General features: G+C 40.5%; 3 protein-coding genes across 3 annotated transcripts; 1 reads left to right on the forward strand and 2 right to left on the reverse strand.

Annotated features, from left to right (window-relative positions):
- Positions 1–307: 307 nt before the first annotated feature.
- LOC307138065 (GTPase IMAP family member 8-like) lies at positions 308–43,486 on the reverse strand. Its single transcript, XM_079836183.1, has 7 exons — positions 43,144–43,486; positions 42,632–42,697; positions 39,696–39,761; positions 4,650–5,324; positions 3,627–3,692; positions 2,440–3,108; positions 308–2,244 (listed from the first exon to the last, which is right to left on the reverse strand). The coding sequence occupies exons 1-7, from the start codon at positions 43,160–43,162 to the stop codon at positions 443–445; spliced, it is 3,363 nt and encodes a 1,120-aa protein (XP_079692309.1). The 5' UTR covers positions 43,163–43,486; the 3' UTR covers positions 308–442.
- A 7,099-nt stretch (positions 43,487–50,585) lies between these two features.
- On the reverse strand, positions 50,586–60,058 carry LOC307138603 (uncharacterized protein; the record flags this gene model as incomplete). Its single annotated transcript, XM_079837033.1, has 4 exons — positions 59,981–60,058; positions 59,611–59,676; positions 54,456–54,521; positions 50,586–52,102 (listed from the first exon to the last, which is right to left on the reverse strand). Exon 4 carries the CDS (start codon positions 51,714–51,716, stop codon positions 50,586–50,588), a length of 1,131 nt encoding a protein of 376 aa, XP_079693159.1. The 5' UTR covers positions 51,717–52,102; positions 54,456–54,521; positions 59,611–59,676; positions 59,981–60,058.
- A 30,188-nt stretch (positions 60,059–90,246) lies between these two features.
- psmb10 (proteasome 20S subunit beta 10) lies at positions 90,247–105,095 on the forward strand. Its single transcript, XM_079836169.1, has 8 exons — positions 90,247–90,518; positions 90,790–90,883; positions 92,826–92,923; positions 93,044–93,184; positions 95,657–95,772; positions 95,862–95,920; positions 98,894–99,045; positions 104,471–105,095. The coding sequence occupies exons 1-8, from the start codon at positions 90,460–90,462 to the stop codon at positions 104,580–104,582; spliced, it is 831 nt and encodes a 276-aa protein (XP_079692295.1). The 5' UTR covers positions 90,247–90,459; the 3' UTR covers positions 104,583–105,095.
- The last annotated feature ends 39,084 nt before the right edge of the window (positions 105,096–144,179 follow it).

A 144,179-nucleotide genomic window follows, 5' to 3' on the forward strand; every position in this document is an offset into this window, starting at 1 on the left:
AATCTGGCCACACAACCATGCAGGAAAAATCATGAAAATTATATTCTTTATATAAATATTTTCAATAAAGCTGTATGGGTTTTGACTTGGTGTGTGCCAAATTTGGTGTTATTACCAGGGATTTTAAGGTATGGTTGCTAGGTGATTTTGTTTTGAAACCTTCAGAAAACTTTCATACATTTTTTGTTCGATTCCAACAAATCATATATCATTTTGAAGGTTTTCAGAGAATGTGAAAATAAAATGTGCTCATTCTGACTCAGTCTGCCAGTAGAAAAAAAAAAAAGAAAGCTTTAACGTATTACTAAATTATTGTTGTTTAGTAGGCCTACTTCTATGAGAGAAGAGGAAGCTGTTGTGGGAACCACGACTTTCATAGTTTCTTTTTTCTAACCTTAATCAGGTCAGGTCATAAATCTAGTAAAAATAAAAGGTGATTATCCTACAGTAATATACACTGTTTCTCATACTTCTTCTTCAGCTCATCAACCTCTTTTTGATGTTTCTCTTCTATTGCTCTCATTTTTTCCTTCAGATTTATCTCTTTTTGCTTTGAGAGTTCACTCAGTACACCGTACCCCGTTTCATGCTCATGGCACTCTTTTTTGTGGTGTAGCTTCAGCTCCTGCATCTCTAAATCATGCTTCAACATGAGAGCATGAAAGTCTTTGGTATATTTCTCTCTGAATTCATTCAGTTCCTCTGCTTGTTTTCGGGCCTCGTCTTCATACTTTTTCTTCATTTCTTTCAATCTGTTTTTATACTCGTCCTCCATCTCTTTTCGTTCTCTCTCCTCCTGTTCTCGTCTGGCTTGATCTTCTCTCTTTCTCTTCTCCTCCTCCTCTTTGCGCTCTCGTTCAAACACTTCTTGAAGCTTATTCAGTTTCTCTCTTTCCTCTTCCCTTCTCTTCTTCTCCTCTTCCACTCTTTTATCCCACTCCTCTTTCCACACTTTTTCCCATTCCTGTTTTTGTTTTCTCATCTCTATTTTGCTGTTCTCATACTCTTTCTCTATTCTCTCTCTTTCTTTACACTCCTTCTCAGTCCTCTCTTTCTCTTTTTCTTCTCTTTCTCTTTTGTCATGCTCAAATTCTTCGATCATTTTCTTTTCTTTCAGCTCCCATCCACTCCTCTCCTCTGTAAGTCTTTTCTGGTATTCTTCCTCATGTTCTCTCTTCAGTCTCTCTTTGTGAAGTTCCTCCTTTTCTTTCCTCTCTCTCATATACTTCTCTCTAAATTCCTGGTCTCTCTTTTGTCTTTCTTCCTCTAATTTCATTCGTTTGTCTTCTATTTTTTGCCATTCCTTTTCCCAGTGCTCCTTTTTACTCTCCTCTTCAATTCGTCTTTGCTCTTCAGCTTTTTGTCTTTCTTTCTTCTCCTCCTCTTCTTGCTCAACTCTTTTCTTAAGTTCATCTTGCAAGAACTCTTCCTTGATTTTGAGTTGCTCCTCTCTAACTTTCCTCTCTCTCTCCATTAGCTCTCTTTGTTCTGCAATTCCTCTCTCCATCTCTGCTAACTCCTTCTTGTGCTTGTCTTTTATACGTTTTTTCTCTCTCTCCATTTCCTCCTCCTTTTCTTTTAATATTTTGTACATTTCCTGTTTTATGGCAGCCTCTGCTTCTTTGAACATCTCATTGGTGTAACATCCTCCTCCATTTTTCTCCACCATGCTGTTGATTTTCTCCAGTAAGACAACGACTTGTTTAGATTTGTCTTCTTTTTTTTTATTGACAATGACATGGTATCTTTCCCCACAATCTCTGATCAGCTTCTTCATTTGTGAATCAGCACCTTCCAGGTACCTCTCAATTGTCTGATCTTCCAGCTGATCACCATGGGTGAATATTATGATGCTAAACATCCCAGCATTTTTCCCAAAAGTCTCTTTGATTAGATTTAGAGTTTCCATTTCTTCCGGTGTGAGTCTTCCGATTCTAAGCACCAGCAGGAACACATGAGGTCCGGGAGAGAGGAGAGTGATGCACTTCAGAATCTCTTCCTTCACTTCATCATTTGATAGGTTTGTGTCAAATAGGCCTGGAGTATCAACAACAGCCACTGGAGTTCCATTAACAAACCCCTCTTCTTTCTGACACGAGGATGTCACTGATTTTAAACTGCACTCTGAATGAAATGCTTCTTTGTTGAGTATGGTGTTTCCTGTAGCACTTTTTCCACTTCCAGTTTTGCCAACAAGCACAATTCTCAGGCAGTTTGTGCTCGATCTCTCCCTCGCATTCTCAGCTGGGGTGGGGAGAGGAGAAAAGTGACTACACAGAGGCACAAACGGCACAAACTTACTCTTTTCTAATTTCATAATACAACATTAATTTAAATATATATATAAAATTCTTACGTGACGTTAGATCAGAAGAAATTAAGTTAAATAGAAAAATGTAATCAATAATCTTAGATGTTTAGAGAATAAAGTTGTCTTACCTGTTTGTCCGATCTTCTTTAACTCTCTTATTTCACTCTCTATTTCCTTATTTCTGGCATTCAGTTGAATTCTCTTCTCCAGCTGTGCCTCCACAAATGTGGCATAAGTATACATGTTCATAATAGAATCAATCTTCTGCAGCAGTTCTGAGAGCTGCTCACTTTCAGGTTCTTGATTAATACGAAGTGTGTGGTATTTGTTCCCACATTTCTGAACAATGTCCTGAATATCTTTGTTTCCTTGAATGAAATCAGTGACTTTGTCCCGCCTGTTTCCTTCCCATATGTACAAGATCATTACATGATCCCAGAACTTCCCATCAGCTGTGTCAAATATGTCACTGATTACACCAAGTTCTCCTTTATCATTATCAGTGAGAGGATCGACAGGAAGGACCAGGAGAAATGTGTGTATGTTGAATGAACACATAGACAGAGCACAGTATGCCTCCTCCAGCACATCCTTATGAGAGAGAGTCGTATTGTATAGTTCTGGCATTTCCACCAGAGTGACTCGACGTCCACATACTACTCCCTCTCTCTTCACACATTTATGAACAGCTTTAGGTTCAGTTGCTGCCTGGCCCAGTATTGAGTTTGATGCAGAAATCTTTCCACTGCTACTCCTTCCAAACAGCACCAGATTGATATTCTGAGTACTAAACATGTCTGCAGATAATGAAACAAGTAAAGGTTGTGTTACTATGTATAGATGGTATGTTGTATAACTCGATATAGGTTTTGGTCTCAAGACCTTTTTTTGAAAGGTTTTTACTCTGTCTCGTTTTTATTTCAATACCGGTCAAGACACAACTGCGGGGATATCATTAAATTGCTGGAGCGTTGTTTGATTTATTTGTTAACATCATTATCTGATTGGATGTAAAACATTTCCTGCTTCAAATGCAATCAATAACTTTTTTTTTTAAATTTGATTTATTTTGTTACTGCTGTGCCAGGTCAGCAATCAATGAGGAATAGTGTAAAAAATGAATACAAATGGCCACAAAATTCAAGTCATGCTTGTGAGATTTTGATTTTTATATTATGACATGATATAATTAAGGAACATCACAAGAGCAAGAAAGCTGTTTCCACCTCAAGCATATACTGAATGTGTCAGAAGTTTTAAATGAATGTTGCGTTGAGTAAAGAACTGATCTCATGATAATAAGTAGCTTACTTACTCTCTACATCCGTGCTCTGATGTGAAGGTTTCAGCCATGACAAAAACTGTTGTTTCGTCTTAGGGGCTGGAGGGGAAAATTCAGCGTCATCAAAAGCATGTTTATAGTATCAAAAAATCACATTGAACAAATATGAAAACTGAATTTGAGCAAATGGGAATCCTGTGTTGTACTTGCTTTTACATTCATCCTAGACAGATGAGCACAGGGAAATAGTAGGGGAGAGCGCTTTTAGACTTTCTTAGTTTATGCAAATCCACTTGGGGTTCAGAGTATTTATTTTTTCCCACATTAATTTCCCACATGTCTAGTACAATTATGTGGTTTTGTTTAATTAATACTGTGTATACTTTTTTCTTGATTTACCACGAAAGAATGGAAGTGAAATGTGACAACATGCCCCATAGGTGGGGGTACATTGTAACATGACCAAATGACAGCTTAAAATTTTATCTGATATAATCAAAAAACTATCCAAGACAAACTCAAATATTTTTTCAATAAAATACAATTATTAACTTTTTAAAATAAAATAATGCCCTTTTTTTAATCATTTAAAATATACTAATGTTTGACAACAAACACATCGCTAAATACAGCTAAACAGCAGTTAAAAACATAGCTAATTACGAGCTATAGGCAAAACAAGTGAAAAATCTATTTTTATTGAATTTGAGGTTTTCACAAAAAATGAATTCATTAAGCTCTCGTCTAGTGATCCCAATGCTCCAAATAGTAATTAAGCATCTAAAATGACAGAATTACCACGCAAACATTATCTGTTGTCCTAATTGAACGTTTGGTTAACTGTTGGGGAAAAACATCTGATGTGTAACATTATATTAGATCCATGCATTTCAGTAGGTCTTTATATATATATATATATATATATATATATATATATATATATATATATATATATATATATATATATATATATATATATATAGAGAGAGAGAGAGAGAGAGAGAGAGAGAGAGAGAGAGAGAGAATTATAGATAGATTGATTTAAAAAAAACTTACAGAATTTCTCAAATTCTCCTCTCTGTTTCACCATTTCGACCATTTTGTTCTCATTATGAGGCTGAGGCTCAGATGATGTTGAAGGAATGTCAGGTGGAAAGTCAAAGTAAATCTCCAGGTTAAGATGCCTTCCCTGGTTCTTTCCCTCCAAGGTCTTGATTTTCTCAAATAGCTCTGAATGCACGCTACCCAGTAAAAATGTATTCTTTCCTTCAGATTTGTAGTACTTCCATCCTTCTCTGAGTAATATATTAACAGCTTCACTCTCCATCGGGCTGCTGAAAGAATCAGTAGATTTTATCGGCCTCATTAACACTACAATGGTATGGTTTAGTGCGTGGTCTGACCAAGATTTCATGGTCTCCATCATATCTCTGTTTTTCTCAATGAGGACTGGATGCACAATCAGCAGAAGCACATGTGGACCTGGAGTGGATAAGTTCTCACAAACTTGCAGTGCCTGATACATTTCTGTTTGAGGAACCTGTCTGTCAAACAGATTTGGTGTGATGATCACAGATATGCGTTGAGTCTCAATGGATCCTCTGGCTCTCTCGGGACACTGCTGAAGGGTGGGAGCATTTTTTTCAAATGCATTTCGTCCCAATAGAAAATTTCCCACTGCGCATTTTTCATGCCAGTTATCCCCCAGAATCCAAATTCTTACTTCAGACACTAGAATTAAAGATAAATAGTAATACCAAATTAATACGTCAATTGTTTGTGTTAATCTTATCATGGACAGCAGAACCTATACCAAATGGGGGAACTGCCCCCTCAGACCAGAGCCAATGATTTTGTATGAGCTATAAATATAATTTTTTAAAATAATATAATTCATACTTTCGCATTTTATTTGTCTTATCCCAGCAGGCATAGTACGTCAATGTGACGTCAGGAAGATGCTGGATTAGTTGGAGTCAGTCAGACGTCATATTTTGGTTGAAAATTAAAGTCGAGTCTAAACCCAACGTTTGTTTGACATCACGCTTCAACGTCAGACAGACATTGAATTTTGGTTGGAATAAAAAATATAATAAAATCGTAAAAAAGGGTGAAATGTATGAGCAGAGGAGGATTAAACAACTCCATAAACAGCATTACCAGCTTCACGCATTACTAACCAGATTCACTTTATTTATGTCAGACGACTACACACGGTCTTATTGAGAATTAACAGAGGTTTTGTTGATGATGTTTTATTGGAAATAATAGTTTCGTTTGAAGTCACGTTATGGTGATCAGTGTTTGCTTTAGTTGGGCAGTTTGACTCTTGACCTTTTAACATAAGTTTTTTCTCTGGCTGATGTAACTGTGTTTGTTATGGCAAGAAAAGCAAGAGAAAATGTGATCAGATGATATTGTCTATGAAAAAGATATGATCATCGTATAGTGGTATATTTCACTGATGTCATCCTATCTAATATTTTGATACATGATCATTTTATATTATTAATTATAGCAAGCCTGTAATTCTACTTTGTCCACTAAACATTTTGATCTCCAGCATCTATTAGACTCACTCAGACATCAATAATCAGCATATCAATCTCAACAAGGGTGACTTGCTTAATGCCACAATGCAGTTTTGTATGATGCACCCATAATGCATTCATACACTATTTTTTTAATGTCTGTGTGTATCTTCAAACTTTTTGGAGCACGATTTCCCAGATTAGAACACTGCTGGACAATCACTGGACTATTACAATCAATTATGAGAAATTAATAACATGATATCTAAACAAATAATAGACTCTGAATATGATCAGTGAATCAAACACTACATGATGATCATATCTTTATCATCACCAAATAGCTGAAATCATCTGAACACAATTTCACTTGCAGTTCTTGCCATAAAAAACACAGTTACAACAGCAAGAGAAAAACGTCCGGTTACGTATGTAACCCTCGTTCCCTGAGGAGGGAACGGAGACGTACGTTAGTGACTAACGAATGGGGGTTTCGCTTAGAAGCCAATCATCTTCATCGTATTCAACAGCGCCCAATGGCAGTGCCAATGCCATGGGCATGCGGAATTTGCATGCGTAACTCCGCCCCACCTCGTGGGTATATAAGGAAGTACGCTGCGAACATCGCATTATGTTACTGCTGCAGGAGCCAAGACTGAACTCCTCGCGTTCCAGGCAGCACAGCTGACGTGGCTAAGGAAACGTACGTCTCCGTTCCCTCCTCAGGGAACGAGGGTTACATACGTAACCGGACGTTCCCTTTCGTTCAGTCACTACGACGTACGTTAGTGACTAACGAATGGGGGAACCTGTAAAATAGCGCCACTCAGCTGTCATCCAGTGCCCTGCGTAAGTGTGAGATCCCGCCACTTAAGGCCCTAGGACTCCCACTTATCACAGGATTACCAAGGTACACTGGGAAGCATATCCCAGTGAGGGAATGCCAAGGTGCCTACCGTAGGGAGGACTTAGAGAATACACATATGACCCGCTGAGGGTTGCATATGGAAGATCTCTAGGGTACCAGCCGAAGGTGGATTTTTAACCCTAGGGGTGGCAGGGACTTGCCAAGGGAAAGACACCTGCTCACTGAGGAGGCTTACGGTGGGAATACTCGTGTGGGGGTCGCCAGAGGGGAACCATGCACACGGAGCACCTGGCCGGACATGAGGGTCTGGGCTCGAAAGGGCAGACTGAACTGATGTCGGCGTCGACAGTGCTGGAGGAGCTCAGGGCTCTCGGGGAGCTCACCTGAGGAAAATATCGCACGTATCCAGTCATGGGAGTGGAATGGCGAGCAAGCGAAGACACCTGAGCGTGGTCCATTACCGGCCCCTCGGGGGGGCGAGTACAAAGTCGGACACTGGCTCCACTCGGAGATTGTAGAATCTGGCGAATGTGTTGGGTGTCGCCCAGCCTGCAGCTCTGCAGATGTCTGTTAGCGAGGCGCCATGCGCTAGAGCCCAAGAGGAGGCCACACTCCGGGTGGAGTGTGCCCTCACACCAAGGGGACATGGTCGACCTTGCTGCTGGTAAGCCAAAACAATGGTGTCCACCACCCAGTGAGACAACCTCTGCTTTGAGAGAGCACTTCCCTTCCGCTCTCCACCATAACAGACAAAGAGCTGGTCTGAGGTCCTGAAACACTGCGTCATGTCTACGTAGGCGCGGAGAGCGCGTACTGGACAGAGCAATGCCAAGGCTGGGTCTGCCTCCTCCAAAGGCAGCGCTTGCAGGTTCACCACCTGATCTCGGAACGGAGTGGTAGGAACCTTGGGCACATATCCGGGCTGGGGTCTCAGGATCACGTGAGAGTTAGCCGGCCCGAACTCAAGGCACGCTTCGTCAACCGAAAATGCTTGCAGGTCCCCGACCCTCTTAAGCGAGGCCAATGCGGTCAGCAGAGCCGTCTTCATAGACAAGAACTTAATCTCGGCCGACCGCAAAGGCTCAAAGGGAGGCCTCTGCAGAGCACTTAAGACTACTGAGAGGTCCCAAGAGGGAACGAGAGGAGAGCGAGGAGGATTCAGTCTCCTCGCTCCCCTCAGGAACCTGATGACCAGGTCGTGCTGACTTACCTTTTTGTCTCCCAGGAGATCGTGGTAGGCAGATATTGCGGCCACGTACACTTTCAGGGTGGAGGGAGACAGCCTTCGCTCCACCCCCTCCTGGAGAAACGATAGCACGGACCCGATCGGGCATTTCCAGGGGTCTTCTTGGCGGGAAGAGCACCATGTGACGAAGAGGTTCCACTTCAACGCGTAGAGACGTCGTGTAGACTCAGCTCTAGCGGAAGTGATGGTAGCGACCACCGCAGGTGGAAGGCTACTCAAACCTGCCGTGTCCCGTCCAGAAGCCACACGTGGAGCTTCCAGAACGCTGGACGCGGGTGCCAAAAGGTGCCCCGTCTCTGAGTCAGAAGGTCTGGTCTCAGAGGGATAGGCCAGGGAGGGGCTGTCGCAAGGAGTAAGAGTTCTGGGAACCAGGTCTGGCCGTGCCAAAGCGGGGCGACCAAGACGACCTGCTCCTTGTCCTCCCTGATCTTGCACAGTACCCGTGCAAGAAGGCTCACTGGGGGAAACGCATACTTGCGTAGCCCGGACGGCCAGCTGTGCGCCAGTGCATCCGTGCCGAGGGTGCCCTCGGTCAGGGAATAATACAGGGAGCAATGGGAAGAGTCCTGGGAGGCAAACAGATCTACCTGTGCGTCGCCGAACCGTTCCCATATCAGCTGGATCGTCTGGGGGTGGAGTCTCCACTCTCCGGGGAGAGGCTGAAACCGTGACAGCTCGTCGGCTGCACAGTTCAGGTCTCCAGGGATGTGGACAGCACGAAGGGACCTCAGGCGCTTCTGACTCCACAAAACGAGATGGCGGGCGAGTTGAGACATACGGTGGGAGCGTAGACCGCCCTGGTGGTTGATGTACGCTACTACGGCCGTGTTGTCTGTCCTGACTAGCACATGTTGACCCTTCAGCAACGCTCGGAAGCGGTGCAGGGCGAACCGTACAGCCAGTAACTCGAGGCAATTGACATGCAGAAGGCGCTGGGGTCCTGTCCAGGAGCCCGCGGCTGCTTGTCCATTGCACATGGCACCCCAGCCCGTGGATGATGCATCTGTTGTCACAACAACATGCCTGGAAGCTCGTTCTAAGGACACTCCGGTCCGTAGAAACTTGAGGTTCGACCACGGGGTGAGTGTCTGTAAGCAGGCCCGAGTCACTAGTACCCGGAGCGTGCCAGACCGCCATGCCCATCTCGGGACTCGATCGCGTAGCCAGTGCTGAAGCGGTCTCATATGAAGCAATCCGAGCGGCGTTACCGCGGCTGCAGATGCCATATGCCCCAGGAGCCTCTGAAAATGTTTCAGTGGAACCGCACTCTGGCCCTCGACTTGTCGAAGGGCAGTCAGCAGAGACTGCGCGCGCTCGCTCGAAAGCTGCGCGCACATGGCGACCGAGTCGATATCCATACCGAGAAAAGAGATCCTCTGCGCGGGGCAAAGTTTGCTCTTCTCCCAGTTGACCCGAAGGCCCAGACGGGCTAGGTGATGGAGCACCAGATCTCTGTGTCCGCAAACCTGCTCTCGAGAGGGACCCAGTATGAGCCAGTCGTCGAGGTAGTTCAGGATGCGGACCCCGTGCTGCCGAAGGGGCGCAAGGGCTGCCTCGGCAATCTTCGTAAAGACGCGAGGGGACAGAGATAGCCCGAATGGTAGAACTGCGTACTGATATGCCCGCCCCTCGAAAGCAAACCATAGGAACGGTCTGTGTCGAGGCAAAATGGAGACATGGAAGTAGGCGTCCTTCAGGTCGATCGCTGCAAACCAATCGTGTGGACGAACGCATTCGAAAAGGCGTTTCGCTGTCAACATCTTGAACGGAAACCGGTGAAGGTAACGGTTCAGGATGCGCAGGTCCAGGATTGGCCGTAGCCCACCGGTCTTTTTGGGTACAATGAAGTACGGGCTGTAAAACCCGCAATTCATCTCGGCTGGAGGGACAGGTTCGATCGCACCCTTCGCCAGTAGGGTGGCAATCTCCGCTCGCATGACGGGGGCGTTGGCCCCGATCATGGTGGAACGGACTCCCTGGAAGCAGGGAGGAACCCGTGCGAACTGAATCGCATAGCCGCGCCTGACGGTCCGCTCGACCCAGCGGGACAGCCCTGGAAGCTGAAGCCAGACATCCAGAAACTGCACCAGCGGGGTCATACGGTGTACAGACGTACCCGGTGTGGGCTTGCAGCGATGCAGCGTCACCGGCCCGGACATGGGAGGCTGTGGGGCGTCCCGGTGCGGGGGCACGGTTGACAGCTGCGTCCTGACAGAGGAGACCAGGGAAGGACCAGCGTTCCACTGGGGTCTGCTCTGCCAGGAGGCTGGCGACAGAGTGGGATGCGAGTGGCGGGACCCGTGGGTGGCGCGCACCGTCATCACCGGACTCTGTGGGCTCAGGGATGGGAGTGTTAATTCTTTCTTTGACCAACATAGGGTGCTGCTGACCCGGGGGCCAGCAGCTGAACAAAGGATTCTCCCCCGGCCCTCCACCGGGGGAAGGAGTGGTCCTGCTACCATCTCCTTGAAAGAATTTCCCATCCCTGAGCCGTCCGTCTCAGGAGCGCCGCTTGGCCTGGCGTTTAGCGGGGCGCGGGGCGGCCTGAGGGGACTTGGACGCCTTCCTACGGCTTCCTCCGCGACCCGGCCCGGGTGAAGGCTGCTGCTTGGACCGGGTGGGAGGGGCGGGAGCCTTAGGAGGGCGTCCTCGGCGTGGAGCAGACTGAGTTGACTGCGCCGGCGGCGGGGTGGAGGCAGCAGCTGGCCGCCGGGGCAGTACGTGCTTAATAGCCTCAGTCTGCTTCTGGGCGATTGAGAACTGTTGGGCGAAGTCCTCAACCGCCCCGCCGAAGAGGCCGGCCTGGGATATGGGGGCATCGAGGAACCGGGTTCGCTCGGTGTCCCGCATATCGGCCAGGTTCAGCCACAGGTGACGCTCCTGGACCACATTTGTGGACATCACTTGACCCAGGGAGCGTGCGGTCACCTTCGTCGCCCGGAGAGCGAGGTCGGTGGCGGCACGCAGCTCATTTAAGAGCCCCGGATCAACTCCACCCTCGTGCATGTCCTTGAGGATCCTGGCCTGGTAGACCTGGAGGATCGCCATGGCATGCAGCGAAGCGGCAGCCTGCCCCGCGGCTCTGTGCGATTTCGACACCAAGGTTGATGTGAATCGACAGGCTTTGGAGGGGTGCTTAGGATCACCACGCCAGGTTGAAGCGCTCTGAGGACACAGTTGCATCGCAACAGAACGTTCAACTGGAGGGACCCCAGTGTACCCTTTAGCTGCCGCCCCATCGAGGACGGAGAAGGCGGAGGAAGTCAGTGAACGGTCACGGGAAGACAACGGGGACTTCCAGGACCGCGTGAGTTCCTCATGCAGCTCGGGAAAGAAAGGTATTGAGGGCAAGGACTGACGGGTGTCAGCGCGAGCCCCCAAAAACCAATCATCGAGCCTTGAGCGTTCGGGACAGGGTGGAGGGTTCCACTCGATCCCTAAACTCGCGGCTGCCCGAGACAACATGGCTGTCAGCTCTGGATCTGACTCGGGCAATGCTGGCACGCCCGAGGGCGGCAGCACAGCCGAGTCATCATCTCCAGAGGACTCGAGCCCACCTTGTGATGCGGTGATCGACATCGCATCCTCCTCTGGAGCGCCAAATGAGATGCGCGGGGGGGCCGGAGCCGGCCCCGCGATCTGCATCTGAACACTCGCGGGTTGCAATGTGCAAGACGGGGGTGTGGCCCGAGGCATGAGCGTCGGGGCTTTGTTCCACACCGTAACCGTCAAGTCACCCTGACCACCAGCCGAAGTACTGGGCCTCTGGGACTCAGTAGATCGGGGTGTGGTAGAGGGGACTCTCACTTCAGTACGAAGGTCATGGAGTCTTGACCGCAACATTGCGATGGTCATGTTCCCGCAGTGAGAACATGACTCATCCGCGAACGCTGTCTGAGCATGCTGAAAGCCCAAACATATCAGACAGTGTTCGTGCCCATCAGAAGAGGAAAGCAACCGACCACACCCAGAAGTACACGGGCGAGACATCCTGAAAAGGACGCGTCACGTGTAAGCTCTTTTATGAGAGGAAGCCTCGCAGAGAACGCCGAAGCGCCCAGGGACCACACACCAGCTGTCTAGCGGACCACTGCGCAGATCAGCAGGCAGGCAGTATGATGATCACTGGAACGCGCCGTAACACCAACGCCTCTGGAAAGCTGCTCGTCTCGAAAGCTGTCGATGACTCAGATCAGGCTTGTAGGAGTGAAGAGATCCTCTTGGCTCCAAAGCAGAAACATAATGCGATGTTCGCAGCGTACTTCCTTATATACCCACGAGGTGGGGCGGAGTTACGCATGCAAATTCCGCATGCCCATGGCATTGGCACTGCCATTGGGCGCTGTTGAATACGATGAAGATGATTGGCTTCTAAGCGAAACCCCCATTCGTTAGTCACTAACGTACGTCGTAGTGACTGAACGAAAGGGAACTAACGTTAAGAGGTCAAGAGTCAAACTGCCCAACTAAAGCAAACACTGATCACCATAATATGACTTCAAACTAAACATTTTCAACAAAACATTAACATCTAAAATTCTGTTAATTCTCAATAAGAATTTCTGTAGACGTCTGACAGAAATAAAGTCAATCTGGTTAGCAATAAGTGAAGCTGGTAATAAGTGTACTTTTTCAACCAAAATTTTACGTCTGCCCAACGTTGGAGCTTGAAGTCAAACAAACGTTGGATTTAGACGTCAAGCCAATTTTCATTTTAAACCAAAATCCAAGGTCTGACTGAGGTTGGAGTCTACATCCTGTGCCTGCTGGGACTCTTATCTCTTATCATTTTAGTGTAGAATGAGTAAAGCTGATTTGTTTTTAGGATGACAAAAAATGTAAAAGCTAAATTTTTAGGCTGATTCATTTTTTTAGGCTGTTCTACCTCAGTAGTCTTAACAGTGCTCGTCAATGTCAAAATGATCGAGATGGCCAATCAAATCAAAGAAGGCGGGTACTGTCACAACGCAATGAGAGTTTGTGGAAAGATGTAAGTAGATGTAAGTATTAGACAACTGCTTTATGATAGAAATGCCCAGCTACCGACAGTAATAGACTATCTAATGTTGCAAACTACTCAACTTTTTATGAAATTTCACTGTTTTGAATTGAAAAAAATTCAATCATGATTCATGTAATTAAAAAAAGTTGCATTTTCTAAAAAATCCCTTTTAATCCTTTAATTATTAAAATCCTTTATTATTATTATTATTATTATTATTATTATTATTATTATTATTTATAACAATATAAATTATAGGCTACCCCAAGGTGCCCCCCCAAGCCCAAAAGTGAAACTCCGTCTATGCGTACACTCTGCTTATTACAAATATAGGGACGTGCATCAGCACACACACATTTTTAAATATGAAAAGTTAAAGGATTAAAATGTAAAAGATTCTTATTGTGTACATAAATATAAAACTGCCCACGTTATATTCTTAGGAAGCTTTGGCGGAATCCGGCTTGCCCTGTAGATGATCCGTTTCCTTGCTAAAGAAGCGTTCAGTTGTTCTGCTTGCAAATTCCGCCATGTAAATAGCGAAATCTGAGCAACTGGCTTTTAAAGGGATTGGGAGATGAGACTCTGATTGGTTTATTGCACCGTGATAGGTTACCACCTGTGCAATAAGTCCATTCGTGAAATTTCCTCACTACTAAATATTCCACGGTCAACTGTTAGTGGTATTATAACAAAGTGGAAGCAATTGACCTATCGGTAAGCCCCTCCCCTCGAACGCAGATGAGCCAATGGCAGTTGAGTAGGTGACATCTTAGGGTGTCAGCGCCATAGAGAAACATTGGAAGATCCAAATCTCTCATCGGTTTGATGGTGTTTATGCTACAAAAATGGTAAAGCGATGTGCCTGGGGTACTGTAACCCTGATTCCAGGTCTCCTGAGAGGATATTCTGGTTGTCATGCTCACATTAAGTTACGATTAAAGTCACTGTTGACATACAAACCAAAATAACTAACAGTTCTCACGTCATGTAACAGTGTAGGTCAAAAACACATAAACGAAGGTCTACATTTTCAGTGACTCTCCATATTAAACTGGTTATATGTAAATTAATTTAATTTTACCCTGCGGTACATGAACAGTGTTGATCCTGGATGTTGTCATCTGCGATCGTGACGACCGTAACATGAGGCTTCTCCTGTTGGCATTGTGATCTGTAAACCCTCGCTTCCAAATAATCTCCCACCATATTTATTTTAAAATCTTTTATATATTTATAAAAGTCCCACTTGAATGCTCCTCGACGAGAGGCGGTCCTTCTGTGTCTCAGACTTTATTGTGATTTATTGTCTAATTTGTTTTTGTATACATTTTTGATATTTCTGTGAGTTTAGATATGTTTAAGGTCTACATCTGTTTGCCTGTTTGCCTCCTGCCTGTTTGTAGCTCTGTACAGCCTTGCTTGCGTTTGAATCTCTATTTTGATATATCTTCTTTGTTCTACTGCTAAATATAACTTACTCATCACCATACATTGTTTAAATATTGCCTATCACATTCAATTTGACATCGCTAGCTTTTAATCTAAATCACCATCACACGTTAGCATTTCGCTAGCCTGTTAGCTTGTTATCTCTGCACCCGGGTCTCCTGTTTTCTGAGTTCATTAGTTGGATTAGTAAATAGTGTCCAACAAACAATTGTGGTAAATTGGATTAATCTATAAACACGGTAAGTCATGTCATCTCCTGTCATTGTCACTTGCACCGCATGCTGCATGGTCAGTATAGGCTTCTCCGCTGGCGAACAGGGCTTCACATGTGATAAATGTAAGGAGATAGTTAGGCTGACGGAGAATACTTCAGAATTAGAAACACGCATCCATACTTTATCTGAGAGTAGTGAGGATGTAACCGCTTTAGACACCGATTTGGATGCAAATAGCTTAGTGAACTCTGTAGTACATTGTTCGGTTCCGGCTGCAGGGCCCCCACAGCAGGGAAACTGGGTAACGGTGAGATGGCATAGTCGCGGATCAAAAAATCACTTTTCCGTTCCGGTTAGAACTAGGGATGGGCATTTTTGTCAATTTCTCATTTCGATCATCGATAGGTCTCAAAAACGAGTACTCGCGGGGCATGTGCAGGGGGCGGGGCATGTGCGTCATTGAGATAATGAAAACTGTTATGAAAATGGTTGTTGACAAATACAAACGTGACATGAAAACAGGTATATGAAAACATGAACATATAAAACAAAAAAATAACTGCTAGATTATGATGCATAAATGTCTTTGAAAAAGAAACATCTTTATAAAATGACTGTCTCAAATAACCAAGTCAGTAATATTGAGCATTGCCTTTGAGCTGAAACTGTGAAATAACACCACCCTGCAGAGCTTGCTAGCTGGTTAATAAACTCAACCAAACGCACCATATATCAATATTAATATGAAGATTATTATGAACCTATTACGACATAAATCAACACAAAAGGACGTGAATGCGCACGTGAACTTCAGCGTGCTAGATTTTACAGGTGAAGGGTTTGAAACGGAACATTTTGAATGCGCTCTTCCCTTAACAACGCTGATACACGGACAACGAAAGCACACAGAAACAACATTTTATTAAAATCGTGTTCTCATTATAATGCTTTGACAGATTGACTCTGCACATCATGAACTTAATTGTATTATTCATGATCAAAGTGTTTACAGACATCACTGCGCGTTTTGGAACTCATAACGAAAAACAACTTTAAATAAACTATAGGTCTACTGTTAAAAAAATACGATAACAGTATAGCACTGCTGCATTAGTAATATCAATGATTCTGAGAAAGAAATAGCCTATCTAAAAAGAATTTGACTGTCTCTAAACCATCATGTCGAGCATGAAATATGCGTTTGAGCTGAAACTGAAGAGAATGAACAACAGCCGGTATAAAGGCAGCGCTTTGCTAGTTTATTAAGCTCAACCAAACGCTTCTTATATTAGATTAACCAGATAGACAACATAAAAGTAATCTTACAACGTGCATCTGCAGACAAGGACGCAAATGCGCACATGAACTTCACGCGCTAGTCTGAGTGTTCTCGCTAGTTTCTCTGTGGATCAGCTGATACACGGGGAACTAAACACAGATCATTTACAGCATTCTAATTTCCATCGTGTTCTCATTATAATGCTATGTAGGCTATGACAGATTGGCGCTGCACATCTTGCACTAACCATTCAATGATCACAGTGATTCCAGACATCACTGCAGTGCACGCCTCAGTTTCACTTTATTTCGCCGCGGTCTGTAGGCGTGCTGTATAACGCTAACCAATCAGACCTCCGGTACCGCGCAAAACGACGCAATAAAAAAGAGGCACTTTTTTTTTTTCAGGGCGATCATCGTTCTCATGATCGATGATCGCTGTCACGTTCGAGTACTCGATTACTCGACTACTGTTGCCCATCCCTAGTTAGAACATCAAACAGGTTCTCCCCTCTCAGTAATGCACCCGCTGAGTATCCTGTTGAAAGTGCCCTAGTCAGTGGTGATTCTACTACACGGAACGTGAAGATAGAGACACCAGCCACCATAGTCACATGTTTACCGGGAGCCAGAGCGCCTGACATCAAAACAAATTTAAAAGTGCTGGCTAAAGCTAATCGTAATTTCTCTAAGATTATTATTCACGTCGGCACTAATGATGTTCGACTTCGCCAATCGGAGATCACCAAAATTAACATTAAAGAGGTGTGTGAACTCGCTAGTACGATGTCAGAGGCTGTTTATTGTTCTGGACCGCTCCCTGTAAAAAGGAGTGATGAGATAGTTAGCAGACTATCATCACTCAATGACTGGTTGTCTAAGTGGTGTCCGCAAAATAACTGGGGGAAGTGGGGGAGTATGGAGTATGGAGTACCGCAGGGCTCAGTGCTAGGACCGTTGCTCTTCACCCTGTACATGCTACCACTGGGAGATATCATTAGGAAGCATGGCGTTAGTTTTCATTGTTATGCTGACGATACTCAGCTCTATATTTCTACATGCCCTGACGAAACTTACCATTTCACAAGTGGGGGAACCTGGGGTGGTTCCACTCTTCTCTCTAGTAATTTGGCACATAGTCTTAGAGCTAAACCTTGACTCACTAGGGCCCAGGTCAGGAAGCAGATAAACTGGCTAAACTGACCGTCTGCTAGCTGTCTCACGTCACCGGAGTCAGATAAATCCAAGCACATCGAGACTCTTTCACCCAGATATTATCATATAGAGACTGTGTCTGTTCCCCGAATTAGTAAATACAAAAAAACATCAAAACCATTCAACAGTAAAAATTGTATTGATGTCCAACAAATAAACAACAGATATAATACAGATGAACAATTGATAAAGCTTGGGTTACTGAATATTCGATCCCTTTCCCCAAAAGCGCTTATTGTTAATGATATCATTACAGATAATAATCTAGATATGCTGTGTTTGACAGAAACCTGGGTAAAACCTGATGACTAAATTACTTTAAATGAGTCCACCCCCCAAGATTATTGTTATAAACATGAGCCGCGTCTGAAAGGTAAAGGGGGAGGGGTTGCTGTAATTTATAATAATATCTTCAGTATTACTCAGAAGTCTAGTTTCAAATATAATTCCTTCGAAGTTTTGGTGCTTTATGTAACGTTATGTAGTGTACATGATAAACCCCATTTAACATTTGTGTTAGCTACTGTATACAGGCCACCAGGGCATAATACAGACTTTATCAAAGAATTTGCTGATTTTCTTTCAGAGTTAGTACTGGCCGTTAATAAAGTACTAATTGTTGGTGATTTTAATATCCATGTAGACAAAGGAAAAGACGTATTGGGATTAGCATTTAAAGACATTCTAAACTCTATTAGAGTTAGGCAACACGTGTCAAGACCCACTCATCGCCATAATCATACTTTAGACCTAATATTGTCACATGGAATAAATGTTGAAATTCTGCAGCAGAGCGATGACATCTCAGATCATTACCTAGTATCATGTACACTTAATTTAGCTAAGGCTGCAAAGCCGTCCCCTCGATTCACTGCTGGCACTAAAGATTGCTTTTTAAATAATCTTCCTCATCAGTATTATCTCCTCAGCATCCCAGCACACACACTTAAAAATCTATGAAACGTCAAATGTGTACAATGTATAACTATGCATGTTTAGTATCATTTGAAACGTGTTAGTGCCATACCTGTCAAGTATCCCGTTTTGGCCGGGAAAGTCCCGTATTTTACCCTTCTTTCCCGCCGTCCTCCCGTATTAGTATTTTCCTGTAAATCTCCCGTATTTTAACCTGCGTTATTAAAAAACAATAATACCGGAGTAAAAAAACAAAAACATTTCCAATCTGAGCTCTGTAACTAGCCTCGCGATAACTCCCATCTGCAGTAGCCTACAGTATAGGTGTCAGTTGTCGCGAGTTTAGTGTGTGAGGTCAGATGACGAGTGACAACGCGGGAAAAAAAAACAAAACAGACACGGATGATGGACGTAACGATAGAGACGGATTAAGGCACTCCTGCCAACAACAACAACAACAAAAAACCCTATTGTCAATACCGTGATCAATGGGACAGCGGATTTAATTATAAAATGTAAGTGACTTAATGTTAATTAATTGTTTATGGAACTGGCATATGAAATCAGTGTAATTTCCAGTAGTGATGGTATTCAGGAAAACAACACTCTTGTTAGTGTGATGTTGCTTAACTGTATCATATGTTATAAATATAATAACTTCACCATTTTAACCGTGTATGTTAACTGAGTTTCTTTGTATGAGTGGCGCTCATTTGTTTTCGATTTTCTCATCGAGAGGCTGCGCGAGCCTCAACAGCACAACCTTGTCAGTTCGTTTTATATTATCCACTACCGATCGCCACTTACACTAACTGAATGCAGAATCATTATTGCACTTTGGTGATTCCCTAGTTATTTTTTGTTTTGACATTTTACTCAGGATACTTGTCCGTTGGGCAAGTAAAATTATTTTTCACTCAACAAGCATTCATGTCGAGCCCTGCCCATAGCAATGCAAGTTCAGAAAGGGTATTTATGGTACGAAAGATTGTTACAGAGAATAGGATGACATTAGACAACAGAACAGTTTGTGCTCTACTCTCATGTAAAATGAACCACTGTGGCCCAGCCCACAAATACACTCCTTCCAAAACAGTCTTAAAGAATGCAAAGTCTGCAACAAATTTTTACAATAACTCACTAAAAGAGTAAAGAAAAGTTATGTGAAATGAAAAGAAAAACTGTAAAAGAAAAGCAATATGAAATGAAAAGAATGTGTAGAATCAAAATAAAATGTAACAAGCAATGTTTAATGAACAGAAAAAATGCAAATAAGCCTTTAAATAAATGCTCATCATATATAACCTTTTGTGTTTTCATTTGGGCTATAACACCTGTCTTAAAATGTAAGGGATACTGGAGCTTGGTTGGGGTGGTGGGACTGCTTGCGGTGGGCGCCGAAAAATGTCCCTTATTTTCAAATCCAAAACTTTACAGGTATGGTTAGTGCATCTGGTAAAATGGTCTCATTCATCATAGTTAATAAGAGTTTTTTAGAGCTTAGAGATATTTTACTCATGACAGTGGGTGTGGCTTTTGGAGCCATTTAGTATCTTCTTCCAATCCAGGCAAATGGGAACTTGATCCAATTTAAATTCCCTTTGTTATCATGTATTTCCATTTGAAAGAGGTTTAGGTCTGGTCTGAGTTACTTAAAGAAATACAGCAATGAGTTCGGGGTGCAATACTATTAACAAGGTTGGCCCGTAACACAGAAAACGCTCTGTGTTACGTAATATTCAAAAAGTCAGGAAATCTTTAACTCTTTAAGCTATTTCAGAGTATTTGATGTTATGTACGAATTATCTTTGAATTGATTATATAATTGGCATTATACATTTACCTGACTGTTAATAAAATTGTTACATTTTTGATCCTTTCTGAATTACTCTTTAATTATGAACTATCTCCAGTACAGAACGGTATAATTGCAACAAAGGGTTAAAACGGAATGATTAAATGCAAGATTAATTATCAAATATAAATGACTAAACAACCAATTGGCATTCTCTTCTAAATTCAACAATATGATAAATGGAGTCAGATTGAAGATATATTAGTTTTAAATCCATTCTACCCAGCTGGAGACACGAACACGCAGCGGCCTTCGAGTCGCTATCGTTACCGTTCATTGGAGCGATTTCAGCGGCCTTACACACTGTATTCAGCACAAACTGGGCTACCATAATATGTGAACATGTATGTACATGCTTGTATTTTTGAGAGAAAAATGTTTATGCATGGTTTTTGAGGAAAAAAAAAAGTGTTTTAAAATTAAGGCCTCAAAACACACAATAGATATGTGTCCACAAGACTCTTGACTAATGGGTGTATTTGCCTTGTATTTTTGCTTCAAACTGATGTGAGAATCATTGAGCCTACTCATATAAAAAAATTCCACTGTTTTAAAATGTGTAAGACAGTTTTTCTTCACAAAGCCTGTATGCAAGGATGCGGGATATCTAATGAATAATGATGGAGATAAGATGGAGAAAGAACATAGCCCGCATAATGAGCTGCATAATGAGCTGCATAATGAATGAGCTTCAGGTAGGCCTATTTGACAGAGAGCAACAGAACAAAGGACATATATTATATATTGGACTTATCTAGTAAATGCATCTTGATTTAAGAATATTTAAATATTTAGACTAGAAATAAGAGCTTTCCTCCTTTCCTGTAGCTCAAACAGTAGAGTGTGGCGCTAGCAACGGCAAGGTCATGGGTTCGATTCCCAGGGAAAGCAAAAACTGAAAAAATGTAAAATGTGTACCTTGAATGCGATGTAAGTCGCTTTGGATAAAAGCGTCTGCCAAATGCATAAATGTAATTGTAAGACAAAAATTACTAAGAGCATTTTTTTCTAAATTTTTTGTACTATTTTTTGTTTTCGAAAGTTTGTGAAAGTCTCATGCTAAAAAATTAAATAATAAATAATTAAAATTAAGATACAATTTATACAAAACAAAATTCACTGTAAAGAAAGCAATTCACTTTCTACAAAAAAAACTTTCTACCAAAACAAAACAAAACTCCAGAATCATTTATTTAGAATGTAGTCAACAAAGGCCTATTATATTTTAAATTATCATTTGATTTGACTACACTGCAAAAATGCTCTTCTTATTTAGTTGAAAATTGTACTTATCTAGTAAATGCATCTTGACTTAAGAATGTTTAAATATTTAGACTAGAAACAAGACAAAAATGACTAAGAAACGCATTTTTTATAATTTGTTTGTACTATTTTTTATGTTTTTGAAAGTAGTCTAATGCAAAAAAATAAAAACAATTTATTAAGACACTAGGCTCTTTTACAATAAACACGTTATAATCTGTCCAAAAGAGCCCAAATAAATGTTGTCTAAACAGTCTTGCATGTACAACATTTTATATTGCAGCAAGATTCATATTTAAACAGTCTTTTTGCGTTTAATATTCACAGATGCTAACAGAATAAACTTAACAGAATAAAGCCCACCTTACAATCGGCCCTGAATCCGTTGCTTTACGAAATGAACAGCTTTTTATGAGGTTTATTATTCCAGGATTATTGCTCAATAATCTGGAATTATTGCTCAATTGGAATAATCCAATTGCTCGTGTCTCAAAACGATGTAGCTGAAGTAACGTTACAGCGCTTCACTAGATGTGTTTGTATGAGTTAATGTGTGGGCATTGACGCGTGGATCGTCAGTATTTGAATCTGAAAGAGCGCACCCTCCGTGGGCGTGGTCGCATTAGCGGATAAGGAAGTGGCTCGCAGGTGACTGACATCACTCTCTTTTGAGTTTTCGATTTGGTTTACATTGTTTAAAACCTGACATTTCAACGTTTCTTTAGACATATGTCTCATGTTTGTGAGACAAGTATTCACTAAGCTAGAGTTCCTTTTCTGAAGACTATCTGAATGAACGTCTTTGAGTGAGAGGCTGCAGATCGCGCATCGTGTTTGTTTTCTTTATTTTGCAAAAACCAAAACATTTTGTTTTTAATAGAAAATAGAGACTTAGATAGAACAGATTATAATGATGTATAACACTTGCCTGAATGATAAAAAACGACGAGTTATTTGAATCTCTTTGGCACTGATAAGAAATAATGCAAGCTGATCACGCCAGCGCGACGGCCGACTCGAGAGGGTTAAAACAGCAGCCAGAAAAATGGAGCACAGCTGGAAGAAAACAAAACTAAAGGTCTTTCGTAATTTGTGGAAAGAGAGCATGATCGCATACATAAAGGCCGTAAAACTGCTAGATATGCTTATTTCTCGACTCTCTTAGATGAAAAATCAACACAACCCTAGGTATTTATTCGATACAGTAGCTAAATAAGCCAAAAAATAAAGCTTCATCTTCTGATGTTTGTAAACAGCACAGCAGTATTGACTTTATTAACTTCATTACATGTAAGATTGATAATATTAGGAAGCAAATTTTAATCATGCAGCCATCTACTACAGTGTCACTGAGGAAAAATTACACTCATTCACTGCTTTAGGAGAAGAAGAATTGGCTAAACTCGTTAAATCATCAAAACAACAACATGTATGCTCGACCCTTTACCGACTAGGCTATTAAAAGAGATGCTACCAGAGGTCATAGATCCTCTTCTTAATATCATTAATTCATCCTTGTCATTAGGATTTGTACCGAAAACTTTTAAGTTGGCTATTATTAAACCACTTATTAAAAAAACGCAACTTGATCCTACAGAATTAGTCAATTATAGACCAATCTCAAATCTACCCTTTCTGTCAAAAAATACTTGAAAAGGCAGTGTCCTCACAATTATGTTCCTTTTTAGAAAGAAATGGTATCTGTAAGGATTTCCAGTCAGGATTTAGACCGTATCATAGCACTGAGACTGCTCTCATCAGAGTTACAAATTATTTACTCTTATCATCCAATCATGGTTGTATCTCTCTATTAGTGTTACTCAATCTTAGCGCTGCATTTGATACTATCGACCACAACATTCTTTTGAATAGACTCGAAAATGATGTAGGCATTAGTGGAATTGCATTGGCATGGTTTAAATCATACCAATGCGACCGTTATCAGTTTGTAGCAGTAAATGAAGAGATGTCACACCGATCACAAGTTCAGTATGGAGTACCGCAGGGCTCAGTGCTAGGACCGTTGCTCTTCACCCTGTACATGCTACCACTGGGAGATATCATTAGGAAGCATGGCGTTAGTTTTCATTGTTATGCTGACGATACTCAGCTCTATATTTCTACATGCCCTGACGAAACTTACCATTTCACAAGATTAACGGAATGCATAGCTGATAAAAAAAATTGGATGACCAGTAATTTCCTGCAACTCAATTCAGAAAAAATAAATTTTTAATTATTGGACAAAAAAGCTCCACAAGTAGTAACCTAGAATACTGTCTAACACTTGATGGCTGCTCTGTCAAGTGCTCGTCGTCAGTGAGGAACCTGTGTGTGCTCTTTGATACCAATCTTTCTTTTGAAAGCCACGTTTCTAGCATCTGTAAAACTGCATTCTACCATCTTAAAAATATATCTAAATTACGGCACATGCTCTCAATGCAAAATGCTGAACAGTTAGTTCATGCGTTCATGACCTCTAGGCTAGATTCTTTTAATGCTCTACTGGGTGGTTGCCCTGCTCGCCTAATAAACAAACTCCAGCTGGTCCAAAACGCAGCAGCTCAAGTTCTTACTAGAACCAGGAAGTGTGATCATATTAGTCCAGTTCTGTCAACACTGCACTGGCTTCCTATTAAACATTGCATACATTTTAAAATCTTGCTTATTACTTACAAAGCACTAAATGGTTTAGCTCCCCAGTACTTGAGCGAGCTTTTAACACATTATACTCCATCACGTCTACTGCGGTCTCAAAATTCTGGCCAGTTGATAATACCAAGAATATCGAAATCAACTGCAGGCGGTCGATCTTTTTCCTATTTAGCACCTAAACTCTGGAATAGTCTTCCTAGCATTGTTCGGGAAGTAGACATACTCTGTCAGTTTAAATCTAGACAAAAAACACATCTCTTTACTATGGCATACATATAAAACACTTTTTCAATGATTAAATGACTGTTAGGCTGCATTAACTAGGTCAGCCGGAACCGGGAACACTTCCCATAACACCTGTTGTACTCGTTACATCATCAGAAGAATGGCATCTACGCTAATGTTAGTCTCTCTGTTTTATACCGAGGTTTACTGCAGTCAGCCGGATCCGGGCCGTATCCAGATCAGATGGTGGACCTGCGCCCAGAGAAGACCAACGCATGACCCTGAAGTGTCTGCAGATACCGTGTCAATTGACCTATCGGTAAGCCCCTCCCCTCGAACGCAGATGAGCCAATAGCAGTTGAGTATCAGTTGCGCTGGGACCGGAACTCGGACATCTTTAGGTGTCAGAGCCATAGAGAAACACTGGAAAATCCAAAGCTCTCATTGGTTTGATGGTGTTTATGCTACAAAAATGGCCAAATGGCCCGATGTGCCTGGGGTACTGTAACACTGACTCCAGGGATCCTGAGAGGATTTTCTGTTTGTCATACTCTCATTAAGTTACGATTAAAGTCCCTGCTAACATACAAACCGAAATAACTAACTGTTCTCACGTCGTGTAACACTGTAGGTCAAAAACACGAAGGCCTACATTTCAGTGCCTCTCCATATTAAACTGGTTATATGTAAATTAATTACATTTTAGATATGTTTAAGGTCTACATTATCTGTCCTACTAAGGAGGACTCCTATTTTGATGGGTATTATAGTCTACGGGTAACGTAGTGAAAGGAAGAACTCGCATGCAGTTTATCGGAGTTGTTTTGCAGATACAAAGTTTACCAGTTATTAACTGCACCCTCGAAAAGGCATAAGCTCTGTGTATATGTTTGTTTACTGTTAGTTTAATAATTTTTTAATCAATACGGCATCCCCAATAAACCCGTCTCTGGCGTGATGACTCAGATTCTTTTGAATATTGCACTTTAATAATTGTTTAATCGACACGTCATCCTCAATAAACCCGTCTCCGGGGTGTTGCCTCCGATCTTTCGAATATTCTGATCTAATATTCCGAACTTGCTCAGTTGCGGACACTACATTTTTCAACTAAATATCCAAATAAAACTAATTAGTAAACTAAATGAACCATATAAACTAAATTACTGATCTAATTACTAATCTATTGCCCACATTGTCACTGTATGATAATTGAAATGAGCTAGATGACATCATTTTCTCCGGAGTGGCTGTACGGCCGAATAAAATTATGTTGCATTATTTTCCTGTTTCACACAGTAAAGCTGCTTTGAAGCAATCAGCATTGTAAAAAGCACTATATAAATAAAGTTGACTTGACAGGATTAGTTTTACAATTTATATATATATAATGCATGTAAAATTAATAGTTACTTCAGAAGTTATCTGTAATGTTTAGGGTATTTTCGGAGAGGATGAGTCATATATTGAAATCGTTTATGTGAGTGTGTCTACTGCACACTGCCGACACGGGTACTTAACTGAACTAACACAAAATATTTCTTTATGTATGTAATTATGGGGAAAGAAATATGAAACATAAACAGATATCTGTGTTTAGCTGCAGAAATTGATTCGAATAGCTTATACAATAAATATTAACACAAGCCTATATTGCACTCTATTGTATAACAATTCAACGTTTGCCATGCATCATCTCGGAAATAAATCAGTCAGCGTTATTTGTCTGAATAAGTTATTTTATTTTTTTTATAAAAAAAAATATATATATATATATATTTTATAAGATGCATGTATTTTATTTCCTGATAGAGCAACATCTATTTCAGATTCTTAAAGACTTTTATGGCGTTTACAGTTCCATATGAGTAAAGTTTTACATATGCTATGTTGTTGAATTAATTATTAATTTAACCATCGTTTCAATAATTAACTGCTTCGAAATGCATAACGAAATCATTGTTGAAACATTTGCAGTTGCCTACTGTATGAGTAAAAACAATACTACAACACAACATAAATACATAAACACAACAGTACACTGCAATTTCAGGTTACAAGGCATAAATCTTTATTTGGATTTCAAAATGCGTGCTTTGACATTTGTAATAGCCTACATACGATGAAATGTCTCGTCCGTCCGCCCGCCGAGTTGATGTTCACTAATGAATATGAACGTAACCTGCTCAGGACGTTTGTGCTGTAAGAATGTACAGTACAGGGAGACTTCAAATATAAAAACGGTGTCTCCTTAGGCAATGTTTTCTCAGTAAAATCATATAATTTCTAATATGGCGGCTTCACTTTTTATGACGTCATGAGCAATCCAGTTCTCTACATATAGATCAGTGATTCAGTTACTCACCCTAAACACAAATTTGCTTTCTTTCGTCATATTCTGGGCTTGTCTGGTATTCTGTTATCATGGTGTTATCAGGGCCGGCCCTGACCAATTTGCTGCCCTAGGCAAGATTTTACTTGGTGCCCCTTGTAAGGTTTAGCACTACATGTTATCAGTCTAAATTGTGGAATTACTACTGTTTTATTTTTGTAATGCATTGATGTTTTTATTTTTATTAGGGGTTCAAGCATGAAATGCTGAAACCCTATTGTAATTGTAAGGATTCGTAAAACGCATCGTGCAGGCCAAACCGTAAGGCCTAGAGACTTGAAACCTGGCCAGATGGTAGGCCTCAACTTGGGGACAACCTATCAGAGTATGACCCCGAATGGCCCATAGGTGGCGCTACAGCAACCAAAAGTTCAAAATTGCTCATAACTCTTAGACCGATTGTCCCAGGATCAAGTGTCTTATATCGTTGGAATCCTTGGCTCAAAATGGCTATCTCCGATTTGCTCGCCCTTCAGGCGCCAATTTCGAGTAAATTGCATTTTTTTTAAAAACATATTTTTGCTGACTTCTCCTAGGTTTTTGGCCCGATTGGAACCAAACCACTGCAAGACTATTCTCTGGAGTCGGACAATCAATAATCATCCAAAAAATTCAAAATTTCAATTAACGGTCGATAAGGGGAACCAAAATCTTTGATGGCACCAGGGCCATTTCTACTAAAATGGTTATAAATTGTGAACGGAAAGAGATTTTTTTGCTAAACTTGGGATACATCTTCGTGATCTTATAGTGAGATAACTTGAAAAAAATCGCAACAATTGGCTACTAGGTGGCACTATAAAACGGTTATAACTTGTGAACGGAAAGGGATATTTTCGCAAAACTTGGGACACATGTTCATGAGCTCATTCTGAGGTCACGTGAAAAAAAATCATGACAATTGGCCACTTGGTGCGCTATAAAATGGTTATAACTTGTCAAGAGAAAGAGATATTTTCGCTAAACTTGGGACACATGTTCATAAGCTCAATCTGAGTTGACATGAAAAGAATCGTGACAATTGGCCACTTGGTGGCGCTATAACAGTGAAAGAAATCATGAAAATAGCTATAAGCGCACCCAACCGTTAGTCTACTGAAAATTGGCATGCAGTGTCTTTGTCCAGGGTGCCATGATAGTCTATGAGAACATTGGTGTATCTCAAAAAACCCAGTATACGTCATTGGCACAATGCCTTGAAGGAGCCTTAGAAGTTTCAAGCCCGTGTTTTTTTCATAGGAGTGACCTCCTAAGAATCCTTGCCGAGTCCAACAATACCAAACATGCCAGGTTTTGCCTTATGGTTTTTGTAAGTGTCATTTAGAGCTTTAAAAAATTGTGGTTATCTTCAAAGCTGTTAGTCTGATCGAGACAACAACAAAAAAACAAAGGAAATTTGTAAACATAGGTAAATAGCTAAACAATAACGCCAAAATGTTAAAATTATGATAGGAACTGACAAAAAAAAAATTAAATCCAATCAATTTCACCCATGAATCATTTTGATGCTCTCACATGTTTGAAACGAACAATGATGGATTGTGATGACATTTGTTCTGAATTGGGACTGGCGAATCCCCGTCCATACTGTCAATGACCGTTCGCAAAGACCCGCCCACTTTAGTTACTGTTGCTATGTCTGACAAGCGACGCCACTCTCACACCACACCAAGTTCTCACGCAGTGAAAAATACATTGCAGATCAGAGAAAAGACTGAGTGCTGACAGACAAGTACTTTTGATATGAAATAAAGTCTCACCTTTCAAATGTAGTCAATTTTTAGAGACATTTAAACAATAAATTCCATTTTGTGACTCTTTAATGTGTCTGATAGATTGCTGTAGACTCGAGGCTCAGGTAAAGCTGCTTGTGAACCGATCATCTCTTCCTTCTAGTTAATTTATATCATTAAAATAAACATGAATGAACATAAAAGGAATGTTGTTTTAAAGTGCTAAGACGTCAGTACACTTTGTTTTTCATATGTAATTCCTCCTATGTTAATCTACTAACTTTCCTGACTGCTTTGTTGGACAAAATGGCGGATTATGATTAGTTAGATCGCCTGTCAATCAAACTCCCTCCACATATATACAGTATGGGCACACTTTGAGTACTACTAATAAAAGTGGTGGAGATCAGGCAAGACTATAAGAAGACTCAGGCAAAAGGTGCTATAACTGTAAAAACGCTTTAAAACCATATATTTCCTATGGTAAACTGCCTGTATAGGCTGTAAAGTGACTTTTTCATCTATGATGGCAGTTGTTAAATGCTTGCTAAATAAAACTTAATGTCTTTTGATGCTTGTGTGCTTAAAGGCCTTAACTGCCTTGAACCCCGATAAATGCTACTTGCAGCTTTAATTTTCATTGTTGTTGTTTTATATGATGTCCAGTCCATTCTACCCCGTCATCATGTTCATAATATAATTTAATATTATTTTTTAAAAGGCTGATGATAGTTAAACTATACAAAAATAGCACCTATGCCACATTACAGCCTAAACCCTAGCAAGAGTAATAGCATCCAGCATTCATGCACAAACTATTCATTGAGAACTAGCAAAAGTGTTTGTTTTCCAGTAGATGGCAGCAATCTTCCACTAAACTATGCACATTCATGTTTTCACCATGAATTAAACTGAGAAATGTAGATATTTAATGTGAATTTTAAATAAAATGTTGCTATTTTAAATAAACCTGTATATAAATATCATTACTAATTTTGGCAAATACATTTTAAAATATCCATATGTCCCCTTAAAACTGCACAACTGTAGAGTAAAAACATGAGGCTATTATAAAAGTGATATTGCATGCGTTTTTATTTACAAAATCACACTGGCTGTGGCCTCTCGAGAACCCAGAACAGCTGTTTGCATAAAGTTTAAGGTAAAACTGGAATGAATTAGCGAGCATTAGTATTTTACTACTATGCAATTAAATAAACTGTACATTCATTAGCCTACATCACTTTACCTCTGTCTTTACACTGCTAAAAATGCTCTTCTTATTTAGTATTTTTTTTCTTGTTTCCGGTCCAAATATCTAAAAATTCTTAAATCAAGATGTATTTACTAGTAAAATGACATTAGATATTTTTTCTTGTTTTCTGGGGGGGGGGGAAAACACTCAAATGAAGTGAGTTTTTGCTTAAAACAAGCAAAATGATCTGCCAAATGGGGTGAGAAAAATTATCTTATTTCTGTTTGGGACAGAAACAAGAAACAAGATTTCAATCAGAAACTAGATTATTTTTCTTACCCCATTGGCAGATAATATAGCTTGTTTTAAGCATAAACTCACTTAATTTTGATTTGATTTTCAAGAAAACAAGAATGTCTTATGTCATTTTACTTATCTAGCAAATGCATCTTAATTTAAGAAGTTTTAGATATTTAGACTAGAAACAAGATAAAAATACTAAGTAAGAAGAGCATTTTTTCAGTGTATCCCTTATCTTCCCTGCATCAGAGGGCTTCTGTCTTTTTTGACACTACAATTCGGCCATCCATCATAAATTATCAGGCAACTTTCACCGTGTCTACACCTGGCGCAAGCGGCCAAGCACCCTAAAAATGAAAGCAATCCTGTCTACGTTGGATGCGGCGAAAGGTGACGCGACACAACAAATTCCCAACGTTAAACTGATTGCGCGTTATATTTCGGACGCACTTCAAGTAGCTCGGCGGGGGGAGATTGATGAGGCGGACCAGGAAGAGGCGGGGGACTTAGTTAAGTTAATATTGCGAATATTAATAAAATAGTATCAGTAATAAATTTTGGCGCTCCTATGGATGAGTGGCGCCCCTAGCATTTGCCTATTCCGCCTATGCCACGGGCCGGCCCTGGGTGTTATGGTGTTTACTGAGTTTGGTCTTCCATAGTACTAGTCGGGGAGCCAAAGTCTCAAAAATGGGTTGAACCTGACATGGTCTGCCATACTTTTTATTTGTGTTTTTTCTGTTAACGTTGACCCTAAGAACCACTAATTGGAGGGTCTGCTCTGCCGGAAATATCGCAAAAAAATTGTGGCCATTTTAGTGTATGCACCCTTTATTTTTTATCAGACATTTTATCAGGATTTTTTTCCTCAAATCCTCAGTGGGTTGGGTAGGCTGTTAATAAATGTATTCCAGATACACAGAACACGTGCTGACAACATCCACTGAAAAAATAACTCTTAAAACACATTTCTAGTTTATTTTGCATCAATTTAATGCAAAAATAGGCGTTTTCTCACTTTTTTTCCCAGTATTTTCATATTTACTTCATTGGCAATCAACTATTCCCACAAGTTATGACATCTGTCAATATGCCATTCTTTTCACCAAATAGTATACTCATTCCACAGAAAAAATTATAAAAATCCAATCAAAATCAATGGATCTGTGATGTTCCCTTTCGTTCAGTCACTACGACGTACGTTAGTGACTAACGAATGGGGGTTTCGCCTAGAAGCCAATTACCTTCGAGGTGTTTAACAGCGCCCAATGGCGTGCCAATGCCATGGGCATGCGGAATTTGCATGCGTAACTCCGCCCCACCGCGTGGGTATATAAGGAAGTACGCTGGCAACATCGCATTATGTTTCTGCTTTGGAGCCAAGAGAACCTCTTCACTCCTTCAAGCCTACAACTGAGTCTTTGTCAAGCCTTCGAGACGAGCAGCTTTCCAGAGGCGTTGGATCTACGGCGCGTTCCAGTGATCGCATACTGCCTGCCTGCTGATCTGCGCTGTGGTCCGTCTGACAGCTGGTGTGTGGTCCCAGGGCGCTTCGGCGTCTCTGCGAAGCTTCCTCTCATAAAAGAGCTTACACGTGGCACGTCCTTTTCAGGATGTCTCGCCCGTGTACTTCTGGGTGTGGCCGGTCGCTGAATTCTTTTGATGGGCACGATCTCTGCTTGGTATGCTTGGGCGTTCAGCATGCTCAAGCAGCGTTCGTGGATGAGTCATGTTCCCACTGCGGGAACATGACCATCGCGGTCCTGCGGTCAAGACTCAAGGATCTTCGTAATGAAGTGAGAGTCCCCTCAACCACACCCCGATCTACCGTGCCCCCCGTGGCCGGTACTTCGGCTGGTGGTCAGGGTGACCTGAGGGTTACGGTGTGGAACAAAGCCCCGACGCTCATGCCTCGGGCCACAACTCCCTCTAGCGTTCCGCAACCCGCGAGTGTCCAGGCTGAAATCGCGGGGCCAGCTCCGGCTCCCCCGCGCATTTCGTTTGGCGCTCCGAAAGATGAAGCGATGTCGGTCACCGCATCACAGGGTGGGCTCGAGTCCTCTGAGGATGATGACTCGGCTGTGCTGCCGCCTTCGGGCGCGCCAGCATTGCCCGAGTCAGACCCAGAGCTGACAGCCATGCTGTCTCTGGCAGCCGCGAGTCTAGGGATAGAGTGGAACCCTCCGCCCTGTCCCGAACGCTCGCGGCTCGATGATTGGTATCTGGGGGCCCGCGCTGACTCACGTCAGTCCCCGCCGAGCGAGCGAACGCTTCCTCGATGCCCCCATATCCCAGGCTGGCCTCTTCGGCGGAGCGGTTGAAAACTTCGCCCAACAGTTTTCAACCGCCCAGAAGCAGACTGAGGCTCTCAAACATGTACTGCCCCGGCGGCCAGCTGCTGCTTCCACCCAGCCGCCGGCACAGTCGCCTCAGCCTGCTCGCCGCCGAGGACGCTCTCCTAAGGCTCCCGCCCCTCCCACCCGGTACAAGCAGCAGCCTTCACCCGGGCCGGGTCGCGGAGGAAGCCGTAGGAAGGCGTCCAAGTCCCCTCAGGCCGCCCCGCGCCCCGCTAAACGCCAGGCCAAGCGGCGCTCCTGAGACGGACGGCTCAGGGATGGGAAATTCTTTCGAGGAGATGGTAGCAGGACCACTCCTTCCCCCGGTGGAGGGCCGGGGGAGAATCCTTTGTTCAGCTGCTGGCCCCCGGGTCAGCAGCACCCTAATTTGGTCAAAGAAAGAATTAACACTCCCATCCCTGAGCCCCCAGAGATCGGTGATGTCAGTGCGCGCCACCCACGGGTCCCGCCTCCTGGCAGAGCAGACCCCAGTGGAACGTGCGTCCTTCCCTGGTCTCCTCTGTCAGGACGCAGCAGTTAACCGCACCCCCACACCGGAACGCCCAACAGCCTCCCTTGTCCGGGTCGGTAACGCTGTATCGCTGCCCCACACCGGGTACACCTGTAGTCCGAATGACCCCGCTGGTGCAGTTCCTGGTAGCCTGGCTTCAGATTCCAGGGCTGTCCCGCTGGGTCGCGAAGACAGTCAGGTGCGGCTACGCGATTCAGTTCGCGCAGGTTCCTCCCTGTTTCCGGGGAGTCCGCTTTACTATGGTCGGGGCCAATGCCCCTGTCATGCGAGCGGAGGTTGCCACCCTACTGGCGAAGGGTGCGATCGAACCTGTCCCTCCAGCCGAGATGAAGTCCGGGTTTTACTGCCTCTACTTCATTGTACCCAAAAAGACCGGTGGGTTGAGACCAATCCTGGACCTGCGCATCTTGAACCGTTACCTTCACAAGTTTCCGTTCAAGATGTTGACAGCGAAACGCCTTTTCGAATGCGTTCGTCCCGACGATTGGTTTGCAGTGATCGACCTGAAGGACGCCTACTTTCATGTCTCCATCCTACCTCGACACAGACCGTTCCTACGGTTTGCTTTCGAGGGGCGGGCATACCAGTACGCGGTCCTCCCATTCGGGCTATCTCTGTCCCCTCGCGTCTTTACGAAGATTGCCGAGGCAGCCCTTGCGCCCCTACGGCAGCACGGGGTTCGCATCCTGAACTACCTCGACGACTGGCTCATACTGAGTCACTCTCGAGAGCAGGTTTGCGAACACAGAGATCTCGTTCTCCACCACTTAGCCTGTCTGGGCCTTCGGGTCAACTGGGAGAAGAGCAAACTTTGCCCCCGTGCAGAGGATCTCTTTTCTCGGTATGGAGATCGACTCGGTCGCCATGTGCGCGCAGCTTACGAGCGAGCGCGCGCAGTCTCTGCTGACTTGCCTCCGTCAAATCGAGAGCAAGAGTGAGGTTCCACTGAAACATTTTCAGAGGATCCTGGGGCATATGGCATCTGCAGCCGCGCTAACGCCGCTCGGATTGCTACATATGAGACCGCTTCAGCACTGGCTTCGCGATCGAGTCCCGAGATGGGCATGGCGGTCTGGCACGCTCCGGGTCCAAATAACCCGGGCCTGCTTACAGACACTCACTCCGTGGTCGAACCTCAGTTTTCTACGGGCCGGCGTGTCCTTAGAACGAGTTTCCAGGCATGTTGTTGTATCAACGGATGCCTCCTCCACGGGCTGGGGTGCCATGTGCAATGGACAAGCAGCCGTGGGCTCCTGGACAGGACCCCAGCGCCTTCTGCATGTCAATTGCCTCGAGTTGCTGGCAGTACGGTTCGCCCTGCACCGCTTCCGAGCGTTGCTGAGGGGTCAACACGTACTTGTCCGGACAGACAACACGGCCACAGTAGCGTACATCAACCACCAGGGCGGTCTACGCTCCCGCCGTATGTCTCAACTCGCCCGCCATCTCGTTTTATGGAGTCAGAAGCACCTGAGGTCCCTTCGTGCTATCCACATCCCGGGAGACCTGAACCGTGCAGCCGACGAGCTCTCACGGATTCAGCCACTTCCTGGAGAATGGAGACTCCATCCCCAGACGGTCCAGCTGATTGGGGAACAGTTCGGCGACGCACAGGTAGATCTGTTTGCCTCCCAAGACTCTTCCCACTGCAGCCTGTACTGTTCCCTGACCGAGGGCACGCTCGGCACGGATGCACTGGCGCACAGCTGGCCCCACGGCCTACGCTTATATGCGTTTCCCCCAGTGAGCCTTCTCGCACGGGTACTGTGCAAGATCAGGGAGGACAAGGAGCAGGTCATGTTGGTCGCCCCGTATTGGCACGGCCAGACCTGGTTCTCAGAACTGCTACTCCTTGCGACAGCCCCTCCCTGGCCTATCCCTCTGAGACCGGACCTCCTCTCTCAGAGACGGGGCACCCTATGGCACCCGCATCCAGCGCTCTGGAAGCTCCACGTGTGGCTTCTGGACGGGACGCGGCAGGTTTGAGTCTACACGACACCTCTATGCGTTGAAGTGGAACCTCTTCGTCACCTGGTGCTCTTCCCGCCAAGAAGACCCCTGGAATTGCCCGATTGGGTCCTTGCTTGAGTTTCTCCAAGAGGGGCTGGAGCGAAGGCTGTCTCCCTCCACCCTGAAAGTGTATGTGGCTGTAATATCTGCCCATCAAGACCTCTTGGGAGACAAAAAGGTAAGTCAGCACGACCTGATCATCAGGTTCCTGAGGGGGGCGAGGAGACTGAATCCTCCTCGCTCTCCTCTCGTTCCCTCTTGGGACCTCTCAGTAGTTCTAAGTGCTCTGCAGAGGCCTCCCTTTGAGCCTTTGCGGTCGGTTGACATTAAGTTCCTGTCGATGAAGACGGCTCTGCTGACCGCATTGGCCTCTCTTAACAGGGTCGGGGACCTGCAGGCTTTTTCAGTTGACGAAGCGTGCCTCGAATTCGGGCCGGCTAACTCTCACGTGACCTTGAGACCCCGGCCTGGATATGTGCCCAAGGTTCCTACCACTCCCTTCAGAGATCAGGTAGTGAACCTGCAAGCGCTGCCTTTGGAGGAGGCAGACCCAGCCTTGGCATTGCTCTGTCCAGTACGTGCTCTCCGCGCTTACGTAGACATGACGCAGTGTTTCAGGACCTCAGACCAGCTCTTTGTCTGTTATGGTGGAGAGCGGAAGGGAAGTGCTCTCTCAAAGCAGAGGTTGTCTCACTGGATAGTGGACACCATTGTTTTGGCTTACCAGCAGCAAGGTCCCCTCGACCATGTCCCCTTGGTGTGAGGGCACACTCCACCCGGAGTGTGGCCTCCTCTTGGGCTCTAGCGCATGGCGCCTCGCTAACAGACATCTGCAGAGCTGCAGGCTGGGCGACACCCAACGCATTCGCCAGATTCTACAATCTCCGAGTGGAGCCAGTGTCCGACTATGTACTCGCCCCCCCGAGGGGCCGGTAATGGACCAGGTTCTAGGTGTCTTCGCTTGCTCGCCACTCCACTCCACGGACTGGATACGTGCGATATTCTCCTCAGGTGAGCTCCCCGAGAGCCCTGAGCTCCTCCAGCACTGTCGACGCCGACATCAGTTCAGTCTGCCCCTTCGAGCCCAGACCCTCATGTCCGGCCAGGTGCCCCGTGTGCATGGTTCCCTCCGGCGACCCCCACACGAGTATTTCCACCGTAAGCCTCCTCAGTGAGCAGGTGTCTTTCCCTTGGCAAGCCCCTGCCACCCCTAGGGTTAAAAATCCACCTTCGGCTGGTACCCTAGAGTTTCCCATATGCAGCCCACAGCGGGTCATATGTGTACTCTTAAGTCCTCCCCACGGGTAGGCATCATTGGCATTCCCTCACTGGGATATGCTTCCCAGTGTACCTTGGTAATCCTGTGATAAGTGGGAGTCCTACGGCCTTAAGTGGCGGGATCTCACACTTACGCAGGGCACTGGATGACAGCTGAGTGGCGCGGTTATACTGGAAGCCCCATTCGTTAGTCACTAACGTACGTCGTAGTGACTGAACGAAAGGGAACGTCTCGGTTACGTATGTAACCCTCGTTCCCTGAGGAGGGAACGGAGACGTACGTTTCTCAGCCACGTCAGCTGTGCTGCTGGAACGCGGAGTTCAGATCTTGGCTCCGCAGCAGATACATAATGCGATGTTGCCAGCGTACTTCCTTATATACCCACGCGGTGGGGCGGAGTTACGCATGCAAATTCCGCATGCCCATGGCATTGGCACACCATTGGGCGCTGTTAAACACCTCGAAGGTAATTGGCTTCTAGGCGAAACCCCCATTCGTTAGTCACTAACGTACGTCTCCGTTCCGTCCTCAGGGAACGAGGGTTACATACGTAACCGAGACGATTTCACTACTAGTTGGCGATCAACAAGCTCAGAACCTCAATAGCATTTTAGGCTACTCTCAAAATTCCGAAAGACATACAGGATATTTAACATGGTTGTTAATGTCCACATTATTAAACATCATGGCCTAGGCATCTTTGTAATTTCAACATAACCCTGTTCTCCCAATGGAAGAGTGTTGTGATCTTGGCAACTACTGTCTGCCAAGCAGTTGCCAAGATCACAACACTCTTCCATTGGGAGAACAGGGTTATGTTGAAATTACAAAGATGCCTAGGGCAAGGTTGAGAACTTGTTCTTGCTGCTTAGGACTGACTTTCACCCGGTCATCCTCACCTAACTGTGGAGTTGCATCTGTTATCATCCATGCCAGGTGATTATACAGGTTAGAGCTTACTCTTCGGGATGCATCCAGGTATGATATCTCTAGCTGCAGTGACGGGTCTTCAGTCATACTTCCAGGCATCTGCTGACTTCCACTGGCTTGAGCTGTTCTGGCTTCTCTTACTTCCTTCAGGATCTGCTTACGTTGGTTCTGGAGGTCCTTCCATATTCTCTTTGCAGTGACTATGGTGTTATCTGGTGTCAACTCAGATATTTGCATCATCTGAGGATTTTTTCCAGAAATAAAATGCATAATTCTCTCGTCTCAGGGGGATATGAGGGGGGAAAGCACCATAATTTGAATATACTACCGAGTTTCTACTGATACAAAGCTTAATGCTAAATCACAGAAGTAACCCTTAAAGTTCCTTCAAATTTGAGAGCATGCAGCCAACATTCATTTCTGCTGAACATTCAGGCTGGAACATCCTTTCTGTGGAACAACCATTATTTTACAATTGCCACCTACTTCATTGTGCCTTCTAAGGCGGGCAATCAAGGACTGACATCTGTATGAGGTAACATTCTGAACTCCATGGCTTTCCAAGTATTTACAGAATTCATCCCTCAAAGCTGTAACTAAGAATATGGCTCTTTGAAAAAGGGCTCATCTATCCAAAATATGAGTAGGTTCAGTGCAACATCATATGGAGTGGTGGCAGTACTAGTTCTTTCCAGTGAACGAAGACGCTTTGTCAGGTAGTTGGTCATGCATTTCTTGTGGTACCGGAAGACCTCATCAAGCATATCAGTTCACTTGTTTCCATCAGGACCCCAAATCTTGTATAGTATCTCTTCATCTTCAAGTTTGTTTGCTTTTTCCCAAAGTGCATTCTGTCTGTCATAAGTGGCGATCAAAATGAGGGATCTATTCCCCCTGGATCTGCCCGCATTGTCACCATGGAATAATTGAAATGAGCTGGATGAAAGAGCTTGACTTCTGGCTTTTCAACTTTTTTCCTCTTCTGGTCAACAGTGTTACGATCCGTGAAATTTTCTACAATTCTACAATTTTTTCTTTGGAATGAGTATATTTGGTGAAAAGAATGGCATATTGACTGATGTCATAACTTGGGGGAATAGTTGATTGCCAATGAAGTAAAGATTGAAATATTGGGGGGTGGGGGGGGGGGGTGAGAAAACGCCTATTTTTTTCATTAAATTGATGCAAAATCATCTAGAAATGTGTTTTAAGAGTTATTTTTTCAGTGGATGTTGTCAGCACATGTGTTCTGTGTATCTGGAATACATTTATTGACAGCCTACCCAACCCACTGAGGATTTGAGGAAAAAAAATATTTTTCACATTTTTCTGATAAAAAATAGAGGGTGTATAAATGAAAATGGCCACCATTTTTTTTCTCGATATTTCCGGCAGAGCAGACCCTCCAATTATTGGTTCTTAGGGTCAAAGTTAACAGATAAAAACAGATAAAAAGTATCGCAGACCATGTCAGGTTCAACCCATTTTATTGAGCTTTTGAGACTTTGGCTCCCCGACTATACTGTAATGATTCACATTTGACGGATGTTGTGTGACGTCATCCATAACAACAAACATGGAAGGAGGGACAGGCTGGGTAAGCACACCTGTGGACAATACATAATTGTTGAATGGTTTTAAAAGGGGGGAGGGGAAGAATAATAGGACGGTCTGTTTGATAATGTTTTAGGGAAGACGCGTTTGAATTGTATTGGAGCCTGCAGGGTTCACAGGAAAAAAGTGGGTCGCTTTGTGGCGTTCGTGGCTGGCTAGCACCACCGGCGCTGAAGAAAACCGGGGTACCACTTATTGGCCCCAAGGTAGATAGTGGGTAACATTTAGGTAGAGAGGAAAGCGAATATAGGTGGACACTGGCAGGCTTCACTCTGGAGAACTTCCTCTAATAGTGCCGCGGAGGGGAAGGCTGTGTCTTCGTTGTGACGGCGGGGTGTCGTCGGACACGGACAGGGAAGTCCGAGACTATTCATTTATCTATTTGTGTATTGTCTGTCATGATCAGTCATGTGTGCTTACGTCCCTAATGCTGTATGCTGATTGTGTGTACTGGTTATCCTCACGTAGAGAAGGGATTTATACTACGAGGTTTCTAATGAAGTGTGCTGTGTCTAGAATAGATTAGTTTCCACTATTTATTGGTTGCTGTGAAGTGAGCGTGTATTGGTGATCCTTTTAATGTGTGTGCACTGTAGAATGAGATGAAATGACCAGTGTATGTAATTAGGATACCGAATTGTGACCAGTAAGGCTGCTATTATTGTTAATAAACGTTATACTTTTGTTGACTAAAGTGGCTCGTGCGTGTGCATTTAAGTGCTCCTCCCGGACCTTACCGGGTTATAAAAGGTGGTGGCAGCAAGAGTGCAAGTCCACAAGAAAGCTCCCCAGTGTCCCTAGTGGCGACTGGGTTTATTACAGTACATTAAGCCACGTTAATCGTTTTTCATGTTAAAAGGGTCATGAATTGAGAAATCAGCCTTTGATATATTAAGTTCATTGTGATATAAGACTATCCTGTAAGTTTCGGAGCTGAAAACTTCCTTGTTAGTCAAAGAAAAGCTTTTATTGACACCAGGTCCAGTAAGGTAAGATTAGTAATATTTCCCCTTTGAACTAACTCACTATCATAAAAGGCAATTTATGGTCTTTGCACTTACTGTTTGGAGGAGTACTTCTGCTGTTTAGTCTTTTTCTTGGGATCCTCTCCTCACAGTAAGATGCAGCTGTTGATTAATTGTAAGGCAAGTTTAAAAAACTGGATATATTGGTGTTGAAATGACAACTTTCATGTATGTTGTAGCTTAATTAATCATTATTTGACAATGTAGATAAAAAATAAACTTATTTTAAGTAGCCTACATCAATGCTGTTTTAAATGATTGACAATGGTTGTGGCATGTTGTTTTGATGACTCAAAATTCACTTTATAACTCAAAATTCACACCAAATGTGATAAAAAATAAATAAAAAAAAGATTTTTTTTTAATATTCCTATTTAATAATTGTTTAATCGATATGTCATCCTCAATAAATCCGTCTCCGGCCTGACAGCTCCGATCGTTAGAATATTGCAGTTTAATAATTGTTTAATCAATATGGCATCCCCAATAAACCCGTCTCTGGCGTGATGACTCAGATTCTTTTGAATATTGCACTTTAATAATTGTTTAATCGACACGTCATCCTCAATAAACCCGTCTCCGGGGTGTTGCCTCCGATCTTTCGAATATTCTGATCTAATATTCTGATCTTGCTCAGTTGCGGACACTACATTTTTCAACTAAATATCCAAATAAAACTAATTAGTAAACTAAATGAACCATATAAACTAAATTACTGATCTAATTACTAATCTATTGCCCACATTGTCACTGTATGATAATTGAAATGAGCTAGATGACATCATTTTCTCCGGAGTGGCTGTACGGCCGAATAAAATTATGTTGCATTATTTTCCTGTTTCACACAGTAAAGCTGCTTTGAAACAATCAGCATTGTAAAAAGCACTATATAAATAAAGTTGACTTGACTTGACAGGATTAGTTTTACAATTTATATATATATAATGCATGTAAAATTAATAGTTACTTCAGAAGTTATCTGTAATGTTTAGGGTATTTTCGGAGAGGATGAGTCATATATTGAAATCGTTTATGTGAGTGTGTCTACTGCACACTGCCGACACGGGTACTTAACTGAACTAACACAAAATATTTCTTTATGTATGTAATTATGGGGAAAGAAATATTAAACATTAACAGATATCTGTGTTTAGCTGCAGAAATTGATTCGAATAGCTTATACAATAAATTTTAACACAAGCCTATATTGCACTATTGTATAACAATTCAACGTTTGCCATGCATCATCTCGGAAATAAATCAGTCAGCGTTATTTGTCTGAATAAGTTATAATGCATCTATTTTATTTCCTGATTGAGCAACATCTATTTCAGATTCTTAAAGACTTTTATGGCGTTTACAGTTCCATATGAGTAAACTGTTACATATGCTATGTTGTTGAATTAATTATTAATTTAACCATCGTTTCGATAATTAACTGCTTCGCAAATGCATAACGAAATCATTGTTGAAACATTTGCAGGGCCGGCCCGTGGCATAGGCGGAATAGGCAAATGCTAGGGGCGCCACTCATCCATAGGAGCGCCAAAATTTATTACTGATACTATTTTATTAATATTCGAAATATTAACTTAACTAAGTCCCCCGCCTCTTCCTGGTCCGCCTCATCAATCTCCCCCCGCCGAGCTACTTGAAGTGCGGCCCTGACCAATTTGCTGCCCTAGGCAAGATTTTACTTGGTGGCCCTTGTAAGGTTTAGCACTACATGTTATCAGTCTAAGTTGTGGAATTACTACTGTTTTATTTTTGTAATGCATTGATGTTTTTATTTTTATTTTCATTGTTGTTGTTTTATATGATGTCCAGTCCATTCTACCCCGTCATCATGTTCATGATATTATTATTATTTTATTTTTTAAAAGGCTGTTGATAGTTAAACTATACAAAAATAGCACCTATGCCACATTACAGCCTAAACCCTAGCAAGAGTAATTGCATCCAGCATTCATGCACAAACTATTCATTGAGAACTAGCAAAAGTGTTTGTTTTCCAGTAGATGGCAGCAATCTTCCACTATATGCACATTCATGTTTTCACCATGAATTAAACTGAGAAATGTAGATATTTAATGTGAATTTTAAATAAAATGTTGCTATTTTAAATAAACCTGTATATAAATATCATTACTAATTTTGGCAAATACATTTTAAAATATCCATATGTCCCCTTAAAACTGCACAACTGTAGAGTAAAAACATGAGGCTATTATAAAAGTGATATTGCATGCGTTTTTATTTACAAAATCACACTGGCTGTGGCCTCTCGAGAACCCAGAACAGCTGTTTGCATAAAGTTTAAGGTAAAACTGGAATGAATTAGCGAGCATTAGTATTTTACTACTATGCAATTAAATAAACTGTACATTCATTAGCCTACATCACTTTACCTCTGTCTTTACACCGCTAAAAATGCTCTTCTTATTTAGTATTTTTTTCTTGTTTCCGGTCCAAATATCTAAAAATTCTTAAATCAAGATGTATTTACGTTATATTTCTGACGCACTTCAAGTAGCTCGGCGGGGGGAGATTGATGAGGCGGACCAGGAAGAGGCGGGGGACTTAGTTAAGTTAATATTTCGAATATTAATAAAATAGTATCAGTAATAAATTTTGGCGCCCGAGATGAGTGGCGCCCCTAGCATTTGCCTATTCCGCCTATGCCACGGGCCGGCCCTGGGTGTTATGGTGTTTACTGAGTTTGGTCTTCCATAGTACATTAAGCCACGTTAATCGTTTTTCATGTTAAAAGGGTCATGAATTGAGAAATCAGCCTTTGATATATTAAGTTCATCGTGATATAAGACTATCCTGTAAGTTTCGGAGCTGAAAACTTCCTTGTTAGTCAAAGAAAAGTTTTTATTGACACCAGGTCCAGTAAGGTAAGATTAGTAATATTTCCCCTTTGAACTAACTCACTATCATAAAAGGCAATTTATGGTCTTTGCACTTACTGTTTGGAGGAGGACTTCTGCTGTTTAGTCTTTTTCTTGGGATCCTCTCCTCACAGTAAGATGCAGCTGTTGATTAATTGTAAGGCAAGTTTAAAAAACTGGATATATTGGTGTTGAAATTACAACTTTCATGTATGTTGTAGCTTAATTAATCATTATTTGACAATGTAGGTAAAAAATAAACTTATTTTAAGTAGCCTACATCAATGCTGTTTTAAATGATTGACAATGGTTCACTGAAAAAAATGATTCGTTGAATTTACAATTCCCATAGAACCAAAACAATTTTTTTAATTAAAATCAAAAAACTAAATTTAAATTATTTAAACGAGCACAAATTAATTATGCTTAATTTAATCGGGCCATAATAATTTTTTTCAGTGTGGTATGTTGTTTTGATGACTCAAAATTCACACCAAATGTGATAAAAAATAAAAAAAGAACAGATTTTAGTCTACATCATAGCTTTAAATGCCTATTTAAAATATGCATATATTTTGGATCATACTTACAATCCTTATGAGACGCCATTTCAAAATGGAGCTCTGATAGTCCTGTTTCTTTTCCAAGAAAAAATAAATAAAGTGAAAGTAAAAATGTTGCCCAGCCAACCTACCGTTCTTAGCTAACATTAGACTTATAGTTTACTGTACCTGTATTGTCTATTTTAAAACTATATGAAACACAAACATTAAAAATAAAACATTACATTTTTTACATAGGTGACAAAAGTACAGACTAATCTTTCAGGGTTCCTGTGATGGCCGATGACGTGGCCATCAAGCGGCAACCTCCCGCACTAGGCTTGTTTGAGATGAGCCTCGCCTCTCCTGTAATTCAGCCGAGACTAGGCGGCTGCAGTGAGGGGAGGAGTGAAACAAGTGCAGGTAATGTTCAATGTTCAATGTTCAATGTTCAATTTATTTATAAAGCACATACTAATACAACAGAAGTTGACCACAGTGCTGTACAAGGGCCAAATACTACATAATTATACAATCACATTCAAATTAAATTTCATTACACCACCATAAAAATAAGGATAAAAATATAAAATAAAATAAATAAATAAAAAAAAACCATAAAACAAAGCATATAAACACCACTAGCACACACTCATGTATGATCGAACGCCAAAGCAAAAAAATATGATTTTAACTGTCTTTTAAACTCCCTAAGACTGGAGCACTGTCGGATATAATGGGGTAACCCATTCCACAGCCTAGGACCAACTGCGGCAAAAGAGCGGTCTCCCCTCATTTTCCGGTACGTCCGTGGGACCACTAAGAGATTTAGTGAATCAGAGCGTAACGATCACTTTGGTTTCTTTACCTCGATCAGATCGGCTATGTATGTCATGTAAAGCTTTAAAAACAAATAATAAAATCTTAAAATTAATCTGATAGGAGACTGGCAGCCAATGTAATTCTCTTAGTACAGGGGTGATGTGCTCATTTTTCCGTGGACCTGTCAGAATTCTTGCGGCTGCGTTTTGCACCAACTGTAATCTATCTAAACTTTTTTGTTGAACACCGTAATATAGTGCATTACCATAGTATAGTCTCGAGAAAATTTAAAGCATAAATTATCTTTTCCAGGTCCTTCTGTGACACAAAGGACTTGATTTTAGCGATTAGTCTCAAAAAAAAAGAAACTAGTTTTAACGACTTCGTTTATCTGTTTTTCAAATTTTAATGCACCATCCCAAATTATACCTACATTTTTTACCTGATGCATCCGAAAAGGTGAGAGTGCACCCAAGTCAATTTTGGATTTATCAAAGGACTCGGAAGGGCCAAATATAACCAGTTCTGTTTTTGTTTCATTTAAACATAAAAAATTTGTGGACATCCACAGCTTAATCTCATCAAAACAGTAGTCTTTCTACAGCTAAAGAGACAGTAGGCTTTAACGGAAGGTACAGCTGGGTGTCGTCTGCATAGCAGTGAAAAGAAATACCGTATTTCCTCATGATTTGACCTAACGGAAGCATATACAGTGAAAAAAATACTGGTGCTAAAACGGATCCTTGTAGTATACCACACAATAGCAGCGCTGAAGTAGATGTAAATTCCCCCGTCTGAACAGAAAAAGTTCTGTTTTCAAAATAAGACCTAATCCAATAATTTTGAAGTCGATCTAATAGTATTTTATGATCTATAGTATCGAACGCAGCACTAAGATCGAGTAGAACTAGTATTGAGATACAGCCTTGGTCAGAAGCTAGAAGTAAATCATTTGTGATTTTAACGAGTGCGGTTTCTGTGCTGTGATGCGGCCTGAATCCTGATTGAAATTTTTCATAGATATCATTTTCTTGCAAGAAAGAGCACAATTGAGCAGACACAACTTTTTCTAGTATTTTAGACATGAATGGAAGATTTGAAATTGGTCTGTAATTTGCTATGTTATTATGATCTAATTGTGGCTTCTTAATGAGAGGTTTTATGACTGCCAACTTGAATATTCTTGGAACATGACCTAAAGATAAAGATGAGTTAATAATATTGAGAAGAGGCTCTTCCACTACAGGTAACAATTCTTTCAGTAGTTTAGTGGGTATTGGATCTAATAAACATGTTGTTGGTTTAGATGCAATGATAAGTTTATTTAGCTCTTCCTGTCCTATAGTTGTAAAGCGGTGTAGTAGTTCTTGAGGGGCGATAATTGCGGTTGAATCATAAGACATCATTAATGATTGTACATTTACAATTTTGTTTCTGATGCTTTCTATTTTGTCAGCGAAGAAGTTCATAAAATCATTACTACTAAACTGTAACGGAATATTTTGTTCAGGCGATGCTTGTTTATTTGTTAGTCTAGCCACGGTGTTAAATAAAAACCTTGGATTATTTTGGTTATTTTCTATTAGTTTGCGGAGATGCTCAGCCCTGGCTGCTTTTAGGGCCTTTTTATAACGTGACATACTATCTTTCCACGCGATTCTAAAGACCTCTAAATTAGTTTGTTTCCATTTACGCTCTAAGTTACGAGTTTCTCTCTTGATAACATGTGTAGCACTGTTGTACCATGGTGCTTTAGTTTTCTCTTTAACCTTTTTTTTTCTAATTGGTGCTACAATTTCTAATGTACTAGAGAAAATGGTGCTCATACTGCTAGTAATTTCGTCTAGTTCATCTGTTTGTTTGGGTTCACTGAGCAGCTGAGCCAGATCAGGTAAGGTATTTGAGAATCTATCTATAGTGGTTGGAAGGATTGTTCTGCCTGGTCGATAACGTGGCGCAACATGACAGATTTCAGCAGTACGCAGTATGCAAGTTACCATGTAATGGTCAGTGACATCATCACTTTGCGATATAATATCTATATCGGTTGGGTTGGTTCCATGTGATATAATTAAATCTAGTGTGTGATTAAGACGATGAGTGGGACCAGTGACGTTTTGCTTGACCCCAAAGGAATTTAATAGATCTGTAAACGCAGCCCCTAACGCATCATTTGTGTTATCTACGTGTATGTTAAAATCTCCAACAATTAATGCTTTATCGACGTTGACCAATAGATCTGAGAGAAAGTCTGCAAACTCTTTTAGGAAATCAGCATAGGGCCCTGGAGGTCTATATACAGTAGCCAGGGCTAGAGATAATACGGATTTCTTTCTTACATCTAAGAGTGTAACATTTAGCACTAGTACTTCAAACGAATTAAACCTGTGACCTGTTTTCTGGGTAACATTAAGAATATCTCTATAGATTGTTGCAACACCGCCGCCACGACCAATCAGACGGGGCTCATGCTTATAACAGTATCCTGGTGGAGTAGACTCTGTGCAAAATGTCTGTGCACGGCCCTGCTAGTAATTAATGATTAACTGAATGTACAGTAAACGCCTTTTAGCCATTATTTACAACTTAATAAGCCATATATTATGTTTGTGTAGAGATGTAATTATATTTCTGTGCCATTCTGTTGTTAACTGAACAATACGCTAGTAATTGTTAAATAACGGCTGGTTTTGCAGTTATAAATGGCTAAAAAAGTGTAATAAAGGCAATTTGACCCCCTATTCTAAAGGAAAAGTTTTATTCTCATTAACTATGGCACTTATTGAGTGATATTCAAGTTTGTTGACCAGAATAAGCCAAATATTAACCCTAACTACCATTAATACAGTACTAATAAAGACAATTTGACCCCCTATTCTAAAGTCACAGTCTTATCGTCATTAATTATGGCACTTGACCGCCTTCTGTATACAACTTGCGCAGAAAGTTTAACGCCTCTCGCAGTTCAAATGCTACGTCCAACGTCATCGTCACGCCAGTTATGCTTTCTTTTGTAAGTTGAATACTGAAGGCGGTCTGGCTGCACTTTTCTATATAGCCTATGATTGTATGTAGCTTTTCTCCGTTCACAGAAGCGCTGCAGATGTGGGATGTGACGATGAATCCTCATGTTCTATTGTTTATGCTGCTATTTGCGCATGTAAAACTAAAACCCTGGAAAACTATTTTTAATGTAACTTACATACATGTATAGCCTGACAAGCCAGACCCACATCAAGATGTTGCGTCTGGAAACTCACCATTGGCAGGGCTCAATCCGAGGGGCGGGATAAACGGTTGTCTTTCAAATTCCCTCTGCAGGCAATTGAGCGCCATGAGCCCCACAACCAACCAGAGTAAAGAAGAAGGTGAAGCCGAGCTAACATTAGTTGATAGACTTTCGGCGTATCCGGTCAACAAAACTTTGAACATATCTTCTTTTCTTAAGAATGACTTCAGTGCCGTTCTTTGTTCTTTTCTCAAAGAAAAGCTTAACTCAAGTCTTCCAGAGTCGCGGCCAAAGCCAATTCAAAAGACCGCTGTTCATCAGCTTCTTTGTTTACGAGTAACACGCAGAACCTCCGCAACTCTGCCGTCATTATGCTAAGCCCCGCCCACCGACTCTACACACGCTGTGATTGGCCTGACCAGAGCTCTCAGGTCTACCGAGAGTTGTTAGACTACACTCGCGGCAAAATACATTTTCTGCCGCTAGGGTGCGTCTAGATATCCAGGCTAATACGTGTATACATTTCCCTTAAAGGGGTGATGAACTGAGAAATCAACTTTCCCTTGAGCTTTTGATATATAAAAGGTCATGGTAATATAAGAATATCCTGTAAGTTTCAGAGCTGAAAACTTCCTTGTTAGTCAAAGAAAAGCTTTTATTGACACCAGGCTCAGAAAATGATAGCTCTCAGAATATGCATCTCTTACATAATAGGACCTAAACGCCGCCTCTACAGATAAATATGCTTCTGTAGCCCCGCCCACCAACTCGTGAGCTAAGAATCGTCCCTGCATAAGCTTCCTTCTGAACACACATGTGAGTAGGCTAAAACATGTTTTTTTATATGTGTTAGTTTTGCAAATCTATTGATTACATACCTTAGCATGCTGTATTTTAAGGTATCTCTGTACTTAAATGTATAATTACAGTGTAACTGAGTAATATTAAATAACTACTCACTTTTGACACCTGAGGTGATATTTTATGGGGACTTTCCATAGAAATGATTTTTATACTGTACAAACTGTATATTCTATATTCTAACCCTAAACTTACCCATCACAGAAAACCTGCATTTTTAGATTTTCAAAACACTTCATTTAGTGTGATTTATAAGCTATTTTCCTCATAATTTCCACACACACAGGTTTGTTTTGCTATCTAAGTGAGGACATTCCATAGGCGTAATGGTTTTTATACCGTATAAATGTACATTATATCCCCCCTTCACTACCCCTAAACCTACCCATCACAGGAAACATTCTGCATTTTTACATTTTTAATAAAACATTGTTTAGTATGTCCTCATATTTCATGTCTACATCGTAATACCAGTGTAATATCTGTCATTATACAAATTTGTGTCCTCATAAATCACAAACACACACACACACACACACACACACACACACACACACACACACACACACACACACACACACACACACACACACACACACACACACACACACACACACACACACACACACACACACACACACACACATTATTTAATTACACATTACATAAATTACAGTAATGCAGATAATCATTAACTCTATAAAAAAGGACAGTACATTTTATAAACTTGTCCTTAAAAGACTACCAGCATACATTATATCCTTTAATGACAAAATTATGTTAGAAGAAAATTAAACTGTTAAAACTAAGCAACTCGTTGCTTAAAATGTAATAAAAGTAAAGTATGAAATGCAACATTTTTTACACTTAAAGTGTTTGTGCTGCCTTAAAATTTTAAGTATAGTCAACTTGAAATATGATACAAGCGACAACTTAGATATTTGAGCTGACAACTTAAAATGTTAAGGCCGCGTGAACGCTTACTTTTAAAGTTGAAACAACATGTTTTACAGTTATGAGAGCCTGCTGAATGTAACGAAATAATACTGGTCGCTGCAAAATAAAAGTTTGTTTTAATAGTCATGACAGTTTCATATTGTATCCTACCCAAACATTGTTCAAGATTTGCTAAATTAACGTCCACAATCATCTTGTTTTGGTGGTGGCACATTATCAGTGAAGTAGTCATTAATAAGTTGAGCAAAATGTTCTGTCAATTGCTTTGACAAGATACGACAAATGCGGTGCATTTAAGGGGGGGGGGTCTAATGCTATTTCATGCATTCTGACTTATTTACACTGTTAAAGAGTTGATTCTCATGCTATACATGGACAAGTTGGACGTATGACGGAGTTTTTATGTGCTAAACACACTCCTTCAGGATTCAAACAAGTTTTGGAAAGTTTTTTCGAGTATGGCCCTGTATGACATCATAAAGGGCGGAATTCCTTGTATGGGCACTTCTCCCGGATGAGCTTGTGCACACACACACACACACACACACACACACACACACACATCAACCAGAGCGAGAGCAAGAGTGCGTTACGGGAGCCGTCAGCAGCGCTGTCATTTTGGTTTTAGACCACAAAATCAACAATGTCACTAAAGAAGTGTGTTTTTCTGGTTGTGAGGGAAATATCACCTTGTTCAGCTTCTCAAATAACCTGGCGTTAAGGGAACAGTGGATGCAGTTTGTCTTTCCGGAGAGGCAACGCCGTTCTGCAAGTGTGTTTGTTTGTTCCCGGTCATCGAAACCGCATCAAATGTCTGTGTTTTGTTGGCAATCGGTGTGTAAGTGCATATAATGTCAACAACACCAACGTATAGTGAATCGGAAGATATCCAGGGATAATGCCATGATGTTGTGTGCGCGCACGTGCTCGTGACTCTTTAGCCCCGCCCACTGTATGACTCCAAGAGCTCGGCTGTTTTTTGAAAGAATCGGTAGAGAGTATCTGTCTTTTATAAATATGATAAAACTAAAGACTCTTCGGAGATATGAAGGATGCAACACTACTCTACAGGTACTCAAGATTAACATGAGACTGTGTGTGTTTTGTCCCCTTTAAAGCAGGGGTGCCCAATCCTGTTCCTGGAGGTCTACCTACCCGCAGAGTTCAGGTCGAACCCTGATCATACATGTCTGTAATTATCAAGTGCTCCTAAAGGTCTTAATGACCTGGTTCAGTTGTGTTTGATCAGGATTGGAGCTGCACTTAGAGGAAGGACCTCCAGGAACATGATTGGGCACCCTTGATCTAAAGCATTAGCCTGTGTAGCTGTGTTGATCACTATTCATCTGGCCACACATCATTGCAGGGAAAAGTCTTTTTAATAAACTTGTTAAAATGAGATGGGCAATTTGTTATTTATTGTTATTATTTATATTTTGTTGCACAATTTTGGTACATGGATTGCTCCATGTAACCAGTGACATGCTTATCAGAAATATGTTAAAATTTCTTTATATAAATGTTTTCAATAATTCCCTTATTTTCCTTTATTTTTTGCTCATTCCAACAATTTTTTTTTTAAACGGAGAATGTGAAAATAACTCAATTTTTCTCTCTGAATTCATTCAATTCCTGCTCGTTTTCGGGCCTCATCCTCATACTTCTTCTTCATTTCTTTCAATCTGTTTTTATACTCGTCCTCCATCTCTTTTCGCTCTCGCTCCTCCTGTTCTCGTCTGGCTTGATCTTCTCTCATTCTCTTCTCCTTCTCCTCTTTGCGCTCTCGTTCAAACTCTTCTTCGAGCTTATTCAGTTTCTCTCTATGTTCTTCCCTTCTCTTCTTCTCCTCTTCCACTCTTTTATCCCACTCCTCTTTCCACGCTTTTTCCCATTCCTGTTTTTGTTTTCTCATCTCTATTTTGCTGTTCTCATACTCTTTCTCTATTCTCTCTCTTTCTTTACACTCCTTCTCAATCCTCTCCTTCTCTTTTTCTTCTCTTTCTCTTTTGTCTTGCTCAAATTCTTCGATCATTTTCTTTTCTTTCAGCTCCCATCCACTCCTCTCCTCCATAAGTCTTCTCTGGTATTCTTCCTCGTGTTCTCTCTTCAGTCTCTCTTTGTGAGTTTCCTCCATTTCTCTCCTCTCTCTAAATTCCTGGTCTCTCTTTTGTCTTTCTTCCTCTAATTTCATTCGTTTGTCTTCTGTTTTTTGCCATACCTTTTCCCATTGCGCCTTTTTATTCTCCTCTTCAATTCTTCTTTGCTCTTCAGCTTTTTGTCTTTCTTTCTTCTCCTTCTCTTCTTGGGCATCTCTTTTCTTAAGTTCATTTAGCAAGAACTCTTCCTTGATTTTGAGTTGTTCCTCTCTTACTTTCCTCTCTCTCTCTCCTTGATCTCTCTTTGTTCTGCAATTCCCCTCTCCATTGCTAAGACAACGCCAAAACCTTTCTTCCTCTCTCTTAATTTTCTCCTTCTTTTCTCTTAATTTTTTATTTCTGGCAGCCTCTGCTTCTTTGAACATCTCATTGGTGTAACACCTTCCTCCATTTTTCTCCACGATTCTGTTGATTTTCTCCAGTAAGACAACGACTTGTCTATATTTGTCTTCTCTATTGCTATTGTCAATGACATGGTATCTTCCCCTAAAATCTCTGATCAGCTTCTTCAATTGTGAATCAGTACCTTCCAGGTACCTCTCAATTGTCTGATCTTCCAGCTTATCACCATGGGTGAATATTATGATGCCAAACATCCCAGCATTTTCCCCCAAAGTCTTTTTGATTAGATTCAGAGGTTGTATTTTTTATTTTGCGATGTATCTTTCAATTCTAATCACCAGCAGGAACACATGAGGTCCGGGAGAGAGGAGAGTGGTGAGATTCAAAATCTCTTCATTCATGTCATAAATTGAGAGCTCTGTGTCAAATATTCCTGGAGTATCAACAACAGCTACTGGAGTTCCATTAACCAACCCCTCTTCTTTCTGACACGAGGATGCCACTGAAGCCATACTGCGATGTGAATTAAATGCTTCTTTGTTGAGTATCGTGTTTCCTGTAGCAGTTTTTCCACTTCCAGAATGGCCAACAAGCACAATTCTCAGGCAGTTTGTGCTCGATCTCTCACTCGCATTCTCAGCTGGGGTGGGGAGAGGAGAAAAGTGACTACACAGAGCTATGACCTCAAAAATATGCCACGGCACAAACTTAACTTTCTAATTTCATAATACATTCATTTTAATATATAAAATAAAATCCTCACATGACATTAGATCAGCAGAAAAGAAGTTAAATAGAAAAATGTCATTAATCTTAGATGTTTTGGGCCCTATCATACACCAGGTGCAATGTGACGCCAGGCACGAGGCAAGTGTTTTTTGCTAGTTTCATCCCAACGCAGTTATCATTTTCACATTTCATCTGTTCACCCATGGCCTGAAAACGAGGTGTGTTCGGGCGCATTGTTTGCGCTGCTATTTCTAGGAACTGAAAACGACTGCGCCATTGACCAACAAAAACCTGGTCTAAAGTCATTAGCGCAGTATTTTTTGTGTTATTTAAAGGGTGTGTTAGTAATATGAGCCTATAGGCGGGTGCACAACGCACGTACACTCTGAATATTACACACAGGGACGCGCAGCAGCACACAAACATTTTAAAATATAAAAAATAAAAGGATTCCTCTCTGGAGAAGCGTTCAGTCTTTCTTCTCGCAAATCCCTCCATGTAAATAGCGAATCCGCCATGGTGCGAGCGCAGCTGGCTTTTAAAGGGAATGGGAGATGACACTCTCTGATTGGTTTATTGCACGTTACGCCCAAAACACACCCCATGACTCATAAAGAGACTACACTAAAAAAAATGGTGCTATATGGCACTAAAAGTGGTTCTTTGGCTCGTAATCATAAGGGAACCACTTTAACCCTTAAATGCATGACCGTTTCGCCAATCATTCTTACATATTCGGGTCTTTAGTGACCCGGATCTATATCTAACATGGATAGATCTCTGTCGCGATAATATATAAAACTCCTGATATTAGAGTAACAATTACAGAAGAATAAACTAAAGCATATTTCGTTACCTTTTGGAGCTTGGAAGGGTTCAGTTTGAGCAGATGTTTTATACCATCATCATCTGTCCTCGTCCGAGCTCATTTGCCATTACATTCAGCATCTGGCTCATATTCGCGATCGCACGCATATTCTCAAACGAACGCGAACTAATTTTCAACGCTTCAAAATAAATATATTGATCACTGACAGCTTCCTTCACCAGATCCATCATCAAGTGACAGTGACACTAATATTTGAATGTGTATTAATGTGTATAGCACTTGCTCTGCAGTAAATCACTGAGCCATTTCAAGTTTTGCAGATTATAATTATTGTTTCGTTTTCTGTCTGAGGTAACTATGAGTGAAACGTCACTTCATCATTATGTATCAGACATTGCCACCTTGTGGAATAAAGGTGAATTGCACTTATTTCGTCATTATAGATTAATTTATTGTTGTGCAGAAAAAAAATATACGTACAATCTTACACACCTCGGGTCAATAGCAACCCTTTACATTTTTACAAAAAACGAGTGGAAAAACAGGCATTCAATTATCTTTTTTTTTCTTGTTATATTATTCATAATGGATTGATTGAGGAATACTAAGAAGGTTGATGTCTAACTTTAAAAAATGAATGAGGAGGAGGGTAGTAAATGACGTCCCGGGTCGCTAAAGACCCAAGGTATGCATTTAAGGGTTAAGGGCTGTATAGCACCAAATGTTAGTGCTTCAGTGGTGCTTCAGTGGTTCTTTAAATGACTAAGGTGCTATATAGCACCGCTACCATATACAGAACCTGTTAAGATGTATGAACAGCTTTAGATTCAGTTGCTGCCTGGCCCAGTATTGAGTTTGATGCAGAAATCTTTTCAGTGCTACTCCTTCCAAACAGCACCAGATTGATATTCTGAGTACTAAACATGTCTGCAGACAATGAAACAACTAGATGGTATGTTGTATTACTCGATTCAGGTCTTCGTCTCAAGACCATTTTTTTAAAGGTTGGTCTTGTCTCGACCGCATTTGTTCTCTTGTCTTGTCTTTATTTAAAGACACAACTGCGGAGATGTAATTAAATTGCTGGTGCGTTGTCTGTTTTATACGTAAACATCATTAATGGGATTGGATGTAAAACTTCCTGCTTCAAATGCAATCAATAACTTTTTTTTTTTATTTGATTTCTTTTGTTACTGCTGTGCCGGGTCAGCAATCAATGAGGAATAGTGTCAAAGATGAATAAAAACACCCACAAAATTAAAGTTATGTACTTGTGAGATTTTGATTTGTATATTATAACATGATATAATTAAGGAACATCACAAGAGCAAGAAAGCTGTTTCCACCTCAAGCATATACTGAATGTGTCAGAAGCTTTAAATGAATGTTGCGTTGAGTAAAGAACTGATCTCATGATAATAAGTAGCTTACTTACTCTCTACATCTGTGCTCTGATGTGAAGGTTTCAGCCATGACAAAAACTGTTGTTTCGTGTCCGGGGCTGGAGGGGAAAATTCAGCGTCATCAAAAGCATGTTTATAGTATCAAAAAATCACATTGAACAAATATGAAGACTGAATTTGAGCAAATGGGAATCCTGTGTTGCACCTGCTTTTACATTCATCCCAGACAGATGAGCAAAAAATGTGTTTATGCATGAATATGCGCCTATAGCCGGGTGCACACACATTTTTAAATATGAAAAATGAAAGGATTCGAATGTAAAAGATTATTATTTTGAACATACATATAAAAATGCCTACATGTTATATTCTCAGGGAGCTTTGGTGGAATCCGGCTTGCCCTGTAGATGATCTGTTTCCTCGCGAGACAAGCGTTCAGTTTCTCTGCTGGCAAATTCCGCCATGTAAATAGTGAATCTGCGCAACTGGCTTTTAAAGGGAATGGGAGATGAGACTCTGATTGGTTTATTGCAAGTTACGCCCAAAACACACCAATGATTCATCAAGAGAATAGGTACAACCCTTTTAGACCATGTGCCTGGAGCACCGACCATTTTTTATGTCGTTAAACAAGCAAAAGGGGATTCGGACACGCCCTAAGTGGACCTGCTCCATGCGCTTCAGACCATGCTCTTAGATTGTTAAAATAGGGCCCCAGGTGTTCCAGTCACTTCCATGGCCACAGGTGTATAAAATCAAGCACTAGACATGCAGACGCTTCTACAAACATTTGTGAGAGAATGGGTCGCTCTCAGGAGCTCAGTGAACTCAAGTGTGGTACCGTGAGAGGTTGCCACCTGTGCAATAAGTAAATTCGTGAAATTTCCTCACTACTAAATATTCCACGCTCAACTGTTGGTGGGATTATAACAAAGTGGAAGCATTTGGGAACAGCAGCAACTCAGCCATGAAGTGGTAGGCCACGTAAAATCACAGAGCGGGGTCAGCGCATGCAGTGCGCAGAAGTCGCCAACTCAATAGCTACTGACCTCCAAACTTTGTGTGGCCTTCAGATGAGCTCAAGAACAGTGTGTAGAGCTTCATGAAATGGGTTTCCATGGCCGAGCAGCTCATCCAAGTCTTACATCACCAAGTGCAATTCAAAGCGTTAGGTGCTGTGGGGTAAAGCACGCCGCCACTGGACTCTAGAGCAGTGGAGACGTGTTCTCCATAAAAATTCCACAGGACCTTAGCAGTAGTGGGTGAAAGAAATGGTAAATGGACCAATGGCCATCCAAAGCGCTTTACATATTGCCTCACATCCACCCATTCATACACCGATGGTGGTGTCAGCCATGCAAGGCGGCATCCAGCTCGTCTGGAGCAGCTGGGGTTAGGTGTCTTGCTCATGGACACCTCGACACTTGGTCAGGTGGAACCGGGGATTGAACCACCAACCTTCCGGTTTGTAGACAACCTACATGAACCACTGAGCCACTGCCGCCCCAGTGAAAGACCACAATGATCCATCCAAATCCAGTCATAACTATGTTTGGAAACCTTAAGACTGATGTAAAATACACACATCCATTTCCATTTCATACTTATTCAGAGAAATAAGTATTCTCAGGGACAGCTATTTGTAATGCAGTTTCTGGTTAATCCAGAGAGACAACAAAAGATCCCAGGATCTGAGTCTACAGCTTGTGAGGCGGCAGCAACAGATACAACCACGTTCTGAGCCCCCAGCCTGTGAGGAAAGAGACATTAACAACCACTACGTTCAGAGTTTTTAGTCCAGCGAGACGACTACAGCATGTCCCGAGTCTCCATGCCAGAGAGACAAAAGCGGATTGACCAAGTCCTGAGTGTCTGACCCACAGAGTCAGAAGACACACAGAGATATTTGCAACAAGGTTAAGCTCAGGAGAGCTAACCTTCACTTCGAGGTTCCTTCGTCTGCGTGTTCCAGATTAAGGACCTTCTGCACCTACTTCAGGGCCTCATCTGCGTGTTCCAGATTTTAGGACCCTTTGGTGCTCCAGGAGATCAGCATCCCACAGATCTTCGTGTTCAAGACTGTTGACTGCATTGTCTGCATTGCATTGTCTCCCAGCACAACCAGTGGAAGAAGTCACCTCCATCGGACTGCTTACTCAACCAAGTGGAACGTAAATATCCCTTAACCAATCCTCTTTCCAGAAACCTTGGTATTGTTGTATATTATCAGTAAATGATTTTCTAATTTACATTAGAGGTAATTTAACTGATGCAAGTTAATAACAAATAATCTTTCGTTTTTTTGTTTGATGCATAATAAGGTTCTTCACCTTAGTTTCAGAGAAACAACAGTTTATCTTTCCATAAGATAACGCAACTCTTCCATAGCCACACTCAACTTAATCACATGTATTTTATGTATCTTATGCACTTTATTCCTTTGTAATTAATTGTATTAATTTAGTAATTGTGTTTGTTATTCTTGTTTATCTTTTCTTAATAAAATCTATTTTATTACTATTGTGTCTTACTTGTGCTGATAATACAGAAAAGGCTCTACAAGTTAGAAATCTCACCAATCTTTCAGATAAATCAGCTGACCAACTCTCCCCACTTTACATTCATTCTAAATGATTGAACCACCTCCAGTTTGGAGCGTTCTCATACAGCCAAAGACCTTGACTAGTGTCCCAAACTAAGTGAGGGGGAAGGTGGTCATCTGATGTACTCATAACCACACCTTAAGTGACGTGTGATCCAAAAATCACAACGTCAGCGGTGACGTGAGTACCAATCACTACCTTACTTAGCGTCCTTGGATGGACAAAAGTAAAATGACTACATAATTGGCGTCCCTGGGTGGGCCCGAAAGTGAAATTATTACAGTTGTTTTTCCAGGGGTTGGGCTTGGCCTCTTAGTTCCAGGGAAAGGAACTCTAAATGCTTCAGCACACCAAGACATTTTGGACAATTTCATGCTCCCAACTTTGTGGGAACAGTTTGGGGATGGCCCCCTCCTGTTCCAACATGACTGCGCACCAGTGCACAAGTGCACAAGTATGGAAATATATGGTTCAGATCACTCAAACCATATATAGAAATAAAAGAGTCCTTATATGTTCACTGGTGGAGTCTAGATGGAAAAATTGGTACTGCGCACAAAAACTCTTACTGAAAGTTCTATTTTTGAGATAACAAACTAAAATTTGGCAGAGAACTTCTTCAGATATTTAGCTTTGATTTTTTTATATTATTCAGATTTTTTCCTCGCAATTGCGAGTTTACATATTGCAATTATAAAGTCAGAATTGTGAGATTTAAACTTGCAATTCTGAGTTCATATAATGCAATTCTAAATTTATAACGTAAATGTGAAGCTTTTACGGAAAGTTATATTTTTGAGATTTGAGATTAAAATTTGGCACAGAACTTGGTCAGATATTTAGCTTTGATTTTCTTAACATTTTAGAGTTTAACATATTTTGTAAAATATATATAACTTAAACGTCTATAACTAAACTTTACTTTTACAACCTTTTTTACTTCTACAATAATCTGTGAAGTGTTCCCTTTAAAAAGTTACCAAAGTTAAGTCTGCGCTCTGAAGTATTCGAGAATTTTTAACAATTAAGTTGGAAAAGTCATTTTTAAGTCTATGCTCAAAAAGTGGGACAGAGTTGTTAACGATTCTGATTCTTATTGAGTTTATTCGAGTTGATGCGGGCAGGGATATACTTGCATAGACCGTGTCAGAATTTGCCTTTGAAAAGAATGTGCGCTCCGTGGGCGTGGCCGCATTAACGGATAATAAGGCGAACTACTGACATCTCTCTCTTTTCAAACAGATTACATGAACTGAGAATATTTGTTTTCGGACATTTCAACATTTCTTTAGACATATGTCTCATGTTTGTTTGTGTGTTTAGTATTCACTAAGTTACAGTTCATTTTCTGACAGGTATCAGAGTGGACTTCATTGAGCGAGATCGCACATCATGTTTGTTTTCTTTATTTTGCAAAAAGCACAACATTTCGTTTTATTTGTGAGTGCATCATTCAAATCTTGCACTGATAAGAAAAAAAAAGCGAGTTGGTTGCGCCAGCGACCACTTCAGCACTTCAGGCACTTCAGGACTACAGTTGAAGAGCTCTGACATACAACAAAGAAGTGTTTTGTGATCAGCTTGTCGTGACGGCTCGAATTTAGGAATGCAGCATGTGTGAACACGCTTACAAGGGAGAGCTGAGAAAAAAAGAGAAATTCTGTATTTTACAGAAATAAAGAGACAGACAGATCAAGTTTTTCACCACAACTGAGCATTCAAATCTGCCTCCATTTTGTTAGCAACCCCAACTTCCAACGATCCAATCAATTCCCGAAGGATGAAATCAAGCCCCGCCCTACATTTTTTCAAATTTCAGAAGCCATTTCACTCGGATATACGTCACAAGAAGGAGAAAAAGACGATCTCAACTTCCATTTCACGCCGACTTTAACATGTAAATCACTCGCCCGAAACGCTTCATTCACGTCTGGTGTGAACGCACCATGAGAACATTAAAATATGCGAGTCAAACTGACCTGCGAACATCTCAGACGTAATAGAAATTTTATGTGTATGGAATTTTGCATCTATGTTCAAATGAGAAAAAGTCAAAAAATTTCAAGAAAAAAAAATCATGTTACTCTGTAACAAATCAAAACAGTACATACGGGTTAAACAAGTTGAAACTCAGTAAACACCGAACTAATAAAGCATACTACAGAAAAGCAGATGAGCCCAGAATATGAAAGCAACATTAATTACACATTAAGTGTTTTCCTCCCATAGAAAACCACTTAATGGGGCTTAATGGACCAATCGTTATAAGACAACATTTGTTATAAATCATTAATAAAACACAGACAGGTTTGCAAAAAAAACAAATCTGTACTCGGATACTCACTTTCTTTTGTCATATTCTGGGCTCGTCTGGTTTCCTGTTATCAGTATGGTGCTTACTGAGTTTGGTCTTTTCACACCACTTTCTTAGTAGGCATTGAGCCACGTTAATCGTGTTTCATGTTAAACATTTTAGAATGTCCCGATAAAGAGCTGGATATTAGCAAAAGCCTACTGTTAATCAAATTTTAAATTCATTATTCATTCAGCATCATAAAAGGCAATTTATGGTCTATGCACTTACTGTTTGGAGGAGGACGTCTGCTGTTTAGTCCCTGTCTTGGGAACCTCTCCTCACTGTAAGATGCAGCTGTTGATTAATTGTAAGGCAAGTTTAATGAAATGACAACTTTCGTGTATGTACTTGTAGCATTATTTTAAGTAGCCTACATCAATGCTGTTTTAAATGGTTGACATTGCTCAGGATGTGGTATGTTGTTTTGATGTCGGCGGAAAGACAGCAACGCACTTTTGCAACAGATTTGCAGTAAGTTTCACATAAAAATTCACACCAAATGTTAAAAATGTGTTAAAGATAACAAAAAAAGGTTGTAGGCTACATCATAGCTTTAAATACCTATTTAAAATATGCATATATTTTGGATCATACTTACAATACTTTTGAGACGCCATTTCAAAACGGAGCTCTCAAAGCCCTGTTTCATTTCTCAAGAAAAAACTAAAGTGAAAGTAGAAAGTGTTGCCCAACCTACTGTTCTTAGTACCCTAACATTAGACTTATAGTTTACTGTATCTGTATTGTCTATATTCAAAACACAAACATTAAAAAGAAAACAAAAACAAAAGTACAGACTAATCTTTCAAGCAATCATTTTCCAGGACTTTTCCAGGACATTTTTAGTTTTACTATGGCGGGAATAAGGATCATGCCAAATATTGCTCTCTAAGTCTTTAAAAGTGTTTACAGTTTATTGCCATGGCTTAATTATAAAACACTTTTAATATATGAGCTCTTAATCAACATTATGACTATGGAAGGTTGTTTCCGCCACATAATACATTTTTTTTTTTGCGAGTATACATACAGTGGGGCAAAAAAGTATTTAGTCAGCCACCAATTGTGTAAGTTCTCCCACTTAAAAAGATGAGAGAGGCCTGTCATTTTCATCATAGGTACACTTGAACTATGAGAGACAGAATTAAAAAAAAATCCAGAAAATCCCATTGTCTGATTTTTAAAGAATTTATTTGCAAATTATGGTGGAAAATAAGTATTTGGTCAAAAATACTGGTCGAAAGTCTAAGTCGTGAAACGAGCATTAATTTGGTAGGAGACAAGACATATATGAGGTTACATGAACTAGTAAGTTGCTCATAAGGCATGCATAAACGAAATAACATAAAAGAGACCATTTACAAAACGGTTTGAATGGTACATGCAAGGTCCTGGGGTGCATGTTCATTTATAAAACAGTTGTTCTATATCTTAATGCAGGAAAGTCCTTTTTAAAAGCTTTGGGTCCCTTTTCAAATTCTTTCAAGCCATAATCAAAGTCTTATCTGATGGTAGCCATGGTAACAGAGACCATCCCTTGTTTGGTCCGGATTTTCGGACTTTTCAAAATTACAGTTGTGAAACCTCAACAGTACCACGGTCCGGACCAAACAGACGAAATTTGGTCTGACGAAAAGAGGTAGTCTCAGTCCGGATCAAACTGAACATAGGTTCGGTTCGTTTCTAGTGTGAAAGCATTTTTTGTATGGTTCGTACTTTCAGACCATTTAAAGGAAGTTCCTGTTTATTTTTAAATATTATAATGTTATTTTTAAATTTCATCTAGGCTACATTGATTATGAAAAGTGAAAAGATGCGCAATCTGTCAGAAGACAGAAGGTCAGAAATGATTTTGGAAGAAATTTTGTATGATTTTGCTTAGAAAGCCTTTCTTTAATGTGAATTTAGTTTTGTATAAATTGTATCTTAATTTTAATCAACGTTTAATCAGATAATTGCCTGAATATAATTAATAATAAGCAAATAGTCTATAGCAGACAATAATCGTGGGAGCGATCACATGCTTTACACATGAAATGGAGCGAGTCTCAAATAAACCGAAAGTCAGCAGATACTTGTCTCACAAACATGAGAAATATGTGTATATAAAGCTTGAAATGTCCACTTTAAACGTAACGAAAAGAAAATAGTCAAGCAATGCGCACTGTTCAATAGTGGCAACGATATGCGTCCGTTCATTCATTCTTGTCAAAGACGCTGACGTCAGACGCACGTCCGTTTACAAACCAATCAATGTCCAGATGCCGCCCACATAGATGAAGACGAGTGGACGCAAGTATGTCATGTAAAGTTATTCAGTGCGCTCGCATAATTGCAATGTGAAACCAAACCAAAACTAACCGAATGTATAAAATGTATCAAACCATGAACTTCGGTTTGGACCTTGGTGCGGACTTTCAGGTGTGAAAACGCCCTTAGTCGCTACATCATGTATTTACGCCATCACTGCATTTAGTCATTGTGCAAATTGTAGACAATTGTACTAACTCTATTGCACCCATGTGCCAAAACAAATGCAATTTGCCTAAATCAATAAGAAATTCTAATCTTATGTGAACAAGAAACTAATAGTTCAGAAATCTGAACTTATTGTTTTGAGAGAAAAAAAGTCTCATTCGAGAATTGAGCCAAAGCAATTGAGAAAAACTGTAATGAAAGCAAGCATTCTGCGTTGCTCCGCTATCAGCTGTTGGGGAAAAATCGAATCACAGAAGATTTAATCTTCCAGACCTGTTTTCTCTATTGTGTTTTAAATGAGTCAGATCAAAGAGGCCCCACCTGTGGAAGCCATACATTGTGCCTTTTATCTTTTATGGCTCTTGGAATTGGAATTCCTGACTAGCATCTATGCGTTTGAATAGTTATGCTGATTAGGAGTAGGTGATACTCTGTCTGTTGTTACAGATGAAGGACCATTGTGTTTCTTGCTTTTAATTGCTCAAGGCGAAACCTTCAGTGGGTTTCGCCAGATGTATGGGAAATTACTGAGGGGGTTATTTAGACATTGGGGGTATAAGAAGCTTGTGGCTTCTTTGTGTCTCCAGTTCACACTCAAGGTAGCCTCGAGCGGCTGCGTTTGACCGTGGCTCTTCCTTGCAAGGAAAATAAATCTTTATAAAGACAATTGGATTATGGTTTGTTTCTTATTAGTGATGTCAATGAATACATTTTTGCCATTACAATTGGTGTCAATTGAAGTTTGGGATTCCTTGGATGTGCCTTCTGGACCCCGAGAGCAGACAGTGACCGATCATCCTGGACTTAGAGTCACAGCCTTACCCCGATGGATTGAGGGAGAAGGGCTGACTGCCCTGGGGTGTTCGGAGGGTCCAGACACTGGAATCAGAGAAAACGAGTCCGATGGCAACGGGGCGCTTCTGGTAAGAGACAAACTTAAAAAAAAAAAAAATTTCAGGGGGAATTTTATTTTATTTTATAGAAATTTGGTTAAATTGAAAATTGAATTGATAGGGATAAACCATAGGGGAAGTCTGACTCTGTGACGAATGCAACGTGATTGATTTGTTTATGGGATAGAAACTGAAATCACGTAGGCGAATTGGGGGACTGAGTTGTGTGCGGTCCGGGGACTGAGTTGTGTGCGGTCCGGGGACTGAGTTGTGTGCAGTCCGGGGACTGAGTTGTGTGCAGTCCGGGGACTGAGTTGTGTGCAGTCCGGGGACTGAGTTGTGTGCGGTCCGGGGACTGAGTTGTGTGCGGTCCGGGGACTGAGTTGTGTGCGGTCCGGGGACTGAGTTGTGTGCAGTCCGGGGACTGAGTTGTGTGCAGTCCGGGGACTGAGTTGTGTGCAGTCCGGGGACTGAGTTGTGTGCGGTCCGGGGACTGAGTTGTGTGCAGTCCGGGGACTGAGTTGTGTGCGGTCCGGGGACTGAGTTGTGTGCGGTCCGGGGACTGAGTTGTGTGCGGTCCGGGGACTGAGTTGTGTGCGGTCCGGGGACTGAGTTGTGTGCGGTCCGGGGACTGAGTTGTGTGCGGTCCGGGGACTGAGTTGTGTGCGGTCCGGGGACTGAGTTGTGTGCGGTCCGGGGACTGAGTTGTGTGCGGTCCGGGGACTGAGTTGTGTGCGGTCCGGGGACTGAGTTGTGTGCGGTCCGGGGACTGAGTTGTGTGCGGTCCGGGGACTGAGTTGTGTGCGGTCCGGGGACTGAGTTGTGTGCGGTCCGGGGACTGAGTTGTGTGCGGTCCGGGGACTGAGTTGTGTGCGGTCCCGAAAAGGGCACTATTGCGAGTGTCCGTCCGGCTGATCTTGGGTGAAGAGATCAGATCTGTACGGAGACGTCCAACAGATTAATAGCGCGCGCGCGCGAAAAAGCCACAGAGTCAGACTGCCAATATGGGGAAATCCCAAAGCAAGCTAGCTGAATACGAGACACCGGTATTTTATCAAATGAGAAAATTATATGGCCAGAAATACATGCAACGTATACGAAGTTCATTAAATGTCCTGATTTGAGTGTCACCGCTGAGTGACCGGACTGGGACTGTGAAAGAGTCAGTTGAAGGAAAAGGATAAATCGATGGGCTGTTGTGAGAAAACGTGTGTGAGAAATGTGAGCAGACGCTGAAATGCTGGGTGTGAGAGGCATTGACTGTGGAGAAATGAAACGGAGAAATGAAAATGCCACAACTGTTTAAAGATCGCCGATGAGTATGAACTTTGACTAAATTTTAGCTAACAATTTGAGTGATATGATCAGTAATTTGATTAGTCGGTATAAAGATTTTAAGATGAACAAGAGCAAATGCTGTAAGCAGCTCCGCTCTGAAACCCTGACTTCAAAGACATTTGCTGGACTGATGAAGATAATGGGCAGAAATGTTTTTATTGTAATTGGAAGTTGACTGGCTACAAACAAAGAGAGAACAAGAAAATTCAAATTTGTAGATGTTTGTGCGTATTCATTAATTTATAAAATGGGTGAGGTGCCATACCCGAAGGGAGATATACAACTGAGTAACTGAAAATAATGTTGGTGAAAAAGCAGATAGCACCATAAATTGCAAGCCATTGTCTGTTTTATTGGACCCTGAGCGAGCTCTGTTCTCAGACAGACTGCCACTTTTGGAGCACACAGGTTGCTGAACGTTGCTCCATAAGCTAAAGATGAGAGTGTTTTAATTGTGGTCAGCTGGGCCATTGATTTTGCGCGTAACTGTGTCTGAACACCCATAAGGTGTAAAAAGTGTGGCAAATCAGGCCACCAGACTAAATTTTGTAAACGAAATCAGTAAAAAAAAAAAAAAGAGAGAATAAAACAGAGATTTACACTAAGAAAATGAGAAAATAATAAGCTTGATAAATTCTTTAGTGATTATTTTTGAAGGAAGGATTTGAGATAATTTTAATATGAGGTTAAAATTAAAGTTAAAGATGATAAAACATGTTGTGAAAGATATATAAAATATATAAATCCTGATTAACCGAGTTAAATGAAAAAGATATAATAAATATGTTCTTGCTCTTCTCACCTTTGCAAAACTCTGATAATGATGATTTGACTGAATTTTGGGTTGTTGAAATAACTATAGGTGTTAAAATGTTGAAAACCCTAGAAGTTGATGTTTTGGTTTCAAAAGATAAGATTGTGCTGAGCTGAAATAAACAATTTGTAATCTCAATCCGGCCACCACGTGACCTAATTTGAGTAACAGAGACTCAATCTGAGTGGAAATTATAGCTTCTGAATTTATTTTGGGGGCAAAAGACAAATATAAAGTTATGATCACTTGAAAATGTGATTTCTGTCTAAGGATAGAGTTAAAAGGAAAATGTCTTATATTTATTTGAAAACAAAGCCAGATCTTACGCTGAGCTAGTGTGAGGAGTGAAAGGTTTACGAAAATGCAGTGTACCAGCCCTGAAGGCCTCAGAGTCTCTCTCTCATCCCAGACCAGCTCAAAGCTGATATATGAGCCTGTGCCACAGATCATAGAAGATATTGATGAGTAAAAGCACAGGGCATCATGTGAACATAATATACAGTTATTTGTTAAGATAGAAAAAGGTGCCATCAAGGGTTCAATAAGACATGTTTTAAAAATACAGACTTTTAATGAACTGAAATGTTTGACTAATGTATGATATGACCAGTAACTTCTGTCTGCTCTTAGCCTTCACCATGTACAGAACTGATGGCCTTGGTCACAGATGTAGCAGAACATTAAAATGAATGGACAGGTGTTTTGGCTAAATTCACTGAAAATAATCTAAGCACTGCTATGGGGCAGCTTTGAAGAAGTATGATGGATTTTAGTGATTAAGTTGTGTTATAATTAACCTGTCTCCATGTTTTTGCTAATTTGAAAGCAGACCAGATGGCTCTGATGACTCTTGAATGCACTTTCCAAAAGGCTCCAGAAAATATCGGATCCTGTTTAGGGTCAAAGATCTCAAACGATGAGAGGTTGAGCACGATGTGGTTGTTCCCGATGACGGGTAAGACTTCCTACGGCCTGACAGGATAGCAAGTTAGCAACCCAAGCCAGGGAAATCACGATAAGTCACCTTGGACCCCCCCCAAAAAAAAAAAAAAAAAAAAAAAAAAAAAAAGGAGGAGGGGGTTTTATGTGAGGTGTGTATGAGAGGTGAGGCAGATGTCTGTGAGGCCAGCAGCATCTCTGTTGGGGGGGGAGCTGTGTTTCGTAGGGGCCAAGGTCAAGACTGGACACAGCAGCCCCTGCCCTAATATTGGCCCCTCTATACCGCTCACCAAATACCGCATACATTGAGAGCCAGGAAACACCCTGAAGAAAAGAGCAATGACGAGATTGGCATTCAAGAGCCAGCTGAGACCATGCTGATCATCCTTAACCTTGCGGAGAACAGAACAAATGTTTTTAATTTGTATCAGGAAAACTGTGTGATCAGGAACTAATGTTATTATGAGTTTACTTCAGCAGGCATAATTCAGAGACATGGTGATGGCTTTAAGATGAGGACGGCTTTTGAAGTTTAAAGAGAAGGTCTGAATAACAAAGGTATCTAAACTAAAGATAACTTGAAACAATAAGTTACACTATGAAATTTCTAAACTTTGTGAAGGGTTAATGACTTAAGCGTTAATGAATTTAACATTATAGTTAAGGGTTAATGAATTTAACATTATAGTTAAAGTCTTAGAAGACTGTTGAAAAGATTAACTGGTTAAGAGAGAGAGAGAGAGAGAGAGAGAGAGAGAGAGAGAGAGAGAGAGAGAGAGAGAGAGAGAGAGAGAGAGAGAGAGAGAGAGAGACCTTTGAACAACTTTTATTACAAAACATTAAAAATGATCAATCAATCAATTATTTAACCAACAAGAAAAACAAAAAAATAAAATAAATAACTAAACAAACATAAACCTTTTTACAACCATTATCATCATATATAATTATACATAGATTTGTAAATTGCCATTACAGTCAACATCGCAAATACAGTTATTTATAGCCCACTTGAACTTGAAATCTTCAATATTCTCATTCAGTCGATAATATTCAAATTCTATTCTTAACCTTGACTTCATCAAACCCTCATAAATCAGTACCACATCAGTTTGTCCCATACCACCTATTTTACTTTTACGAGAGAGCCAAACAGCTAACTTTGCTTGTCCAAAAATAAAATTGAGTAAATGACAAATCTCTCTCTTGCTACGTTTATATTTAGGTCCATAGATATAAAACTCAAGCGTAAAAACTTCTCCCAAAGTCTGACACCACCCTCCAAGAATTTCAAAAAGAGGTAATAGTCTACTACAGTCAGCAAACAAGTGAAAAACTGTCTCCTGCTGCTCACAGAAAGGGCACCCTATCCCCGCCAGTGGATCAAAATGTGCTCTGTGTCTGTTCGTAGCTATAATACCATGTACAACTCGCCACTGCAGGTCTCCAGACCTTTTTTCAATGGGAGGCTTGTACATGGTCCTCCAGCTACCTTTCGGGGAAGAGTCTGATCCAAAAAATTCTGTCCATTTAGACTCTTTTACAGTTTCAAGTGCATGAAGATGAAGAACTTTTACACACAGCATGTAAAGAGCTTTTTTTCCAATGTCTCTGAAACGCCCCAGTTGAGGTGTCTTAAAGGACAGAATGCCACCTTCAATTTCTTGCCATAATCCAGTCGCAGCTGTAATATCCAGTTCTTGGAAAGAAGAAACAGCATTTTCTTTTTTGTGTAAAAATAAAGAGTCTCTATAGTCCACCGGCATGCACTCATATAGATGGTTCAACATCCTCTGCACAACTCGTACTGATCTTATACCAAGCTTGATAGCCAGAGTCTCTGCAGAAATCCATCCATCATCAGTCAGTAAGTGTCCAATCTTTACAATATTCGCAGACCATAAAGCATGCCTCACAGAAGTTGATTTTAGAACATCCACATCAATTTTTGGGTTAAAGATCAAGGGTTCTTCCAATAACCACTGACTCTGTTCACTGTTTAAATCTCTGCAAACTTTTAAAAGAGTCCATGCTCTCAACATTGATTTGTAGAACGATGACAGACCAGTTAAGTCCAGCTTGTTAATGTCCATTAAGAACAGTTGACGATCATAACCCATTTTTCCTGCTCTTCTCAGGAGGCCATGGGCTACCCCACGCCAGCTCACTTCTTCACCATACAGGAGTCTTTGAGCTGTCTGAAGTCTGAAAGCTTTGATTCTAGACCTGATGTCAATGAGTCCTTGACCTCCCTCCGTCCTGGGCAGATAAAGTACTGGTGCTTTTAGCCAGTGACACCCGGACCAAAAAAAGTCCACTAGTTTTTTCTGAATGTCCGTTATCAATTCTTCTGGGGGTTCTAATATCATCATTTTATGCCATAAGGTAGCAGCAATAAGATTATTACAGACCAAAACTCTACCCCTATAGGATAACTGAAGGAGCAACCATTTCCATAGAGACAACCGAGCACATGTTTTCTCCACTAGTCCCTCCCAATTCTGTTTCCTATAATCTTCAGATCCTAAAAACACCCCTAAGTATTTAAAACCTTCTCTTCCCCATTGCAACTCTCCAGGAAGGATGGGACCATTATTGTCTTGCCCACACCATACTGCCACACTTTTGCCCCAATTCACTTTTGCAGAGGAAGCTTTTTCATAAATTTCTAAACACTTTTTAACAACATTAATATCTTGATTACCCCTTATTAAAACTGTAAGATCATCCGCATATGCAGACATTTTAATAAACTGTGAAGAATCTATTTCTCTGATATGCATTCCCATTAATTCTCTTCTTAATTTACAAAGTAATGGCTCAAAAGCAATACTATAAAGCTGCCCTGAGATAGGGCAACCTTGTCTAATACCCCTCTGAACCTTTATGGGGACACTGAGACTGCCACCTATTTTTATCAAGCAAGTCGCCTCATTATAAAGCAATTTTATACATGAAATTAAATTTTCTCCAAATCCAAAAGCCTTAAGAGCCTCAAAAAGAAAAATATGGTCAACTCTGTCAAAGGCTTTCTCTTGGTCCATTGACAAAAACCCAACATCAACATTGTTGTAAAAAGCATAGTCATACAGATCCCGCATAAGATGTAAATTATCTGCAATAGATCTGCCCTTTACACAATATGATTGATCCTTATGAATAATTTCATGTAATACATCATTTAACCTTTTAGCAAGACACTTAGAAATAATCTTATATTCTGAACATAAGATAGCTACAGGTCTCCAATTTTTTAGTAGCGTCAAATCTCCCTTCTTTGGAAGTAATGTTACAACAGCACGCTGACAACTTCTTGTTAGACATCCTTCACTTATACATTTCTGAGTAACTTCAAAAAAATCATGACCAATAATAGTCCAAAAACGTTTATAAAATTCAGCAGGAAGTCCATCAATTCCTGGTGCTCGCCCTGATGAGAGATCCATTACTGCTGAAGTAAGTTCATTAAAAGTAAGCTGTCCTTCCAAAAGCTGTTTTTTTTCTGTAGATATCTCAGGAAGATCTTGTAAAAGTTCACGTCTGCATTGATCATTTAAGGAATCAGCAGAATATAGTTCAGTGTAAAAGTCCACTGCAAGTCTACGCATCCTTTCCGGGTCTGAAACAAGGTGTCCATCCTTATCTTTTAAAAACAACATCTTTTTTCCATGTTTAGTTTTCCGTTCTAAATTAAAAAAGAAGGACGTGGGAGCATCAATGTCTCTTTTTGTTAGAAAACGATTTTTAATAAGTTCTCCTTTTACTTTTTCATCAAGGATTAAATTCAAACAGTTTCTCTTTTCAGTCCACATATCCTTCAAATTAGGAGAAGCATTTGCAATCATGTTCCCTTCAATAATCTTAAGTTCTTGCTCCAAACTCTCTAATGTTTTCTTTACACACAAAGTAGAATGAGAAGAATATTGTTGGCAATATTCTTTAATAAACACTTTCCCAATCTCCCACCACTGAATAATATTGTCATATCTTCCTTTCTCAGTCTTCCAAACTTCCCAAAAGTTCTTAAAGTTCTCACAAAAGAATACGTCCTCCAACAATTTAACATTAAAATGCCAATAAGAACTCTTATAGGTTTTTGTTATGAGACTACATTCAACTGTGATTAGTTTGTGGTCTGAAAAAGGGACAGGAGTAATGGTTGAATTCAGAGTCCTGTTCCTCATATTATGAGATAAGTAAAACCTATCTAAACGAGCAGCAGAAAGTGTATCATTACTAAAACTCACCCAAGAGTACTGTTTAACTAAAGGATTGTTTTCTCTCCATACGTCTGATAAGTGAAAATTCTTCACCAATCTTGCAAGACAAGTGGCTGACATTTGATGAGGTTCTTCCCCATTCCTATCTATTATGAAATCTAAGGTGCAGTTCCAGTCTCCACCAATAACAACAAAATCTCCCTCATGTTGTTGTCTTAAAAACTGTTCTAATTTAGAAAAGAGCTTTATTCTCTCAATGCCTACATTTGGAGCATAAATGTTCACAAAAATGAAATTCATATGATGTATTTCAGCTCTAACAATCAAGAGTCTTCCAGGTTCCAATTCATTTTTCCACAAAATATTTAAATTGAGAGAAGGAGCAAAAAAAATTGCTACCCCTGCACTTAAATTATTCCCGTGGCTAAGAAAATGTTCTCCCTTCCACCATAGCCCCCAGTCAACTTCATTATCCACATTACTGTGGGTTTCTTGCAAGAAAATAACGTTTAACTCTTTCAAATTAATAATCTCAGAAAGAAATATACGTTTTTTCATATCCCTCATCCCATTCACATTTAGTGATCCTACCCTTAAGATCTCCATCAGAAAGAGAAAGGAAAGAGAGCCGCAAAGAAAAATTAAAGAAAAAGTGAAACCCATCATGAGTCTTTAACTTTCCCCCCCGTTAGCTGCTCTTTTCCAAACATTTTCAATTTTTGTCTAGCAGATGTGATGTGTTTCTTAAGCCGAAACCTTTTCTGTTGAGAAAGCTCAGTACAGTTATTCATTTTTCGGGCCCAAGCTACCGAAGAAATAAATTTCTCAAGATCAGGAAAAAAGTCACCAATTTCTACTCCTGCTTTCCCTTTTGTTTCATCGAGAAAACTGTTAATTTGTTCAACAGTGTACAAATCACTTTCTCTTACTCTTTCCATCTCAGACCACTGTTCATCTCTCACGCTATCTTCAGTACTCTGAGATAAACCATCCATTTCATCTCCTACTTCCTCCTCTGAACCGTTCACCTGCGTCACTGAAGAGTGTTGCAGCACATCTTCTACACTGCATTCATTCACCATCCTATCCGTAACACTAACACCACAAGCACTAGCAGGCTTTTCTACAGCATAACTACATCCAGGCTGATCACTCACGCTTTTAGAAACAATTCCACTCACCTCATCTTGTTCCTTCACCTCTTCCGTCACTCTATCAATCTGCGCAGTGTTTTGTCCATTCAATTCAATCGCTTGAAGTTCTCCATTTGGTTCTTCAGCTCTAGATGCAATCATTAAAGGCTGAGATTCATCGCGCACTTTATGCGGACACGAGAAGCGCTTATGTCCGACTTCGCCGCAATCAAAACATTTCAAACTCTCTGTGCTCGCGTATACCATGTACGAATTATCTTCGTGTTTGACTCTAAAAGAAACATCTAAGGATCGATCTTGGGAGCTTAGAAACATAAAAATTTGACGTCTAAAAGACAATACATGTTTTAGCGCCGTATTTTTGCACCCCAACGGAATCGTTCTCATAGGGCTTGCAATTTTCCCAAATCGTAAAAGTTCCTTTGTTATTGCATCGTTGGAAACAAACGGCGGGACATTTGAAATTGTGACTTTTGTAGCTGGGGCAGACAAAGGTGAAACCGGAACAAAAGCCTCTTTCACCCACAATCCGTCCACAGTCAATTTATTCACTAAAGTTTCAGCTTTCAAAAAAAACTACCACCGCTTTGTTCATTCTCGAGCCAGATATTATGTTATCAAAACCAACCTTCTGTCCTACCGCCACCAACAAATCTTCGACTGTCACACCTGCCTCTGGCACACACCTGCACCCATTACGAAGGGATAAACCGGCCGTTCCTTGCGCCGGAACGCCTGCCATACCGGCACCCGGTGCTTTTTTTTTTTTTTTTTTTTTTTTTTTTAAACAAGTAACGTAGGGGGAAAAGAAACAAAGAAAAAAAACAAAAATATAGAAAAAGAAAGGGGAAAAACCCCAAAAGAGAAAGAAACGCTCTCCAACGCCACCACACACAACCTCACCCTCACCGGAAGCGAGAGAGAGAGAGAGAGAGAGAGAGAGAGAGAGAGAGGCTGGAAACAGGGATTGTACTCTATCTGTTATTGCTCAGTTAAAGCTGAGACTACACAAAAACAATGATATCAGAACAAAACAACCCAGCTGACTTTTCTAAAAATAAACAACTAATGAACGGACATATTTGAAACTGGTTAAGAGACCATGTAAAAGCACATCTTGAGAATGAGCAGTTCATATTTATGTGTCATGATTGAGTGTAGTGTGTCAGTAACCTCTGGAATTAGTGTCTTTATCATTACAGATGGGTTAAGTTAAACAAAACAAAAAAAACTTTAGAGGAAGTTGATTATTCTGAGTGAAACTGATGAAAAGATGATCAGAACATTGGACGAGCTTTAAGTGGATTGGACATCCAGCTCTGTCTGTCACTAGTAATTATGACCAAATTTGTCATGGATGAAGACTGTTTGAATTCATCTCTGGATTAATTAAGAGACAAAGTGACAATTTAACTGAAGTCACTATCCAAATGATCTAGAGACTCCCTCATATTTACGAAAGGCCGGAGGGCGAACCAAAAAGATAACTTCTAAAAGAATATCTAGATAACTTCTAGACATATTTTGATTCATACAGGAAACAAAAAATAAATAGAAAATAAAAATAAAAAATTTGGATTTCTGACAGGGATTGTGAACAACCAAAGTCAAATTAGGCTAAAATGGATATTGAAATATGAATACTTTTTAAAATAGAGACTGGTTTTAACCAGCGTTAAAGAAATTGATGTGGCAAGTTTGATGATAAGAATCACTGCCAAATTACATGATATAAGAGGAGTTTTAATGGACAGGGCATGGAGAAAAGGGTACTTTAAAAGAAATCCTAATTGATTAATTAATTAATTTTGTTTATTGATAACAGGTGCTGAAAAGATTTTGATAAAGAATTGGGTATTGAGTATGATTAAGTATGATGTCACGAGATAAAGATGAGTGAACGAGCTGATTGAACGTAATACAAATTGATAATTTTGTCATTTTGATGAAGTATATTTAACATTAACAAATTTAGATTTATATTTGTTAATGGTTAAATATGAGGTGGGCTATGATGAGTGAAAATGGGTCTGTTGGAAATAGTAAGTAGGGTAGTTTGTGAAGAATTGTGTTGAAATGACTGACTGAAGGAAGGTTGATAAGAATGTGATGCACAGTGAGAAACTGTGGGCAAAGCACAAAATGTAAACTGAAGGATGTTTTATGTAGAGATTTAAAGTGCTAAGATGGATTATTATCTATCTTACTCATTTGTATTGTTTAGTTTGAGTTTGAGTGAATGCCAAAAAGGTCTGTTATGATTTTGATTAATCAAGAGAACCACTGATTGTTTGTTTTTCATATATGTTTTCTAAAGCGTTTAGTCTCTGAGGAGTGACTGTGGGTCTGACCTAGGGATGTGTGTGTCGTCAAACGGTTGATAGCAGAAAGTTGGAATGTTTGGATTTTGGAGGTATCACACACCCCTAACATGATGGGAGAGCAGTGACAGTGATTACTGACTTAGCCCGGCTTACAGAGATGAAATACGGATTTGTCTTTCATTTTATTGGATATTTTCAGTATGTTTATGGGAAACTTTCAAGTTAAGACTTAAATGCGCAGCGTAACTAACAACAAAGAGTTTATTTCAACAGGAAACCGTGAGAGCAGATGCGGCTGCGAAGGCCGCGGCAGCACAGCAGTCAAAGGAACCAGAATGTATTTTATTATCTGAAACTAACACAAATGCTTTGATTTCCTTACAGAGTATGCAGGCATTTGCCACAGCAGCGGAGAAGCACCTGTGGAGACGTGGCTGGAAACTTATGAATGATGTGTGAATGTACAAAATGGCGTCTAGACAAGAAGTGATGGCAAGCCTTGTTTACCCCAACAATATTTTCAATGATTATGATAAATGGCTGCATGGGCGAGCCTGCAGCCAAAGGGGGAATGGAAATTGTAATGGTACTCAAATGAATGAAGTTTATAAGGGGGTTACAATATTTGCTGAAAATTTCGCATTTTGATGCATATTGAAATACATGAAAACGAGAAAAGGCCTTGAGTAAATCTGAGCCCGTTTGAGACATTTTTTGGAAGACCACCATTCATGGGAATGGAAGGGGGTAAACAATAGCTTGCATCAATAGAATTGTGAATTATTGCAAAGAAATGTCTTCTCTGTTGTCTGGTGTATGTGTGCAGGCGAAAGCTGCTACAGGGGAAACCGGCTGAGACTCCCTTGCACAACATCAAGCCAGGAGATCACGTGGTAAAACAGGACCTGAGTACGAAGAGCTGGAAGGCGGAAAGGTGGCTAGGGCCTTTTGTCAGGCTTCTGACGACACTGCCGTCAAAGTAGCGGAGAGAGCGACGTGGGTGCATGCGAGCCATTGCAGAAAGATCCCAACAGTGATCGGAGAGGAGGAGCCGAGAGGAGAGAGAAGCAGGAGGCAAACGTCTGTGCGGGCAGATATATAAACATCATTTGCCGTTATCATCTCAGGAGCAGAGACACTGGCACAACGTGGTGCTGAGCCAACCAGTTTTCAAGTTAAACCCTATTTCAAGCCTACAGAATCCAGTAGGTGGTGCTTAGAGCTGCAGCGGACATCGAGCAAGGGAAGATTCCAACAAAACATCCAACGTCTGCTCGCAAGAGAACGCAGCGGCACAACCACACAGACATGTTGATTACACCATTGAGAGTGATGCATGTTCAAGGAGATGTGTGCGTGTGCTCACGAGACTGAAGCTGAATGTGAAAGCAGGGTGATCTGACTGCAGAGTCAGAATTGACATCAAGAATTCGACCACAGGGAACTGCACAGCGGTGATAGGCGGTATCACAACAGGTTTTACCTGTACGTTTAGCAAACCAAGTGACACTTCGCATGCGGTAATTTGGGTTTGTGGTGACAGAAACCATTTCATGCCACAGAAAGACTCGACAGGTTGCTGTTATCCAGCTTTAATGAATGTGATGAGTGACTATTATTACTACTTCTATTTTTATTATATACACATTTTAAATTTTTCTTTTTTGCAAGTTATCAAAGAATGATAAAAGGGGGAAATTGTTGGGGAAAAATTTAATCACAGAAGATTTAATCTTCCAGACCTGTTTTCTCTATTGTGTTTTAAATGAGTCAGATCAAAGAGGCCCCACCTGTGGAAGCCATACATTGTGCCTTTTATCTTTTATGGCTCTTGGAATTGGAATTCCTGACTAGCATCTATGCGTTTGAATAGTTATGCTGATTAGGAGTAGGTGATACTCTGTCTGTTGTTACAGATGAAGGATCATTGTGTTTCTTGCTTTTAATTGCTCAAGGCGAAACCTTCAGTGGGTTTCGCCAGATGTATGGGAAATTACTGAGGGGGTTATTTAGACATTGGGGGTATAAGAAGCTTGTGGCTTCTTTGTGTCTCCAGTTCACACTCAAGGTAGCCTCGAGCGGCTGCGTTTGACCCTGGCTCTTCCTTGCAAGGAAAATAAATCTTTATAAAGACAATTGGATTATGGTTTGTTTCTTATTAGTGATGTCAATGAATTAATTTTTGCCATTACACAGCTGATTGGAAAAAACTGGACTGGACCCGTGCCGAGAATGATGCTGCGCTTACCTCAGCTCTGCTCTCATGATGAATGAAATCTGACTCCTGCTGCGTTTGTGGCGTGACTTTCGTTCGGCTCACTCACACTTTATTGAAAAGACACGTTCAGTTTTTAATTGTAGTGTATGTTCTCTAACTGAACTAAATTATTTTATTGCTGTGAATATCAAAACGACGTTGGGGGCGGTGCCGCGGTGGGCAAGTGATGACCAATAGCCGTGGCTTTGGGAGTGGCCTCATTGGGCAGCGAAGCAAGTGCATTCTGGGAGTTGTTGTCTTTTATCCACATGAGACAAAAATACATTTTCTGTCTTTTCTCAGTCTAGAAGGCACGAAATTCAAAAATAATTTCAACTAATTTCTACTACATAAATGACAGAGTTTAAATACACATTCATCTACCCAGTGCTGAAGTGCCCCTTTGAAGGGATAGTTCACCCAAAAATGAAAATTAGCCCATAATTTACTCACCCTCAAGTCATCCTAGGTGTATATGACATTCTTCTTTTGGACGAATAAAATCAGAGTTATATTACAAAAGTCCAGGCTAATCCAAGCATTAGAATTGGATTTATAGTTGCTCTGTTTTTGAAGTCCATAAAAAGTGCATCTGCCCATCAAATAACTGCTCCACGCGGCTCTGGGGTGTTAATAAAGGCCTTCTGAAGCTAATCGATGCGCTTGTGTAAGAAAAATATCCATATTTAAAACTTTATCAAGTAAACTTTCGGCCGACCGCCTTCTGTGGAAAAGTGTTGAATGTTGAAAGTGAAACTCAAGATGCGTACGTGACGTCATGACGAGCGGACCTGCTCGCGTTAGTCTTTCGATCGGCAGGAGAACTTTCAACAATTTTTCCATAGATTGAACAGGGAAGGTGGTCGGCCAAAAGTTTACTTTATAAAGTTTTAAATATGGATATTTTCCTTACACAAACACGTCGATTAGCTTCAGAAGGCCTTTATTAACACCCCAGAGCCGCGTGGAGCAGTTATTTGATGGGCAGATGCACTTTTTATGGACTTCAAAAACAGAGCAACTATAAATCCAATTCTAATGCTTGGATTAGCCTGGACTTTTGTAATATAACTCTGATTTTATTCGTCTGAAAGAAGAATGTCATATACACCTAGGATGACTTGAGGGTGAGTAAATTATAGGCTAATTTTCATTTTTGGGTGAACTATCCCTTTAAGTGGACCTTTTATATTATGGATTACTTCATATAACCATAGAATGAGAAAGGGAATTAAAAAATATGTATCTGTATTGTGTGGGGTAAAATGCCCCCCTCGACACCCAATACATTTGTAAGATTTTAAAATAAAATAAACCACTTTTTTTATTTATTTTCACACAAAATCTGTTGTTCAATAAATGTTCAATACAAACATATATCTATTTTTCTGTATATCATACACTATAGGAGTAGTGAAAAGCACATTTTTCTTAAGGTGTGCCTTTAGTGCTGTTGTGCCCTACATTTACTTGTTCAAAAATGTAGTCAAGTAAAAGTTGCTAATATCTTTGATACTCAGTACAACTACAAAGTAGCCAAAAAGATACTTAAGTACGGTAACTAATTACATTTACTCAAAAACTTTACACCACTGCTTAATTAGAACATGACAATGTGTATCTGCCACAATGGACTACTGCTAGCTTGGCTCCGCCCTCCTACATACTTCCGCTCAATTTTCATTTTCCTTCAGTACTCCGTCTGGGATTGCGGTATATTCTCTGGTTTTCTCCGGTCAAATTTTAACTGGTCCAATCAGCGAACAGAGGGAGTGGCTGAGAACGATGACGTTGATGTCGTGCGCTAGTTTGAGATGACATACGTCATGACCAAACGTTAGCGACTGGTTATGGCAGATCCAGAGAGGCTCTGGGCAGATCCAATAGTTTTAAACATCAACAGAGTACCCGCCTTCAAGGAGAGTGGCCAGACTCTTTATACAAATGAAATGCACAAGCTAGACTACTGCACCTTCTGCAGCAGAAATGTAGCAGGCTCTGCCTGTTTCAAAACATTTCTCCATTCCTGCTCATCTGACACTTTGCAACAACACAATATTGTTTCTGCAAAGCGACTTTCAGCATGTCCGATGTGTTTACTTTTTATGTGGTGTGAGAAAGTCACATAAACCACATGAAATCCAATCAGATTGGTCATATGGATCTCCAGAAATGCGATTTGAATAGGATTTCAAACCACATATGAATGTATTTCGAAACATTTGTAAAGTTTCATGTGACTTTTTTTCGTTCACTCTTGCTAAATCTGATCGGAGTTCAATCGTATATGCACAAAAATTGGATTTGGACTGGCAGTCAGAACGTAGCCTAAGTATCATGAGAGCGATTAGAGAGCAGTTGTCTCCGTATGCTTTCAAAACGGTACTTTGTTGTCAAAAACTGATCGGTCTGTGCGGCGCCGCTTCAAATCCAACACACCAAATGATTCGTTCAGCTCATATGAAAATATGGAGGCATCACAGTCTCATAAAAGGACCTCGTGTCCAGCTCTGCCTGTTTTAGCAGACCGCTGTTGACTCGATGTTTTCACAGTCGTCGGGGTCAGAGGATCGTGTCTCGAGTGACGTTACTTCAGTGATGTCACCTCTCTTTCATTTGTCAAATTTGCGCTCATGCAGTCATCTCAAGCCCGTCCTAATGAATTTGATGTTTGGTGTGATTTGATTAAGGAGACAGTCCTTTCCTTTCGAACAAACCTCTCTCTTTGCATATGTTACAGCCATCAGAGTATTAAAAACCAGCCGTTGACAGAGTGCATCAGATTGACCCCTCCATCAATAAGAGCATGATGGTTAAGGGTCCTAATGTGCAGTAATTACAGCGACGGATCAGTTCAAGCATCTGCCAGACGTGCAGTGAGGTGAATGATAATCAATCACTCGGCTGAATTAGTCAGAGAGGAGATATGAAGCCCAACGAGGGTGCAGGACGTAGACGACTGGAAAGAAGTGTGCAACCCTGTTACAAAAGCTGCCACACTGTCTTAATACAGTGTTTTAATACAATTAAAGGATTAGTTCACTTCCTGATAGTTCAATTTCCTGATAATTTACCCACCCCCATCTCATCCAAGATGTTCGTGTCTTTCTTTCTTCAGTGGAAAAGAAATTAAGTTTTTTGAGGAAAACATTCCAGGATTTTTCTCCATATAATGGGAAAACTAGGCTTCTGCTGGGAGAGGTGTTAGTGAGGCCAGCAGGGGGCGCTCACCCTGTGGTCTGTGTGGGTCCTTATGCCCCAGTATAGTGATGGGGACACTGTACTGTAACAAGCATCGTCCTTCAGATGAGACGTTAAACCGAGGTCCTGACTCTCTGTGGTCATTAAAAATCCCAGGATGTCCTTCGATAAAGAGTAGGGGTGTAACCCCGGCATCCTGGCCAAATTTTCAGATTGGCCCCTGTCCATCATGCAGGGGCGTCGCACCCGTGGGGGAACACCCACACTTTTCCCGGTGAGAGGGTTCAACACCAACACTTTTTCTGCAGTTTTCCCGCAGTTTTGCACAAACGCTTTAGGGATGCCACAATTCTCATTATAATATTAAACCGTTCGGTACGGCATTCACGGTTCAATAAGCACTTGTGAATTGCGTTGTTTTTTTGTTTTTTTTGTTTTTGCAGTGTGCCCGTGAGTCTTCGCGCTGATATGAGCAAATATCCAATCCCTATACACAGTGCTAGACACGCTTGCAATGCTGGTGTCAGAGAGTTTTACTCACAGAACACTATAGTTATTCACAATCACGAAAGTTCATTATTTGCATGCGTTTTAAAGCCTTGCCGGTTATTCGCGTGCGTATGCACCGTTTTAACGCGCAGAGCGCGCGCACTAAAAGCCTGTCAAACACGTGATTACTGGACTAAATAGTCTTACTGCGCTAATACTGTCAAATACACACAAGGTTAACATAAACACAGTCGGTTATGTGTAAAGTGAAAGTAAATTCGCGTGTGTCTGTATATTAGATGCACGTCTTAAAGGGACAGTTCACCTCTAAAATTCTGTCATTATTTACTCATCTAAAGTTGTTCCAAACCTGTATTAATTTCTTCTGTTGAACACAGACAGTTGATGGTAGCCATTGACTTCCATAATATTTCCTACTATGGGAACTTTAATGTTAATAAAACCAGAAAAGACATAGAAAAGCACTCTCTGTTCTTGATTGAAAAACATCAGTAGCTTTAATAAGAATCAATTTATTTTATAGTGAAGTCTATGTAGTGTTTTATTTTTACATTTATTCATTCAATTTCATACTTAAATGCTGCTGTACAGCTCTGAGCTGCCAGTGTAAATCTTTATATATATTTATTTTATATTATACTATACACTAGGAATCTGTACAAGGTTTTTTTTAAGTAAAGTTTTAAGTTTAAGTAAGGTTTTTCAATTATTTTAAGTAAAATAAAAAATTAGCTTTTTTTCTTCTCCTTAACCTCTTTCTGTCCCCGTCGCCTAAGATTAGAATAGCAAAAAACTGATGTGACTAGCCATCAGAACCCAACCGAACACCGTGGTTAAAAACAAAACGAGGTATGTATAATATACATATTATATATCTTGTATGTTATACCTTTTGTACCCTTCTGTCATTGTATTCATTGTTTTTATTGTTAACAAACAAACTACATCCATCCCCCACACTTTTGAAACGCTTGCTACGGCTCTGCCATCATGGCCTCCTAATCATCCCCATATATGTATTCGATTGGCTTCATCACTCTGTCTCCTCTCCACCAATCAGCTGGTGTGTGTGTGGGCGTTCTGGCGCAATATGGCTGCCGTCGCATCATCCAGGTGGTGCTGCACATTGGTGGTGGATGAGGAGATTCCCCCCCTTTCTATATGTAAAGCGCTTTGAGTGCCTAGAAAAGCGATATATAAATTTAACTAATTATTATTATTATTATTATTATTATTATTAATGGACTTCAATGTCAACCAACGGTTGAAGGTCCAAATCAAAGCAGTTTCAAAGGAAGGGCAGTTTTTAACTACAAATGCTCGACTTTGGTGTTGTGCTTCTTCACGGGGAAGGATGTCATCACGTCGAAAAGGTCACGCATGTGACGTACGTGGAAGTACCGACCCAGTGCCTAAAAGCTCCATCTCATGTTCTCCTCCAACTTTACAATTGACCGACATCGTTGTTTTACCTTTATTTTGGTAAAGGCCGTTTGATTTAGTCTTTGCGCCAGAGTTCACTATAGAGCTCTATAGTGAACCCGCCCAAGGCATAAGCAAACTAAGCGGCTGCGGCCCCCTTGGCCACCAGGGAGGCCCCAAGAGCATATAAAAATTACTTTTTGTTGCATGTTATTTTATGATGATTGAAATCGCGAAATGGCCTTAAACAATTACTAAATAAACTTCAAAATGTTACGTTTTCTAATATATGCACGGATTGATTCTGACAGCTCTGCACGAGCTCGTGGTGCCATCGGCCGGACACTATTCAATTGTTAGCCAGGGTTCAAAGTCCAAAGTGCGAGAAGGCTGAAACTGTGCTACTCGTCAGTTGCCCGGTAACCTTTTTATGAATGGATGGATTTGAGAATGCGCTATGGTTAAGTGTGAATATCTTGTCTGACGTGCTGCATGTCTTGGAGTAGCTAGCATATAGCTTCCAGTTTCTCAGTAAATGTTTTTCTGCAAGTGTTATATCGTCCACTTGGAATTATAAGTTGTGTAGCCTACATTTTGGAAGTTTGTATTTAGAAAATAAAAAGGTTCTTTCTACATAGTTGACTGGAATGCAAAAAATAACATTTTATTTCTGCCAAAATAAAAGCTCTGTTTAATGTTTGAAAGAAATCAACATTTCTTGTTTTTAAAAGAAGTCTCTTCTGTTCAGCAAGGCGGCATTTATTTGATCAAAAATAGCTACAGTAAAAACAGTAATATTGTGAAATATTATTATAATGTAAAACAGCTGTTTTCTATGTGAATGTATAGTAAAGTGTAATTTATTCCTGTGATCAAAGCTGAATTTATCATCATTATTCCAGTCTTCAGTGTCACATGACCCTTCAGAAATCATTCTCATATGAGGATTTGATGCTCAACAAACATTTACGATTATCAGTGTTGAAAACATTTCTATTCCAGAGAAATGCTGTTCTTTTGAACCTTCTATTCATCAAAGAATCCTGGGGAAAAGTGAGCATATTCAGCATAAGAGACCACTTAAAATAAAATAAAAAGTACATATCCCAGTCTGAACTGTAGTACTGTAAGGCTTTGAATATTAACACCTGACCATTCAACATCCTGGAATGTTTTCCTCAAAAAACTTAATTTCTTTTCCACTGAAGAAAGAAAGACATGAACATCTTGGATGAGATGGGGGTGAGTAAAATATCAGGAAATGTTCATTTTGAAGTGAACTAATCCTTTAACAGTTTAAAACAGAGCTTTTGTGGTTTTATGACAATATACATCAATTAAACTAAATTAAAACAAAAAATGCACTATATAAAAAATTTAAAATAATATATATATATATATATATATATATATATATATATATATATATATATATATATATATATATATATATATATATATATATATATATATATATATATATATATATTTATTTATATATTTTTTATTTTTTAATTTAAATGAAATGATTTTACTATATTTTAGTTTGATAATGTTTTTTATTTAAGATTGTGTATTTTAGGGGATTTTTTGGTACTAAATTATATTTATGCAGAAGTTATAATCCATTTATTCACTTTGAACATGGACTAAAACTTAAACTGTCATAAATCTTGAATGATTTGGAGCACAGATAAAGTTTTGTCTCTTTTTAAAGGCAACACTTGGTTATTGCTGAAGTGAAAACAAGTTTAAAAAAGTGAACTTCACATAAAAAATGTTTTTTAATTAAAGCCACAATATGTAATTTTTCGCCACAAGAGGTCGCTAATTCAAAACATAAGCATTATCTTGATGACGCCTTGATTTGGCGGAGCTTTTATTCTGCCACAGACGAGCGCTTCCACTTTTTCCGCTCATGTGTATGTTTTATCATATTAGATACTTATGAGTGTGTTGAAAGTTATGTTATAATGCTACTCTGTGAGTTCAAGCGGCGATACATGAGACACTTGATCACACTATGGTGAGAGATCGATATTAGACATGGTAAAACATGATACTCGCAGTAAATCAAGAAAACCAGATTTAAAGGTCCCATGGCATGACATTTTCATTTTATGAGGTTTTTAACATTAATATGAGTTCCCCTAGCCCGTATATGGTCCCCAAGTGACTAGAAATGTTGATAGGTGTAAACCGAGTTCTGGGTGTCCTGCTCTGCCTTTGAGAAAATGAAGCTCAGACGAGCCGATCTGGAATCTTCCCTGTATGTCATCATACGGGGAACGGTTACCTCCCCTTCCTCAGCTTTGCCCGCCCAGAGAATTTGGAGAAAATGGATTCAGTTTATCAGTGGCGATGTCAGCACAGGCTTTACAAACAGACTTTACCATATGGATTCGACAGCACCGCCACAAACAGTGAGTAAGTGTTCATTAATGCCTGATCTGTGATCAGTGATTTCTGAGGTGTAGCTAATCATTCAAGTTCACGCAGACTTTCTTTCTAAATCGTTTAATACTGTTCATGCATCAGTGAATCAAGCCAGTGACTAAATGATCAACTTCACATCGTTTCTGTTAGTAGCGTGAAACAAATCTGTTATTTCAATTGTGATTAGACGCTAGATTAGCGATCAAAGAACACTCTCTTTATAATGTGCGGATCTGTCAATCACACGTCGCGAGTGTATCTGCACACTTGCTCAAACTGCTGTTAAAATGAATGACGCTGTTAAGCTGCACAAAGCTCTTACTGTATTCCTGTCGATGTCGTGTTTGCTGTTAGTTGTGGTCAAAGCATTTTGTGAGAGAAATAGCACTGCAATGACGAGATCACTGCATTCACACTATCAACAGACCGTCTGTACTCAATGATCGTCACTGGAGCCGTTCATATGATGGGAAAAGATATAAAAATAATGCTCTAATTAACACTTTGAATAAGGAGGAAGAAGACAGGGTCGCATGACTGGCACTCATGTTTATTCAGAGTTCTCAGAAACAAGCAAAATAAACTCGCAGTCTCAACAACTCGGTACAATAAAACTTTCTCAGCTATCTTTCTCCAGCTCTCCGTCTGGTCTATGAGTCCGTCTCTCTCTCTCTGGACTGGCAGCGCTTGCAGATCTCGCTAAACCACGCCCCCTCCACCAAATAATCTAACACTCATTTCAAATGCAAAGATGTCAGCCAATCACAACAGTGGGAATTTTCCCTGAAGTCTCACAGCAGACACGTCCCTTCAAACAGAGCATTCAAGCCAGAGGGCAAAAATCAGGATAGAAAAATACCTTTTATTTCTAAATTATGAAATTTTTTGATGTAAAAACCATACTAACAATATAAGTACACCTCAGGAAACATAAAATAATAAAAACAATCCATGGGACCTTTAATCCAAAAATCTTTCATGTTGTGCCTTTAAATAATAAATATGAATCGCATAAATTAAATGGTCCATTCACTTGTTCCATTAATGTTTTATTAAGCTCTAGTTTTTTCAGAACTCATTTAAAATTCTATTTACTTTAATTTGAAATATTACTATTAATTGAAATGATTGAAATGATTGAAATCGTGAAAAAGGTTTAAAAAATTTGGGTTGAAAAAAAAAGTTATCAAATTTTACATTTATTACAATTTAAATGTAAAAATTTTTATATGAAAAATGTATTTTCCAAAACACGTTTTATTCTAAATCTGTTAGAAAATCAAAGCTGAACAAGTTGTGTTCCTAATTTGAGGGTGATATCTCAAAAAAATCTACTTTCAGTAAGAATTTGTTTGTGCGCAGTGCCAAACGCTTCCACCAGAGGAAATTTGCTTCAAATTTTTGACCCCAAACAATACAACTGTGACTATTTTTTTCAGGACCATTTAACCTTTTCAAATCAGTGTGTGTGTTCATATATCAAGTGCCAAAACCTTTACCAAGTTTCATTCTGTACCATTCGATGAAGTAAAAAAAACAAAAACAAATGTAATGTAAAATGTTTCTGTCAACAGCACCAGAAGGTCATATTGATCAAGAGAGACAATCAAGTTCAAACCTTTGAACTTTCTATTCATCAAAGAATCCTGGAACAAAAATGCATCATGGTTTCCACAAAAAATATGAAGCAGCAGAACTGTTTTCAACATTGATAATAATCATAAATGTTTCTTAAGCAGCAGATCATCATATTACAATGATTTCTGAAGGATCATGTGACACTGAAGACTGGAGCAATGATGCTGAAAATTCAGCTTTGATCTCAGGAATAAATTACATTTTAAAAATATATACACATAGAAATCAGTTGTTTGAAATTGCAATAATATTTCACTTTTTTACTGTATTTTTGATCAAATAAATGCAGCCTTTGTGAGAATAAAAATCTTACGGACCCCAAACTTTGAACAATAATTTAAATAAAAAGAACAATTACACTAGAATTTGATTAAAGAGTTGCTAATTTACTTTATTACAATGAATTGAATATCACTTCAATAGATTGTCAAAAGCAAGACGAGTGTGTTTCATAGACGAAAATCAGCAGTTTATGGAGTCAGACACTTGACATGTTTAAGACGATCTGCTTCATGCTGTCCATTTTACGTCACATAATGATTTATCCATCATATCTAATACCTAGTTTATAGCTGGGTAATGTTTCTCATTAGACTGATGCCAGGCAACCACATCGACCTTGAACGTGGCTCATCCAATCACAATTGAGAGATGGAACTGTGTTACAGACGAATTGTGTCAAGATTCCAGTTTAATGGACGATTTGTTGAAAATACAAACTCTTGTTATGGAAAATTCTGCAGGGTGATGTAATTGACTTACTAGTTGTTTTAAAGGATGAAGCATTAGATATGGAGCTCCTCAAGGGGAAATACATCAGAAAACCATGTCATCATCAACAGAAACACAGTTCGCTCTGTGTACTTTATGAAAGCATTGCAGTCTTGGACAAGCAAATGGAAACAAAATATTTAGCTCTCCTAATGTTCTTAGTGTTGAATTGATTTATTTAATGTTCATATTTGTTTGCTTTGAGGTTTTATCATGCATGGCAAGAGGCAGTCTTATATCCCTCCTATCATGGAAACTTTTTCTTGTGTATGGAGAAACCATCCGCTATCCTGCAAATGTGAGCGGGACACGGCTCATGTCAAACGCAGCACAACTCATAGAATTACACCAGTAACTGAAAACATCACAGATACACTATTTTAATATTTTACAGTGTTGTTTGCATAAATTACTTTTTTTTTAAATGGTGTTTATTGAACATTATTGAACAGCTTGTGAGGTAAATCAGTGAGAACTTGTATAGCAGATACTTACATAAAATCATATAAATGTCACTATATCTCCCATTAAGATTAGATTTATATGCTTAGTTTTATGATCAAAGCTCTGTAATTTTATGTTATATAATAAAACGTATAATGCAATGCAATACAATTCTGATTGAGAGATGAACAAATAAACCTTCCTCAAAAGCCTGGATCACATTTGCCCAGCCAACATTTATATGTGGGGCCCATGTGGGTATGAAATGGGCTGAAAAATGGGCCCCATATGGGATTGTCCGCGGGTTCCATAATGGCCCCATGTTAGTTGCCCACATGGATTTCATATAGGATGACACTTGCCACTAGGTGGGACCCAAGTGGGCAACATGCAGAAGACCCATCTCTGTCCCAGCTTTAGGTTTTACGTGGGTACTACATGGTTTCTATATGGACTGAAATAAGGGCTGCAAGTGGGTTTGTCCACGGGTTCCATGTTGGCCCCAGCAACTTGTTCATGTGGGTTTTAAGCAGGATTTCACAGGGTTTTAGGGAGGGCACAACTAGGGTCATACACATGGGGCCCCATTAAGGGTACTCTGTTAATTATTATTTATATATAAATACACACACATTCATGTATATATTTAAGAAATATTTGCATGTATATACTGTATATACATTTATATAATCTCTAATATATAAATGTTTTATATATAAAAATAATATTTTTTTCTTAAATATATACATGCTTGTGTGTGTATTTATATATAAATAATAATTAACAGAGTACACACACGTATGTAAACACAAACTTTTATTTTGGATGCGATTAATCGCGATTAATCTTTTGACAGCCCTAATATATATATATAATCAACATGATGATGTATTTATTTATATATTTAGCTTCATTGCAAGGCAAGTTTATTTATATACCAAATTTCATATATGGTAATTGCTTGACATAAAGTGAGAAAGAAAATACAAGCTATTAAAAAAGTAAGAACTAGAAATAAAATGATTTAAATTAGAATTGATTACCAGGAGATAAAAAAGTTAAATAAATGGGATTGGGATGTTGTCATTTATTCTGGACGGCAAGGGCAGTGATTGCATGTATTTTGCAGTATTAAACGCGTATTTATATCGATTTCATCAGGCTCCGAAAATTCCTCGAAAAGGACACAAAGAATGGCCTTCTCAGCTGCCGTAGCTGCAACTCTTGCGTCAACAGAACAGGGTGTTCAACGCAGCACCGTTTCCGTTTAAAAAACGTTTCGCAACGTTTTGTCGGGGCTGAACGCAGCCCTGATATTGCATATGTTTGCAGCATCTCACAGATCCAGTCTGACCCTTCCTCTGTGTTCTTATTCCAGCTTTTGTTCTCCGTTAACATGCCACAACTCAAATTAGTTAAAGGGTTAGTTCACCCAAAAATGAAAATTCTGTCATTAATTACTCACCCTCATGTCGTTCGACACCCGTAAGACCTCCGTTCATCTTCGGAACACAAATGAAGATATTTTAGTTGAAAGCTGATGGCTGAGAAAGGCTTCAGATAGGCCTCCATTGGCATTCAGTACATTTACACACACAAGATCCATAAAAGGCACTTAAAACGTCGTTACAAAGTCTATCTCACCACAGTGGCTCTACAATAATTTTACGATGCGACGACAATAGTTTTTGTGCGCAAAAAAAAAATCAAAATAACACCTTTATCCAACTTGTTCTTGTCTTCCGTGTGCCTCCACGACGCATGCGCGAGAATATGACGCAGATCTTGGCGTTCGGACACATGACCCAGAAGCGATTTGTTTACAAGCAGAGGAAGACGCGTGTATCTGTTGAATTCTACATTGATCGTGCTTTAGGTCTCGGCGTAGTTCTCAAAATCGGGCTAAAGTGCGCATTTCATGGATTCCCGAACCCCGGCGCTACGTCATATTCTCGCGCATGCGCACAAAAACTATTGTCGTCGCATCGTAAAATTATTGTAGAGTCACTGTGGTGAGATGGACTTTGTAACGACGTTTTAAGTGCCTTTTATGGGTCTTGTGAGTGTGAATGTACTGAATGCCAATGCAGGCCTATCTGAAGCCTTTCTCAGCCATCAGCTTTACACTAAAATATCATCATAACTTAATTTGTGTTCCGAAGATGAACGGAGGTCTTACGGGTGTCGAACGACATGAGGGTACGTAATTAATGACAGAATTTTCATTTTTGGGTGAACTAACCCTTTAAAAAATAATAACTTAACAGACACATTAATCGGAGACTGACTGAAATATTGCTGAGCAGTAGCACACGACTCCGTTACCAATTCAAATTGAAACTCGACAGGTAAAAGGGCGCGCACAGTTGTCATTGGCCAGTTACGTAGATGACAGTACGATTAACCAATCATGATGCAAAGAAGCAAGGTGAAATAATCAATAGCAATTGTTTCAGCATGGTATTGGAAAGATTATTTTATTTTTCAAAGAAATGTATGTGTTAAGTTTTATTTGTAGGCTGTATTATTTGATTAGCTGGTGGAATAGTATTTTCATGACAAAGTATGAATAAAATACAGTACTGCATGGTAAACTATAGCCTCACACAAAAAATTGTACACAAAATCACACAAAAAGTTTATGCTGCACTGCTCTCGAGGTTTAAATGACATCCATTATTATTATTGATAATTATAATAATTATATTTTTATAAATACATTTAGATTTTTGAATGGTTCTTTGAACGAAATAGATAAAATGCTAATAAAATAATGATTTGGAAGGCATATATTTCTTGAAGACATGACATTGATTCAACATACAGATCTGGTCAAAAAAATCAATATTGGTTTATAAGGGTTTTTGTTAACCTTTTTCAACAGCTTAGCATTACATGTTATATCAACATTGTGTCAACGTTGAAACAACTTACATTATTTGAACCATATTTAAACTTTGAAGGTAAGTGCTGACTAGGATTGAAAAAGAAAATTAAACTGCACTTTATTATGTGACGTTTGCTTTATTAAAAAAGTTTGTTTGCTGCAAGTATGATTTCTTAATTAAATATGCGAGCAGCGAAGACGGGCCCAAGCTGGTGGCATCAGCTTAAATGTGCACGGCAGGCAATAGGCATTTAAAATGGGAAAACATAAAACAGCGTTTATGGGAATGTTGGTGAAATATAATATCTTTCTCTCTTTTCAATTTTGTTATCAATCTCACTCTATTTTTCCCTCTTTTGGAAAGTTGTGTAATCACTACTGTGGAGTTTTTATTTTGCTATTTGAGCACATGGGGACACAAAAACATATATTTAATGTATTCTCTCATTCACCGCTATAAAAGTTAACCCCAGAGTTTTCCCTTAACCTTCTTTCTGAAACGGGCCCCAGGTCTTGTCCTACATGACTGTTTTGTTGGTGTCCCTTATTTTTGTTTTCTTTGTTCAGCTGATTGTGTTTTTTTATTTTTTATTTTCTTTTTTATTGATTTGTTAATAAATATTATTCCTGGAATTGAATCCTACTCTCCTGCATCTTTAAAATTCACCAGCGTTACATCTCTCAGGGATCTGTTCTTGGGCCATTATTATTTATCTAAATACTACCCCTGGGTCAGATTATACGGGTTATTATTATACAGTAGGCCTATAATGTCCGGAGTATACAACACAATTTCAACTATCACTGTTATGCTGATGACATTCAAAATCTACACGTTTTTTAAACCTGCTATCCATTCAAACTGATCCGATGTCGGTATGAGTAAATAAACGTATTTTTTTATTTTCGGAATAATTTAACCTGTTCTTCAATCTGAATTTTTAATTAAGGGTCAATTTCTACTTGATCTATAAGTCATAGATTGCTTTTATTGGGTGTAACCTATTTTTCCATCTTAAATTGGTCAAATTAAATAGCTAAATAACTTAATCAATCTAGCTAGAAAAAACACTTTTTACAAGAAAATAGACCTATATTTTTAAGCACAAATAGCCTAACCCCTAACCGTGAATTATTCAGTTGACTGAATGGCCTAGAAAAGCGATCATGTGCGTCAGAAGTGAAAGCGAAAGAAAGACCTTTTGCAGTTTGGGGCGTTAAAAGTGCTGACGCACCGACTCTTTGTGTAAAGCTGAGACGAGTAAACGTTCAAAAGCGATAGGAATCGGAAAGAGCTTTATCCAAGGCTGATTGTCTATACTTTAGATATCATTCAGTGTGCAGGTGAAAGATGCTACACACAGCAACAAAGACGCCGACCGGAGGATTCTCTTTTGAGAACACGCGCAGGTGAGATATCTATACCAATATGATCAAGACGTAAACAATAAATAATATGATAAAAACATAAAATACAATTTACAATGATTGCTTAGCGCCAATATGCATACTATGATGTGTTGCATAGGCCTACATCTGTGTTGCATAGGCCTTCGTTAAAGTGTTGCATGAATGAGACAGGCTAAACATGGCCTATACTCTTAAACATACTAACATAAAAGTACATTAATAATGCCATGTCTTTTAATTGTATTTGTATTGTTTGTTTATTCATTCATAGAAATGCTGTTCTGGAAGCAAATTTATCAGAGAAGGGTTACAGTGCACCAAACGCCAGGAAGACTGGCACCACCATTGCGGGCCTGATATTCAAAGTATGTTTTGACACCGCAAAGCACGATGTAGTTAATTACTGATTAAATATTTATAATTTAATTCTATGTTGTAATTCAAGTATCTCCAAATAAACATAGCTATTTTAAAGCAGCACTAGGTAACTTTTCAACCTTTATAATATATTTTCAAGACTCTTGTGATGATACATCGACTTACAATAGGTTGAATGACATGTCAGCCATAGCCTGTATCGTTTTTAATCGTACTTTTAAACTTCGGGTTTCGGGTAGTAACCCGAGAACAAAAAGAACTACAAAAATACGTCACTTCCACCAGCACCAGCCCCACTTTCCTAAATTCAGACGTGTGAGCCCAACTATCATTTGTTTGCCGGATGTAATAGTCATGGCCGAAGCAGCACAGAAAAATAAGAAAGCAAAGGTTTTGTCGGAGGAAAGCAAAAAGAGGAAACAAGAAAGTGATCGGATTAAAGGCAGGACGAGGATCAACATTGGGCCAGCGTTTGCTCTTTGGCCCAAGCTGAAGGAGGAGGGGCTACAGTCTTGCAAGTAAATACATACAAAATCATATTTTAGGATACCTAACATGTCTGTGATATTGGTTTATTTTGTCTTGCCTCAAGCTATAATGCAAATCGATTTTTCAAATTTGCAGATTCATCTATGGTAGCTTGATATTATAAAATTGACGATATATGGTTATTACCTACCACTTACCTAGGGCTGAACGATATGGACAAAATTTCATATCTCGATTTTCATGCCAGATATCTCGATATCAATACAATACGATATGACTACGTGTTCGGTGAAAACCAGAATCTGAATTAAAATGTGTTTGATTTAAGCCTACATTTCAAAAATTTGTGTCAGAAAATGTATTGTTTTTAAGCCTTTGGCACGTACGATCACACAGGTGTAATCAGTCTAGGCTGGTCCCTGGAGCTGATGATCAAGCGCATCACATGATCAAATGTTGAATTTAGCCAGAGACAGGCGCGCTCAGAGCTGTCATATATCACAACTTTTCAGTATTTTGTACTAAAAAAACAATACATTTAGAGTTTGTAAAATACACACTGATGTCTATGGAAGAGGTAATAATAATCCTTTCCATTATAATTTGACACGTTTTATTCATATCAGATACACATTGTGTAAGTAACTTCAATGTTTACTCTATTCTATTCCCAGTTCACCAGCCACTTACTTTTAAGTATTTCGGGAGAAGTGGATGAATTCACATGCTGTAAACATAGAGGTTGTAAATCCAACAGATCCGATTCTCTGAACTGCGTCTGCGGCACAAACTAACACAGCGGCGGCCATCGCGCATACAGCTCAACTAACGCCATCGTTATAAAGGTGTTTAAACAACAATATACTTCCACTTGCATGTATTTGACAATCGGAATATCAGATATTTCATGCCATAGCTAACACATTTGTGAATATTATGAATAAAAAAGGAAAAAATGACATAAAAGCAGATCATCATTCATTCAGCGCTGTTGCTGCTGCGGTGTGTCACGTGACAAGCAATGACGCGTCACCATGGAAACGCCCCCCCGAGGGCACTCGTAAAACTGATGTTTGTTGTGACTGCCAGAGTTGTATACAGGGCGAGCGCGGAGAGGGGAAATCTATATCGTCTATATCGTTGCTTTTTTTCGATAGTAATATCTTGAAAGTTCATATCTAGATATAGATACGATAACGATATATCGTTCAGCCCTACCTACCACTCAAACATTGAATTGAAGTATCATATACTGATGTAGAATGACAGAGTTTACGACAGTAGTAGAGGACAATACTGTTTCTCAACTGTAGGGGGACCCCGAGAGCAAAACCTACCTAGTGCTGCTTTAAATTAATATAATAGTAGGCTATATCATATTTATTTATAATAAACATCTATAAATGGATTTTAAAAATAAAATAAATTGTTTTTTTGTAGGATGGAGTGATTTTAGGTGCAGACACCAGAGCCACAGATGACATGGTTGTAGCTGATAAAAACTGCATGAAAATCCACTACATAGCTCCCAAAATCTAGTGAGTGATTATTTTTATTGCTCATTTCTATTGCAATCATACATCAAGTCTCCCTCTAAACTAAATTTTATAGTGCCTGTTTTTATTTGTTATTTGTTTTTGTTTTTTTTACCACAATAGCTGTTGTGGTGCAGGTGTTGCTGCTGATGCTGAGGTCACTACTCAGATGATGTCATCAAATGTAGAACTGCATTCCCTGAGCACAGGACGACCTCCTCTTGTGGCCATGGTGACCCGGCAGCTCAAACAGATGCTGTTCAGGTGAAAGAGTGTCATAAAGTCGTTCAATTTGATTCAAGTGATCATGCCAAAATGATTGATGTGAAAATGTTAGGACATCCTATTGAATTCCATGGTTTTCTGTATCAGGACATAATAAAAAAATAATAATCTGCTCCTTGGCAGGTCTTAATTTGGAAAATAAAACCTTAGATGAACAACAACACATGGCGTATTACATTGTGTCATTTAGTTAGGACACCCTTACTGTTAACACAGGAATTAAGAGGGTAAGTAATGGTCAGGTACTGTTAATCAAATTCCTTTTATTAACTAATCATCAAGTGTGATCACCTCTATAAAAGCAGAAGTTTTGGCAGTTTGCTGGTCTGGAGCGTTCAGATGTGTGTTAACACAATGCCAAGGAGTAAAGACATCAGCAATGATCTTAATGAAGCAATTGTTGCTGCCATCAATCTGCAAAGGCTATTTCCAAACAATTTAAAGTCCATCATTCTACAGTGAGGAAGATTATTCACAAGTGGAATTATTCACATTCAAAACAGACACCAATCTTCCCATGAGTGGATGTCCCAGCACACTCACCCCAAGATCAGACTGTGTAATGCTCAGAAAAATTGCAGATAACCCAAGAACTACACCTCACACTCTACAGGCCTCAGTTAAAGGCTTAGTTCACCCAAAAATGAAAATTCTGTCATTAATTACTTACCCTCATGTCGTTCGACACCCGTAAGACCATCTTCGGAACACAAAGGAAGATATTTTAGTTGAAATCCGATCGCTCAGAAAGGCCTCCATTGGCACAATGCACAGTACACTCTCAAGACCCATAAAAGGTACTAAAGACGTCGTTACAAAGTCCATCTCACTACAGTTTTTCTACAATAACTTTATAAAGCGACGAGAATAGTTTTTGTGCGCAAAAGAAACCTAAATAACGACTTATATAGTGATGACATGTTAAAGTTCATCCGTCCTTCGGATGAGATGTTAAACCGAGGTCCTGACTCTCTGTGGTCATTAAAAATCCCAGGATGTCCTTCAATAAAGGGTAGGGGTGTAACCCAGGCATCCTGGCCAAATTTGCCCATTGCCCCTCTCCATCATGGCCTCCTAATCATCCCCATATACAGATTGGCTTCATCACTCTGTCTCCTCTCCACCAATCAGCTGGTGTGTGTGGGCGTTCTGGCGCAATATGGCTGCCGTCGCATCATCCAGGTGATGCTGCACATCGGTGGTGGTTGAGGAGATTCCCCCCCTTCTATATGTAAAGCGCTTTGAGTGCCTAGAAAAACGCTATATAAATGTAACAAATTATTATTATTATTATAATTATAATTATGACCGATTTCAAAATAATGCATCATGAAGCTTCAAAGCGTTATGAATCAGTGAGTCGAATCATGATTCGGATCGCGTGTCAAACCGCCAAACTGCTGAAATTACGTGACTTTGCCGATTCAAACCGCTGAATTGACTCACTGATTCATAACGCTTCGAAGCTTCATGATGCCTTGTTTTGAAATTGCACAAAAACTATTCTCGTCACTTTATAAAGTTATTGTAGAACCACTGTAATGAGATGGACTTTGTAACGACGTCTTTAGTACCTTTTAAGGGTCTTGAGAGTGAACCGTGCATTGTGCCAATGGAGGCCTTTCTGAGCGATCGGATTTCAACTAAAATATCTTCATTTGTGTTCCGAAGATGAACGGAGGTCTTACGGGTGTCGAACGACATGAGGGTAAGTAATTAATGACATAATTTTCATTTTTGGGTGAACTAACCCTTTAACATGTTAAATGTTAAAGTTCATGAGAGTACAATTAGAAAAAGATGGGTCAAGTATGGTATGTTTGAATTGAATTGGCTCTATCACCCTCTCTCTTCTCCACCTGTAGCTGGTGTGTGGTGAGCGCATTGGCGCCGTTGTGCTGTGGCTGCCGTCGTGGCTTTGTACTGTGGCTGCCAAGTGGATGCTGCACATGGTGGTGGTTGAGGAGAGACCCCTGACATAGTTTTAAAGCGCTTAGGGTGTACAGTAGTACATATGAAAGCGCTATATAAATGCCTCATTCATTCATTCATTCATTCAAGGGTTGCCAGGAGAAAGCCTCTTCTCTTTAAAAAAACATGGCAGCACGGCTTAGGTTTGCAAACCATAAGACTTCTAGAACAATGTCCTTTGGACAGACGATATGATAGGGTGTCCTAACTTTGTCACCCATGGTTTTTCCATCTTGACTTTATTTTTGCTAAATAAATAATGGCACAGTGTAATATGGCATGTGTTGTTGTTCATCGGAGGTTTTATTTTCCAAATGTTAAGACCTGCCAAGCACTAGCTGATTTTTAATATGTCCTGATACAGAAAACCATGGAACTCAATAAGGTGCCCTAACATTTTCACATGACTGTACATGTAAATATATCTTATCTATTTAGATAGTCCCAGGACTAGGGCTGATTGTTTCCCATTTTTTGTAGGTATCAGGGGCACATTGGTTCTTCTCTAATTGTGGGAGGTGTGGATATTAACGGCCCACAGCTCTATAGCGTCTACCCTCATGGTTCATATGATAAGCTTCCTTTCCTTACCATGGGTACTGTATCCCCTTTCTTTGAATGAATACATTCAGATTTTTTTTTTTTTTTGCCAACCGCACTTATTTAGCAAAACTATATATTCCAGGGTCTGGAGCAGCTGCTGCCATTTCTGTATTTGAAGATCGTTACAAGCCAAACATGGAGGTCAGACAACTGTTTTTAGACATTATTAATGATGTTTTCCAACATGGTATTGCATATTTGCTGGACCCCTGAGGACCCTTTAAAGGGGTAGTTCATCCAAAAACTTAATTGATGCTCGACAACAAACCTCATTGGTTCTTGCGGAAGTTCAAACATGCAGGCATGACACACAAGAATGAACCTCAATGGTTCTTGCGTGTCAAGAAAGAATGCTTGAGCTTCCGTTTACCAAATTGGAGTGCTCAATGTAACATTCACTGACACACTGACTCACAACTTTTATGTGAAAATGAACTACAAACCATTGAATAATTTTAAATAACAGAACAGCACAACATAAAACGTCTCGGTTACATATGTAACCCTCGTTCCCTGAGGAGGGAACGGAGACGTAACGTTAGTGACTAACGAATGGGGGTTTCGCTTAGAAGCCAATTACCTTTGAGGAGTCTAACAACGCCCAATGGCAGTGCCAATGCCATGGGCATGCGGAATTTGCATGCGTAACTCCGCCCCACAGCGTGGGTATATAAGGAAGTACGCTGGCAACATCGCATTATGTTATCTGCTGCGGAGCCAAGACTGAACTCCCGGCCAATCCAGCAGTACAGCGGATGTGGCAAAGGGACGAGGGTTACATACGTAACCGAGACGTTCCCTTTCGTTCAGTCACTACGACGTAACGTTAGTGACTAACGTCCCAATACAGTGACGCGGCCAGCTGTGCGCCAGTGCATCCGTGCCGAGCATGCCCTCGGTCAGGGAATAGAACAGGCTGCAATGGGAAGAGTCGCGGGATACAAATAGATCTACCTGTGCGTCGCCGAACTGTTCCCAAATCAGCTGGACCGTCTGGGGATGGAGTCTCCATTCTCCAGGAAGTGGCTGAGACCGTGAGAGCTCGTCGGCTGCATGGTTCAGTTCTCACGAAGGTGCCTCAGGTGCTTCTGACTCCATAGAACGAGATGGCGGGCGAGTTGAGATATATGGCGGGAGCGTAGACCGCCCTGGTAGTTGATGTACATGATGTGCATGCATGACAGGAGGATTGGCCCCGACCATAGTGCAGCGGACTCCCCGGAAGCGGGGAGGAGCCTGCCCGAACTGAATCGCGTAGCCGCGCCTGGAGGTCTTCGCGACCCAGCGGGACAGTCCCGGAAGCTGAAGCCAGGCTCCCAGCAACTGCACCAGCGGGGTCATTCGGACCACAGACGTAACCAGGGTGGGGCAGCGAGGCAGCGTTACCGGCCTGGACGTGGGAGGCGGAGCGTTCCCGGTGTGGGGGCACGGTTAACGGCTGTGTCCTGACAGAGGAGACCAGGGAAGGACCCACGTTCCACTGGGGTCTGCTCTGAGAGGAGGCTGGCGACAGAGAGGGACGAAAGCGGCGTGGCCCGGGGGCGGCGCACACTGCCGTCACCAGTCTCTGGGGGCTCAGGGATGGGAATGTCAATTCTTTCTTTAACCACATTAGGGTGCTGCTGACCCGGGGGCCAGCAGCTGAACAAAAGATTCTCCCCCGGCCCTCCACCGGGGGAAGGAATGGCCCTGCTACCATCTCCCTGAAAGAATTTCCCATCCCTGAGCCGTCCGCATCAGGAGCGCCGCTTGACCTGGCGTTTAGCGAGGCGCGGGGCGGACTGGGCCGCCTTCCTACGGCGTCCTCTGCGACCCGGCCCAGCTGAAACCCAAAAACCAATCATCCGGCCACGAGCGCTCAGGACAGGGCGGAGGGTTCCACTCTAGCCCGAGGCTCGCGGCTGCCCGAGACAGCATGGCTGTCAGCTTCGGGTCCGACTCGGGCAATGCTGGCGCGCCCGAAGGCGGCAGCACAGCCGAGTCATCATCCTCGGAGGACTCGAGCCCACCTTGTGATGCGGCGACTGACATCGCATCATCCTCTGGAGCACCAAACGAGATCCGCCGGGGGGGCGGAGGGGGGTGTGGCCCGAGGCATGAGCGTCGGGGCTTTGTTCCACACCGCCACCATCAGGTCACCCTGGCCACCAGCCAAAGTACCGCCTCTCGTGGAGACGGTAGATTGGGGTGTGGCAGAGGGGACTCTTACTTCTTTACGAAGATCCTCGAGTCTCGACCGCAGCACCGCGATGGTCATGTTCCCGCAGTGGGAACATGACGCATCCACAAACGCTGCCTGGGCATACTGAAAGCCCAAGCATACCAAACAGTGATTGTGCCCATCAGAAGATGACAACGACTGGACGCACCCAGAAGTGCACGGGCGAGACATCCTGAAAAGGACGTGCCACGTGCAAGCTCTTTTGTGAGAGGAAGCTTCGCAGTGACGCCGAAGCGCCCATGGAAACACACACCAGCTGTCTAGCAGACCACTGCGCAGATCAGCAGGCAGGAAGTATGTGATCGCTGGAACGCGCCGTAGACACCAACGCCACTGGAAATCTGCTCGTCTCGAAGGCTGACAAAGACTCAGTTAGCAGGCTTGAAGGAGTGAAGAGATGCTCTTGGCTCCAAAGCAGAAACATAATGTGATGTTGCCAGCGTACTTCCTTATATATCCACGCTGCGGGGCGGAGTTACGCATGCAAATTCCGCATGCCCATGGCATTGGCACTGCCATTGGGCGTTGTTAGACTCCTCGAAGGTAATTGGCTTTTAAGCAAAACCCCCATTCGTTAGTCACTAACGTTACGTCGTAGTGACTGAACGAAAGGGAACTATTGATTTATGGCATATGTTTAATCAACATATTTTAAAATAAATTAAAATATTTCATTTTTTGCAAAACATTCATACATGTTGCATCCTGTTTCAGAACATTTTCAAGGAATTTTGTTCCCGTTTTCTGTTACAATCTGCAAAATAATTATTTGTTTTTATGCTTTGCTTCTTACCCACAATGTGATCTTTTTTTTTAAATTCCACTGCCCAAACACACGTTCTGTATTTGTTCTTGTCAAACCCACACCTACATAAACTCTTGGGGATGAAAAGCTGGAGGAAGCAAAGCAGTTGGTGAAAGAAGCCATCACTGCAGGCATCTTCTGTGATCTGGGTTCCGGCAGCAATGTAGACGTATGTGTGATCACAGAGAAAGCTGTAGATTATCTGAGGGGATATGACCAGCCTGTTCAGAAAGGATTGAGGTAAGATACATAGACCAATGTAATGTGGAAGACTACAGTACCATTATTACCTAATTCTTCATCATTTTAAAATGAGATTTTTTAAATATATCCATTGTCCCTGGGTTTTCCAGAAAGCAGGTTTACCCCGAACTCTCGGTTGCTTACCTTTCTTACTCACAGTTTCAAAACATGGCCAGTAGTATGTTTAGTCAACTCAAGAGTATGTTCATTGTGAACACACACATACAGGTGCATCCCAGTATAGAGCTCTGCAGTGATGACTATTTTTGTAGGCCAACACAGAAGTTAGCATCACCCTGGTTCCCTCAACAAAAATCCAATAGGATTTTTTCATTGACTTTTTTGGATTATTGCAGAAAATAAGATCTGTGACTATAATTTTTTTAATGATTCTTGCACTTTTTGTTCATCTTGATAATCTTCACAAATGAACACAACTTATAACTTTGTAGCCTTAAAGGGATAGTTCACCCAAAAATGAAAAATCTGTCATTAATTACTAACCCTCATGTAGTTCCAAACCCGTTCATCTTCAGAATACAAATTAAGATATTAATATTAAAAAATCCAAGAGCTCTCTGACCTCCTCATAGATACATAGATAGGTATTTAATTAACACTTTCAAGGCCCAGAGAGGTAGTAAAAACATTGTTAAAATAGTCCATGTGACTCCAGTGGTTCAATCTTAATTTAATGAAGCAACGAGAATACTTTCTGTGCGCAAAAACCAACAGAAATAGCAACTTTATTCAACAATTTTGTTCTAGCCTGTGTCAGTCTCCTATGCAGTTTCTGTTGTAAACAGGGGATTGCTTTCGAGTTCTACGGCAGCCGATGTTGTTCACGTGAGCACCACAATGCATGCGTGTTATGATGACATGGGAGCTGCACTATATTAACAACGTAGGAGGAGACTGACACAGGAAAGAACAAAATTGTTTTTGCGCACAAAAAGTATTCTCGTCGCTTCATAAAATGAAGGTTGAACCACTAATAATCACATGGACTATTTTAACAATGTTTTTATTACCTTTCTGGGCTTTGAAAGTGTTAATTAAATTGCTGTCTATGGAGAGGTCAGAGAGCTCTCAGATTTCATCAAAAATATCTTAATTTGTGTTACGAAGATGAACTAAGGTCTTACGGGTTTGGAACTATGGAATGCCAAGTCTGCCAAGTTGACATGCTGTAGCGGTTCAGCACATTGATCAATATGCTTGAGTAGACTTCACTGTAGCCTATATGTGCACTGCTTTCTTTCCGTGTGTTCTGACCGGTAATGGAAAATATCAAGCGCTTCCATTTCAGAGTCCCTGTTATCAGATCTGTTGAAGTTGCTGTTCATGTTTGTTAGCCCAGGACATTTTACAAATCCAGACCAGACAATGTTCTACGTCCATGTCTGGAATAAAGAGTAGTCTATGTCACACAGTACAGTTAGGGTGATATGACTTAACCCGTGATATAAGATTTTGGACATATACCTATCCAAGTCATTCATCACAGACAGTATCAACGTCAGTAGGCTATACTTATTGTATTTCGGTCACACCACAAGGTGTCACTGTGGCCTCAACTCTTGATTTCTATGTCCGAGGTAAACCACACCCTCCTCATTACCCTACAGACAAAGAAATGTAAAAATACATAAATGTAAAAATAAAAAAATTTAGAAATAAAAAAAATGTGGAAATAAATAAAAATAGAAATGAAGAATGAAATAATAATAGAATAAATAAATGTGGAAAAAAATAAATATATGCATACATAAGAAATATAATATAATATAATAATTAATATAATAAATTAGTTTTTTTTGCTTTTCTATGTATATTTATTTATTTATTTTTGCCTTTTTATTATTATTTATATTTATTTGTGTATTTATTTATTTGTAATTTTGGCATACTTGGCATTCCATACACGTTGCATGACCTCAGCTTCACCATCACTAAGCTTCCGAGTTCTGAAAAATCGACAATTTCCGACTAGTGAGTAGATTAGTTTTCCGGTTCAGTGTAATGACATTTAATGTCCCGACAACCTTTGTTGTGCCATTTACATAGCCACTTGTTAGCAACCGCCTTTTCCAAGACAAGTAAAAGCTTTTAAAAAAATGGAATTAATAATCCTAACCCTAACCACAGACCTTATTTCTGGCATTTAACCAAAAGCCCCCAAAAAACTATTGACTTCAGGATGATGGAACCCGGAAGTGCTAACTTATTTCTGGGTTTTGGCCTACAAAATCATCCCTGCAGTACTCAATTCACTTACTTGTGAACTATTCTACGCCATTTTTAGTAAAACTCGGGCCAGATTTTTGGAGTTAAAAAACTACTGTAAGGATTTACTAAAGACTTGTGAATAGCAGTGAATATTTAGCGATGAAAAGGCTTGGACAGCTAACCTTATTGCATATGCAAGTTTCCAGACGCAAATTTATGGGAGGAGAATATTTAATGAATCATGCAAAGTGATTTACTAAGGTTTGCATTAGCCAGTTTACTGGTATCTGCACCATTATTTTAAAATAAAAAGCATTAGAGCGTTTCACCGCTAGAGGGCGACCTCTGTGAACTCATGAACCAGTGATAACTGCATGGTTTTTACCTAATCTCGGATATAAATTTGTAGACATTTTTAATGACCCATTTATATAATAATAAGGAAGAATTGTAGTTAATAGTCTCTTAATTACCTGCAAGCTCTCCATAAAATAAACAAAACAAAACAAAACAATCCCTTCAAATTAATAAAATAAGGTGGTGAGGATTGTAGGGCCCCAGCCCCCACAATTTCAACCGAAAAGTGCAGTATTTATTTTAATTATTTAACCGGGGGAAAAAAAACGGAGTGTGGAAACAGTGGCGGCTGGTGATAATTATTTTTGGGGTGCTTTTTTTTTCATGGGGGGGGGGGGGCAGTATCAAGATGCATGTTGACTAAATTCTAGCATTAAAGAGAAAACAGTGTCTTCACTTTTATCTTTTTACACATTCATTTTCCACATATAATTGAATGAGGAAATGAAAAACAAAAGAAAACAGCCACAAGAGACTAGCATGTTGACTACTTGAACATACATTTTGCTCTCCTTTCTTTCTGGCCAGCAAATTTCTCAATGACTCTCTGATTAAAGTCAGTCATCTCAGTAGTGTCATGACGTTTGCATTGTTCAGTCAGATATTTAAGGTCTCTTTGTCCACAAAACTTCAGGACCGACACTTTGAAATAAAAGACAGGGAAAGCAATAAAGGGCATTGCTAACAACACATCCAGCCAGCCACTTACGTTTCTCATAACAAGCGCGTGAAGCTCCGAGTGCAGCTGCGTCCTGTCACTGGCCTGCTGCTGCTGGATTTGTAAATCGTGTTGGTCCGGTTCGGGATCTTCCAACGAACGCCTTGTAAAAGAATTTGGTTTAACTGCTGCCATCTCTACGAAACTGATCATCCTACACTCTAAAAAAAAAGGCTCGTAATCATAGGGGAACCTTTTTTAGTGCTATATAGCACCAATTTTGGTGCTTCAGTGGTTCTTCAGCGGTTCTTCAGAGGTGCTATATAGCACCTTAGTCAAAGAACCGGTGAAGAACCTCTGAAGAACCGCTGAAGAACCACTGAAGCACCAAAATTGGTGCTATATAGCACTAAAAAAGGTTCCCCTATGATTACGAGCCAAGAACCATTTTTGGTGCAATATAGAACCTTTTTTTTTTTAGAGTGTAGCAAGGTTTTGTCAGAGTCGGAGTGACTGTGTCGCCCGCGCACTTTCGCTTTACTGGCCAAGAACGGAAAGTTGAATGACAGGTGACGAGAACAAATCAGATTGGGTAAAATAACACGCATCCAATTCTGATTCGCCAGGGACGTAACGACCTGCGTCCAGAGGAGGAGAACCAATTAGAGACCAGCTTCAGGTCACATGCTACCCGTATATTTTTAGACTCAGATAGACATCCATTTGTCCGGCGTCCCTCACGCATGAAACCGCATGAAACATATTGAAGAACATATAAAATAGTTAACCCATCAAAGCCAGTTTGTATTAAATGCTGAGGCTCTTACTAACAGCCAGCACATTGTATGAGTAAACTATTTTATGGGCTGCCCCCATCAAAATTCCAGAAATATACATGTATACAAAAATTGAAATAAAAATCAGCCCCAGCGCCCTCTATTGACCAGCCGCCACTGTGTGGAACATCAGACACTTCATGCACACAACTGTAGCAAATGGATTGATGGCTACCTACAGGTATCCTGAAAGTTACCTCACTTTTTGGACCCGAATGTTAAGGCTATATTTACTTATACCAGTGGTTCTCAAATTTTTTATACCAAGTACCACCTCAAAAAATATTTGGCTCTCCAAGTACCACCCTAATGACCAACATTAAAATACAGTAGCGTAGTAGGCGTAACTATTCAGCTACAGCTCTGCACAGTTCAAAAACGAGGCAGTTTATTCCTAATAGGAATATTTATTGTTGTCAGCCAATTTAACACTGTAAATACACAGATTGTACATTAACAAACGCACTGTGCTTATATAGAGGTAAATAAAATAATTTAATAATGATTAAATTAAAATGTGTCCAAAAGTTAAATTAAAACTGTACTGTACTTAAATGTAAAAAAAACTTTACTCAAATAAAGATTACATTAAAATGCATTGTTTTAACATTCATTTATATTTAAACTTAAGTCCCTGTAAAGTCAAAATTAAATATTTGTTTGACACCACTGTAAAATAAGTTATTAACCACCCAGTGAAATTTGAATGATAAAAAAAAACAAGCAAAATCTTGAAAAAATAAGTAGCTCTCAAACACTGGAGGCGTGTTCGCTGTCTGCGCTGAAACCATGCCCACTAGCGGGAAAGCTCGCTGCAGTAAACACACAAGACAACTGGGCAGTGGCACGTAGTGCAACGATGGCACCAAATGTTGACAGGACAGGCGTAGGAAGGCTGGGGCGGGAGATAGTCGGTTCGGCCCCATTCTGCAGTGGATTATCTGTGTATCCCAGTTGTCTCCGATGAACGTTTGTAACACTATCCGGTGTAAAACGATCACTGCAGAGGCAGGTGTTGATGGTGGTCAAGGTAGCTGTTCACAAAATTAATCCACCTCTTCTTGATATCATCGATTTTATAAAGCTTTTTATAAGTTTTAAAAATAGGTAATAAACATTTACGTGATGAAGGCATAACTAGCTAACTGTAGGCTGTAGTAACAAACGGTAGTGACAGTAATATAAACTCATGTATAACCTGCTTTCTGGAATATACCCCTAATCAATTCTCATCCTGATCAACTCTCTTTTAATAACCCTCACAACTTTACAACTGTACATATTTATACATAAAATATCTTGAGATTCAAAAACATTTTCTCTCTTTCTTCTAATGCCCCAGGGAGGGTACGTACAGATACAAGCCAGGAACTACTGCTGTGCTCACAAAAACTGTGATTCCATTAACACTGGATGTTGTGGATGAATCTGTCCAAGTGATGGACACTGAATGAGAATATATTTGCATTTCTTTACACTCTTGCCTTCATTCTTTTGGAAATATAAGGTATATGTGTATAGTTTTCCTTTGTGGATAAAAATGGAAATCTATATATTTCATATTTTAAGAAGTAGCCATATGATTTAGGATGTTTTCCATGAATTAAGTCATTTGCATTTGAGCTGCTCAAGACAAAAATTTTGTTTTACAAAAATGTTAAATATTGAAAAGTGTGTTTCCTTATACCTGTCCTTAACCCATCAGATAAAAAATAGTTCATTTAATAAAATGTAAGATAAAAAAAATTAACGAGTAACGTGTCATTTTTGTCATGGTAGTTGATTTTTTGAAAACCTATCAAGCTAAATATTCCGTCAAATGACTGAAATTATACATTTAATTTTTATATGAATCAAAGACATGTCTATTAATTTGCATACTTAGTTTTTTTAATTTTTAATTTTAATTTTTTTTCCTGCAAGGGAGTGACCTTCTCTAGCAGGCCCATTTTCTTCAGAATTGTCCTAAAACAAGAGAAAAAGAAACACTTATGAAAAATATTAAGACAGGGGTGCAATCTAAGAAGAATATGACAGAAGTACATGCATATAAAATACCACAATCGGCCTTCAAATGCAGCCTTCGAAGTGTTGGGACGCAGCTATGATCACTGCTAAATATTGGCCTGCATTACTGGGAACACCCATGAAAACGTCATGTCCATTTATGCCATGGGGGAAAACAAACTATTCGGGTTGGTGCTTGATCTTACTGTTTGTAATGAATACGATTGATTTTTGCTTGGTGCAATGCCAAGAGGTGCTGTGTGGTGTTCTGCACCTCTAGAAAAAATAAAGTTTTATATACTGCCCAATAAACAGATGGAGCCATTCGTCAATTCCAAAAGCCTGTGCAATATGTAAATTATAATGAAACATTTGTACTGCATGATGCTGGTATTATTGTAAAGATGAAAAAATAAGGAATTTCATTACTTGTAATAGCAAAAGTGCGGGACTCGAACTGCTTTAAAAAAAGCAGACAACTTATCGTCAAAGCATCTTATCACAATGAGCTATCACATAGAGACAGAATGTGTGAGGTTATTGATGTCAAATCATTCAAAAGTCAAATTTATTTCATTATGGGAAAGGGCTGGGCTCATGTTAACTTGTGCCTCGTGCTCACAAGCTGATATAGTCACATTACATGTATAACGCTTGAATAACATTTTCTTGTCAAAATGCATGCTGCTCTCCCAAATATTACTCAACATAATAGCCTACTTCATAAATCACCCAGTTTTTCGATGAAGACCGTTGCCATAAAAAAGCAAATAAAAAAAACGTTACACTTTTCAGTAATTTGAAGGCAATTTGAATAATATTGTGACACTGACATGTCAATTCAAAATTTGCTTTGTAAAATGGAAATGCTGAAACCCTAGGAACTAGGAATTAATTTGTGCATGGCTGTACGAATAAGAAAATCTATATCAATCATACGACAGAAGGCATGTAGTCAGCACAGTTTAGATCATGTTGATCATTTAAAGTCCTTATTAGAATATTTTTGTATCAAATATGATATAGTAGGCAAATCACGTTTTTATTGTTGTACTTGATTACTGTCAATAATCATAAATAAAACGATTAACTCTTTCCCCGCCAGCATTTAAAAAAAAAAGTTGCCAGCCACCGCCAGCACTTTTGACCATTTTCACAAAATGTTCATAAATATATATGGCGGTCGGTCGAAAGTTTACTTTATAAAGTTTTAAATATGGATATTTTTGAACTATTGGATGAACTAACCCTTTAAGAATCGGCTGCAGGGTGGAGTTTCTGCTGAACTTGTTTGACGTATTTGGAGATGGGCGTGGCTTCTGACATCATAAAATAACAATGTTTTAAACTAAACTATATCGGAAGGTTGATCTGTGTATTGTCACTTTTGGCGAATTATAGTAACCTCAGTCAATATTATATTTATAATACATTATAATATATTTCTGATGTGTTTTTATTGCTCTTAGAGCATGAAAAACAAGATTTGAAATGTATTTTATTTTTACACATTTTTCAAAGAGATTTTCAGATGTCTTGAGAGGACAGCATGCGTTTAAGGTTTTAACTGAAGAGATACTGTATTAAACATAATAGAGTTATAACACAGCAATATTGCAATATTAAATAACAAACCAATCAATAAAATTAAATGAAATCATGTGAAAACTATAAAATATATAAAAAATATATCAATGCGAAATATTGCAAACACAATTGAATTTCATACAAGTTGAACTCCACAGATCTTTGATATCAGTACATGAGGACGTAATTCCATCAGAGATCCCTACAACCTGTCAATGTACAACTGTGGAAACCCAACTCAGATGCTCCCTCCAGTGTACCAGAGAATGTCCATTTACCCTTATTAGCTGATAATTATGATTATGTGTTTTCAATCTCACCTGAAATGAGCAGCGTTGGGGTAACACATTACAAGTACAGTGCATTATGTAATCAGATTACTTTTTTGATGTTACCAGTAAAGTAATGCATTACAAGTAACATGCATAATGTAATCACATTACTTTTTTATGTAAATGAAAATTACATTCTAATAACACAAATAAATATATTTACAGTCAAAAAAGTTACTGCAGTTATGTTCAAAAACAACAGTCACAGTAATAGTATGAATTGTAGCTTAAACATAGCTATTGATGCATGATGAATCAGAATTTTCTCCAAATCTAAAATCAATACTTGGGAAATGTAACTGTGATATGGCTCATTAGATATTGCTTGATGCTACAACATTTTTTTTTTTTTTTACCTGCAAGAGTCTCCTAGGATGGAAGGAATGGATGGATATTCCGGAGCAGCTTGGCATTTCTGACAGGCTATCAGCCATCTTGGTTTGGAGGGGAAAAAATCGACATACAACAGATTGCCACTTGGTGGCAATGTACAGGATGATGCACAAGGGTCCACTGTAGAGGTTGATGTGCAACTATGCCATCAAAACCCATGCATATGCAAGAAAATACTTTTTGAATAGCTGTCCACTGTAGTGACCTCTATGCAAAAAAAAAAACCTTGTTCCAAACCTGTATGAGTTTCTTCTGCTGAACACAAAAGAAGATATTTTGAAGAATGTTGGTCACCAGACAGTTGACGGACCCCGTCCCGTCCCCCCACAACTGTTTGGTTACCCATATTCGGGGTGGAAGAGAAACAGTTATGAAGAGCGACTTTAGGTTCTGACTCCGAACTCAGATGCACCGGCTGCTCTGATCTCATTTAGCTGTCATGGAGCCAGCAGTGTGGATTACAAGATTCTTGTTAGTGAACTGTTCTGAATAATTAAGGCTACGAGTGGAGTGTATTCTGAGCGTGCCCAGAACGTGCTTACCCTTTCAGTGACGTCACTGATCTCCCACACTTTTGACCTCATGGGGGTTTCGCCACGTGTCGCTCTGCGTAGTTCGGGATTCCAGATCGGATTCATCACGTAGTAGTGAGAAAGAGACTTCTGAGAAAACGAGTGTGCATGTGTTGCTTGGCCAGAATTGGCCTTTCTCTCTCCCCAGGCCCTGTGAATTTTATTGACAGCCGTGCCTTTTTTTCAAATACTGGATAATATATTAAACACTATCCCCCGGTTTCACAGACATGTTTGAGCTGTTTCAACTGAAAGCAACTGACATAACTTAAAATATATCTCTGCCATTGTTTTTTCCCGAGATGCACACCAGTAATGTTTTTAACAGGCATGTTTATCAAATCTACAGGTGGACAAAGAAAAAGTGCAAAAGTATTTGTTCTTAAAAAGTACTCTACACTCTAAAAAATGCTGGGTTAAAAACAACCCAAGTTGGGTTGAAAATGGACTAACCTAGCAAATGGGTTGTTTTAAGCAAACATTTAACCCAACCGCTGGGTTAAAATGACCCATTCACTGGGTTAAAACAACCCATTCACAGCCCAATTGCTCCATTTTCAACCCAACTTGGGTTTAGAGTGTAAGTATCAAAAGTAAATTTCCTTTTTTATGTCAATGCATTATTTTATTATTGTTGCGTTGTTGTATAAATGCATATTATGCCATCATGGTGGTTTAAGGCAGTCAGTGATGCTCCATCCGACATGCTAGCATACGACTACCTTAAACTCATTTAAATACTTGTATAAAAGTTACAAAGCTCTTTACAAAGCTGCTGTCACTTTAAGGCCAAATGCACGGATCCAATACACTGATACACATCCAACGTTCTCCCAACTGTTTACTCTTCTCTTTCTCCCAGACGTTTACATTTTTGAACATTTTATGAGACATGCTTCAAGTGTATGCCAACTAAACGAATCTTCTTCAGAAAACTGAAACATACTTTATAAGAATGGCCATGGGTGCACACACTGGGCCGAGGAACCGCCTTCTTCCATTTTGCTATAAACTGATCAGTGTTCAAAAAAGGTTGGGAAACTTCACATGACCCTTTACAACAGTGAAAATTATTCACTGACGTTCAAACGACTTTCAAATGACTTTCGTCCTTGATAGAAATGTAGTGGGGTAAAAAGTACGATATTTGTCTTTCAAATGTACTGAAGTTAAGGTCAAAGTTTCCCGAAAAAATGATACTCAAGTAAAGTGGAGATACTCAAAAGGTGTACTTAAGTACAGTACTTAAGTAAATGTACTTAGTTTACTGTCCACCTGTGAATGATGCTCAACGTAAGCCATATTTTATGCTCCAAAATCAATATTTAGGCAGCTTCAAAGGGCTCCAGCTGACGAAAAAGTTAAATTATCAGTAATTTTTCAATTTAAAAATGTAAAAATGTATAGGTACAGCCCGAGTTCACGACCTCTGATGGATGCACGTTCGGAAGGTCCTGTAATTCCGTTAATGACATCATTCTGCAGGAAGTGAGATCATTTTGGAGGGAAATACCAGCACAATCATCTGAGTATTAGCAATGTATTTGATGAATTATGTGATGTTTTGTGGAATTAGTTTGTTTGTCTTACTATAAAAAGTTATCAGTATGATAATATAAAAAAAAAAAATAATACGTTTTTTTCAGTTTAATGTGTTAAAAAATATTTAGCATCCATTTTTTTCAGTCATCTTTTGGCTAGTGTTACATTACATGATCTCTTATTCATGCAAAAGTCTGTGAATCTCTCACACACACTCATGCGCACAGAAAGCCGCTTCAGGCAGCGCTTGAACAGACAAAAACATACAAAATTATCCCAAAATGCCCGTTTTGGCGAGTATCCTTGCGAGCACAGAATTCAATTAATTAAATTAAGTCTTAAACGAGTATAAAGAATTGTGAGAAAATGGGATGTGTGTCAGATCTGCGTCATGTACATCAACTCTTAAAGTGACAGCAGCCTAATAAACCCCTGTCTGTTATTAATGATAATCAAAGAACATAAAAAAAAAACACTCACTACTCTTTACTGAGAGGCTGTTTACACGACACCGTTTTCAACTCAAAACGTAAAACTTTTTATGCGTTTTGGCTGTTCATTTATACAACAGCATTTTGCGTTTTCATGCACACAAAATGCTGTTGTTGTGTAAATGAGCGGCCATATGCATGCGCATGACGTCATAGTTTTCAAAGATTCACTTTTTTTGTTGTTTACACTAAGACTAGGTTTCGAAGACTGTTAAGTGTTTGATAACTTTATTTAATCTCTGTATATATCCTACCTGTTAGACCTAGCTGAAACTCCATGAAGGTTACATCGGTCAAAAACAACTAATACAATAACTTTTGGTCCATTTCAACAGGGCAAGTACAAATCTGGGTAACACTTTACAGTAAGGGTCCATGACTTATGCATTCATTCATGCATTAATATCTCATGAATCATCAGGAACTAACACGAGTTCAACGTTTGTCATTCATGACTTCATGGATGAACAACTCCTTAATTGAAACAGGTGAGTACATCATCATGAATTATGGTTTATTACGCACGATCATGATGTTTTCTATGTTCACAAAGAACATTTATCTTTACTATCTATGTATAAATCGGAAATATGCTATATGCTATATGGCATGCAACGTCAACTGGCGGCCAAATCCGGCCCGCCAGTGATTTCCATCCGGCCCCCAGAATAATACTGAATTCAGGAATAGCCTTGTAAGAGGAAAAAGTTTAGGGCTGGTCCGAATACCATTTTTTGAGCTTCGAAGCTTCAGAGAGAGGGCTGAACATATTTTTCTCTCTAATAAAGGCAGGAATCTGTGTCCATTTGCATTTTTATTATTTTGAGAACCGTTCATCCAATCGACTTCACAAGGGAGTGCAGTGTCACATTTGGTGCAATATAGATTGTTGTGAATTCTTTAATTATATGGCTTTCAATATTATGTATCCCGCTGTATTTTATATGTAAGCAGGGTGTATTATGCAAAATACTTAATCCATATGGAAAGAACGTACTACGCAATTTATAGTGGATACGGTTTTGGCGTAAGTGATGCGTTCTCTGTTACGTTTACGGAGCTGTCAGAATATGACGCAGTTTTTCACCCGTGCAGCATCTCTGAGTGCAAGACAAAGTTATTGATGCAGTAAGTTTATCTATGACTTTATGGTTGTAATACTGGATGTTTATACTGCTGAGACTGTCTCTGGCATTAAGCCTGTTAGTCGCGGGTGTTTCGCGATCTTTATGATGATTAGTTCGCCACGGGAAACCCACGTGAAACGCACGTGAAAGTGCCGCTAGCATCGCGGCTTATCTTACTAATAGTGGCTACCTCGTTTAGTTATGTTTATGATTCTCATATATTCTATATTTGTTATACTTTAATACCAAAATGAGGATGGTGTAATGTACCTGAAGTGGTTTATATGCTCTTTTTATATTCAGTTTATTTCCTTGTTCTTATACTGCTAAAGAGACTGAGCGAGCTGGTAATATTGTTTGATTTGTAATCTGCTGTTTTATCACAACAGTATGTGGACATTTAAGTTTGGCATTTAGTTATTTACTTCTGTTTAATTTGTTTATTACAGAAACTACCTACAGTTGTATACTGCCATGTGTACAAGGTTGAAACTTGCACTATTAAAAGGTGGAAACGAAATCTGATGACTCCTCCTCTCTGATCAGAGTGCTGAAGTGGTTAACACCATTAAAGAACTGGCATTCAGTGGGGCGATCCCCAACAAATGGTCCTTCGAGCCGGATCTTGACTGCTTCAGAATGTCATCAGATGGCAACCTAACATCCCCTCTCCATGCTGATAATCGAGCAAGACCAGCACGACGATGTCAGACACCCAAGCGCTTTGAGGATTACATCCTTGAATTCCATCACCGACCTGCCCTTTCCTCCAGTCCTGTTCATAGAGAGTCAGAGGAGCAGAGAGGAGCAGCAGCCGCAGTGTATACTAGTCAAGCAGATGCAGCCTCCAGCCCAGATGGACATCGAGACACGCCCAGTCCGAGTCAAGCAGACGTACTGAATATGGACTCAATGACAAAACTCATGAAATCCATGAATGCGAAGGAGGAAGAGGAGACAGTGGAAATGGACAATCTTCTCAGAAAATTAGATCGGCTTCAGAAACGTAAGCACCGTCGAAACGAGATGATGGAACACATCAGATCGTTCTTGAGAGAAGAAGAGGAAAATGAGGACAATGAACCAGTACAGGCTATTGTATCATCGCTCCAATCTTCGCCGACACATTGTGGTGCATCAAGCCCTCCGCCCATACACGCACATGACACAGTGTCACGTGTCAGCAAACAGGCTGCTGTATGTACATCGGTGAGATATGAAGGAAATTCACATAGGACAGGTGCTGTTTCTAAAGCAGAGGTAGAGAGTCGCAATCTTGGATTCACTCCAATCCAGCCAAATCAATCAAAAACTACAGGTCTAGTATATTCTCCCCTCTCTTCTGGCACAGCATCGCCCACCTCTCATCTGTCATTACCACCACTATCTGAGCCTGTTCCATCTCATTCTGCCAGATTTCTGCCCCTTCATGAACGAACTGTAGCTACAGAAGCTGAACGAGCATTCCAGCCTCTTGAGCAGCAGCTGATGGCACCAGTACCAGTCTATCAGCATCCCATGACACCTTACGGCTATCTTGCAACACCACATTCGCAGATACAGCCAGTGAAGGCATCTACTTCATTCAATTATATCCCTCCTTGCCAAACCATGATCCCTGGGTTACTCCCTTCAGTGAGCCCTGCTGCAGCTATCATTCCTCCACAGCTGATACCATCTCAGTCCGCAGCTCCACCAGGTGGTAGTATATCTCAGCGGATGATGTATAGCCCCCCTAAACCTAAAATTCCAGACTTCACAAGTGACAGTGAGAGAGAATTCGCTAATATGAAGCTGGCATTGGACAATTTGCTTGAGCCTTACCCCGAGCTAACGGAGAAATATAAATATCATGTACTGTTGGAACATCTTAAACTGCCTGAAGCTCAGATGATCGCGCAGTCTTGTCGGCATCACCCATATCCGTATTCAGCAGCCATGCAAGCACTTCAATTACAGTACGGTCAGCCACATCAACTGGCTCAAAGTGAGATAGCAGCCATCCTCACATCACCAGATGTCAAGCCCAATGATAACCACAGCTTTCAGAGCTTCGCTTTGCGAGTTCACCTCCTAGTCAGTATGCTGCTGTCACTAGAGGGACCCAGGGGGATGGAGCTCAATTGCTGCTCACATGTAGACCGTCTACTTAGCAAGCTGCCAAAGTATCTACGGGATGGCTTCATTGAGTTCCTTCAACAGCAGGGTAAGCTCAACTCCATAAGTCTTAATCCTTATAACTTACAGGACTTTGCTGGATGGCTGCAAGTCAAGGCACAGCAACAGAGACTGTCTATCCGATTAGTACAGCGTTACCAGCATGAGAGACTTCCGGGTGTTGGTAAAGAGAAAGCCCCAGCTAAACCAAAGGGACCAAGTCTAGTTGTTTATCATGGTGCATCCTCTGACGAAACTGTGCTTTCTACCCGTCCCAAAGAGCTGAAGCAGAGGAAACCCTTCAAGGTACACTGCCTCTTTTGCAACAGTAAAGAGCACTACATTACACGCTGTGACAACATCAAAGAGCAGACGGTTGCTGACCTGCAGAAGTGGATTACTGATGGAAAGCGATGCTGGCGATGTGCACGGTTTCACGTACCCGACATATGTAACCTCAAAAAGCCATGCAGTGACTGTGGTGGAATACATCTCCAGGTGCTTCACCGTATCGCCCGTGATGATCCAACAAACTGTACATCAAGTACATCAGAGAGTCGTATTTACCTCACACCCGCCAGCACCAGCAGAGTGCTTCTTAAAGTGGTACCAGTGTTGTTACACAGCAAGTTCAGGTCAGTGGAGACTTACGCTGTGCTGGATGATGGAGCGCAGCGAACCATGATCTTGCCAATAGCTATCCATGAACTTCAGTTGAAGGGTGAACCCGAAACACTTGCTCTACGCACAGTAAGATCTGACATCACTCACCTTTCTGGGTCCAAGATTAACTTGGAAATCTCTCCAAAGAGTGAACCAAAGAGGCGCTTCCAGATACTTGGGGCCTTCACTGCTTCGGGGCTGGACTTAGTAGAGCAATCATATCCAGTGCAGAGACTTCAGAAACGGTACGCTCACCTCAGAGAGCTTCCGTTACAGTCATTCCACAATGTGCGTCCACTGGTCCTGATAGGATCAGACCATGTCCATCTTATCACAGCAGATAGGCCAGTCCGTCAAGGAACTAAAGGTGGTCCAGTTGCAGTGCACACCGCCTTGGGCTGGGCCTTACAAGGGGCTGAGGAGAGCACACAAAGCCACAACTCAGTGCAGCAGTGTCTTTTCGTGTCAACTGGCTGCTCCAATGACTTGCTCTGTCGTAATGTTGAGAAGTTATGGCAACTTGACATCCTGCCTTATAGGAATGAGAAACTGGTGATTCGCTCCAAAGAAGACCAAGAGGCGATTAAACTTCTCGAATGCCGAACGCAGAGAATTAAGGTTGAAGAAGTTCAACGCTATGCCACCCCCCTCCTGCGTAGACCTGGTGCCCCAAAACTCATAAGCACAATCCAATCCGTCATGTCTAGTTTGAGGAGCACAGAGCGGAAACTTCAGAGAGACCCAGAGAAAGCTGTTGTGTACTCTGGTGAGATTAATAAGCTTATCAAGGCAGGCTATGTTACTAAGCTCCAACCTGAAGAAGTTACTGAATCAGAGGAGACCTGGTACATTCCCCATCACCTGGTGTGCCACAATGCTAAATCCAGACTGGTCTTCAATTGTTCATTCAGGTATCAAGGTCTTTCTCTGAATGATCAGCTTCTGCCAGGTCCTGCACTCGGCCCATCATTGTTGGGAGTCCTTTTGAGATTCAGGCAACACACCGTGGCTGTAAGTGCAGACATTCGCGGAATGTTCCATCAGATCCACCTGTTGCCTGAGGACAGACCTCTACTCCGCTTCATCTGGCGAGATTTACATAGTGAGAACTGTCCAGACGTCTATGAATGGCAGGTCTTACCATTCGGTACAACCAGCAGCCCATGTTGTGCCATTTTTGCTGTTCAACAGCATGCTCGCAATAACCAAGAGAGTTACCCAGATGCTTTACAAACAGTGCAGCAGAGTTTTTATGTGGACAACTATTTGGCAAGCTTTCCAACCGCATCAGAGGCCAAGCTCACAATCGATCGACTGCGCAATCTGCTGTCAGAGGGTGGATTTGACCTCAGACAATGGGCTAGCAACCAGTCATCAGTGATAGCACATCTACCCACTGAAGCAAGGTCCTTGGCTGCAGAACAATGGCTAGTGCAGAACAAGACTGATCCAATGGAGCCAGCTTTGGGTCTCAGGTGGAATTGTGCTGCTGATACTTTAGGATACCACTATCGTCCCATTGAACATGCCGCATTAACAATGAGAACAGCCTATCAAGTGCTAGCAACGCAGTATGATCCCTTGGGCTTCATTGTGCCTTTCACCACGCGAGCAAAAGTGCTCATTCAACAGCTGTGGTCAAAAAAAAGAGATTGGGATGACCCAAATTTGCCGCCAGATCTTCAGGCTGCCTGGAACACCTGGGAAAAAGAGTTACAGCATCTTAGTGTGATAACCATTCCACGCTGTTACTCATCTTTCCCTAATGATGTTCAAAGAAAATATGACCTCCATGTGTTTTGCGACGCATCCGAGAGGGCTTATGGAGCGGTGGCTTACTTAGTAGAGTACACCGAAGATGTCATTCATACTTCCTTTGTCATGGCTAGATCGCGAGTTGCTCCCAAGAGGCAGCAGTCCATGCCTCGCTTGGAACTATGCGCAGCATTGGCAGGAGCCCAGCTAGCAAAGCTTTTGAATGATGAGATCACTCTCACTCTCCAGCGGACAATTCTCTGGACGGATTCTACAACTGTGCTGGAGTGGCTTCAGTCCGACTCATGTAGGTTCAAAGTCTTCGTTGGAACACGAGTCTCAGAAATACAGGAGTTGACAGAGCACAGTGCTTGGCGGTACGTAGACACGCAGCAGAACCCAGCGGATGATATCACAAGAGGTAAACCGCTCTTAAACTTTACTGTGCCTGGTCGCTGGAGTCAGGGACCATCATTTCTAAAACTGGGTTCTGAGCACTGGCCAAAGAGACCTGAACAGACAAAATCAGAAAAGTTACCTGAACTGAAGAGTCTCACTATCTGCTGCCTAACCACTACGGAACCAGATCAAACCCGTCTAGATGCCGCTCAGTTCAGCACATGGAAAGAGTTAGTGGAAGCAACTCGACAAGCCTGTCAAAAGGTTACAAATGATTCGATAAACACCCAGCTCATCAATCATCGTGAAGCAGAATTGGTCCTACTGAGAGAGTGTCAGGCTTCAAGTTTTCCTGAGGAAATAGCAGCCCTCAGAACACACAAACTTATACCAAGCCACAGTCGACTAAGGTGTTTAGCTCCAGAGTGGGATCCAAAGACTAACATACTCCGAGTCGGAGGACGATTACGGAGAATGGAAAGCCCAAATGTTGAACAAATTCATCCAGTAGTGCTAGATCCACAGCATCCAGCAACGAAGCTACTCATTAAAGACTTCGACGAGCGTTTGTTGCACCCGGGTACAGAACGAGTGTATGCGGAAATACGGAGGCAATACTGGATCTTGCGGGGGCGCCAAGCAGTTAAACACCACCAGCTTAACTGTGCATCCTGTCAACGATGGCGAGCTCAGCCTAAAGTACCACAGATGGCAGATTTGCCACCAGAGCGCCTCAGGCTTCTCTGCCCGCCGTTTTATTCTACAGGAGTGGACTGTTTCGGCCCATATCATGTCAAAATAGGCAGAAGGATTGAGAAGCGTTGGGGTGTCATTTTCAAATGCCTCACCACAAGAGCTGTTCACATAGAGCTTCTCAACTCTATGGATGTGGACGCTTTTCTGCTTGCTCTTCGACGATTCATAGCCAGACGTGGCAGACCAAAGGAGATCAGGTCGGATTGTGGCACAAACTTTCGTGGTGCCGAAAGAGAACTGCGAGAAGCCTTTGCAGCGATGGAATCTCAATTAAAAGAGCAGTTAGCAGATTACCAGATCCTCTTCAAGTTCAATCCGCCCAATGCTCCTCACTTTGGTGGTGTTTGGGAGCGAGAGGTCCGCTCTATTAAAGCTGCTCTCCAGGTAGCAGTGGGGAGTCAGTCCGTCTTTGAAGATGTTCTGTCTACGGTCTTAGTAGAAGTAGAGGGCATTTTGAATTCAAAACCCCTGGGATACATCTCAGCAGACATCGCAGACCTCGACGCCATTACACCAAACCTTCTGCTCATGGGGCGGCGGGATGCATCGCTTCCACAGGTGGCCTATGCCTCAGGAGAAATGGGACGGCGCAGATGGCGACATTGTCAAAATCTTGTGGACCAGTTTTGGTCTCAATTCACAAGGAACTACTTACCTACGCTCCAGACACGCCAGAAATGGCACAAACCATCGGACAATCTGGCTGTAGGCTCAGTGGTCTTGATAATTGATCCACAACTTCCAAGAGCTCAGTGGCCTATTGGTAAAGTGGTTAAGACTGTGGTCAGTAAGGATGGGTGTGTGAGAACAGCAGATGTCCTGGTCAGAGGCAAAGTGTACACCAGGCCAGTGGCCCGCCTCATTCTGTTGCCTGCTCTTGAGGATGACAACAAAGACTCTTAAAGAATTCTCTTAACTGACACATTTGCTGCTCAAATGTGGGGGCGGCTGTTGTGAATTCTTTAATTATATGGCTTTCAATATTATGTATCCCGCTGTATTTTATATGTAAGCAGGGTGTATTATGCAAAATACTTAATCCATATGGAAAGAACGTACTACGCAATTTATAGTGGATACGGTTTTGGCGTAAGTGATGCGTTCTCTGTTACGTTTACGGAGCTGTCAGAATATGACGCAGTTTTTCACCCGTGCAGCATCTCTGAGTGCAAGACAAAGTTATTGATGCAGTAAGTTTATCTATGACTTTATGGTTGTAATACTGGATGTTTATACTGCTGAGACTGTCTCTGGCATTAAGCCTGTTAGTCGCGGGTGTTTCGCGATCTTTATGATGATTAGTTCGCCACGGGAAACCCACGTGAAACGCACGTGAAAGTGCCGCTAGCATCGCGGCTTATCTTACTAATAGTGGCTACCTCGTTTAGTTATGTTTATGATTCTCATATATTCTATATTTGTTATACTTTAATACCAAAATGAGGATGGTGTAATGTACCTGAAGTGGTTTATATGCTCTTTTTATATTCAGTTTATTTCCTTGTTCTTATACTGCTAAAGAGACTGAGCGAGCTGGTAATATTGTTTGATTTGTAATCTGCTGTTTTATCACAACAGTATGTGGACATTTAAGTTTGGCATTTAGTTATTTACTTCTGTTTAATTTGTTTATTACAGAAACTACCTACAGTTGTATACTGCCATGTGTACAAGGTTGAAACTTGCACTATTAAAAGGTGGAAACGAAATCTGATGACTCCTCCTCTCTGATCAGAGTGCTGAAGTGGTTAACACCATTAAAGAACTGGCATTCAGTGGGGCGATCCCCAACATAGATGGACACACGAGACGCGACACATTCAGAATGAATAAACTTTTAGTAAACTACAGTCAGAACAGCGCGAGCGGGAAGCGGCGCACCTCACGCGGGCAGAGCTTAAGGCCCGGGTATACTTCGGCCGTCCGCGTTCGTGGCTGCGCGCGTGACGCGTCCGGGCGCGGAAAGTGAAGTATACCCGGGCCTTAAGCTCCGAGAACGGACACTAGTGATATAAAACGCACACACACAGGTCTGTTAAATTAAGCAATACTTTTAAGGTAGTCTAATATTTTTCTGACTAACAAATTGGCACAGTAAGGGTAGATTTAAATAAAGAAAAACGAAATTTAAATAAAGAAAAACAAAATTTGAATTAAGAAAAAACGAAATTTAAATAAAGAAAAAACGAAATTTAAATAAAGAAAAAACGAAATTTAAATAAAGAAAAAACGAAATTTAAATAAAGAAAAACGAGATTTAAATAAAGAAAAAACGAAATTTAAATAAAGAAAAAACGAAATTTAAATAAAGAAAAACAAAATTTTAGTAAAGAAAAACAAAATTAAGTTAAATTAAAAACGAGATTAATTTAGATTGATAATAACGGGTAAAAATGCTAGTACATTTTGTTTCTATTATTCTATTTTCCACAATGTCAAAGCAACAAAACACAAGCTCAGACATGCACTTCGGTCCATACAAACTCTGCTGTTCTGCGCTCTAGCCAGAGAACACTCCCGTTCACATTGGTTCTATTTCTAGCATACACGCGTTTTCCGCGTGGCTCCTGAGACGCCTGTTTCAGTGTGCAAACTCCAAATATGGGACTCTAAATATGGGAGCCGAAATAATGGACACCAAGCAGCTGAAACGCTCACGCAGCCAGTGTGTCGCCGGCCTTATTCAAGCGGGAATGAGAACCGTTTCGCGGGGGATCCCAGGTGTGCAAAAAACAAACACGAATATTCGAATGTCAAACTTTCAAATCGAATACCAACCCATCGAACGAATATTCGAATATTCGGTCCGTTCCATGTTTATTCATTTTTAAATCTAACGGAAAAAAAGCCTTCTGAAAAGTAGCTTGTGCCATAGCCTGGCTTCAGTCAAGAATGACGATAAACGCGTTGCTCTCATTGAACATCTTTTTATGAGGCGCCACGTAGGATTTAAATCAAACTTCGCTTATCAATACATACATAACACACGTGCATATACACCTATAAATTACTCGCATATACATGTATACTATTGGATGTTCAAAATACATATATGAAATACACGTGCACACTAATATGAAATCCACACCAATACATATTATGTTAGTAATGAATGCATGCACACTCGTGAATAACTTGCATATACATATAAACTTGACGCACGCATAGACCTATAAATACTCGCATATACATATAAACTTCCATGCATATACACCTATAAACACTCGCACATACATTTACACTCGATGCGCGCAGACACACCTACACACACTCGCACATACATATACACTGGATGCGCGCAGACACACCTACACACACTCGCACATACATATACACTTCCATGCATATACACATATAAACACTCGCACATACATATACACTAGATGCGCGCATACACACCTATACACACTCGCACATACATATCACTTCCATGCATATACACCTATAAACACTCGCACAAACATATACACTCGATGCGCGCATACACACCTACACACTCGCACATACATATACACTCGATGCGCGCACACACCTATAAACACTCGCACATACATACACACTCGATGCGCGCTAGGGTTGCCACCTTTGGTGTGGCAAAATAAGGGACACCCGTTCACAACCCCCAGACCCCCCCAAAAAAAAAACACGTCATGAAATTATTATTTCTACATTGACAACTTGACAGCTCAATAATAAACCATAAGAAAATATGAGATCAAGTATGTGAACTTGCAACAGAACACATTTTATATTATTTTACGTTGTTTTTTTTTTGTTTTTTTTCTAAAGAACTCTTTAGTAGCCTATTTGGTGCACTTTAAAGGGACAGTTCAGCCCAAAATGAAAATTCTGTCATAATTTACTCGCCCTCATGATGTTCCAGACCTGTATGAGTTTCTTTGTTCTGCTGAACACAAAAGAAGATATTTTGAAGAATGTTTGTAACAAAGCAGAAAGAGTGTTCAACATAACAAAGAAATGTATACATGTTTGGAACAACTTGAGGGTGAGAAAATGATGACAGAATTTTCATTTTTGGGTGAACTGTCCCTTTAAGCAGTCATTCTGAACCAGTAATCACTTTTTTGAATTTCAAAAATGTAATTTTTTTAAATTAATTTACTTAAATTATGACTATATTATCATGTAATTATTTGTCCCATTTTTATCGAAAATTTTTTAAATGTCATAAACTTTATATGGCAGGATTATTGGTTATGTATGATCATAGCGTAGCTAAATTATAAATTAATAATTACATTTATTAGGCTATAATCTATTAATTAACCTGCCTAAAAAATAATAATTCTGTCTACCAAGCTCTGATAATGTATGGAATATTATATTAATATATTATCCATTAAAAAAAACTATAGGCTACCTTTAGAAGCACAGATGTGTCTGTCACCGCTGTTGCTTTAAGACAGTCAGTCTGAGACACTGAAATGCTTCTCACAAAGTGTTCAGTTCGCCTGAGGTTCATCATGAGTTACTGGACAGACCCATTGATACCTTTTTGATATTCAGTTCTTTTTCTGGAGATCCTCTTGCGTTTAAACGGTGGACGCACGCGACGCGAGCTCGACATGTTTTTTAAAAAACGCGCAAGTTTACAGGCACACGGCACAGCGCATGTTCTCGAGACTCCACCGCTATGACAACAAAGCCGCTAAAACGCCATCACGCACAAATGAGCTCCTGTACTACTGTACTACTACCTGTACTACTCCTGATTTGTTTATATTTGCTATCAGTATTCTCCACACTGCAAAATCCTTGTGTGTTTACTGAACTATGTGTGACCTATGTAAAATACGGAACAAATCGCGTCCCGTATTGGTTTGATACGGAACGCGTCATTTTGCTTGTAAATACGGGACGATTCCGTATTTTACGGGACGGGTGGCAACCCTAATGCGCGCATACACACCTACACACTCGCACATACATACACTCGATGCGCGCACACACCTATAAACACTCGCACATACATACACACTCGATGCGCGCATACACACCTATACACACTCGCGCATACATACAAAATAAAACGTGGATGCATGCTTTAGTTGTGTATATATGTATATGCGAGTGATTTCATATGTGGATGTGCGTGAACTTTTCAGTGTAAAAGGAAGTCATTTCAGTGTAAAAGGAAGTCATTTCAGTGTAAAAGGAAGTCATTTCAGTGTAAAAGGAAGTCATTTGTGTGTACACGGAAGTAACCTATTTACCGCATTTGCAACTTGCAATCATGGAGAGGGATCGTGCTACAACTGAAGCAATTAGCATTTTGCGAAATGTGCTTGCTTCGCCCACTATTATAAGATCAATTGCTAATTCTGTTGAATCGAATGTGTCGCCTTCTGCTCAACTGCAGTCAGAATCAGAAAATGAATTGCGCACTTTGTTTCGGCCATCGGCGCCTGCTGTACAAAGCATCAATAACAGGCCAACATCATCTGCCGGCGAAGTTCACGGACCACGATATCACACTCGCCAGCAGTATGGGAATTGGCAGTCTCGATCTAGAAAAAGGTAAGAAAAAAGCTTCCAGACGCTATGCAAATTACACGCGTTATGCTTTATTCTCAAATTATTAATGTTAAAGTTTCGTGACTATGAGTAGCCTAGTGTGTATTATCGTATAGATTTCAATTTCTCCACTCAAATTAGAAAACATTATTGCAAGATATTGAATCGGTCTAAAGCAATAGTTTTGAACACTGGCTGGTTATGAATTTTTCCAAATATTATAAAATATATAATGCATATAAAATATAATATAAAATATAACTTTTAGAAATATAATTTTTAACCCAAAGTTATGGACTGCAGCTTTAACTAATGGTGTCAAGTAATTTGTGATAAATGCTGTTGAAGTTTGCTTTTTTTAAGCTGTGGTTGTTTTTACAGGCCCAAGACTCAATACCATCGGACTTTTAATAAGGATGTTATACTGTTGACCTCTCCTGACGATAATGCTGTTGTAAAGCAAAAGAAAAAACAGCACTTGCATGAGATTGGACACGTATTAAATGCATTTGAATTTGACAAAGCATGGGATAGTACAACGGTTTTAAGGAAAATCAAAGAAGGCTTCAAAGAAAAAGTGCCACTTGATGTAAGGTAAATGTGTTTACATGTTTTAAAAAAAAAAAAATGTATTGTAAATGTTTTACTGTGATGTATTATTTGATGGTGTATTAGTACCACTGGTTTTTATTGTGTGCAGTTTGGAAATACTTATGGGATGTGGCAACAAGCTCATTACACCTAAGTTAAGTGAAGGTCAGGAACTGGATGGCAGTTTGATTTTAAAGGTGTTCAAGTTGAAGGCCTTATACGTAAAACCATCAAGACCACTACTCTTGGTAAGACTGGTATATTTTTTTTAATGAATTTTAAATATTATTATTTTTCTTAACCATATGGGCTTCCTTATAGGGTTTAGGTTTATTTTAGGCCATATACAGTTGTGCTCTTAAGTTATACCCCTTGCAGAATGTGCAAAATGTTGATAATTGAAACAAAATAGAGGGATCATGAAAATGGCTTTTTTTTAAATTTAGTACTCTCACTGTTCACTTGTCTTGTGTGTATACTCCACAAGACAAAATTATAACTGAATTTATAAAAATGACCCTATTCAAAAGTGGGTGTAAACTTTTTAAAATCAGGGTAAATTGTACTTGTATGTTTCCCAGAAGACAAAATAAATATTTATGTAGCTTCTGAAGTATGATCATTAAACAAAATGAGAAGAATTTACAAATCATCATCCTGTTCAAAAATGGAGGATTTTTCTGAAGAATAACAGGCAGTTGAACTGCTCTGGACCAACAAGGGACTTATGAACAACTATCACAAAATATAAAAACAGTCGTGGATCATCCAGGAAATGACACATAGGAGAATGTAAACTTTTGAATGGGGTCATTTTTATAAATTCAGTTATGTTGTCTTTTAGAGTATATGTAAATATCTGTTATGTGAAATAGTTTATTTAGGCTAGTACTAAATAAAAAATAGCATGCAATTTTCACGTTTACTCTTATTTTATTTGAATTATTAACATTTTGCAAGGGGTATGTAAACTTATGAGCACAACTGTAGTGTATAAATGTATGTTATGCAATGTTAACTTGTTTTATACTTCATAATTTACTTTTAGCTTTCTGTTTTTTAAATTAATTTTCACATTTGCAGTCACTGTTGAAAACTCTTGTGAAGTGGCAACAATACTACAAACTATGCAAGATACATTGTTTAACTAGAGATCTCATCTGTGCTGTATTATTTTCCAAGGCTGAAACAGACAGTTCTGATGACAACTGCTTTGAGGTTGACATGCCTGGCGAAAGGGTCTACCAGTCATCAGGTTCTGCTTCTGGAGAGAATATGACCATTGATTTGAATGACCAGTCTTCCACACAAAACTCGGTGAGTACCTTCTTTGACATGGTTCAATTATTTTCTAGCACTTTTAGTCTTTGTCTAATGTACATTCCTTCATTTCCTTTTAGTTTTCAGTTCACAGCATTACTTTTCAGTCCTCCACCAGTTCCATCGGTGCGCAGTCATCCACCAGAGTTCAGTCCCCCACAAGAGCTCAATTCTCCACCAGTTCCATCGGTGCGCAGCCCTCAGCCAGTGGCCAGCCTTGCACAAGACATAACTCACCTGCCCATTGTTGGCACAATGACCAGTCCGTCAGATCTGCCTCCTGGGAGGGTGATTATGATACCTACCTTTCCCTTATTCAGGCAGCATCTGAAGATGAGGAAGAGGATGAAGATCTTTGCTGTGCCATAATGGCAAGCATTGAGGACCAGACGTGAGTATTATTCAGTTATTCAGTCTAATTCTAATTTAAAATCACATTTTTAATTTTCAAAATTTTGGACATGTAACAAACCATTACACTACAAAGTACACAATTTCCTTTAGGTGTATTTTCCTTTATTATTGATATTTCAGTTCAGTTGTGAAAGAATTCTCATTTATTTGATTTTTTTTTTTTGTACTGCTTACCATAAATGCTTGTTACACCTTGTTTACTGATTCATTCCGGTAGTTGCATTGTTACTAAACAGATGATTCAGTCATTGTAACTTGTTGTTCTCTAGCAACACTACAACATTTATATAATTGTAGAATTTATATATATATATATAAACTTTTTAACTACAAATAGTTTTACCATATTATTTGATATATTTTTTAATTATACTGAAATTTAAATAATAACCTGTACTTCTTCAGAATCCCGCCTGCAGTGGAAACCCCCATCAAGGAAATATTGGAAGAACTTGCAACAAAAATAAACTCCAATCAAACCTGCAAGTTTAATATTAATCGTGCATCTGTGCTGGATGGTGCTGTACGGGGATTTACCAGACTCTCATACAATCCAAATAACAGAATGGTGATCAGGTTTTCGGATGATAAAGGAAAGTATGAAGAGGCTATTGATCTGGGTGGTCCAAGGCGAGAATTTTTACGGTTACTCCTGGTGGCTCTAATGCAGTCATCAATGTTTGATGGAAAAGAGAACAGTCTCAACTTGGCTCTTGATTCCCAAGGTAAACATTATATTAGTGCTGTTTGTTGTACAGATTTGAGAACTTTAATTCTACATTGCATAATTGTGATTTTAAGGATGTTTTAAGGCTGTTGTTTTGACGTGTTCTCTAATTTCATGTCAGCCATCAGGGAGGACAGGTATTTCATAGCAGGGAGAGCAGTAGCAGTCAGCCTTGTACATGGAGGACCTGCACCGGGTTGTTTCTCTAAGACCCTATTTGACAGTTTAGTTCAGGGGCCAGACATGTGCATACCTGTCTTGGACGATGTAGCTGACTGTGAGCTTTATGATAAAATCAAAAAGGTTTGCTTACAACTGCAGTATAAACGTTTCATTTACTTATTTACCATCATGCTTTCTCAGATTTACTCAAAAATGTGTTCCATTATAAAAGCCATAGCTTAGTTTAACAATATTGTTTATAGAAAACTTTAATTTGAAATTCACATTCCATTTGCTCATTTACAGATTTCTGAAGCCACAACTCTTGAAGAGCTACAACACTCAACTGAGCCCATTATGGACTACCTTGCCAACGCAGGTTGTCTTAGGCCATTAAGAAGCATTGCTGACAGGGACAGGCTGGTTGAAGACTTACTGATGTTTCAGGTGGTGAATCGTGTTCGTGGACCATTTGAAAGGTTTGTTAGGACTTCAGAGATATACACAGTCCATTGGATGAATATTTTGAATCAAATGTATTTAAAATAAAATTAAATACAATTATAAAATGCAATACAATTATTTAATTTATTTCATAAAATTAATTAATGCTATGTTGTTATTTCAAATCTCTCTTTTAATTGTGAATCATACTAATTCATACTATTCTCTTAATATAGGTTCAGGGATGGACTAAAAACTCTTGGCGTCCTTGCAAAAGTCCAACAACACCCACAAGCTTTTAGATCTGTGTTTTGTCACCAGCCAAATCAGCTGACAGCAGACATAATGGATGACCTATTTGAAATACAGTGGTCAGAGAATGGGAGCAACAAACGAGCAAATGAGAACAGAGTAATTGCTTTCTGGAGGGACTACCTGCAGGATGTGGAAGGTAACCTTTGTAATAAGCACATTTCACTTTTAAAAAGTTACAGACAATAATTAGTGCAACTGGAACATTTCTTGTCTTGCTGATAACATCTCTTTTAAATATATTTGAAGTGCACACTGTAAACAATAATTTGTCGACTTAAAATAATTTGTTACTCTGCTGACTTAATTTAAAGTTTACTTAAAAATTAAAATAAAGCTACCGGGGTAAAAAAGTTTGTTTTTTTTACAGCATCATAATTTAAATCAATTCATTGATTTGAAGCAGTAAATTATCATTTGTTCTGCAATATAAAGACAAATGTCAATATGAAGCTTTTTAGTGTCATGTAATTCTAAACGCATATATTGTTGTATGTGACGCTATTGCTGCTAGTGGTCTGCTAACTCCATAGATACAATATCTATATGTATATACAGCTGTGCTCATAAATATCTCTTCTAAAAGTTATATTTAAAAAAAAGGCAGATCGTATGAATCACATTTTGTTTTATTTTGCACTGACCTGACCTGTGTATTTCACAGAACACAAAAATAATACTTGAACTTACCAAAATAACCCAGTTCAAAGGTGTACAGACTCTTTATTCTAAATTTAGTGTATGTTTTTTAGCTATGTGATAGCTGTTCATTAGTGTCTTTTTATTAGCCATTAAACTGTCCACAGCACTTAAAAAAAAATCCTTACATTTCTCTCCTTTTGCAACATTATCTGCATTTGTAAGCATGTTCTATAGCAGTGACTTGTGTATGATGTAGAGATCTTTTCACACTATGGATAGTTGAGAGATCAGTTACTGAAGTTTCAAATATTAAGTGATGCGAATATTAACAGGGACGCAACACAATTCAATACATTAAGAGCCAGGTCAATGACAAACATTAGTCATAACTATCACAAACTGTCACATGCCTGTCCTGTCTTGTGTGCACATGTGGGTTTTGTTAGTGTGGCCATGTGCCTCTGTCATTGTTTGATCCCTCCCCCTTGTTATCTGATTATTGGTTTAATTTGCCCCACCTGTGCCCCCTTTGCCTTGCTTGAATTCTCCCCTTTATATACCCCTTGTGTTTGTCAGTCTTTGTCAGATCCTTGTTATGTCTACGTCTCCCGTTTCCCCCCGTGATTTCTTGTGGTATGTTTTTGTGTTATTTTATGTTTTATTATGTGTTTTGCCCCCTCGTGGGTTTTTGTTTTGTATTTATGTTTGTTTTTGTTAATAAATCCTATTTTCACTGCACTTGAGTCCTCGCACCAGTTTTCCTTTATGTTTGACGTGACAGAAGGATCTGACCAACTAGAGGACTCAGCAGGAGTTGTTTTTGTTTTGTTTTGATTTTCCTGTATAAACCCCATACTTCTCTATGGAGTTTTCTAGACGCCTACTGGTGATGCGTCACGTTAACTCCAGGTACATCCGTCAACAGGGGACGGATGCAGGACAGTTCGCATGTCAGTTTTTGAGCGAGGTGGACCACTTTATGCTCAACGAGGCAGAGTGTAAGGAGACTTTTAACCTTTGTTTGGACATGCCACTTTGTCCGGGAGTGATGGAGAGGCTGGGAAAGCTGGGATTCTGGGACTTCGTGCAACATCTGAAAGAGTCCGAACATCCTCGGCCAGCTCCAGTGGTCCCAGTTCCGATGGTCCCTGCTCCTGTGACCCCAGTACCGGTAGTCACGGCTCCGGTGATTCCATTTCCGGTGGTCTCTAAGCGGAGGAGGAGAAGGAGGGTACCATCCGTGACTGCTATGGAGGTCCCGAGTCCGGTGGATCGTGTTCCGGTGGCCCCTGTTCCGGTGGATCGTGTTCCGGGGGTCCCTGTTCCGGTGATCCCTGTGCCGGTGGTCCCTGTGCCGGTGGTCCCTGTGCCGGTGGGTCGTGTTCCGGTGAATCGTGTTCCGGTGGTCCCTGTGCCGGTGGTCCCTGTGCCGGTGGTCCCTGTGCCGGTGGTCCCTGTGCCGGTGGTCCCTGTGCCGGTGGATCGTGTTCCGGTGGTCCCTGTGCCGGTGGTCCCTGTGCCGGTGGTCCCTGTGCCGGTGGTCCCTGCTCCGGTGGTTCCTGTGCCGGTGGTCCCTGTGCCGGTGGTCCCTGCTCCGGTGGCCTCCACTCCAGTGGTCTCAGCTCCGGTGGACCCACTTCCAGTGGTCCACGCTCCGGTGGTCCCCATTCCGGTGGATCCTGTCCCTGGGGTCCGTAAGCGGAGGAGGAGAGGGAAAGCACGCTCCGTGACTGTTCCGGTGGTCCCTGTTCCGGTGGTCCCTGTTCCGGTGGTCCCTGTTCCGGTGGATCGTGTGCCGGTGGTCCCTGTGCCGGTGGATCGTGTTCCGGTGGATCGGGTTCCGGTGGTCCCTGTGCCGGTGATCCCTGTGCCGGTGGTCCCCGTGCCGGTGGTATCAGGGACGGCGGACTCTGCTGTGCCGGAGGTGCCGATCAGGCGCCCCGCACCGCTCGGGCGCCCCGCACCGCCCCGGCTCCCTGCTCTTCCCGCGCCGCCCCGGCGCCCTGCTCTTCCCGCGCCGCCCCGGCGCCCTGCTCTTCCCGCGCCGCCCCGGCGCCCTGCTCTCCCCGCGCCGCCCCGGCGCCCTGCTCTCCCCGCGCCGCCCCAGCGCCCTGCTCTTCCTGCGCCGCCTGAACTCTGCTGGCCGCCTGAACTCTGCTGGCCACCCTGGCCGTCCCGGCCGCCTGAACTCTGCTGGCCGCCTGAACTCTGCTGGCCGCCTGAACTCTGCTGGCCACCTGAACTCTGCTGGCCGCCTGAACTCTGCTGGCCACCCCGGCCGTCCCGGCCGCCTGAACTCTGCAGGCCGCCTGAACTCTGCTGGTCACCCCGGCCCCCCCGGCCGCCTGAATTTTTTGTGATCCCCGTCTCTCCCTTGTTTTCTCCTTCCTTTTCTGTTTCACCCTTGTCTGTCCTTCCCGTCCCGCCCAGGTCTGTCCCCCCCGTCCCGCCCAGGTCTGTCCCCCCCGTCCCGCCCAGGTCTGTCCCTCCCGTCCCGCCCAGGTCTGTCCCTCCCGTCCCGCCCAGGTCTGTCCCTCCCGTCCCGCCCAGGTCTGTCCCTCCCGTCCCGCCCAGGTCTGTCCCTCCCGTCCCGCCCTGGTCTGTCCCTCCCGTCCCGCCCTGGTCTGTCCCTCCCGTCCCGCCCTGGTCTGTCCCTCCCGTCCCGCCCTGGTCTGTCCCTCCCGTTCCGCCCTGGTCTGTCCCTCCCGTCCCGCCCTGGTCCGTCCCTCCCGTCCCGCCCTGGTCCGTCCCTCCCGTGCCGCCCTGGTCCGTCCCTCCCGTGCCGCCCTGGTCCGTCCCTCCCGTGCCGCCCTGGTCCGTCCCTCCCGTGCCGCCCTGGTCCGTCCCTCCCGTGCCGCCCTGGTCCGTCCCTCCCGTGCCGCCCTGGTCCGTCCCTCCCGTGCCGCCCTGGTCCGTCCCTCCCGTGCCGCCCTGGTCCGTCCCTCCCGTGCCGCCCTGGTCCGTCACTCCCGTGCCGCCCTGGTCCGTCACTCCCGTGCCGCCCTGGTCTGTCCCTCTTCGTCCCTCCCTGGTCTGTCCCTCCCGTCCCTCCCTGGTCTGTCTTTCTTGGCCCGCCCTCGGCTGATGGAGCGTCTGGTAGCCGCTCCGTAGAGAGGGGGTTATGTCACATGCCTGTCCTGTCTTGTGTGCACATGTGGGTTTTGTTAGTGTGGCCATGTGCCTCTGTCATTGTTTGATCCCTCCCCCTTGTTATCTGATTATTGGTTTAATTTGCCCCACCTGTGCCCCCTTTGCCTTGCTTGAATTCTCCCCTTTATATACCCCTTGTGTTTGTCAGTCTTTGTCAGATCCTTGTTATGTCTACGTCTCCCGTTTCCCCCCGTGATTTCTTGTGGTATGTTTTTGTGTTATTTTATGTTTTATTATGTGTTTTGCCCCCTCGTGGGTTTTTGTTTTGTATTTATGTTTGTTTTTGTTAATAAATCCTATTTTCACTGCACTTGAGTCCTCGCACCAGTTTTCCTTTATGTTTGACGTGACACAAACATAAAGAGTTGATTGTCCAGGTAACATCATACAGTATTAAGAAACGACTGTATCTTAACTGTTTGGGGTGTTTTTATAAATTTGGCTATTATTGTGTGCTGTAAATTATATGTAAACATCTGTTATGTGAAATAGCTTGGGTCAGGGCAGTACTACTAAATAGAAAATAAAATAAAAACATTTTGATCCTCTTTTTTTATATATTAACATTTTGCAGATTTTATAAGGGGTATCTGTGTATTTTTTTCCAAATACACTGTTTAGTTGTTGACTTTTTTTTCCTTCTATTTACTCAGAGGAAGGGTCACAAAGGCTTGGAGCAATCTTAGCATTTGCTACAGGATCCGATCAGGTTCCACCAGTTGGATTTCATCCTCAGCCCTCTATTGCCTTTCACCATGACACAGAAACTCCACAAAGATTTCCAGTTGCAAATACATGCATCAACTGCCTTCGCCTGCCATTATATAGCACATATGGCGCTTTTAAAAGCAACATGGAATTTGCCATTAATAATACCCAAGGATTTGGCAAAGAGTAAGAGATGCATTTAAATGCTAAGATGTTTTAATGCTGTGCCAAAGTGTTCTTATTGAGGCATTTTGTAACCAAACTTTATTTAATAATTTTCAGCAATGTTAGAATCAATCTTAGCAGTACTTGTTTAAACCTTAGCTATAGAATTTAACAGTTTTCAGCCTTTGCAGTTTTTGCAAGCATTGCCTTAATGCAACATTTGTCAACACTTGTTTAGGAGTTCTAATTCAGAACAATCACAATAAAGCACTTTTACTGTGTTCGAGCCTGTTGTCTTTCCAATAATTGTACAAGTGCCGAAAATAGATTAATTCCATGATTTCCATCGTTTTGTAATGGGTTAAATGCTTCCAGAATATTTTCCATGGTAGTGTCATTTGGCCGGTAAATGTTTTCAGGAACTATTATATTATTCCTGCTCTGTAGTTCAGGTGGTGGTCTGTTTTCATTGATGTCAACATGATCATCACTCTCTAACACACCAGATATAGCTGTGTTGTTGATTCCAATATGACTAACAATACCCCTGTGCCATAACTGCAGAGGGGTTTGTCCTCTTTCAGTTGAGAGCCCATGGTTATTCCACATGTCCCTAAATTCCCTAACTGCCCTCTGGATCCGAGGTAAGAAAATAAAATGCAAACAATATATGTGAAGCTCACACAGAGAGTCTAGTATACCTTGGTCCTCCATGAAAGTAAACAAGTCCGAATAATAATATGAAACAACTCTGTTCAGTTCTGCCCATAAACGTTCGATCCGTTGATTATGCACACTGCGGCCCGTAATGACACTTCCTCTATTTAGTCCCCTTCTATTTAACATGTAACGTGCAACCTCAATGTTTTCCATGCCATGGTCACATCTAACCCTTGATGGCAATCCAAAGTTTTGAACCCCTTCTTGGAACAAAGACAGAACACTTAATGCTCTATTATTGTTCAGACAGTCGAGATAAATAATGGTGCGGCTATATCCGTCAACACACCCGTGGAAAACCAGCCTCCATCTGACCAGTTTATGGTTTCCGTCTATATGCCTGTTAAGAGAGAGAATTCATTACAAGCTTATTTTTAAGTGTTTAATTGTAATGTTATAATTGTTTTATAATGTCACGTGGAATAGCCCCTTAAATTAACCATCGTTTAGTAAGTGTTGCTTAGGCCTACATGATTTTCGCGGGATGATATATTACAACATAAATACCATATTTAATTCATTAACATTCGTTCATTTTAAGGTATATTTTAATGAAGTTGTCAAATAACTTGTACATACCAGAGTTGGTTAGGAGTTTGCACGGAATAAATTCTTCTTCTAACTGCACGTCGGCGCCTGAGTGACCTTCCAATAGGATCTATCTCGTGTAAACTTTGTCTCACCCTCCAGCGCTGGATGCGGATGGAGCGAGACCGGAGACTGCCCATAATGTAGGTCTCGCCAGCATTTGGGGTTCTTTGCAAAATCTGTCTGACAATTGTGTTTAACTCATAGTTAGACAGTTCTGCAAACCCCAGCGGTCTGATTCCAAGACGCTGCCTGTGCTGGAACAAAGTGCGGCGGTCTATTCCAAATAAGGATGCGATTCCCTGCCAGTTAAACCCAAGCCGCAAACAATGGCACAGTTGCTCATACGAAATGTCATAGCGCGGACGACCTCTATGGCCTGTGTTACATGTAGGTGGTGGGGCTGCTCTTAATCCAGCTCCAGCAGGTCTTCCAATATCAAGCGGATGTGTGATTTGGCGCAGTATGCGGTACAGCGTCTCGAGAATAACTATGCATTCTCTGGTTTCGGCATTTTGATCATAACGACCCACAGACAAAAGAGTGTTAATTTTTCTGGCATGGTTATCTAAATCTCGATAAAGTATCTCTCTCGGCTCTTGCTGTATACGCGTTAGGCACTGTAGTACGCTATTAAAGAAATCGAGTATATCGTCTTCATTGCACCTTGCAGCAAATAAAACACTAACAAACGTAACAGCTATTAAGGTCACTCTGAAATTCATGTCGATCTGCACGAGGAACACATCCCTTAATGACTTCCTTTTACACTGAAATGCCTTCCGTTTGCACTGAAAAGTTCACGCACATCTACATATGAAATCACTCGCATATACATACACAAGCATGCATCCACGTTTTATTTTGTATGTATGCGCGAGTGTTTTATGGATGTGTATGCGCGCATCGAGTGCATGTATGCGCGAGTGTTTATAGGTGTGTGTGCGCGCATCGAGTGTGTATGTATGTGCGAGTGTGTATAGGTGTGTATGCGCGCATCGAGTGTATATGTATGTGCGAGTGTTTATAGGTGTGTTTGCGCGCATCGAGTGTATATGTATGTGCGAGTGTTTATAGGTGTGTGCGCGCATCGAGTGTATATGTATGTGCGAGTGTGTATAGGTGTGTATGCGCGCATCTAGTGTATATGTATGTGCGAGTGTTTATATGTGTATATGCATGGAAGTTTATATGTATGTGCGAGTGTGTATAGGTGTGTATGCACGCATCGAGTGTATATGTATGTGCGAGTGTTTATAGGTGTATATGCATGGAAGTTTATATGTATATGCGAGTATTTATAGGTGTATATGCACGTGTGTTATGTATGTATTGATAAGCGAAGTTTGATTTAAATCCTACGTGGCGCCTCATATCTTTTATTGTTTCACATGCTCATTTTTTCACAAATGTCAAAATTTTCCTTGCCTGGGATTTGCGCACAATTGCGGTGTCTCAATAACAACCATCAACATAACAGAGAAGAACATGGTAATTGCAAGCCTTGCACATCCACAAATAGTTCTAATGACAAATAAAAGCGAAAGGCCTCAGTTTTATTTTATATTACGAGTATCTGGTCCTTACAGTGTCTGCAGAGAAAAATTCTGGCCCTTGGACAAATATAGTTGATGACCCCTGCTATATGGTCTGATTGGATGAATGACTATCCAATTTTGTACAGAGTCATTTGAACTATGCCCGTTGATCAGTCCTCTTGTGCAGTAGAACATACAGAGCAGACTCCCCAGACTAATGTTCAATCTTAAAAGACTGAGCTTGGTCTGGTGATAGCCAGACAAAATATTGTCAGTTATACAGTTTTGTACAGTTTAATGCATGTGTGCTTTAGAGCCTATGGCCGGAACAATGCATTTACGCTTGGCCAAGTAGCTTTGGTATCATCGTGAGAAGGTTTGAGAGATCATTAATGATGCTTATTTATTTATAATTCAGTTTCTGTAGAGCTCTTTCAACAGGGCTTGATTGTAAACATAATGCGCTGAAACTCGTGTTACCAGTTGATGATAAAGATCGGGTTTCTTCAAATCTGGCATGTTTAACCCTGGGAACTTACAGATAATAAACAAAGGTCCATCTTTACAAAGGTCTCCTCCTGGGACATAAACGTGCATGTAGGAACACCTCCCCATGTTATTGCCTCGTGTTCAGCATGTTGTTTCTTTGTAAGAAATATAAGCGATCGCTTGCCATGTCAATAACAGTTGATAGCTGACAGCCCGTGGTGATTATTTCATATAGAGAGTGAACATACCATAAACAAGAGTTCAGCAACAAACACATTTGGCCACTTAGTTTGATTTGTGAACTCGTCAGCTGCAATCTCAATGTGTTATTGTTTATTAGGATGCGAGTGTTTCTCAGTGGAGTGACTCAGAGATGTGGCCTGTCACAGTAAATGAAGTGTTTACTGCTGGAGAGCCACAGTTCTTGTCTGGACACATCAGACTTCTGGCCCGGTCACGACTGAGTCACTTATTGGAAACTGCAGCTCAGTTTTATTACTAAGTGCAGCACTTGTGTGCTAGCGGTTGAGACCATGTGAGGGATTTTTGGACATGGACCATTGCAATACTGGGATATACTTTTAATGGCATCCTTGATTATGATTTCACTTTTTTTACTTTAGTTAGAGTATAATGTTGCCATTTGAGTGTGAACAACATCTGCAAATTGACGACGCTCAAATTTCAAAGCAAAGGGAGATATTTTCTTTAACAGAAATTGCATTTTAAAACGGCTGGTAGGGACTAACGAGCTTCTTCCCAGGTTGGTGACATCACAAACCCTAAAATTTACATAAACTCCGCCCCCGGGAACATGCAACAAAGGCCATGTTGAGAAGAGGAAGAGTTGTTGTAGTCGAGCACATTTGTGAGTCTGCTCAAGCTGTCACATCCATCTTGTCACATTTATTGCAATACAGTACGAACACAAATGCAATAGCATGTCTTAAAAGCAAGACGGCAACATAAGTTAATTAAACTAAACTAAACCTGTTCTATCTTCATGCAGCATTTATTTTCTATTTACTCTGTGCATCTTACAATAGTTCCCACACGAGCGATTTATAGATTATCATGACAGAATACACTCACCTAAAGGATTATTAGGAACACCGGTTCAATTACTCATTAATGCAATTATCTAATCAACCAATCACATGGCAGTTGCTTCAATGCATTTAGGGGTGTGGTCCTGGTCAAGACAATCTCCTGAACTCCAAACTGAATGTCAGAATGGGAAAGAAAAGGTGATTTAAGCAATTTTGAGCGTGGCATGGTTGTTTTTGCCAGACAGGCCGGTCTGAGTATTTCACAATCTGCTCAGTTACTGGGATTTTCACGCACAACCATTTCTAAGGTTTACAAAGAATGGTGTGAAAAGGGAAAAACATCCAGTATGCGGCAGTCCTGTGGGCGAAAAATGCCTTGTTGATGCTAGAGGTCAGAGGAGAATAGGCCGACTGATTCAAGCTGATAGAAGAGCAACTTTGACTGAAATAACCACTCGTTACAACCGAGGTATGCAGCAAAGCATTTGTGAAGCCACAACACGCACAACCTTGAAGCGGATGGGCTACAACAGCAGAAGACCCCACCGGGTACCACTCATCTCCACTACAAATAGGAATAAGAGGCTACAATTTGCACAAGCTCACCAAAATTGGACAGTTGAAGACTGGAAAAATGTTGCCTGGTCTGATGAGTCTCGATTTCTGTTGAGACATTCAGATGGTAGAGTCAGAATTTGGTGTAAACAGAATGAGAACATGGGTCCATCATGCCTTGTTACCACTGTGCAGGCTGGTGGTGGTGGTGTAATGGTGTGGGGGATGTTTTCTTGGCACACTTTAGGCCCCTTAGTGCCAATTGGGCATGGTTTAAATGACACGGCCTACCTGAGCATTGTTTCTGACCATGTCCATCCCTTTATGACCACCATTTACCCATCCTCTGATGGCTACTTCCAGCAGGATAATGCACCATGTCACAAAGCTCCAATCATTTCAAATTGGTTTCTTGAACATGACAATGAGTTCACTGAACTAAAATGGCCCCCACAGTCACCAGATCTCAATCCAATAGAGCATCTTTGGGATGTGGTGAAACGGGAGCTTCGTGTCCTGGATGTGCATCCCACAAATCTCCATCAACTGCAAGATGCTCTCCTATCAATATGGGCCAACATTTCTAAAGAATGCTTTCAGCACCTGTTGAATCAATGGCACGTAGAATTAAGGCAGTTCTGAAGGCGAAAGGAGGTCAAACACAGTATTAGTATGGTGTTCCTAATAATCCTTTAGGTGAGTGTATGCTAATCGATGACTTGAAGATAGTTAACTCCACATCAGCTACATAAATTGGGTTATTATAATGGGTTATTTTGTTTACCCAAATGCTGGGTTCAGCCTGCTGGGTCACTAGGTCAATGTAACCTAATGTTGGGTAGTTTGTGGATATGCTTGTCAACGGTCATTTTGTGTTCTGTTCTGTTCTGTTCTGGGAAATTACTGAATGAAATTAAGGTTTGTATTACATTGTTTCCCTATCAAAGTGTTACTATACAAAGAGGAAAATGTCTGTAGTCTCACAGTTTAACTTTTCTGTTTACATGTAAGTCACAGCTGACATCTGCTGGGAACGCTAGACAATGCGCCAGCGCCACAAGTTTCAGCTCCTGCCGAATGAATGTGTGTCCAGGGCTGAAACACGACGCGACATTGCTGTCCTGCCATTGTGCGCTCCACTGACTGCAATAGGAGTGCTGTTGATCTAGTGTGTTAGCGCTATGCGTTTGATGGGCGAGATGGCACAAGGTAAAGCTGTTTTTATGTAACTTTTTTTTTAATTCAATATGTAATAATCAGAGGTGGAAAGAGTAACAAAATATTCTACTTAAGTAAAAGTACTATTACTTCAATGAAATTTTACTTAAGTAGAAGTAATAGTACTTGTCTAAAAATGTACTCAAAAAGTAGTTCATTTAAAATGTACTCAGAGTTACTTTTTTAACAGCGGGGTGGGGACTCTCCCGTGTAGGGTTGTGGTAGAATGAGATTTTCATGATATGAAAACAGTTTCACAGCATCACGGTATTAATTATTTAAATAATAAACTGTATTATTATGGTTATTATTATCACCAGTTAAAATGGCATTAAATTAATGAAAACTTTTTTTTTTTTTTTTTTTTGGTTGAACAAATGCTTTATTATAACAAACTTGAAACCACTTTTTAAAATTTATTTTTTTAACATTTCAATAAAACATGTCTAATGAACTAAATACATTATTATAAATTAGATTAACAACTTTAAGAACAATAGAGTCCTAATACATTTTTCTTTTTATGATTTAATACAAATACATTACCAAAACGGTGGTAATCAAATAATTATCCTTTAATTTTTTGGGCAAAGCGCTGCTGTTTTACTAAATTAAACCATGGATTTAAAAATATATTCTTAAATAATGTTTAAATTATGTAATATTATTATTATTGTTGTTAGTTATTATTATTATTATTTTGACAAGTATTCTATAGGCCTACAATAGTAATAGATTTCTGTCACAATTTCATCTAGTTAAACCGTTTATTTTGACGGGTTTTAGTGAGGACCTATTTCAGGGAAGATCTGTTTCAGAGTGTATTTGATAATGGCTTTTAATCAAATAAAATGATGAAAATGTTCATTAGGGGGTCTCAGATCATACTGTATGATCATGCCCAAATATGTTTTTTGAGACGTTAAACACCACGAGCATCGCGTAGGCTACTTAAGTATGTAGGCTAGTAGACGAAACGGCGCTGCTCTTTCACACAGAGACCAAACAAGCAGATACTATATTCATATAGCAGTGTTTTGAGCTTTATTATTCACAGACCATGTCGCAATTTGATTTATTGTACAGCTCTACTGTCGATGTATTCATTCATCCATCAGTTTGCGTGTTTTACGTGACATCTGCATTATACTGTAATTCCGGGATTCCCTCTGCATCACAGAAAACATTCGGCCTTAAGTTATAAACGTACCTTTATGTGCACAGAGGGATGGTGTTCCTGAACATGTTCTATGTGTTTCCTCCTGTGCATCAAATTTTTTTTTGCTAATTTGATATCCGCCAGGACAACACCCGGCTATTTTTTGTCGATATCCAATGCTTTTCCATACTATCGGGTTCACGACGGCGTTTCGCTTTCAGCTGGGTCTGACGTCTGTCTTGTCCGTCCGTCTCCATCTTTTTGTGATTTTTGCATTCGTTCTCCCGCCTTCAATTCAATGCAGTCGTTTCCGGATCGCGTTTCCCCCCCCTTTGTATTATTTATTTTTACTCTGTAACGGATGTGGTTTAAAATGTAGTGAAGTACAATACTTCAAACAAAACATACTTAAGTAAAAGTAAAATTAAAGATTTTTAAAACTACTTAAAAAAGTAGAAGTACGCAGAAAAACTACTCAATTACAGTAACGCGAATAAATGTAATTCGTTACTTTCCACCTCTGGTAAGAATGTGATTTAATGAACTGGAACAGCCTACTGATAGCAGTTTTCATCCCACAGATTCCCATTGGCTGCTATTGCTGTTCCTGTCACGTCCTAAACATTTACTAAATGTTTTTGAGTATTTTATGACTGTAAAAGACTGATTTGCCATTGAATAAAAAAATATTGTATATGAACTGTTCCTGTCCAATAGCCTAGAAATCTAGACGCACCCTAGCGGCAGCAAATCTAATTTGCAGCCAGGGTGGTCTAGCAACTCTCTGTTGGCGTTTGAGCTGGAAAAACCAAATTCTGGTCAGGCCAATCACATCGTGTATAGAATCGGTGGGCGGGCGTAACATAATGACAGGAGAGTTGACGCGGTTCCGGGTGCTACTTGTAAACAAAGAAGCTGGCGAACAAGCGGTCTTTCGGCTTTGGCCGTGACTCTGGAAGACTTGGAGTTAAGCTTTTCTTTGAGAAAAGAACAAAGAACGGCACTGAAGTCATTCTTAAAAAAGGAAGATGTGTTATATATATAAAACAGATATAATTTATTTAAATTATAATATTATTAAAAATGAAAAATCTTCAATATCAAATTGAGTGAAACAACACTTTCACAAAATTACCCAGCAAATGGGTTAATGTATAAAATAACCCAGCTTGTTTTCTTTCCAATATTTACCAAGCGCTGGGTTGCCAATAACCCAGAAATGGTTGTTTTTAAGCCAGCATGTTCTTCCTGAGTCTTTCTATCATTGTCTGACTCTGGTTTGAACAAAAAAGGCTGATAAAAGTGCGCATCTTTGTGAGGCAATCAGAGCTGCTAACAAGCTCTTGAAGCTCCGCCCTCTTCTGGAAAGGAGGCTGGGAGCAGCAGCTCATTTGCATTTAAAGGGACACACACAAAAACGGCGTATTTTTGTCAGTTTTAATATGCTATAAAAACTGATCTGTGGGGTAAATTTGAGCTAAAACTTCACATACACACTCTAGGGACATCAGAGACTTTTTTACATCTTGTAAAAAGGGGCATAATAGGACCCCTTTAAGTTCTTGGAATACCATGGAAATATATTGATATATCAATATGGTATTGTCAGAGGTGTGCATGATAAATATAAAGATATTGCAACAATAAATCAGGCAATAATGAAGATAACATTAACACGGGGCCATGAACTGAAGAAACTGTGGGCTTATTTACATAGAGGATGATAATAAAAGAGACAGGGAACAGGTGTGTAACTACAGTTTTTTACAATCGCTATGAAACATTTTTCAATACTTTTAACAAATTTCCTAAACTCTTAACGCACCAACACACCTACACTGCACACAATTGGCAAAACAGTTAATTTCATGCTCAAAATCCCACATTGTAAACTAAACTACAACACTAATTTTCAAAATACAATAATACACTAACACAACACACTATGTCTACCGAAACAATTCAAACATGTTTCAAAATCCAATATTTTTCCTAAACACTAACATATGTTCTCGTACCAACAGGAACATTTAGTCATTCATAGCACAATGCCATAAAAACACTAACAGAAATACAGAAACTGCATTATTTTATATGTGTCAGGTCTGCCCTTAGACAATAGAAAGTATATTTTATTGATCATAGATTGTGATTTGCACTGCAGTTTCTTTTGAAGCCTCTACATTTTTGTTTTGCTGGGTTCAGGTCTTTTGCTGCAGAAATTCATTACAGTTTTTTACAATCGCTATGACATTTTTTTCAATACTTTTAACAAATTTCCTAAACTCTTAACGCACCAACACACCTACATAACGCAATTGCCAAAACGGTTAATGTCATGCTCAAAATCACACATTGTAAACGAAACTCCAAAACTAATTTTCAAAATACAATAATTCACTAACACAATACAATGTCTACCAAAACCATAGCACATGTTCTCTTCCAACAGGAACATTTATTTAATCATAGCACAATGTCATAAAAACACTAACACTAGATGGAATTACAGAAACTGCATTATTTTATGTATCAGGTCTGCCCTTATACAATAGACAGTATATTTTATTGATCATAGATTGTGTGTCTTTTGAAGAATCTCCACATTTTTGTTTTGTTGGGTTTAGTAAATGCATGCATTTTGTTTCTTTTGCTGCAGAAGTTCAATACAAAAAATGAATGACTCATCTCAGAGTATCTTTATAGAATGCCCTTCAGTTTTATTTCATTATCAGCATCACCATGTTGACAATAACAAGTTCCTGTTCTTCATTCAGGAGCTTTAGATAGACAAAATACAGTTAGAGACCAGAGGCATACAGTCACTGAAATACATGGTAAAAGTATTTACACTTTGCACTAGGAGATGCCCTTATACAATATCATACCTGTTGGTTTCTTGAAAAATCTGGATAATGGATGCCACTGTGTCCCGGCTGAGATTTGGCTGTACTCGTTCGCCAGCCTCTCTGTATGATAGCCTGTGGTTTATGACATGGTCTATGATAGTAGCTCTTATTTCATCAGTTACCCTCATTCTGGCCCTTCTTTGAGCGCCACCGTGCATTCACCCTCCTCAATCTCTACCTTGCCCTTGTCCCATTCCTCTCCCTTGTCCTGGTACTCATCTTCCTCTCCCTCATCCAGGCCTTTGTGTTGCTCAATATTGTTCCTTTTTCACACAAAATCAGCCCAAATAGGCCCTCTTTTACTGTATACCATATGGTCATGTGAAAGAACATCGACACCTGAACAATTCCTAGATGGGAATCAGCTGTGATTTATATATTTGCATAACTTCACTCAGCTGTTTATCAGTACCAATGGAATAAAATTCAGGGGATATATTTGTTTCAATTCTCAATATAAACAGCTGTTTACTTCTACTTTAGTTTATAAGGTTAGGGTTTAGAACACAGTGTAAGAACACACTGTTCTGACATACAGTGTTAAAGCATTGGTAAATTTGGCAGTAAAAATCCATTGTTTTGGTCTTGGTTGAGCTTGTGTGTAAAAGAAGTTCAAGCATTTTAAATTTGTGTTAACTATATGCATTTTGTGTAAAAGCAACAATAAATGTGTTAATTGTATAGCCTACACAGACAGATGTTGTGCTAACTGTTTTAAGAGTTTAGGAAATGTGTTAAAAGTATTGAAAAAAATTGTCATAGTGATTTTAAAAAACTGTAATAATAATAAAAAAAAAACATCTCAGACTGCTTCATAGAATGTGCGGTTACTGTAATGAAGACAAAGACAGAATTTATGCAATAAAGTTTTTTTTAAAATTATAAATAAAAGACATTTGCAAAAGGGCATTACTGCAAGATAACAAAACTATGCAATATAGCTGACATTTATTGTTTGAAAATACAAAATATACGAACAGAAAAATCACCAGAAAAAAAATAAAGAGAGAGAAAAGTGTTTTCTATTCTGCCCGGTCTTCTGCATTTGGCCACATGTTCTCATCCACATCACACCTGATATCTTCTCTGGCAAGGCATTGTGGAAAGAATCTTTTGGCATGCCTTATCCACCTCTGGCAGTGTTCAGCTGTGATGTCTTGGCATGCAGCATCCATTGCATCCAGGAGGGACATTTGGTCCTGTGGATGATGGTCAAAAACCTTCCATCTCCAGCATGAAAAAAAAAACTCCTCAATGGGGTTGAGGAAAGGGGAGTAAAGAGGAAGGAAAAGGGACATCATCCTAGGATGGGCCTCAAACCATGCTGTGGCTGCACGGGAATGGTGGAATGCCACATTGTCCCATGTGATCACATATATTGGCAAGTGGTCTCTCACCTGTCCCCTTTCTACCTCTGGCACCAGTCTTTCATGCAGTTCTTCTAAAAACAGAAGAAGGCGTTCGGTGTTGTAGGGCCTATCTCACATTTATGCAGGAGTGCACCATTGTTGGAGACTGCGGCACACATGGTGATGTTGGCTCCTCTCTGGCCCCTTTTGCCAATTATGTTTCTTCCACAACGACGCCTTTTTGCCAAGTTAAAGCCAGCCTCGTCAACGTAGATAATTTCATGTGGGACTTGATTGGCCTTCAACTCCATGACTCTCTGAAAGTAATCATAGTGTATGTTTGCTTTGCAGTATATCTTCTGTATGTCCTAATGTACTCCAAGTTTATAGAGTAGTTTACTGCAAAACACACTATGTATAGTAAAGTAATGGCTGTATTGCATAACCTTACCTGGACGTATTGGTGGACGAATTGGAGTTCTTTGATGCGCTCACCATTCCTTTCAAAAGGAACTTTGTATAGTTGTTTCATTCGGACTCTGTGTTTAGCTAGAGTCCGAGAAATGGATGTTATGCTGATTGCTGAAATGTTTTCAAAGACAAGGTTGTCCTCTACAATTCTGGACTGAATGTCCTTCAATTTTATTTCATTGTCAACAATCACCATGTTAACAATTGCAAGTTCCTGTTCTTCATTCAGGAGCTTTCCTCTGCCCCCTGAGGGAGGTAGACATTGAATCCTTAGAGGGACAAAATACAGTTTTATATTAGGCCAGTATATTACAGTCACTGTAATACATGGTAACATTATTTACTGTAAACTTTGCAGTAGTAAGAGCAATATCCTACCTGTTGGTTTCTCTAAAAATACAAACAATTGATGCCACTGTGTTCCAGCTGAGATTTGGCTGAACTCATTCGCCAGCCTCTCTGTATGATAGCCCATGGTTTATGACATGATCTAGTAGCTCTTATTTCATTGGTTACACTAGCTCTGGCCCTTCTTTGAGCACCACCATGCATTCTAACTCTTTTCCCTCGTCCCACTCCTCTCCCTTCCGCTCGTCCTCGTCCTCGTCCTTGTCCCAGTCTCACTCCTCTCCTTCTCCCTAATACAGGCATCTTTAGTTCTTTTGTTGCACTATATTGTTCCCTTTTCACACAAGATAAGCCCAAAGAGGTCCTCTTTTATACCATATAGTGATGTGATTGAAAGAACCTCAACACCTGAGTGTGTTTCCTAGATGGGAATCAGCTGTGATTTTATATATTTACATTACTTCGATCAGCTGTTTCTCATTAACAATGGAATAAAATACAGCGGATATATTTGTGTTTCAAATCAAAATATAAACAGCTGTTTACCTTGACTTCAGCCTATAAGGTTAGGGTTTAGAACATGGTGTTATCTGTTCTGACATACAGTGTTAAACCATTGGTAATTTTGGCAGTAAAAATCCATTGTTTTGGTCTTGGTTGAGCTTGTGTGAATAAGAAGTTCAAGCATTTTAAATTTGTGTTAACTG

Source organism: Gobio gobio, assembly GCF_949357685.1.
Source record: "Gobio gobio genome assembly, chromosome: 15".
NCBI lineage: Eukaryota > Metazoa > Chordata > Actinopteri > Cypriniformes > Gobionidae > Gobio > Gobio gobio.

Excerpts from the sequence above, each read along its gene's own strand:
- LOC307138065 (XM_079836183.1), bottom strand. Across the intron at positions 39,762-42,631 it reads CAGAAGTCCTCCTCCAAACA|CTGCATCTTACTGTGAGGAG; the intron begins GTAAGTGCAAAG and ends ATTAATCAACAG. Across the intron at positions 3,693-4,649 it reads AGGAGAATTTGAGAAATTCT|CCCCTAAGACGAAACAACAG; the intron begins GTAAGTTTTTTT and ends TTTCCCCTCCAG.
- psmb10 (XM_079836169.1), top strand. The coding sequence starts at position 90,460 with ATGCTACACACAGCAACAAAGACGCCGACCGGAGGATTCTCTTTTGAG. Across the intron at positions 90,519-90,789 it reads TCTTTTGAGAACACGCGCAG|AAATGCTGTTCTGGAAGCAA; the intron begins GTGAGATATCTA and ends ATTCATTCATAG. Across the intron at positions 92,924-93,043 it reads TACATAGCTCCCAAAATCTA|CTGTTGTGGTGCAGGTGTTG; the intron begins GTGAGTGATTAT and ends TTACCACAATAG.